The 122,118-nt window shown below is 39.9% G+C and overlaps 3 protein-coding genes and 1 long non-coding RNA gene across 10 annotated transcripts; 2 read left to right on the plus strand and 2 right to left on the minus strand.

Moving 5' to 3' along the window:
• Positions 1–42,126: 42,126 nt before the first annotated feature.
• LOC147151421 (tubulin alpha-1C chain-like) lies at positions 42,127–47,124 on the minus strand. 2 transcript variants are annotated; one of them, XM_086014815.1, is made up of 5 exons: positions 46,972–47,124; positions 45,507–45,759; positions 44,047–44,266; positions 43,836–43,984; positions 42,127–43,308 (listed from the first exon to the last, which is right to left on the minus strand). In XM_086014815.1, the coding sequence occupies exons 2-5, from the start codon at positions 45,507–45,509 to the stop codon at positions 42,331–42,333; spliced, it is 1,350 nt and encodes a 449-aa protein (XP_085870941.1). In that variant the 5' UTR covers positions 45,510–45,759; positions 46,972–47,124; the 3' UTR covers positions 42,127–42,330. The 2 variants fall into 2 exon arrangements, with proteins under 2 accessions (XP_085870941.1, XP_085870944.1); XM_086014818.1 differs by lacking the exon at positions 45,507–45,759.
• Positions 47,045–53,925, plus strand: LOC147151422 (uncharacterized). Its single transcript, XM_086014814.1, has 2 exons — positions 47,045–48,223; positions 48,295–53,925. The coding sequence occupies exons 1-2, from the start codon at positions 47,326–47,328 to the stop codon at positions 53,667–53,669; spliced, it is 6,273 nt and encodes a 2,090-aa protein (XP_085870940.1). The 5' UTR covers positions 47,045–47,325; the 3' UTR covers positions 53,670–53,925.
• A 7,610-nt stretch (positions 53,926–61,535) lies between these two features.
• nanos1 (nanos homolog 1) lies at positions 61,536–62,414 on the minus strand. Its single transcript, XM_086024568.1, has one exon. The coding sequence runs from the start codon at positions 62,357–62,359 to the stop codon at positions 61,685–61,687; it is 675 nt and encodes a 224-aa protein (XP_085880694.1). The 5' UTR covers positions 62,360–62,414; the 3' UTR covers positions 61,536–61,684.
• Positions 62,415–70,693: 8,279 nt separating this feature from the next.
• LOC147151424 (uncharacterized) lies at positions 70,694–100,154 on the plus strand. Of its 6 annotated transcripts, XR_015084763.1 has the most exons (7): positions 70,694–70,899; positions 94,921–95,208; positions 96,425–96,540; positions 96,709–96,834; positions 97,543–97,611; positions 97,977–98,042; positions 98,140–100,154. It is a non-coding gene; the product is annotated as an uncharacterized LOC147151424 (long non-coding RNA). The 6 variants fall into 6 exon arrangements; XR_015084765.1 differs by lacking the exons at positions 94,921–95,208; positions 96,425–96,540; XR_015084768.1 differs by lacking the exons at positions 94,921–95,208; positions 96,425–96,540 and having other exon boundaries at positions 97,977–100,154.
• The last annotated feature ends 21,964 nt before the right edge of the window (positions 100,155–122,118 follow it).

Genomic DNA, 122,118 nt, shown 5'->3' on the forward strand with positions numbered 1-122,118 from the left:
CCGCCTCGCCGCTTCAGGCGGGAAGTGGCTGTTCCGGGACGTCAACTGCAATTTGAAACCTTAATCCCGAGGATCTCCCGAATCCAGGGGGCCTCGGATTACTCGTCGTTTATGATAATCCCGGGAATTTGCACCATGCCGCGGAGACGCACCTCAGCAATGGTTTGAGAACCGCGACTATTTCAGGGTTGAAACTAGTTCAACATTTTGAATTTAGATTGGCTTGAATTGAATTTCTGAAATGTCCTCTGTTAACTTGGGAATTTTCTTGTGGTAATGTGGAATTTCTCTAAAGGCAATAAAATAATGACCATCTAATTGTCATGTTTGAATGGTTTGAATTTTATGGGAAAGGTTGAATTTGTTAACATTTTAATTTTCTCATGTATTTTTTTTTTTCTTCCAGAAGAATGAATTGTCAGAACGCTGAACATATTGAAGTTAGAATGATTTGAATGAATGTAATGTAATTCATGTAAAATTAGGGCATTTGTTTGAATGGGTTTGTGTTTTGTTAAACATTTGGAATTATGGGGAGTAAGTGGGAATTCGGGGATTGTGAAGAATAATTCACAATATGATGAATTAGCTGAATATTTTGACATTGCAGTGGTGTGAATCTGCTGATAAATGTTAAAATTGTGAAAGTTCTCCATTCATTTGGAAATTTTCGCATGGAAAATATGGATTACTTCAAAAAGTAATATTTGAAATGTTGAACATCTTGATGTTAGAACAGTTTGAATCAGTGGAAAAATGTTTAATTTGGGGTGAATTTGAAAATTTTTTCATTTGAATTATGGGATGTGAAAAATAGTTCCAAAGATTTCAAAGTGCGCTGAATATTTTGATGTTGGAATAATTTGGAATTAGTTGAAAAGTGATGCCTTTGAGGTGAATTTATTTCAGGATGTCTCGAGTGATCTTAATATTTTGATGATGGCTAATAATTGAATTTGTTAAAATTGACCATGAATGAATGTGGGATTTCAAACATTCTGTTAAACATTCTGAAGATGGGAAAATTTGAAATTGGTTGAGAAATTGTGCATTTCAGGGGAATTTATTACGTGTCCATTAATTTGGGAATTTTCTCACGGAAAATGTGGACTTCTTAAAAAAGCAGGAATTTTTGGAATGGAAAACATTTTGACGTTTGATGATTTGAATGATTGCGAATCTGTGAATTTCCAAAATTGAATGGTTTGTTTAATGCATGGATTTATGGGAAATGTGGGAATTCTGGGAATATACAAAATAATAGCATGGTGAATTTGCAAAATGTCTCTATTATTTGAATGAGGTTTTTTTTTCTTGTGAAAAAAAATTCATATGAAAAGTGTGAATTTGGGGAAAAATAATAGGACAAATGATTTAGACATCAGACGTCTTGAATCGGTTGAGAAATATATCCCAAAAATCGCCGGGATAACATTTGTAAAGAATGCTATTCACCATTGACACAATGAAATGAATTTAAAATGAAAGGCTCGCTGTTTGTCGGCACGAGATTTATAAGAGAACCCCTCTGTTTTTACGGCTGTATCTGGGCAGTAAAGAGCTGCCTTTCTCACCTTCAGCTGTAAAACTGACCTCGTCTCTCGCCAACACCTTTGAAGTGGAAAAACCAGAGCTGTGTAAAACCCTCGCCAAGCGGCCATATGTGAAACCAATAGCGCTTTTCCAAAAAGTAGCACCGCTTACGGGCCCGCCGTCTTTGGTAAAAGCCAGGCGGCTATCGAGGAGGACGACATGCAGATAAATCTTTTATGCGGCAAAAATAAAAAATAAAAATGCGCGATGGAAATCCAATCTGCTCTTTTTGAAAGTGCAGCATGGAGGAAATTCAAGACATCGCGGCAGCTGTGTGCGCCGGGCGGAGATCCGACTTTTTCCATCCCGCCGTATTTACAACAACGTAACGCTCTTTACCGGGATGCAACATGGTTGTTTTGACTGACATTTTCTTTTCACTATGGGCTCTGCTTCCGTAAGTAAGGCCGCTTGCCTCATCACAACACCCTAGCTTTGCCGTGGTGGTCATGGTAACGAAAGATCTACTAATAGGAAGCGGGCAACGACTAATCTGGGCATGGCCTCTGTTGGAGGGAGGCATTTATTTCTCTCATGTGGCTCACTCAGCCAATTGGGTGAGGGAGGTGTTTACTTTTTAAGTAACTGACTCAGCAGTGACTAAATTGGACAGCACATCTTTTGGAGGGAAGCATTTATTTTATCTGAAGTTGATGATGCATCAGTGAGGAATTCGAGACACTTATCGGTGCCAGGCGACAATTTAAAGGACGTTTATTTCTCTTAGACGGATGACACACCGGGTGGCTAATTTGGACACAGTTGCTATTCGAGGGAAGCATCTATTCATTTTCAATGGATGGCACACCTGGTGACAAACTGGGGCAAGTCATTTATTCGAGGGAGGCTTTTATTTCTTTTAAGTGGATGATGCATGCAGTGCCTAATATGAACATTTATTCGAGGGAGGCTTTTATTTCTTTTAAGTGGATGATGCATGCAGTGCCTAATATGAACAAGGTTTGTATTTGAACGAGTAATTCATTTGTCTTAAGTGGACAGTGGCTAAATGGAGACAGGTGTCTATTTGAGCAAGGTATTTATTTTTTCTTAGGTGAATGACACACCCGGTGACTAATTTGGACATTGTTTCTATTCGACCGCGGTACTTATTTCTCTTAAATAGATGGCACACCCAGCGACTAATTGGGGAAAGGTGTCTATTAGATGGAGGCATTTATTCTTTGTCTGGGAGGGTGGTATTTATTTCAAAAAATGCATTTGTACAAGTAAATACGTCATCCTTTTTCCTGCATTAAATAAATACCCCCTGGTCACTATTTGCTGTAAATACATTACTTATGTATTCCCCCACATTTAACATTCGCATTAATTAAAGCAGATTCCGAAATACTGACTTCCCAGATCTTAATGGTGGCTTTTAGAAGGCAAGATGGAGGTTTCAGGCTTGAGTACAAAGCTGCAGGAGATTGCAGAGTTGGCTTGAAATGGGCCACCACACACACACAGACACACACGCGCGCACACACACCAACACACACCCACGCACACACACACACTTGTCGGGAACTTAAAACCTGACATGACAGTGCAGCCCATTAATATCATGAAGATGAATTGGAGGCCATTTCTAGTACGTTTGGGATCCACTTTCCCGTGGTTCATGGCAGTAGATTGTTACTATACTTGAGCAGACTTTCAGGTGTCTCCACTTAAATTGAGATTTTTCTGACCACTTTTTACTTTTACTCCCGACATTAGAAAACTGAAAACTGTACTTTCCACTCCTTTCACTGTCAAAGTAGGCTTGTTACTTTTTTCAATGATGAGAAAAAAAGGCACAAATTGAAAAGTGTAAACTAAAGTAAAGGTGTTCCTGATCCGTGGCCTTATTTAAGAATTTATTAAAAGAGGTCAACTATTTTGTGTGCAGTGTATAATTGACAGTAAAAATTCATATGCATGTTTTAATTTTGTACTTATGTACACAGAAAAAAAATGGATACTTTGGACTAGAGGTTGAACGTTGATGACTTCAACAAAGTTGACACTAAGATGATGATAGTCAACGTCATTTATTGTTTTCCACTTGTTATCGACGCAACGCAATCACATTCAGACCCTTGCTCATGCAATCACATTTGGACACCCCCCAAGACGGTCGGAAGCCACATGACTCCCAACTCTAGCGGGGCGTCCGCGGTGTCGAAAATTGATTAGCGATTAACTGACTTCAAGCTCTGGTTAAGTCAAGTTAAGTCAGTGTTGACTAATCGACTAACTTGTTCATTAAATAAAAAAAAACAAAAAACGTTCCAGTTAAGTTTATTAGTTTGTCTCCGAATAGATTCATGATTTAGAAGCAGTCTGTACAGTAATAACTATATATGAGCGCACAAAAGTCATCTACCCACTTGAAAGAAGACATTTTGACTCCATAGCTTTATTACGTTTTCTGGAGCAACAGACATCTTTACTTTCTTTGCCATGTTTTACCAGAGTCTTTTTTCACACAAGCATGTCTTCTTCTTTTACTTAAATACAAAGTGTGAGTACTTTTGCCATTCCCAGGTACTTATCCACCTTGTTGATCGTGGTCAACAGGTCTACACTGTTTCAGGTAAACTCGGGGCCAATCAATGGCACATGTGTTGCATATTACACCGGGAATGACTCTCCTCCCACTAACCCTTCGATGACAGACGCGCGCTGATTCCACACATGTTGAAATGTAAGAAGCGATACATGGCTGCTTTGATACGGGATGATTTATTGGGCCTTGACACCGGTCGCAAAGGGAGGGGCGGGTTCTGCGAGTGGTCGCTGTCAATCGGACACATTTGAAATGATGTTATTTTTTGGGTTGGGGGATCTCGGGAGGCCTTTTGGAGTATGCAAAATAACACACAATAAGCGTAAATTATGGATGTTTAAAATGGAGAGTAAATGCTTGTAATAATAAAAAGTATTTAATTTTAGTTGATATAAGTATAAAATGTCACGTAAAAATCATTGATTTTATTTCAAAGATGTACAAAAAAACAACCAAATGATAACAATATATTTTTAGGTATTTTTTATTTGATGTAAGATAATAAATACAATAAAATGTAATGCAAAACTCTATTCTAAAAAATTATAATCAAAGACATATTTTTTTATATATGTATAAAATGCTATGCAAAATTCATGGATTGATTGATGTGGGGATTAGAAAAAAAGCTTAGTTTAAAGTTTAAATGAATATTTAAAATTTAAAATGAATAGATTATTAAATACATGTTAAATAATTTAAAAATATTTTTCCCCCAGTGTATTTATTTAATCATTTATATGTTTATTTTATATCAGCATGAAATGTAAAGTTAAACAGATGTATTTTATATCTGAGATTTAAGTTTTAATAAATTAACGAATAAAAATGAATGAATACATTTAAAAAAAGGATTGATTTTAGTTCTGGGTTTCAAAAAACATTGGGAAAAAAAACATACAAAAATAAACCCCACAAAGTCCAGAATTTTTTATTTGACATAAATATAAAATATGCTGTAAAACCCATGGATTCTATTTACAAAATATTAGCGACATTAAATGAATGATTTAAAAAATAAAGTAACTTTACTTATATTTCTTTATGCTTTAGAGAACACTTCAGGTTTACAAACACAACAGGAGGTTCTTTAATAAATGCATTCTAATTAAGTTAAAATTATACCTGTTGCTGTATCCAAAACTGCTGCGGGGATAGTAAACATAAGCAAATAGTGCTAACCTCCTTGGTGGAGGTAACGATGCTGACTTGGTGTCAGTATCTCACACGGTATAATTATGTCCTCCTACTAATCCTCTCACTCGGATGTAAAGCGCGCGATATGCTGGACGTCTCCGGTTCAAATCCGGCTAACTCAATTAGCCAATGGCCGCTCTTCACTGGGGGGCTTAGTGGGTGTGGTGGTTGATCCTGCCCAGTCCTCATCAATTAATTGACCCTATTGCATTTCTGCTGACCGTCGGAGCACACCCGAAGAAAGAAATCAATCCGTATCTCACCGTTGCTTCCGTCGTTTAACCTTCACAAAGATGGCTGGTATGCAAATGAGATCTTTAGCGATGTCTCTGGGATAAAGTAATTGGGTTTTGGATGCATATATAAATATTACAGCGTAAATTCGTGATCACTTAGAACGGCGGAATAAAGAGGGCAATTTGTAACGGGCACTTTGATGTGACAAGACAGGGAAAAGCAGGAAGGACGTACCGGGAGTGAAGTTTTTGCTATTTTGTACATTTTTTATGCAATTCATCCATCCATTACCCAAACCCCTTATCCTCAATTATTGGACATTTTTAATTGTCACACAAGCGATTTACTAGTGTTTCTTAGAACATTTTTTAAAATTTATTTACAAATAAAAATAATAATAAGACTTTAAAGTATTTCTCCAAAGAAGCATTTTACACGTCATGTACGTGTAAAAAAAAAGTTGATAACTAAAAAACAAGTCAACAATAAAATCTTTAATTTGCGTTTTTAGGGAAAAAAGATGATAACCGTACATTTAAAGTGTAAAAACAAGTGAACCACTGTTACTGTTAAAATAAACAAAACATTGTAATTAACTCATTCACTGCCAGATGTTTTAGTGCATTTAGACTATTCAACTATTCATGCTTTGACAATAAAGCACCAAATTTATCAAAAGAAAAGACTCTCTTCTTTCACCAGATGAAAAAAAGTTTGTTCTACGATTTTAGTTGAACATGGGTTGTTTTCACCCGAGTTGCTGTGTTTTTTTTTAACCAAAAAGCTGAGAAAATGAACTTTTTGCAAAACAACATGTCAAGCAGAACAGTGACTTGGATGCTAAAATGTGTCGCTTTTGTGACAACGCAAACTATAAAATAACAAAAACAAAGCTGAGAAAGGCCTTTGATTTAACGAACTAAGAAACGTGATGTATGTCTTTGACTGAATGCCATTTCTTAAGTCATTTTTTTAACTGTCATAAATAAATAAAAATAAACACAAATTAACAAATTACTGCCATGGACGTCAAATGGAATCCAACCATTAACTGCCACTGACAAATATAATCGCCAATTATGTTTCTCACTGGGTAGGCGTGGAAGAGGGTCTCTCCACTGTAATGGCTAACAGATCCCTGTAAATGGCAGCATTGCATCACTTTAGATTTATGATCAGCACAGCTTTTGAGTAGCAGTTAAAGATTAGGCGTTAAAATTCGGCTTGCCATGTTGATTATGAGGCAGAATGGCCAACATGTTGGAAGTCTGAGGAGTTTAAACAAATTAAGTCTAAGTATGGTATTAACAGAGTTTGTACCGTGGTAGGTAGGAGAAAGTGTGTGCCACTGTTAAAACAATAAAACAGTCTAGGTTAACTTTGATAAGTGATGCCCTAAAAAAACGAAAGAAAAATCAAAACACACAGAGGTCTTGTTTTTATGCACTTTTTACGACTGTTCCGCTGGGGTTTGATTTATTTTCACATGTACTGGGCTACTTACTGTTATACTGATTTGTCCCACTGGTCAAAGGTTGCCTAACCTTGCTTTATACAATGCAAATTCCATTGAGATTTCCACGCTGTCAATATGAGCTCGGGTTCAAAGCTAATCCGGTGCTCAACGCGGTCGTAATAAAAATCGTTATCACGCTACGGTGGCTCTTTGAGGCACAACTCAAGCCTGAGCACAGGTCACACGCAACTGCCGCCCAGACAATGCAAGCCCGTGACGGAAACCTGAGCCAGGACATAAAACGCGGCATGAAGGGCTTGGGAATGTTTAAAGGGAGCTCAGCTCAGATGGAGGTTTCAGTCCCACAGATCCTGTGGGGCACAAGAGAGACTAGTGCTTATAGTTGCTATATTTCGGTAATTAACTCTGGGGAAACACGAAGACTTGGGCTTTTTGTTTTAATCTTGCAAAATAGTAGAAATTGTGCATCGCAAATGCAAGGAGTGCAGTATGCACGGTCTTCTAACGAACAATCGCAAGCCATCTCGTGATCATAAACATACAATTGCGATCGCAAACATACAATTATCATCCGAAATGTAGAATTGTGATCTTGAGGACAAATATAAAACTGCGATCGGGACCACAATTGTATGTTTGAAATATAATCGAGATAAACACACAGTTGTGATCTTGATCGCAAACGAGAACATGTGATCCTGATGCCGTAAATGTTGAATCGTGAACCTGATTATAAATGTACAATTGTGATACTTACAATCCTAAACTTACAATTGTGACCACAAACATACAATTGTGATCCTGATTACAGACATACAATTGTAATGACAAATATACACTTATTTAATTGTGTCCGCAAAAATAAAATTAAAAAAGAAAATCACAAACATACAATTGAGATCATAAATATTCTGTGCAAACACTTTGGAGCAGGGCGCTCAACAATAACCTTGGCTGCCAAGCCACATGCTGCTTCACCCATTCCGAAGGAGAAAGGCTGTAACGACGTGGTTTCCACCTAACAGCGGTGGTGCAGCGTGTTGAGATAATTAGTGTCTCAATAACAACCTCTCTTTGATGACAGCGCCTGAAACCCGAGTGGCAGTGTGACAGTCTCTCCTTGTCACTCTCCCCTGCCCCCGTGACAACTGCGGCCAGGTTATTTTCTCTCGCCTGGCGCCAGCCCCCTTGACCCGGGTGAACGTGGGCTGCCATTTGCACCCTAACCCCTCGTGCCCCGCTGATGCTACATGGCACCCGGCAACCTAATACTGAAAACACTGTGACATGTAAACGTTGGGTTCGATTCCTCATTTTAAACTGGAAAAACTGTAACAACTGTCAGACAGTTAAATTAGCAACAGTCATTAAAATAATATTTCATTAGTTTGACTCGTTTTGCTGTTGGCCCCATGCAAATGTGGGGACTATTTGTGGAGGTGTTTATTGGAGGGAGTTTTTTTCTTTTTTTTTTTTTGAGAAGGGGGTGTTTACAATATTGTATGGATATTGCAATTTGTCAATGTGAAAGTGGCGCTTAAAACAAACTAAAAAAAAGAACTATTATGAAGAAAGGCAAAGATATAGTAAGGACCAATGCTATATTCAAGGCCCGCCAGGTTGGTCCGAGTCAGCCAAACATGGACATGAAAATTATGTTCTCGACGCCGGAAATACAAACGGGAAATTAGTGACGGATAGATGATGCCCACTTCTGATGATTAACATAATTTTTTTCTGGAGACAAAAAAAAAAGAGAGTTGTTGCTTTGAGTGAGGTGTTTACTTCTGATACACCCGAGAAACTATTAAAGTATGGGCCACTCTTGGGGGAATGACACTCTAAGTCAGGAGTCTTCAATCCTGTTCCTCGAGGGCCGGTGTCCTGCCTGTTTTCCATCCCTCCGTGCTACAGATATTCACCAAAGGTCTGCAGAAACTGGATAACGATCCTGATCATTTGAATCAGGTGTGTGTTGCAGCAGGGACAGATGGAAAACAGCTAGGACACCGGCCCTCGGGGAACAGGATTGAAGGCCCCTGCTCTAAGTGATCGCAGTGCCCTGCTGGGACTCGGCTTAAAGTAGGCTTGGTTGCTTGAGCTTCCTCAAAGCTAAAGCAAACAGACAAAACAAGGAGGCTCTACTTCATTCGCAGCTATACAAACAAGATTTAAAAAGACTTTTACTGCTCTGTCAAAGATTTGCTTCCCCACCAAGTGCAAAGGCCTTTGGACTAGTCCTGAAACTTTAGCGTGAAAACGGGCACCCTGGTCTAAATTTGGATGCCAAAGACAGCATACTGCAGACAGGCGTCTTCCTTTTGAACATGATCTCACATCTCTATTGTCAGTTGTGTTTTGGGATCCTGCTTAAAAAAAGTCAAAAGGGGAGCTCCACACTTGCTAAGCTATGCTAGGGGCTAGCATGTGAAGCTATCATAGTAGTCTAGGTGATTACTAGGTGAGCCTTCTTATCAACCAGTAAAGTAGATGGGACTCAAATCAAAGACACAGATGCTTCAAATCAAAGCCACTAAAAGCTAAAGAAAACATTTTCAACAACAAGTGTTGTGGCGAACACAAGAAGCTATCGTATAGCAGTCTACATCTTCTGTTCTCTTTGTCAAACAGCACAAACAGATGGACTAAAAAGGCACAAATTATCGAAATCAATCAATGTCGGCAAAAAGCAAATAATTGTATTTCAGCTATGATAGTGGCGAGCACAAGAAGCTAACATAGCAGTCGACATCCTCAATCAGTGCTACTTTTTGTCTAACAGTAAAAACTGGTCAGCTAAATTGTACGACACTAGTCACAGAACATTAAAATCAAGATATTTGCCCACTAAAAGAAAAAAAATAATAATAATTTATGCGTGTGGCTAGCAACAAAAGATAACACAGCAGTCTACATCTTCACTCGGGGATGGTTTTGTTTAGCAAAAAAAATTATTCAGACTCAAATCACAAAAGGCAATTGCATTAAAAAAAAAATCTAGGCTACTGACTACACGTGATACGCTACCATAGCACTCCGTAGGACAGCGGTCCCAATGTCCTTTGCCCACAAAAGTTGCAGGCTCTCATCTGTTGACCTCTGAGAGGTTTTGTAGGTGACATGACTGCTCTTGAAAGGCAGACACTAACATTTAAAAGGCCCCTGAAGGCCTCGTGACCTCCAAATGCTCCTCATTCCTGCTTTGGGAAACATCTCTGTTGACACCCGGCAATGCAGTGGTGATGACTTCATTCAGCAGCTGAGCTATACACCCCCTAATCCATCTATCCATCTATCTATCTATCTATCTATCTATCTATCTATCTATCTATCTATCTATCTATCTATCTATCTATCTATCTATCTATCTATCTATCTATCCATCTATCCATCTATCTATCCATCCATCCATCCATCCATCCATCCATCCCTAAATTGTACTCTGTTATCAGGAGAAGACAGGGACTATAAATTCCCATGTACAAGTGGACCGGATATGTTTGTACACAGCGCTGAGCCCGCTTGCTCTCCAATTCAAGTGAGTATTTTTTTTTCTCAGGCCTGGAAGGTGTCCAGGGTTTTTGCCCGACCAAAATAGTCATCACCCCCCACCTCCCCCGGAGTCTGAAATGGAGACTATTGTATGAGCTAGTATCGCTGACTTCTGGGAAGCGTGTCTTGTAACCTGTGCTTGTTAGAAAGCCAGGGTAAGGACACCTGACAGCTGAGCCGTGAGCTTCCCAAACCCAACCATTCCGATGTCTGTTTTAACATAGTGATGACTGGGAGGCTGAGGCAAAGCGGATTGTTGGATGGCTTCCATTGGCAGGACACGCTGATTGTTCCAGAACAGGAACCTAACCCGGGTGGGAATCACACACTATATAGTAATATTGTAACTAATAATACAGTGAATCCCTGTTTATCACGAGGTATAGGTCCCAGACCCACTCAGAATACGTGAACATTTGCAATATAGAGAGACCCAAAAACATTTTTAACTAGATTTACTCCTCATAAACACTTGAAAAAAAAAGCTTACTAAAACAAAGTATTTAACTTGAGTAAAACACACTTTCTGAACACAGTGAAACATAGAAAATACTGTGAATGTCGAGGTGTAAGCTGTGGCTGGCAGCAGCTTCCATGTGAGTGTGCTCATTGTTTTTATGTTTTTATGTTCTTCCAGCATTCCATAATGGCTGAAAAATACATGGGCCACTGTGACTCGCATTTCCCACGTGCTAGGGCATTAGAGTAAGAATACTGTAAAAAAAAACAAAAAAAACCCACAATTAAACCCCAGTTTAAGTTTACTGTCAAACTAAACATAAAACAAAAGACAATATGCATTGTGTATATAAAGCAACCGTATAGCTTTGCTTTGGGAAAGTCCATTTTGTTAATTCTTAGTTTTTATCAGCACTACTGGGAGGGCATAGACCACCTACTTCCTAATCAGTTGTACGGTGGGCATGGGAACAGGCAGGCCCGCTATTCGCATATTTGATGCCCAATGAAATGCATTGGGCAAAAAACCAAACATTTTTTTAAACATTAAACTTCAAGGAAAGCTGACGAGCCTCCAAAATATATTTTCAATGAAAATCGCCCCCCCCCCCAAAAAAAAACCAACACAAAATATTGGAAAAAATGTGCTGAACCGCAATTATGCAGGGACCACTGCAATAGAAGAAACCCGTTTATAATCTCTGCCCGCCCCAAAAATAATTTAAAAAAATCTTTAGATCTATCTCCCCATTGATCTACTGATCTATTTATCATAATCAAGTCCGGCAATTTATCTGTATAATTGCATCTACAGCTGTTATATTTTTTGCGAGCCAACAGTAAAGAGCACATACTCAAAAGACAATGTTTTGGTCACACGCAAGTTGTAGTGACTGTGGGAAAGTCAGCGGGGGTCTGTCCCAGCATGAAGGTGCTTAGGGGGTCTTACGTGAAGGTAATGTTGACCAATGTATGCGTTGCCCTATATGACATGTTGGAATGCATCATTTCACACAGTCCCCATGATGTAGCGCTTTCCTCCTGCTGCGCTGGTCGTAGAGGAGACAGCTGGAAGTGAGCGGTGGTGCATTTGTTTTACGCTGGGACATGTCAGAAAAATACAAGCCGAGACAAGAATGCACCGCTTTTTTTCCTTTAAAGGGTTGGCGTCAGTGAAGCTATTTTGCATTTTGGTGCTTTTGATTTGTTTCTTGGGCTTGTTATGGATAATGAAACGTCTGCATGGTGTGTGTTGAGGTGGGGGTACGCTGACTGTCACCTTGTAAAAAGGTGATAGTACAAGGGAGGAGCCTTTTTAAGATTACAACGCAGTTGCTAACCAAAACAGCAGCACCTATGGAAGCAAGTAAACAGTCTCTCATTCAAGTGTTCAGTCTTGCAGGAATGTATGTTGACAAGTTTGATGTTTTGTGTTAGTGGAAATTGAGTAAATTCTGACATGTAGTGACCCCACAATGTTGCATGTCCATGCTCATATTCCACAATTGGATTCAATTCCACCCCATCCGCATTATTTCTTGCCATTTCACTGCATTTTACCAGAATAGTCCTTTTTTGTGCATTTTAAACACCACTATAATAGATTTCAACATGTAGTCACTCCGCAATGTTGTAGTGTGTCCATGTTTATGTTTCGGGTAGCTACAAGACTTGTTTCCATTGTTGTGTTTTAAACTCCACTTTCGCCATAGATTTCGACATGTAGTCACCCCACAATGTTGTGTGCATCGTTGTTCACGACACTTATTTTTCCTCATTTTGTGTAATTTGCATTTCTCCAATATGATCCTTTTCTATGGTGTTTTAAAATCCACTTTCATAGTGGATTCCAACATATGGTCACTCCACACTATTGTCCGCCTCCTTGTTTATATTTTGAGCAGCTACACCACTTACACTGGCCATTAGCAAATTTTACCCAGAAGTGGCTTTATGTGTCCCTTAGTGTACTTTTCTATGCTAATTTAAAAAAAATCTCTTTACTATTTTGTCTACCTAGCACATCATTTTTAGACATTTTTAGACACATCAGACTTGTAAACGCTTGCGCAATATAGATTTTACCCTGTGTTGTAATTTATAGGTATACGAAAAAAATTCCACTTCATGTTATATTATTGTTAATATATTACTATTATGAAAACCTGATGTGCTCGAAAAAAAAGGGCTGATTAGGTATCAGTGCAAAAAAGCATATAGAAAATTTTACTTCATATCAAAAATATTGTTGGCGTTAGTTGTCCCCAAAATTAATATCGTTACAGCTTACAACATTGAACCCATTGTAATATGTTATGTTCTCTCAACGTATACTTCCCAGTTGCGTGTACTCTCTGACACACAGATACGAATACTCACATACATTGAAGCCTGCTTCCGACACCCCGGCGATAATGGCGGCCCGCCAGAAAAGCGGGGAGCATTTTATTTCACGCAGTTGTTGTTGTCTTTTAACACACAGACACACATGCAAGCCACACCATGAGTCCATTTGTTATGTGTCACCTTACAACAGCCTGTCAGCGCCGTGATAAACTCTCCCTTGTCAAGCAGGACAGTTTAACAAAAAAAAAAAAATAATAAAAAAATGTAGTTGAAAAAAGACACAGCTGCTCGCACCTAAAGATTAATGAAATAACAAAAGATTGGTTGAAGTTTTTTGAAGTATATATATATTTATATATATATATATATATATATATATATATATATATATATATATATATATATATATATATATATATATATATATATATATATATATATATACATACACACACACAAATATACATATGCTGTATACACATACAGTATGTATATCATGACATGCTAGTGTATTCATTCATGACAACATTGGAACGGAACATTCCAAGATTCTATCAGATTGGTAAATTAAAATCAATTTGTCACGATTAATCGCTGGCGGTTGGAGTCATAATAACAATAATAATAATGATAATTTTGACATTTGGGAAATGTCCTCATGCGGTGTCCTGAAAAGCCACAGAAACCAGACTGATTTTCACTGATTTGTCAGTTCTGCGTGTTTAACATGCTAGGCGGGCGTGTACCATATTCCCGAAAAGCGTGCCAACCGCTGGCAAACATCAAATACTTGGATTCACATTCGCCTCCTCGCCAAAGACGTCAATTACATTGAAAAGGGAGAGAAAAAAAATCAACAGCATTCCAATCTATGTCGGTTTGAAACGTCCCCGATATTTCCTTTTCAACAATTGTGGAAACATTAGTGGATTATTAACATGTGTGTCCGCTGGAAAGGAGTAGCACAACTCGGCTCTGCATGATGAGCGTTCAAGTAAATCAGTCCATTCATCAAACATACAAATTCAACGGAAAAAAGTTTGAACTTGAGCGCGCGTGCACACGCACGGATGGTCCATCTCTTCTTTGGACCGGAGGACATGACACCCATGACTTTCAAAGAGAATTTCTAATTTGGACTTGTCAGACCACAGCACACTTTCCCCATTTTTTTTGTCAGTCCATCTCAGATTATTTTGGGCTGCATAAAAATTTACGTTCATGATTAAACATTGTTTTTATTAAATGACAGTTTAAAGCATTGATACTTACAATTAAGATAACTAGAGAGTACTTAAACATTTTAACAAAGGAGATACATTTTCAGCTAAATTGCGCTATGCTAATGCTACGTTGGTGGCAGACTGTGCATTTTCATGCTTTCCACATACAGTATCTCACTTGTTCGAATGATTCAACAGGATTTGTTGTGTTGCCTGTTTTTGAGGAAAATCAAAATTGGAACCAAAACTCCATTTACACCAGTATTCATCTGAAAGATGTGCCTTTTCTCTATTTGTTTCTGAATAAAAATGGAGTTAGCCTACTCTAAGCTCTCAGAGGCTCATACAATTAAGTGAAAAGTCCAACACAATTTCTTCTTGAAAATCACTGGGATTTATAACTGAAATGATGGACCACATGTGCTGGCTTGTAGCTGTTTAATTACCAAGCGTGGTCTGGTTAGAATTCACTGGAATGGTTGACAAGCATTAGGCAAGATTGGGGGTTTTACGCAGAAGAAGTTAGCGCGGCTTTGCTTGAAAATGTGTATTACTAATTTACCGTCATGCACGCACACCCTAACACGCACATCACATCAGAAAGCAATCAGTGATTTTTGTTTTGCTCAACAATTTAGTATTTCTTGATAGGCATTCAGCAAAATAAGTCAGTTGAACATTTGCTCAGTAACTGAGTTACACTTGTGATTTATATTAAGTTTGAAGGTTCATTGGGCCATACTGGAAAGAAAACAAAAACTGAAACAAAACATTAAAAAAATAAATAAATAAATAAATGAAAAAAAAAAAAAAATATATATATATATATATATATATATATATATATATATATATATATATATATAAATTACAACTTGTACCTCGTTAACTGTATGACTTTGTTTACTGAAAAATTACATTATTATAGTATTATTACAAAAATAAGGAAAAAAATACAACCATAATTCATAGTACACTTTTCGGTCTCCAATACATACAATATATATGCACACAGTACACATGCACACAGTGTAGTCCTACCTTTAAAAAATGTTGCCTCTCTCATAGTACAATATTCACACCGCCACTTTACGAATGGCACTCCTAATGTTTAAACTTTGACCATGATTGTTGTTGTATTTTGTGGTTTTCCCAAACCGCTTACAACACGGCAGCTGCTTTCCTCTTGCACTTTTACGAGCGTCACAGCTTTCTTGGCTTTTTTTTCGCAGCATGACCACGGGCAGCTGCGATTATCACCGCCACCGTGTTTACATTTCTACCACCATTGCCTCTGTCCATCCTGCTCAGATCTTTGTCACGAAGCCGTAACTATTTGATACTTAACATCACGCTGCGTTTACGAGGCCGCCCTTAAGCCCCCTCGTGGCCCGTCTGGACCCCTTCTGGTCTCACCCTGGGGCCTTTTTGGATGCGAGCACGTATACGCGCTGATGGATGTAATCCACCCTCCCCGAGCTCCGCTTGGTGTAGCGTCTGTGATGCCAAAGACCGCCTTCATGCTTGTTGACTTCACAGGGCTCTCGTGTCCTGATGCACAACCCTTTGAAACCGGGCTCCCGGGGAATTTCATGCTTGCGAGTATTGGGAAGAGGCAGGTATATGCTGGAAATTGGAATTGTATTGCTCTTGTTTTCATCTCACTCAGATTCTGGCTAATCTACTCTTCTTACACAAGATGCTTCAAATGAATGCTCGGCTCACATAATTCAGTGAGTTGCTATACCCAGAAAAGTAATGGTTATGATCTTACAAACATACATACACCATTAAATTGCAACAATATAAACTATAAAGATGACCAAAATTCAAATGAAACGGATTAGACAAATACCAAGGAAGAAAACAAAATACATCATACTGTGTATAGTATAGTAGTCAAATGCAATATGGTAAGTTCAGAGTTTTCATGAATATGCCTCGAAAGCTACAATAGGCACAACACTTCATAAAAAAAAAAAAAAAAAAAAAAAACATTATGCACCACCTACGCTTCTTTTTTGGGCTTTTTTGGCCTAAACAGGCCTAAAAAAAACTAATCTTAGCTAATTGGGAGGATTGAATGTCTAACTAACTCAAAAAACATTCCAATAACTATTCAACCATCCAACCAACCAGTCAACCGACAAACTACACAACCATCCAATCCACTAACTAACCAGCCAACTCGTCGACCAACCAACAACCAACAAGCCAAACATCCAACTAACTATTAAGCCTTCCAACCAACCATCTAACCAACTTGTCAGTACACCTAGCAACCAGCCAACCAATTGACCAACCAACCAACCAGACATTCAAATAACTATTCAGCCACTGAACCAAACATGCAACCAACTGGTCACCTACATCAGCAGCCAGCTAGTCAAAAAAAAAACTCCCAAACTCCCAACAAACCACCATCCATTCTCAATTAATCAGCCACTCAAAATTAACAAAATGTTTATTAATTCTGAGTGGACCCCAGGAAGGACAGTCTGTGCACTGGTAACCCTAACCCCCTAACCCGAATGGGATCCTTAAATAAACAAAATTAAACAAAAAACAACCAACAACTCAACCAATCATCTAGCCAATTAACCAACTTTGCAACTATCCAACCAATCAGCCAGCCAGCCAACCAACCAACCAACCAATTACCAAATGAGCCAACTGAAGCAATTACATTACTAAACCAACCAACCGATCCATTAAAAGCAATCCCTAGATAATCCTGTTGTCTCATTTGCTTGGTGGAGGTAACGCAATGACCTCCGCCCAAAGGCTGTTTGTTATGGATCAGCTATTTGTTACTTCTAATGCAAAAAAACAAGAACAATTCCTTGGGGAAGAGTACACTGCTCTGCGGAAAGAAAGTCTGGCTCTGTGGATGACTTGGAATGCGACCAATCATCCATCGCAATGAGGTCAGTGTGCAGGATCACATTCACAATCAAACACATGCAAATGGCCGGAAATATGCTTTATTTTCTTTTAATATTCAATAAAAGCAAATGCAGAGTGATGCCTTATGTGTTTGTACTTGCCAGAAAGCAATGTCAAAATATTTGTGCTGCCTGCTGAATATGTATTTGTTTCTACGCACACGCATACGCATACATCTTTATTACATCAAACGGGCTGTTCATTGTCATGGCAATGGCCTCTCCACATCCTGGGATAACCTTTAATGATGTCATGTATTTGTCATCGGCCGCGGGAAGATACGGCATTCCGACATGGCTCCTGGAGCAAATCATCGGCGGCCTGACAGGGTGGTACGCATTCACGAAACACCCCCAAAATCAAACATGGCTGCCGCCGTCATCAATTGCGGTCTTGTGAGAGAAAGTTCTAAAAAAAAAAAGTAAATGAGCACTGGTCCAGCTCTGCCAATAGCTGACAATAGTTACAGTAAACAGTACAAACAGTTCAACCTGAGGACACTTTGTTAACACCTGCGCAAAAATAACACTGACTGAAGGCAGACGTAATGGTTGATTGGTATTACATTACAAACGCTAATGACAGTTAAGAAGTCCTTTCTTGCAAAGAGAGGAAAAAAAGCAATAGCAGATAGCAAAAATAAAACCAGTAATGACAGGAAACAACTGTCCCCACCTCCCACTGTCCAATGAGAGACAACAGTCTTAAAAAGGACAACAATAGCAATAATAATTCGTGACATTATTCCACCATTGCAACTTTATATATTTTTTAAATACTTAAAGACAGAAAAGAGATCCATTAGCTACTGAAACCATTTGGTTCAGTGAGGACAAAAATAACACAACACCTTGTTCTGTGAGACAACAGAGACAATAGAGAACAAAAAACAAACGCAAAAGACAACAACGGAAACAGTTTGCTTTGCGAGGGCGCAGACAGAGCAGAGAACCGACAGCAAAGTCAAAGTCACCAGGTCGCAGTGACAAGCAAATCGTGGAGGCAACCGAAAGTTTGACAGAAGACCTCCTTATGACTTTTTAATGGGACTTTATGAAAGAAAAGAAAAGATCGTCGTCAGACAGCTCATCAAAACGACAAGTTGGCGGAAGGCACTCGTCGTCTTCCCGGCAATAACGTGAAAATGACTCGATGGATTGCATAAATGACGGGATATTATTTCACTCTCCGGCCGGAATATCCAATGTGTGTTTGACAAAACTATCGGCATATAAATCAATAAGTGCGGTCTACTGTATGCTTGCCATTTATTATGAATTGTGATAAAGTCTATACGCTTATGATTACAATTCAAAATGTGGTCACATGCTGCATTCACTTCCCCCGGTCAAAGCGGCGTCGTTTGAAGGCGGTAATTGATGAGAAGTTGATTGGAGAGATAAGCAGCTTTGGCCGCGGTTTCCTCTCATGAACTCAGCAGTGAAGAAAGATTTAGTGAGTGGATGCTTGACACGGCGTTCATTTTAGTTTCAAGCAGGGAGGACAACTGTTTCCAATGTTTGCCTTGTGACATGAGCCCCACAAAATATTACAAACACTTCCAGTATGATGTCAAATGCGTGAATCAATCAAATGTTATGCTTTTGTTTGATATGAATATTTTAAAAACAGGTTCCCTTTTTTTCTTACTTGTTGTTTCATTTTGATTTGTTTAAATGTCAACATAAAAAAATATATCTTCATAATATTTAAAATTCAAACTTTTTAAACTTTCACATCATTGTTTGATTTAAACTCTATTCTATTTGTTTATTCATTTATTTTATTTTAATATGTTCACATTTTAATGTGGTTTCGACTTTGTTATTTTTAAAAGCATTTTTCACCCATTATCATTTAGTTTTTAATACTCCTCTACAGTTCCCCCCACTGTCCCGTTTCATTTATTTTCCCCCCATTTTTCCATTGGGTATGTTTCTACTATTTTTTTATTTTTATTATTAATTTCATTTTGTCACACTTTCATTTCTTTATTTTAATTTGGTTATTTGATATACAATTCTGTTCATATATTCTCTTTATATATTTAAAATACCCAGCTGACTAAGGGCGAAAGGCTGACTACACCCTGAAGTGGTCGCCAGCCAGTCACACGGCACACACAGACACCATCACTGAGTGGGAATCGATCCCACGCTCCCCGCACACAACTCAGGCGTGTCTACCACTACACCGGCAGAGACTATTATTGACTATTTCCTAATATTTTGAATATACTTTATTTTGGTATGTACCTTTACATTTTTCCACAAAATCATTTGATTTACCCCCTTTTTTCATTTTTATAAAGTGTTTCCCTTTTTTTAAGGCAACACTGTGTAACCTTAAGTTTTCATTGATTATGGTGCGGCATGTGACAGACAGACGGAACGCCCAGCTTTGCTAAACAATATGATGTTTTATCTTCTTGACAAATGGGGAAAGGGGAGAAGTGACATGTCGTAAAGCAGTCAGCACATTTGTATTTTTTTTTTTTTTTTTTTTTGCGTGGCAGGGTTTGTGGTTTCCTCCTCAAAGTTGCCTAGTGCCAATAAAAGCGATAGACTCAGAGCATGACAACGGTACTATTCAACCAGTTGTAAGTTGATGTTTCATTAGCAGAGTTATGAAAATATTTTATTAAGGTTGAATACTTACGCGGTGTTGCTTTAATTTAAATATTTTTTTCCCAATGATTCCCACCATTCTTTCCACATTTTAATCTAATTTTCTGATCTAATTTAAAATATAATTTTTTAGCACATTTATGATTATTTCATCAAATATATTATTCATAGATGTATATTGTTGAATTTTATTTTCCTATATTATTTTTTATATTTCACTTAGTATATAGTTTGAAAAGTAGTTAAATATTAGTATGGTTTGTCGGATACTCATGATACATTTTGAAAAATCTGGGGGACCTTTTATTGATTATATCAAGCAGACGTGGACTCGACCTGGAACCTCTGGGGACTGATCTGTGGACTCTGCTCCTCTCATTATGGACGTTGGACTTTTCCTGACTTTTATTTTGTGCACTGTACGTATTAAGTTGATTACTTTACGTGAATGTTTTTTGCACTGGCAGTGTTTGTGTTATGTTCGCATAAAAAACTATCCATCCATCCATCCATTATCTGTACCGCTTCTCCTCACAAGGGTCGCGGGGCATAAAAAAACTAAATAAATAAAAAATTAAATACTAGTTTGAAAACCAATTTAAGGGCCACTATAAATTCCACTCCAATTTTTGAAAATATCTTTTTCCCTCCAATGTACAGACTTTAACAAGGCTAATATCTTCTATTTTCTAGTGGACAAATAAAAAAGTGCATAATTAGTCCTAATGATTTCACAAAGGAAATGACATGCTAAAGGAAAAAGAACACATCAACAATGACGACCAGAGAGGAGAAGAGGTGGAGGAGGAGAGGGTGGGGGTGGAGAGCAGTCCATAAGTGGCCCCCGTGAAGGAGCACTGATCCTGGGCCAAACATCCACTTCCTGACAGGGCTGCTCTGGAACAACTGGAGCTCATTAGGACGCTCCCGGGGAAGATGAATTAGCAAAGGGGGCGAGGGGGGAGCATGAGGTGCGTCTATCAGCACTTGCTCTGGATCTTTGCTGGGACACCTTGTTGTTGGTCGCCCGGCGGAGGAGGATGAGGATGACGACCGCGATGGCCGAGTGTGTTTGATGTGCAGACGCCATGTCCACTTCGTCTCTAATTCATCTCATTGAAAGCCACCACAAAAAGACATCTGCGGCTTCCAAAAAACCTTTGGCAGGCCACACCGCTAATCAAGTCCAAATATGCAGGAGTCTGTATTAGGCCCATTGTGATTGAATATTATTCTTTGCTCATGCTACAGCCATTTATTATTTTACTTTTTTTTTTTTTTACCGCCAGCCAGCGCAATTATGCTCTCTTATTTCCGACAAACTCGTTGGCCGCAACACTCTCAAGTTCTTTGGGATACTTATACGAAAATGGATTCATGTAATAAATCATACTTTAATAATAATATAGTAATAGATCATACTTTTCAGAATGCTTTGTCAGTAAAGCTGGTATCTCATTGAGCGGCGAATGTTGGCAAACGCTTACGAACGTAGCAAATTTGGGGTTTGGGTTCAAATTTAAATTTTTTCAAAAAAACATGTTCAAATTTCTTTGCGACAAGAAAAACTATTTGTGACAAGTAAAAAGTGCCTGCAAACATATTTGTCACCTTTCGCAACCTTTTATGAACCCTGATGAAAACCCTGAATTCGCTACGTTCACAAGCATTCACCGCTCAGTGAGATACCATCTTATAGTGACATATTTGATACAAAAGGAGACTAAGTGTAGCAACAAAAAGAAAGCTCTGCAAAACACACTAGCAAAAAATGAGGACACCAATGGTAAATACTGGCATTCTCTGCAAGACACATTTTACCCGAGAGGGCAGTGAGGGCAGCTAAACCAAGGGTAATTATTCAGGTATTTATGTTATGGGAAGTATCTATTACTATTGTTATGGGATATAACTTGTATCTATGAGGAGACTAAGGGTAGTATGAAAACTTACTGCTAACAAAAAAAAAAGAGGAGACATAAATACAGAAATTTTCTTTCCTGAAAAGACAGTTTACCCAAGAGGAGACCAAGGGCAAGAAGAAAACAGAAGGCTAAAATACAACAAATGAGGAGAATGAGGAGAAATACAGCTATTTCCTTCACAATAACAAGAGTAACTGCCACACACACTCGTTCTCTAATTTTGTTGCTTGTTAGCATGTCTCGCAATGCCCACTTTCTTGCTGCCCTTAGTCTCCTCTTGGATAAGAGTATTTTATTTACTGTAAAGACCTGTTATTTACGCCCATTTTTGTTTTTTGATAAATTGTAGTAAAGCGCTTTAGTTTTTTTTTTTTTTTTTGGCTGAGCTTAGTCTCCTCTTGGAGAAACTAAATACCTGAATTTATAGTTGTTTCCTGTTTTTTTTTTTCTGCTAACATGGCGTAACGCACTTCATTTTGTTGCTGCCCTTAGTCTCCTCTTGGGTGACACGTCTCTTAACTGAAGATGTAAATACCAATTAACGTTCATTCCTCTCTACTTTTGTTTGTCTGTCTCTCAGCCCCTGATGACAAGGTAATAATCTGCTCGAGGTTAAGTGGTGGCTTAAAAAAGAAGACGACGACACATTAGTTGCCAGGCCACAATAACAACAGTAACACTGTCACCCGCACTCAACTCTTTTACGGCGCTCCCCCTAGGAGGATTGGTGCGTTGCAATCTGAGCTCCAGTCCAGATTTATGGCTGTTTTCAGCTTGTTACATCAGATTTATCGTCACAATAAAAGAAGCGGCAGACAATCTGGAGGAATCATTAAGGGGTGGTGAGACTGGGGTGCAAAAGGCGGTCGACAGAAAAATTACAACAAAGTTAGGCTCAAGCCTTCTTGAAATAAGTGACACAAAAATAGACAAAGAAAAAGCACTAAAAACAATTCACTGACCCTGTGTGGCATGACAACGTTCTGGTGTTTACTTGGTTGTTGTTTGTTAGCATGTCTTACAACATTGCTTTTTGGTGCTCTTCTTTTCTCTGATAAAATTGGTCTCCGTACAAAGAAATACCCAAGAAGTACCCATGATCTACTTGTTATTTAGAAAGAAAGCTAATTTAAATACGGTCTGTCCATAAATATTGGGACATGACACATTTCTAAGCTGTTTGACTCAAAATATCACCATAATGGATTTGAAATAAAACGATCAAGATGTGCTTTATCTGCAGACTTTCATTTTAAATTTGAGAATTGTTAGCCGAATGAATGGTTGCACCAGCTAGCATTAGCGCTATATGACTATTATTAGTGCTACTGTACACTGCTGCGCCACATTAATAAATGAGAAAAACAGTTGTGCGTTCCTTTGAACTGACAGAACATATACAAAGTGAAATGAAACAGTCAAGTCGGATCATTTAAACATTTTTCAAATGTCATGCCACGCACGTATGTGTGAAAGCCAACTCGCACCGCAGCAAGCTCGGTGACGGTCGAAGCAGCGTGACTGAATGCGAGCAATAATATATTATATTCTATTATATTAAAATTATATTATATCATATCATATTACAGGTCTAACCATAACATTGTGAAATCCATCCATCCATTAATCTCTGCTTATCGGAGGCCGGGTCGTGGGGGCAAGAGCTTTAAGCAGAGAAGCCCAGACTTCTCTATCCCCAGCCACTTCATCCAATTCTTCCGAGGGGAGGCCGAAGGCCAGCCGGGAGACATACGCATAGTCTCTCCGGCGTGCCCTGGGTCTTTCCTGGGGCCTCCGTCCGGTGGGATGTGCCCCGAACATCTCACCAAGGACGCATTCAAGAGGGATCATGTCAGATGCCCAAGACACCTCATCTGGCTCATCTCAATGTGAAAAAGCAGCGGCTCTATTCTGAGCCCCTCCCGAATGACCGAGCTTCTCACCCTACGTATCTCTAAGGGAGAGCCCGGACACTCTGCAGAGGAAACTCATTTCGGGCACTTGTATCCAGAACGTTTTGAAATTATCCGTACACCGCATCATTAGCGTTCTCATGTGTTTTCCTGGACGTGGCAACGAAATCCAAGCCTTCAAACCTCGTCAGTGTTGTGGCGTGCTGCCTCCTCCAGGAATCCAGTGTCCTGGAAGGAGGTTGTTAGTATAGCAGCGCACTAAAGACAAATGACACAAGTGGACGAGACTACGAGCGGTAGACGATCGACTACGGATGTTGTAATCTTAAACGGGACATCTTCATTCCTTCCGAATGATATGAGCGGTCATCTCGCGGAGCGAGCTAGCTTGGCGGCAACGTGTCCTTTTAAGTGGTCACACCCTGAGTGGTCGCTGACCCGAGCGGTCGAACTCATGATCATTTTCCGTGATTCATGATCCGGCACCAAAGGAGCGCAGCTGAAAGAAGAGAAAAAAGGAATGCTGACATGATGGGTTGAGAAATCCACACAGCCGTGTTTAGCATTTGTCTTCTTGTCAAGCTAATGGTAGTTAACAACATGCATCTGCCTATCTAGCAGAGATGGGCACTTTACCCTGTTTTGCCAGTCCGTCCTGTGAATTGGGCACCCTTCCATCATCGTCCCTACGTCCTTATTCATAAAAACAATCATTCTCCGACCCTGTTCGTCCTCATCCTTTTAAAGCGCTTCTGTCCTTACATTCTGTCAGTCCCCCCCACCGCCCAAAGGAAGAAAAAAAAGCGTCCGTGCATGACATTATTTAAATCTCTTTAGCTGGATCATTTACTATTCACATCCACGTAACGGCTGGGAGTATCGTGAAAGGATTCATTTGTGTTGAATTGCATTGTGGAAATATCGGAAATGCCCGGATGTTCGGAATTGTCAATTGCATGTGAAAAATATTCCCTTTTACCTTCTTGTAATGACAACGGTCAGTCTTATTCATTCTCAGAGCTGCGCATTCCCTCCCAGGGATGGAACGGTCCGTTTGTCCGTCCCGGATGAATGCCCATTTTGTGGACGGATGGAAGTGGGGACGGACTAAGCAAGGTCGGAAGTGGGTTTTGTTTTGTTGACTAACTGTTAACATTTAGTACCCTATCCCTTTGAATGCGAATAATGCCCTTGTGTGGAACATCTTCAAACTGTAAACATTTCTACCAGCGTAAACATTTAAACAACCCGGAAGTGGAAGTCTTTGTTTCCGCTTAAAATAACCTTGAGTTATTTTGCAATAATTATTTTATAAAAACTGAAAACGTCTTGCATTAAAACGCAAAGGTTTTGCAATAAAACGCAGTAGTATTGAGTCATTACTCAATCTTAAATATTCTACTCATGTCCTCTGGCTTGCTCCATGCGGCATCAAAATCATTCCCTTCATCACATTATGACGGTCTTGTGTTGCAGCTAAATGCTACCTTGGTCAAACAGTTGTAAACAATTCAATCCACTTATGATACTCCCAGCCGGTAAGTGGATGTGCAGACGAAATTAGCCAGCTAATGAGCTTTAAATAATATTCATGAGTGTGCAGTTTTTTTTGGGGGGGGGGGGGGGGGATCGACGGAATGTAAGGACGGAAGCGGTTTAAAAGGATCGACGGGGTCAGAGGACGATAATTTTTATGAATAAGGACAGAGAGACGAGGACGGAAGGATACCCAGGTCGCGGACGCAGGACGAACTGACAAAAAAAGGTAAAGCCCCTCCCAGCGTCGTCTATTCTCATACCCTTGGTCTATTTAGATACACATTTTTCTATTTATTTACCGATTGTAGCATAATGCCTAGAAACGAGACGCTGAAAAAGGAAGAAAAAAAGGAGCATTAAACATGTCTACCAAGTGTGTATGTGCACGCCACTGTATTTACAATACCTAACAATTACAACAACTTAGATTTTTACTGATCTAAGTGGCAAATAGTCATGCTTGTTTTTTTTTGCTGTTGTTTTGCTTTCACTTGAAGTAAATTGTCATATACCGCTAATTTTTGTTGATACATTTGTGGTTGGCATTTATTTTCAACACCTCATCCCTAATAGACGCCTCCCTACATCTGCAATTGAGTAAATAAATGTCTATCGTGTTGCTTTTACATGAAATATTGCCACTTATACATTTCTTTGTGGGTGCCATGTATTTATGGCCTTAACAGAGAAATTAATAATTACATCTATTTCCTCCAAATGAACACAGGTGTAAAGAAGAAGCTGGTTAGTCACCTTGATGACGCGTTTGCTTCTCAAGGTCATGGTCTTTAGCCTGTTAGTGGGCCTGCTACGCTAAACATGGAAAGACTCATGAGTGGGGTGGCAGTTGGTTGGGGGGGAGCGCCAGACAGCCGCAGACACCCCATGGAGACAGTCCTGCGTCAAGTTGCTCCTTTGAAAAAAAAGAAGGGAAAAAATAAACACCTCGCCTCTAATTTGAGTGACAGGCCATATGGGCCACGGTGCCATCCAGGAACCCCTGCTGGTGACCCCCCAAAATGACAACCCAACCCCACTCCAACTTGCAGTCATGCTGTCTCATGTTGAGCATCACTACACTATGTATACATGTTCAGTGACTTAATGCCCAGTGGGCACATGCTAACATGTTCAGTAGCACTATAAACATGTGACTGGAACTACACACTGATAAGATACTCCGTGTCATTTCTAACATTGTAATGTAATACTCCTACTAGTATTATTATTACTACTAATATTACTACTATAACTCATAATAATAGTAAGCAGAAGAATGTCTGACAGGAATGATGATAAGCCACCATTAGTGAATAATAATAATAATAATAATAATAAAAAGATTAAAGATCAAAAATACAAACAGCATCATTGTTGGCTCTCATCTCCTCTCTGATGGCTTTCTTGAGTTCCGTGTGTTTGGTGCCCACTCAAAATCAGTCTTGAGACTGACCATGACCATGTGGAGGTCCTCAAAACCTTCAAGAATGAGCTCCAGACAATCTACCCGTCGCTCATGAGCAAGTTCTGGTTCCAGCAAGACGGAGCAAGTTCTCACACCTCAAACCTGTCCCGAGATTGGCTGAAAGAGAACTTCGGAGGCCGAGTGATCAGTCTCAAGACTGATTTTGAGTGGGCACCCCATAGCCCGGACCTAAGCCCCCCCGATTTTTTTCTTTGGGGCTATCTTAAGGACAGAGTCTACGCAGGGAAACCCAGAACCATCACGGAACTCAAGAAAGCCATCAGGGAGGAGATGAGAGCCATTACCAATTCAGTCTGTAAGAACGTCATGGACAACTTCGTGCTGCACCTCAAGAAATGCACGGAGATAAATGGAGGCCATCTAGAACATATGGTGTAGGAAGGAGAAAAAAAGGCCAAAGACCCTAATGTTTTGATGTGATGTTTTGAATATAATAAACTAGTTATAACCAAAGTTTCATTTCATTCGGACAAAACACTAAGAAACGGGGCCCTAATTAGAGTTGGGGCCCGTTTTTTTTGGGTCACCCTGTATATATATATATATATATATTTTATTATTTTTATTTATTTTATTTTTTTTTTTACAGCATTTTACTACTATTTTATTGGATTACTTCATTTTTTTTATTACCGGTACATTTTTTTGTGTGTATGTGTCTCCATGCGTTTCATCATATCAAGTTAAATCCTCGTTTGTGTTTGCACACATTCTTGGCAATAAACACCAAACATGAATGTCCGCAGATGCATTTTTCTACTTCCAGCGCATCAAAAATTGCTCATAATTTCCAATCTGTGTGTAATTTCGCTCCACCGCTACAATTCATTAGCAAAGAAAACAGAAACGGCTGTCTTTTTGTGCGCCATATACAAAGTGGATACAGATGTGGCAGCGTGGGCGCTAATAGGAACTTGCATATTAGTGTGAACGTGCCATTATATTGAAATTACCACACAAAAGAAAAAAAAAACATCCATGTTTGTAGTCCAACACAGCCTCTGAGAGGGTGGCCCACATCCATCTCAGTTAATGATCAATTTCCTTTGCCGCAATAAATACTTCCAACTTTAAAAAAAAAAAAAAAAAAAAAAGAAAAGAAAAAAAAGTACAATTTCAACATTTTAAAACACAAGAGGACACACACTCATCTAATTGGAGAGCAAGAGAATCCCCTTTGGAGTCCATATGCTCTTTTTGGGGTTAGATTTCATTGTTTTGTTTTATGATTAATAGGAATTCACCAGGCCATCTGTTGCTGCTCTTGAGTCACCGGCAGGTCAAACAACACTTCCACTTAACATCACTTACAGAGCATTTCTTCCTGTACTCATAACAAATAAATACATTGTAAGACCATGTAACATCTTATCTAAATTCTAATTTATTTAAACATTAAAAAACGCAATTGTTGCCTTTCAGAATACAATCATTGATTTCGCAACGCTCAATGACAAGAACAAAAATTGGTATTTGACGGTCGTTGTTTTTCTTGGCAACTTTGGACAGACAGCTACGCTGCCTCACAAAGCAGAGTAAGTAAAATTTGGACAATTACAGTATTCCCAGTCACAAACCTCTGGAAATTTAAACCACTGTCACGCACGACGTCGTTATTCAGTTTTTATGAAAATATGTACGAAGGGTCCGTTGAAGACTCAATATCATTTTTAATGATTATAAAAAAAAATTATGTTCAATTCTGTCAAGGCCAAATTGTTGTCACTGTATACTAAACATGTATATTTCTGTATGTTAGATTAAGACTCAAAATCGTGTCCGATATTTTCAAAATATGCATCTTCGCTTCATTGAAGAAACAAAATCATAAAAAAAATTGTAAAAAGGGAATTTCAATCACTAATACAAAAACTAACTAATATGTACAACGCTACCTGCATGGACGACTGGAAATTGTGCTAAATGTTTACAAAACATCAACGTTAGGTTAAGTTAGGTTAACTTACGAGTCAAAATTGACTTTGTAATTGTCTCCAATTTAATGTACATATATAAAACATATAAGGTACATATAAAGACGAATCGATATATATCTGCGATACAATTGTGGGATGCTACAATTTAAAGCGGAATGATTCGATTCTATTCGATGCACTCACAGCTTTTAAATCAAAACCCATTTGCTGATTCAAATCCATTTTTGTTACACCCCTAATGGTTGAATTGTGTTTGCTTTTATAAGGACAAATTGTGAGAGGAGATAGCGTTGATCCCGTTGCGGAGGCCAGCTGCATTATTTTGGCGGCCGTCATCAGGAATACTTAACGGCGGCATGACAAAGTTCGTAAACGGAGTCAAGGTGTCAAACAGGTGCGGCGAAAGAGGAGAGCGGGACGAATAAAATCCGAGCGCGGGGAGGAGGCGCCGAGAGACAGAGATCTGACAAAGACGTCCGAACGGCACGAACGTCGACCTCTAGCTCCTCGCCTGTCGTAAATCGCCAGTCGTTAAGGACGGCTGGACACCTCCTGGCGAACGCTTCAAACGGGGGCGCGGCGGCTCTGCGTGTTAGCTTAGGGGCGTTGGGGAGGCGTTACGATCCCGTCGTTGCTTTGCGCCTCCACATCTGGCTGGCAGCGCCTCGGCCTCCAAATTGAGACTTTGTGTCTTCTTGTGACATCTTTATGAAGGCTCGCTGTTACTCACTTCTATAAACCTGGCCTCCACCTAACTGCGCCCCATTCCACACCCCCGCAACAACCTTTGACGGTGAGACATTAATGCAAAACATTTGCGTCGTCTTCCTTAAAGGAGCTGTGAAAATGGGAATTGAACCTGTGCACCTTGTCGACATTAAACCACTAGATGAATCTATCGACCCTGCGCTGATTTATGAGCTGGCCTGGAAGTGCCTGTAAGCCCCCCTTAAAGTTATTCCCTACTTCAGGGATTCCCAGACTGTGGTACGCACCCCTCCAGGGGGTGCGTGACATTGAAAGTGTAACGGCAATCAGTTGGGATATAACATTTTGTGTGAGTGAGATGCCTTTATTGCCTAAGGAAAGCCTTTGGAGCAATGGGTGCGCCAACCCTCATGTGGCTTAAACGATTTGAGAAAGACTGACAAACTGTGGTGTTCGTACCCTTAGGGGAATTTTGTTACTTGCTTATAAAATATTACATTGCTTCACACCTTCCTATCTTGCTGACTTAGTGGTAGCTTATGTTCCATCCCGAGCCTTACACTCAAAACATGGCTGTTTATTGAGCCGAGAAGACATCGGCAGGGTCTATAGCGTTCTCTATTGGGGCCCCAGTACTCTGGAGTGCCCTACACCTGAAAATTAGAGCAGCTACCTTTTAGCAACTGATTTCTTTGCTCTCACATTTGGATAAACCGCAGAGAGTATGCAAATAGTCTCTCACCCTGTCTTGCCAACTGATGTTTGGATTTTGGCCTGTTTTACTGCCACTTCTCCTGCCTCCTCCACCATTCTACCTAATTCCCCTGAAAAGTTGCTGTGGGGGATTCTCAGCCAAACCCTAAACTTGGAAAAAATACAGTAGGGTCTAGAGCAGAGTCTTCAATCCTGTTCCTCGAGGGCCGGTGTCCTGCCTGTTTTCCATATCTCCTTGCTACAGATATTCACCAAAGGTCTGCAGAAGCTGGATAACGATCCGGATCATTTGAATCAGGTGTATGTTACAGCAGGAACAGATGGAAAACAGGCAGGACATCGGCCCTCGAGGAACAGGATTGAAGACCCCTGGTCTAGAGCATTCTCTGTTCAGGCTCCAGTACTCTGGAATGCCCTACACCCAGAAATTACCCAGTGTCTACCTCTGTTAAATCTCGATTTAAGACTTATTTCTATACTCACATTTGGTTAAACCACACATATTTTTCATCTAGTCTCTACCCCTGTCTGGATTTTTGGCCTGTTTTACTGCCACTTCTCCTCTCCTCAGCGGCGTTGCTGTGGAGGATTCTGCATCCACCTGCAGGGACCTGTTCTAAGGAAAATAACTTTCAACTCGACTTCACTTTTTAGTCCTTGCGCAAGCAGATGGGATGTGACAATTCGTGATATTTAATGGGGTTCATGTGTGAAAAAAAATGCTTTGGATCAGGATTACCAAACTGTGATATGCATATCCTCCTGGGATTTTAATAATTCCTCATTTTCACTAATTTGTTTTTAGGGGACTTTCTTTAAAGGGCGTGTGCAGGAGAGAAGGGATGCACTAACTCTGTTGAGGCGTACTGCAAAAGGGTGTATGTGGCTTAAAAGGTATGGGAAAGATAGATTTGAAGCTCACTGTACTCTGGGGCCTACTCATTTTTACTCATTTTTATTTTTTGGCTTTTTTTTTTAAAGGGTATGTGCAGTGAAGAGCGTATGCACCAACTACTTTGTATTGGATGTTGAAGGGAGAGCACCACCTCCATTGTAAAGCGTTAGATTAAAAGTGTAACGTGGTCTGATGTAGTCATCTGACATTTACATGACAGAACAGACTAAAGACCCAGCAATAACGTTTGCTCAGCTAAAGTGGTGTGGAGTGTAAACAGAATAGGTGACATGATGCCGCAATATGTCGCCAGAATGACGGACAGCTTCACTGTCACTTGACGTCCTCCAACGGACTCCCCCCTCTGCATACCCCCCCCAAATGAGTCCTTGGGGCATGGCGCCATGGCCGTCATGCATGCCCAGTGTAGCGTTTCCCAAAATGAAGGCTGGGTGCAACAGGGGCTCTTTGCCTTTGACAGCGGGAATAAATCATCACAATTACAAGCTACTAGAGAACATGCCCCATTCCCAAATTCAAGGTGTCTCTGTATTTACTTAACTGCAGATGGGTGAGGCGGCTATTGTTTGCATTTCATTGAATAATGATGTTAGTGATGTAGAATAATCCAGGCTATTTGCAGGGGATAGTGACCAAGATTGGTATTTCCTTTTGATAGCATTGGCCTATAAGCATGATTGCCAAAGTCAGTGTTAACTTACAACTCAGAATACTATTAAATAAACACAAATGGGCTCACTAAAAATGGAACTTTTTCTTGTTTTCTTCTAATGTTCAACTCTGTCTTAGGCAGGTGTGCCATTACGCTAACAACCATATTTCAAAGTCACCTTACAACATTACACTTAAAAAAATATCTTAGATTATTTGATCTTAAAACAAAAATGCACCAGAATTGTGCTGTCAATGCACATGAGGTGATGACTCTCTGCAACCTCCGCTAACTCAGGCTAAATTAAGCTCCTGCCTGATTTACACAGATTTGAGCTCAGTCAAGGTGTATCAATCCAATATCCAATATACCTCTGCTTTGTGATCATAATTTGTGATATATTTACGGAGTTAAATTATTCATGCAATGTTATTGAGGTACTGAGTTCTGATGCGAATCTATAAGAAAATCTATTGGCAAAACGTGGGTTTAATTGCCTGTGGCTGCCACTAGGTGGGAGCAAACTACTTTTTTCTATTAGACAAGGCTATGCCCTGACTAAATGAAGCATTTGCCCCCAGTTCAACATTGTTGCTTCGCAGCAAGATTACAACAGATGGCGCCGAAGCTGTATTTATATTTGACATGGCTTTGGCCTGAGCACAAAAATTGTGAATAAATATACACATTATTTGTTTTGTTTTTTGCTTTTTTAGTAAATAATGACAAAAGGTTGTAAATGGCAAACCGTGACCAGGCAGGGTTCACTCCATTACTCTAGATGGCGCTACGTTACCTTTCAGCTTTCTGACCATGTTTCTGTTTTGGTCATAAAAGCGATGTTATTGAGGGATGCCTTTTGTTACTGCCTTTCCTCATCCTCCACCGCCACCATCTGACTTCCTTCAGTCCTCCCCACCAATTTCTTTTTTTTTTTCAGCATGTGGGTTGGGCGTAAGGGAGCGCAGGACAGGGGGAAATTGGCGTAATGAATTTAGGGCGCCCATGCTCGCTGAGGCGAGGCTCCCTCGGCTGCTCGTAGCCATTAATCTTCCGCACTCTGTCAAGAGCAAAATGTGCCCACAATGGGCAAAGGGGGAGCTCCAATTGACTACCAATTACGCGCCTGTGAATAAAGGATGTGGAGAGAGAGGAGCGAGCGGGAGTGCAATATGCTTCAGAGCTGACGTTTAGTTTAACCCTGTGACTGTGTGTGCGTGTATGTGTTTGTGTGTGCTGGAGTGTGAAGGAGCTGTGCTTATCTGGGTGTTCACGCCACCATGAGGTGTTAAGAAACAGCAGGAGGCTGTTTAATTTTTTTTTTTTTTTTTTTTTAGGGGGAGGCAAACTTTCACTACCGGGATGGTATGTTTACATGAAAGGGATGTAGTAAAAACAGGAGTGTATTTTGTTGGTGCGAAAGGTTTTTATGTTGGCCAAAATATTTATATTGTCAACATATAAACATATAAATATGTACATTCAACACGACCACATTGCTTTGTCCTCTGAAAGTCCACTAGCTTAATGCTAACACATAATGGGAAACACTATAGATATGCTAACAAAACCAGCATTGATGTTACGATAGTTATATACCGTTTAGCAATGAATATTTTAAGACAAATGAGGTAGCAAGACATGTAGATAGACAATAAAGCGATACTGACTGTCATGATTTTGTTTTGTTTTCTCAGTATTTCTGCGTTTGTCTTGTCAATGATTATTGTGTCCACCTGTGAGCATTTCACCCCTAGTGTTAGCCAATCAGCTCCCTCCTACCTTGCGTATCTCATCCAGGTGTTTCTCATTGTCTCGTCAGTCTGCCTGTATTTAAGTTCCTACTTTTTGTTCAGTCCTGGTGGGATCATTGTCACTGTCATGTTTTTTTTTTTTTTGTTTCTCCTGGTGTTGTGATTTGTTCTTTAGTGTTTCTTTGCTACTTTGAGTTTTGGATTTTTCAAGACTTGTTTATGCTGTTTTTTTGTTGATAAATATTTTCTTCAGTATGCCCTGCTTCTCCTGCCTCCCTGCATTTGGGTCCTCTACCATGCAACCATGACAACTCACAGGGATATTTTCTTCATCCTCTGAGAAAAACCCTAATATTAGTAGCAATAAACCGATTATCGCTCAGGCTGATTATCCACGACTATATTTGCAGATATGGCGCTTTTTTTTAATCCAACGGCAATTTAATGTTTCAGTTAACTTTATTAGAGCTGCTGGGAATTCCCTGCACTTTTTCTTTCAGTTAAAACAAAGTATTTAAGGAGCTATTTATTTGTTATTTTATGTTTTCATTGAACTTCATAAGGCATACCACTGAGGGTGGGGCCTCCCTCTTTTGTTTGAATTTTAAAACAAAGATGTTTATTGTCTAAGATAAACCAAAAAAATCCTTTAAAATGTTGCCAATCTGAAAATGTGTTTACTAGTAAACATTATGCTTAAAGGCATTTCACTGTTGGACATTTTGAACAGCAATATTTTCCCTTTTACTGCAAATGAATATTGCCTCCAAATATCGGTTATTTACCTCCGTGTCTAATGATTGGTATCGGCCCTAGAAAAACATTGAGGTCTGTATCTAAATATTATCTTACTGATGTTCGCTGTGACCATCATGTGCTGGCCGTGTATTAATTTCCTGAAAGGGATCCATTTGCACAAATGTTTTTACAGTGCACAAGTGTGGCTCAGCACCTTTGGCAAGATGCATGTTATCGGCGTACGTTAACACTGTACAGGCTCCATTGTTAGCATGATTGCTCCCCCCCATCCCCTTAATCCGGCCCCCCTTCTGGTTGCGATTATTCCAGAGCCATGTTTATTGTATTACCGCTACGAACATGACAAGAACTAATATGTTCCTTAATTGTGTCTGATTCCATTCAAGTTCCATTGGGCTATCACAGCCGCAGTCCAGTTGGGTTCCTAATTAGGCTGTGACACCAAGATGAGAGGGACGGAAAATCAATCATAGCAAAACTAAGAGATGAAGACGAAGAGGATGTTGGGCCAAGTGGCTGTGAAGTATGCGCACTGGAGGATTCCAAGAACAACTTTCATGGCTACAATAACACCTTTCAAAGCCGAGTGATTTTTTTGGAGCTATTTAAGACTTTCATGTGTACGGAAAAATGTCAGGAATGAAGATTGAGTTGTGCACTTAAATTCACGTACACAAGATAAAGTTTGCAGAGAACGACGCGTCCCTGGATGCCGCTTCACTTCCAAGTTGTTATCGCTTGAATTTACTCTTTCTATGAAAAAGTACTGTTTATGGACCACACTGAAAATAAAAAATAAAAAGTTAAACTGGCAGATTACAGTTGTTTATTTTGAGAAAAAAACAAAAGCAACATTTTCAAGATTTTTTTTTTTTTAAGTAAATCAGCAGATAAAATCAGCATCATAAACATCAGTCCGATTTTTTGAGGAAAATATCTTTTCAGGAAAAGAAAAGTATATTTTAAGAAAAAAGATCACTCTAAAAACATTAAGGTCAAACAACCCAATTTGATTAAAAAAGGGACAAAGCCCCGACCAACTTTGTTTTTGTTTTTTTGATGCAAAGCTCAATGTTTTTGTTTGCCAACCCAATTTTATGATAGTTGGTTCAAATTGACCCAATGAGTGGCTCAGTTGCCTTTTGATCAAACTTGGGTTATTTTTGACCCGACTGTTTTAAGAGCAATATTGTTCCATTTCAAGGGATCAAATAATATAGTTTTGAAGAGGGAAAAAAGGCAATATTTTGGAGAGGGGGAGTTGGTTGCTATGGCGCTTAGGGTTGCAGAAGGTAGTTGTTTAACTGGCGTCACTCGTCAGGATTATGATGCTCCCTTGGAGGAATTTACCACAAAATTAGCAACCATTGCTTTGCTTTTGGTAAACTTGTAGTGCCTTGTTAAAGCTCTTGTTAACAGAAGCAACACCAAAAGTGTGCTAAGTGTGTTTGAGTGTTTGTATGAAGGCACATGGCCATTCTTTTGTGTTGTCAGTGTCGGCATGTGTGTCTTGGGGTAGGAGGTGGGCGGGGGCAGATGGACGACGTTGTTGTTGCCGGGCGGGATGAAAAGAGGCGTGAAGGAGGCCAACTGCTGGAGGTCGGCAAAGGGTTGCGCTCACCGCTTGAAAGAAGGCGACAACGATGACGACGGAGGAGGAGAATGGGTTGACACGCGTGCACACACAAACCTTATTAACAAAATAAACGCAACGGTTGACATTTGTGTGTATGAAAAGAAAAACGCTACAAGATTAAAATCATGTATTAATGATAAAAAGTTGATTATTTTTAACGAAAAGTGAATGTAGATTAAAAATATTTTTTTTCATTCAAAGACTTATATTACTACTATATTTTCGGGAAAAATGTTAACATTTTGGACAATCGCGTTAAGTCATAAAAATATATTTTTTAAAAAAACGAATTCTATTTGTGATTTGTTTTATTATTTTCTATTGAAAATAGCCCTATTATTAAAGACAGCAAGTTGTTTATTTTAAAGAAGTCACACATTTAAAGTAAAAAGTCATTTTAAAGAAAAATGTACAATTTTGAGAATATTACTGTATATTTCGGAAAAAGTTACATTATCATGTTTATTATTACTATTGTGGAGGAAAACAGCTACTGTATATATTTTATTAGATATTCTGAAGACTTTTTACTTTAAAGTTTTGTATTTTGGAGAAACTCATATTTTTAAGACTTTTAAAAAATATATACATTTCTATTTTTTTTATATTTTGAGAAAATTAAGTTGTACAGTTTATAATTCCTTTTGTAAAGAAAACCAAATTTTAAAATATATTATTATATATTTTAAAATATATTTTTAAATAACTGAAAAAATATATTTTCAAGAAAAAAGTCATATTTCAGAAAAGTCACATTTTGGGGGGAAATACTTGGAAGTTGAAAGTTGTACATTTTCAATGAAAAAAGGCATGATTTTGTGGACAAAGTCTTCTATTTTTGAGAATTAAAAAAAATATTTTCGAGAAACAAATCAGAATTGAAGGTAGGAAAAACTGTGTTTTGTTAAGCTGTACATTGAGAAAGGTAATTTTTCTCATGTTTTTGAGAAAGTGTTATAAAACATTTTTAATCTTTGAATATTTTATATTTAGTAAAATGATGAGATTTTATTTTCAAATAAGGATTTTTATAGTACAGTACAGTACATAATACAGTAGTATCTCTACTTACAAACGTCTCTTCATATTCAAGTTACGAAACGCCTCAACAGGAAAATATTGCCTCTTGTTACGAAAGAAATTTCAGGATACGAAAGGTAAAAGTATGGGCTGCTACTACTCGCAGCTCCAGAGTTTCCTGAATGCAACATACTCATAGCTGCTCTGCCACTGGCTATTACCTAGCATCTTCCATACAAACAAAGCAAGAGATAATAGAAAAGTATGAAAAAGGGATGCGTTTGGTTGATCTCGCCAAAGAATATTACCGTAATTTATCGACAGTCGCCACGTTATTAAATCAGTTCTTTACAAAACGCCAAGCGAAAAACACTTCTGAGAGAGAACATGAACCATAGAGGGCAAAAAGCGATGAGGACAGAAATTAAAAGGTAAATGACCATCATGTTTATTCTTTACTCTATTGTTTGTTTTTTATATTATGCACAACTCTCTTTTATTATGCAATAATCTAATTGTAACATGTATTTTATTTGTTAAATGTTTTGATGCATTTTTATGCTTTATAAAACATTTATGTCTGAATTTTGGGGGGCTTGAAACGGATTAGGGCATTTACATGGAAAACGCGTCTCTACTTACAAAATTTTCTACTTAAGAAATTTCTTCCAGAACCAATTAATTTCGTAAGTAGGGGTACCACTGTACATTAGAAGCACCACCGTAATTTTGTTTCTGTAAATGTTTAGTTTCCTTGCAACCATAGCTTTGTAAAAAGTGACATTTGACCTCTGTTGCCAACACGGGCGACAATATGGTGGCTGGGTGGGGTGGGGGTTGTCTATTTTATGTTATGTGTTGGAGGACATCAATCTTTCACTAATTCCTTCATGTGTGAAAGGGTCTTGGTGGTGTCAGCCAATGCGGGAAGACGGTTCCCGCCGGTGCTATTCAGCGAGGGGCGGGGCAGGGCGGGATTGGGGGGGATCCGCGGACCCTGTGGCCGACACCCCCGGAAAGCCTCGGCCAGATGGCGGCGGCATTATCTGCACAAAGGATGTCTAATTAGGCCCACAATAGAGAGAGAGAGGCCCGTCTGAGACGACATGCACGTAACACACACTCACTCACGCCCGCCCACCCGGCATCCACCACTAATAGAAGGAAGCCATGACTTTATTAGCCAGATTATTGGGGGGGAATCCCATTACATTAAACTGTTTTATTGAATTCATTTAACTGCCCTGAATTTTGGAATTTTCTAATCAAATCATATAGTTAAACCCCTTTCCATTACAGCTTCCGGGTTTGTGGTCATGCTATTTCAAACATTTTTTGGGGTGCAGTCCATAACTGTATTTTGTTCTGCCTTGTATTTTTGGTGCAATTCCTCCATTGAACACTAGATGACAGCACACTATTTAGTTTGACACTGTGTAAATCTGATTAAAGACTGAAAACAGGAAGTACAGGATTTCAGCTCACCCAAGTTTTTTAGTGCACTGTTTGCATGAATATATATATACACACAAATATATATATACATATGCATATACATTAGAAGCATATATATATATATATATATATATATATATATATATACACACACACACATATATACATACATATATGGAAAGGAGAGGCCGCCTGAGATGACACACACACTCCTCCTTGTGACCACCCTGAGCAGTAATATGGGGGCTATGACTTTATTAGCCCTCATTAACACAAATTAGAGCACTTGAGCTCCTCCACCCTCAGCCCCCACCTCTCAGCAGCAGTGATGACAAATTGAATTAAGTGTTTGGAAACAAGTCAATCCCCCACCCCAGGCCAGGCGGCGGCCATATTGCGCTGACATTCATTGCAGTTGGGAGGGGACCCCAGGGGGGCGTAAAAAAGAAGAAGAAAAAGTGCTATTATGGGGAAGTAGGTGGAATATCTTAAGAGGCGGTGAATTCCTTTGGCGGATGCTCCCGACCGGGGCGGGTCCCGACTTAAGTTGGCTGTGTTAAGTGAGCCATTAAACGCCCCACCAGATGCTTCCATTCAAACACTGGCTGACACTCGCTTTTTTATTCTTTCAATTTTTAAACAGCTAAACAAATAATAGAATATTCATATCTGAATTTGAAATAATGTAGTTAATTTACAAAGACATTGTTTATCTAGTTTTTATAATCCAGATAGTTCAAAAAATTATTTTAAAAATTCAATTTTATAGAAAAATTATATAAGGTCTTCAAAAAGTAATATAGCAATTGTTTCAATATGTCAACTATTTTCTAAACAATATTTGCATATTTTGACTTTATAGCCTTTACTTGTTATATTTCAAAAGAATATTTGTAAAATAAATTTTAAAAAATAAATATTCTGGGTAATTAAATAAAGCCGATTTTTTTAAAATATGGAAGCAATTTTCCTTTTCACACTAGTTTAATTTGACATTTTTAGATTTAAAAAAAATATATCTTTTAATATTCCAGATATATATATTTTTTTTTAAACATGTCAGCTATTTTGTAAAGTGCATTTTTATTTTATGTTAATGCTGAAATATAGCCTATAAAAATCATTTTGTGTCTTTAAAATAGAACATAAGTATTGGTTTGGGTCCTGAATACATTAAAAAAATGCTAATTCAATATAAACCCGGTAGGGCCCTGAGATCTGCAGCCTTAGATCAATAAGTGGAGCCCAGAGTTCAAAGTAAACATGGTAAAGCTGCATTTAGCTGTTATGCTGGACACAAATGGAATACGCTTTCGACAGAAGTGAAGTCAGGCCCAGTGTAAATGCTTTTAAATACAGGTTAAAAACGTTGCCTCCCCCCCGACCCCCCCCCCCCCCCCCCCCATAGCCTACCTTTGATTCAGGTCTTCTAAACAGTTAAAAATCATTTTTTTTCCCTTTTAAAAATCCATACTTATTTGTTTACTTTTAATTTTTTTTTATTTGTCTGTTAATGTGTTTAAATGTTCTCAGTGTATATTCTTTCAGTTGTAAGCTATTTTTGTTCTCTTGCTTTGCTTCTGAATGTTATTAATTGTTGTGTTTGTAAATGCTTGTAGGTGTGGAGTCTTTACTTGTACGAAGCACATTGAGTTACTTTGTGTAGGTAATGTGCTATATAAATAAAACCGCCTTGCCTTGCTGAGATTTCAATTTAAAAAAATATTAATTGACTTGAAACGTCTGCACACGTCTTTGTTAGCATGTCAGTGTTATACTAAAGTGGTGAAACACTGAAACCAAGTGGCAATTTGGAGAATTACACAAACTTTCTACACAAAACGAGCTTTCAGAATTTTATTTACATTTTATGAAGCTGGTTAAATATAAAAAAGTGGACAAAATAAAGGCTGCACATTATATAAATGTATATACATATCTAAACTAAATCCATTTACATTCATCATTATTTCTGTTTCTGAAATTCTTCTATTTAGGGGTTAGGGGTTTTGTTCAGTGAATTTCTACATTTCTTACATTTAATGTATTTATTATTTTATCATTACTTTACTTACATTACTGCAGACTCAATTTGCAGGAATGGAAATCCAATTATTACAAATAACTTTTTTAAACAGACCAAATAGTAAAAATAATCATGCTCGCATTTCAAATGTGTAATTAAAATATTTAAATGCTTCATCTAATTAAGTATTCAAACATGAACATTTATTGAAGCCTTCCATTTTCAAATATAGATAAGGTCAAAGTATTTATATTTTTAGAAACTGCAACTACTTTTTTTAAAGTGGTGGAAAATAACACAAAAATCACCACACTAAAATGTATTTGGATAATACAACATAAATATTTTTATAACATATTTTTGGCATTAAATTATAAAAATAGCACACCTTAATTTTATAAATTATTTTATATATTGTAAAACTCGATAGCTCCCGTAGGGGGTGCTGTTGGAATAAAATTAAGATAACTCACAAGCAGTCGTTGTTAGGCTCGTCCTCTGTGTGTCGCTGTTGCCCCACAATTCCTTTGCTGCTCGCTGCTCCTGTTTGCCACCTGGTTGCGGGACAACAAAAAGTAAACACTTTTCAACAGGAAGCTGCATTTTTGTCATTTCCAGCATCACAAACCACAAGCACATGGTTCTTACTGCCCACATGGACTTTTACTATCATCCCCAAACGAAGGGAGAAAAACATCTAGGAGTATGAATAGTGTATACGTTGTTGGGCACGGTTAAGAACACCAGGACATATTTTAATTAACCCCAATAGCACATTTATCAGTATTTTCAAGGCTTTTTGCTTTTTATGAGCAAGAAAGGTAGATTTTGAATATCATTGCTCCACAGCTTGGTTAGAAAAAAAATGTAATCAAGCTGGAAAGCATAGTTCAGATCAATACTTCACTACTATAAAAATCAGTCCATTTTAATCTATCATTAACTTTCCCAATGAATCAATTAGGGAGATTTGGCGCTACACCCATCTGTCCTTTTCGTCCTGATCCAATTTTGCAGTTTAACGGAAACTAAATCAAGTTTCCTGATGTGTCCAGTCAAGGTAATATTCAAAATACACATTTCACATTGTATAAAAAAGGTACACAACCCAGAAAAAAATCACAATGTTGTAAAAAAAAATTCCCAAAACATTTATGCACAAACAAAAAAGTGGTGCCACATTAGCTAAATGTCAAAATTCCAGATTAGACAATATTTAGTATATAATATTTTACCAATATTTGATTGGTAAAAATGTAAAACTAATTTTTAACAATTTCATATCATTTGAATTCAACATTGATTTTGCATTTTTTAATTGAAATATTCCAGCTGGTTCATATATGTTAAAATGAAACTCCAGCATGTTTAGAAATTAACCTTTAGAATTTTTAACTATACCACCTAAATACGAATTTCATTTGACAATTTTTAACAATTGTAAAATCAAACCAAGTAAACTGAGTTCTTAGTACATGAACAACACCATTTTTAATCAGTCTTCCAAACCGGGCAGCATTATTTGGATCAATATATACAAACATTTCAATTCATATATTAATCGATCCTGAATCGTCACAATGAATCAATGAGGGTACTTGTCCCTTCAGTCCTGATCCACTTTGCCGTTTCACAGCGACCAACCCAAGCTTCTTGAACATCTCGTGAGGTTTTGACATTTAAAAATATTCGGCTTCCCCGGGGGCGTCGTCCACCGAGTCGGCACCGACCTCCTCGTAGTCCTTCTCCAGGGCGGCCATGTCCTCACGGGCCTCGGTGAACTCGCCCTCCTCCATGCCTTCGCCGACGTACCAGTGCACAAAAGCGCGCTTGGCGTACATCAGGTCGAACTTGTGGTCCAAGCGGGCCCAAGCCTCGGCGATGGCGGTGGTGTTGCTGAGCATGCACACAGCCCGCTGCACCTTGGCCAGGTCACCTCCAGGCACGGTGGTGGGCGGCTGGTAGTTGATGCCCACCTTGAAGCCGGTGGGGCACCAGTCCACGAAATGGACTGTGCGCTTGTTTTTAATCGAGTTGATGGCGGCATTGACATCCTTGGGAACCACGTCGCCGCGGTACAGCAGGCAGCAGGCCATGTACTTTCCGTGGCGCGGGTCGCACTTTACCATCTGGTTGGCCGGCTCGAAGCACGAGTTGGTGATCTCCGACACGGTCAGCTGTTCGTGGTAGGCCTTCTCGGCTGAAACCACCGGCGCATAGGTGGCTAGCGGGAAGTGGATGCGTGGGTATGGCACCAAGTTGGTTTGGAACTCCGTCAGGTCCACGTTCAAAGCGCCATCGAAGCGCAGGGAGGCGGTGATGGACGACACAATCTGGCTGATCAGCCGGTTCAGGTTGGTGTATGTGGGACGCTCAATGTCCAGGTTCCGGTGGCAAATGTCGTAGATGGCCTCGTTGTCCACCATGAAGGCGCAGTCTGAGTGCTCTAGAGTGGTATGCGTGGTCAGGATAGAGTTATAGGGCTCCACAACAGCAGTGGACACCCGAGGGGCTGGGTAGATGGAGAACTCCAACTTGGATTTCTTGCCGTAGTCCACAGACAGACGCTCCATAAGCAGCGAAGTGAAACCCGAGCCGGTGCCACCGCCGAAGCTGTGGAACACCAGGAAACCCTGCAGGCCGGAACACATGTCGGCCTGGCGGTACACAAAATAGAGTGTTCTCACGACGCCAAAATTCAGACATTCGGACGATACGAAACTGAAACGATACCACAGCAAAAAACTAATTCATCAGTAAAACTACGTAGTAGCCACTAAAGATATGTGGTATCCCCTCATTTTGGATGGCAAGGCATCAAGGTACTTTTGTGTTCCCGGTATACCGTACAACCCTACAAGAGAAAGCGCTTCAAAGTAAGAGTGTTTCACCTCTCATCTGAGCAGTCTTCAGTTCATTCAACAACCGGCCGGTATTTGTTTTTATTTATTGTTTTTCAAGACTTGTGATTTGGCAAAAAGAAAAGAGGTCAAGAATAAAGTTTTCAACACGCAGGGATGAATGGGCATGAGGTTATTATAGCTTTGAGTAGTTGTGTTTAGTCTAAAAACAGCAGTAAGTCGGACATATTGCAAGGCCAGAGATACAAATAGAACACAAATAATGGTGAGTTTCCCCAGGCAGCTAAGTAGGCGACATTGGAACCTTTCAGAAAGCTGCTCACCAGTTTGCGTATCCTGTCGGCTACCAGGTCAATGATCTCTCTGCCGATGGTGTAGTGTCCGCGGGCGTAATTGTTGGCCGCATCCTCCTTACCTGTGATCAGCTGATTCGGGTGGAAGAGCTTACGGTAGGTTCCAGTGCGCACTTCATCTACAGATAAGCTCATTGTGAGTCATTAGAACTTTCACTCGACGGATCAGCGGTGGAATTACCGATGACGGTGGGCTCCAGGTCCACAAAGACCGCCCTGGGGACGTGCTTTCCCGACCCGGTTTCACTGAAGAAGGTGTTGGAAGAACCGTCGCCTCCATAGGCCGTTTCGCCGGGCATCTGACCATCCGGGAGGATGCCGTGCTCCAGGCAGTACAGCTCCCAGCAGGCATTGCCAATCTGGACGCCAGCCTGGCCCACGTGTATCGAGATACACTCGCGCTATGGAAGAAAAACAAGTCTTGATACAAGTCCCGGAAAGCGTAAGGGAACTGTGAATATCCTCGGACGGGATTATTTTAGTCTGTGCTCATGGCAACATCCTTCAAACACAGCCGCAATCTTTTTGTTTTTTGACAAAACCAGAAGGTTTACCCTCGCAAGAGTCCTTCGACAACTAAAAATGATGATCAGGTTAATTCCCTCGGAGGAAATGGCGGAAATCCACTAAAATGGAGTCCTGTTCTTTTCAGACATGGGTTCTTGAGGATTTTTTTGTGTTACCCTGTGAAACTGTTGTCAGGTAGCAAATTTTATTTTTCCCTTTCCAGCGGGCACTAGTAATTTAATTCTTTTGACACTAAAAGCACATACATTTGAGTAAGGGAATGCCTCTTAATAAGTTGATTTTGTTGCCAGAATAACATAATAGAAAATTAAGCTACAAAGTGATTTCTATAGGGTCCTTCTAAAAAATATTAATGATGCTGTGATTAGAACCCTATATTTACTATTTTACTGTTTAAATTTGACTTGTATCACAATGATGATTGTCATTATTAATGTTTTTATGGCATAATTTCCACTGTTGAAATGGTTACTGTTGTACTTGTTTGCACCATTTTTTTTTTGCAAAAAAGAAGTCTATTTATGTTGTACTTTCCTTTAGACAAACTATTGCAGTTGTACTTCCCTAAACAGATGAAAAAATATTGTTCTTTCCTATAAATCAAACCGTTGAACTTTCTCAAAGCCAAGAAAAACGCCCTTTCTTTTTTCTTTCCTAAAAAGAAGAGAACCTGATGGTGTTATACTTTCGAAAAGAGAAGACAGACTATCATAAAGAAGAGACACAATATTAATGTACTTTCCTAAAACAAAGACAAATTATTGATGCTATTCTTTCACAATAACCTGTCAAGCCCTTAGAGTACACAACATGAACATGCACAATTATGATAACATACAACGGTACTTTAGGGAATTGGGGGGAAGTAGGAGTGTAATTTTTGAATAGTGTCCACTGACTGACCACTGTCCTGGAAAGGGTTCAGATCAACTACCATCAACTATTATGACTTTTGGCGTACAGTTACAGCGCTACTCATAGCTATTGAGTCAGACTCATTCCAAATTGTTTAGAGAAATAAAATAAAAATACCAACCGAAGCAAATGCTTAGGATATAACGCAGATGCTTGAAAATGCCAAACATCCACAAAAATAGCCTTCATCACACTCACCATGTCTCCTGAAGCAGAAGTATGTGAGGGTTGGAATGAAAAGGCAGATGTGACAGTCTAAACTGTCACAGATGTTTATAATCTTGCTTTAAGTGGCAAGATGTTCTTTTTCTTTTAGAAAGCTAAGCTAGGTGCTAATTCCAATTGGTTGAGAAGCGCTTGCGAGTCCTTTTCTTAGCAGGCCAATCAAAGAGGTCTTTTTGTCAGGAGCATGCTCACTGGCGTCCTCTGACTGTATACCTCCACTTTTTAGCTGCAATTTAATTCATACATTCAGTACAGTGTCACGTCATAAGAGCATGGGAATAAAACATTCTACTACTAACAACTTATTGATTGTATCACTTGACTCTACTAGCTCCACCAAGCATTTTCATGTTTATTTAGTTGTTTATCTGTTGATATTAGGATAGACTAGTTTTCTTAAAATGGTCATCAATAAATAATCCGTATTGGATATGACAAAAATGGTGGCATGTTAGATAGCAATAAAGATTGTTGCACATTATTTCCTTGGTGGAGGACAGCACTTTACTTATCACTGCCCACTGCAAAGCCTGTATCTCCAAATGTTGAAAATAAACAACTACAAAATTGTGTTATTCCTGCCTAATTGCTACCTCTTTTGGAGTATTCTTCAGGTTTTAAAAGTAAACAACAAGAAAATGAACGCTTGCTATGTTTGTTGATTTGTGCTTAGCGTTGGTGATCTGTTTTTTGTCAACGCTTGTTTTGTCCCCTGCAAAGGCTGCATATCCAAATATTGTAGGATTGTTTTTTATGCAACATAAGCATTTAACGCTTGTCGTGTTTACGACTACATATGCAAATTATGAAATAAAACATCAACATTAATGGAAAAAAAGCTCAGTGGATAGCTGGACGTTGCCCTGTGTCCTCCAAATGTTGGATTTTCTGTTTTTATGCAACATATAACCAACACATTTTATTACTTTATCTTGAAATACTGACAGTTTTTGTGCTTCAGGCAAAAACAACAAAAGCAGAAATTATGTTTTGCCTCCAAACTTCATAGGTTTATTACTGTTAAACAAATAAAACAAAATATTTCCTCACTGTACCTCCAAATGTTGAAGGTTTAAATTTTTTAAAACTCATTCAATCCCAAAGACATATTTATGTATTTTCACAGTACAGCCATTCAATCCCAGGAGGTTATTTATATATTTTTTTAAACGTTAGGGTAAAAGAGGGGTCTGAAAATGCCTGGTACTGAACGAGTTAAATAAAAGTAAACAACAGACATTGTCTTTCACCTATATCTCAAAAGATTAGGGTTCATTATGTAAAAATAGATTGTTTTACTGAGAAATTTGGAGTTACATGCTTTTCATTGGCTAGTGAACAGTGCTCGTGTCCTAGAAAGTTGTTGAAGAAGTTAATACTTGTATTGGAAATCATGAGGAGTAATGACATTTTTTTACTTAACGGGGTGAGAACCTACCAATGAACGTGGACTCCTGCTTTCACCGGCAGGTAAGCTTCTGCTAAATTAACTTCACAAATCATTCTAAAAGTCAAGAAGGATTCGTAAAAATGGATGCTCCACCCGGGAAATTGTCTTTAAACCAGAGCGGGTGTAATTCGCCATTGGGGTCGGACGTCACAGCGCTTGTGACGTTTCGTCAAACGCCTACGTTTTCTGACGTCACTCCTTCCTCGCGTGTTGTGCCGTTTTGATCCAAAGTTACTCCTGTGTGACGCCACTCCGCCAGATATCAGCGCTTAATAGCTTTAATTACCGACTTCTCGGACTGCAAAACGCCATTAGACGGACAAAGTAGTGAGTAAAGGTTTGATGACGAAGCCGGAAGTTAGCCGTGTTAAGTTCAGGGACACTATGGAAAACGGAGCTTCCCCTCCAATGAAGACCGGCACTTTCAAAAGCAACAAAAATACGCTTTTGAGAAAATTCTCTGGGCCACGGATGACCAAGCAGTTCCTGAAGGATCACTGCAAGCAAAACAGGCTCTACTGCACGCCACATTTAAATGACACACTCTACCTACACTTTAAGGGATTCTCCACCATCGAAAACTTGGAGGAGTACACTGGGCTCAAGTGTCTGTGGCTGGAGAGCAATGGGCTGCAGCGCATTGAAAACCTTGATGCGCAGATCAACCTGCGCTGCCTGTTCCTGCAGCAGAACCTGATCCACAAGCTGGAGAACCTAGCGCCCATGCAGAAATTGTGCTCCCTGAATGTCTCCAACAACTACATCAACACCATTGAGAACATCTCCTGCCTCCCTCAGCTCAGCACCCTGCAGATATCCCACAACAAGCTGGAGGTGGTTCATGACATCCAGCATCTGAGCGAATGCGTGGCCCTCACAGTTCTGGACCTGTCGCACAACCTGCTCCATGAGCCGGCGATTATCCCCATCTTGGAGGCCATGCCGGAACTGCGGGTCCTCAACTTGATGGGCAACAAGGTGGTGAGCAACATTCCTAACTATAGGAAGACTCTAATCGTCCGCCTTAGGCATCTTACCTTCCTGGATGACCGGCCGGTCTTCCCCAGGGACAGGGCCTGTGCCGAGGCATGGTCCCTGGGCGGTCTCGAATTGGAACGCAAGGAGAGGGAACAATGGGACAACCAGGACCGGAAGAAAATCCAAGAGAGCTTGGATGCTTTGGCTTTGATTAAAAAGAAAGCACAGCGTAGACTGCGCCTTAAAGAGGAAGCGGAGAGAGGTGAGCAAGTTTTATGTCTAATGCAAAATTCTTATCGATCTAGAGAATACCATCTACTTGTCTTTTCCCAGGTGACTCTGAGGCTTCCATCACTTCTGAATCCTCTTGTGAGGAATCGACTGCTGAGAACATCCAAAGCTTTGTGCAGGACACATTGAATGCCCACGATGAGTTTCTCCAAAGTCAAACAATGCGGTGCAATGAAAACCAGGAAGGTGATAAGGATTCAGACTTGGAGCAGGTTGATGAAGGCCTGGAGGCCAAGACTGAAGAAAAGATGTCTGAGCAGGATGATGAACAGGCCCAAGAATTAGATGGAGAGAAGGATCTGCTTCTTGGCGAAGAAGCAGGAAGAGAACCTATAACTATTGTAAACCATGACGACCAGGAGAATCAGCTTCCTTCAGTGAGGGTAGATGCTTCTGAAAAAACACATGTTCCCGGTCCACTGGGGGCTAGACTGATGGATACTGAGCTGCTGCAAATTGATGATCTTCCTGTTCTTGAGAATGTGGAAACACCTGCTGAGAACTTCCAGAGTTTTGTGCAGGACACAATGGAGGCCAGTGAGGAGTTTGTACAAGGTCAAACAATACTGCAAGCTGATGAAAACCAGGAAAAAGGTGAAGACTCCAAATCAAAGCAGCTTGAGGAAGGGTTAGAGGCTTATATTAAACACAAGAGTTCAGAGAAACATGAAGACCATGCTCAGCGAGGTGATGATGAGGGTCAAGTTTGTGTCTATGAAGAGTATACAACAAATTTGAACCTTGAGCAACAGCTTTCTTCTGTGAAGTTAGATTCCACCGAAGAGCCGCAAGGTCCCAGTGTTCAAGAGGATGCTGTGTTGCTGCATGTTGATGATATTCTTGACGATTTGAAAACAGATGCTGAGAAGATTCTTAGCATTTTGCACAACACTTTGGAGGTCCATGGAGAGTACCTTCAAAGTCAACCAATACCGCAAGATGATGAAAACCAGGAAGAAGGTGAAGAATCCCAATCACAGCAGCTTGATGGAGCACTGGAGGACAAAGAGATGTCTAAGAAAGAGGAACATGATGAGCACACTTGGCAGATGGGTAGAGTTGAGGATCAGGTTCCTGACAATGAAGCAGGAACAATACCTATAACAAATAGAAACCCAGAATGCCAAGATATCCAGCTTCCTTTGATGGTATACTCCCCTGAAGAGTTACAAGGTCTGCGTTCACTGTGGACAGTGCTGCAGGATGCAGAGTTTCAACATATTGATGCTGTTGTTGAGGACATCAAATCACGTGCTGAGAACATCCATAAACCGATGCAGGACAGATTGGAGGCCAACAAGGAGTTTCACCAAATTCAAACAATACTGGAACCTGATGAAGACCAGGAAATAGATGAATCGTCTAAATCAGTGCAACTTTGTGGCGTGGAGACCAGAACTGAAGGGGAGGTGTCTGAAGAACAGAGAAAAGCCCAGGATGGAGAGGAGGATTGGTTTCGTGCAAATGAAGCAGGAAGAGAATCTCTTACATTTGTAAATCCTGAGCCGCAGGAGAACCACCTTCCTTTGATTACATATTCTCTTGAAGAGCCACAAAATTCCAGTCCACAAGGGACTGGCCTGCAGGATGCAGAGTTGCACACTGATGATAGTTCTTGTCTTGAAGATGTGGACCCAACTGCTAAGAACATCCGTAGACTTGTGCAGGACACACTGGAGGCTAATGAGGATATTCATCAAAGTGAAACAATACAGATATCTGTTGAAAATCAGAAGGGATGCAAAGACTCCAAATCAGAGTATCTTGATGAAGGGCTTGAGGCATCTGAAGAAGATGAACAGACTCAACAAGGTGACAGTGAGGCGGTTCGGATTCTTGGCATTGAAGCAGGAAGTGAAGTTACAACAACTGAGCACCAGGAGAATCAACTTCCTGAGACGGGGGCAGATTCTTTCCACGGACTGCAGGATGCAGTACTGCTGCACATTGATCTTCTTGAGGATATCAAGCCACCTACTGAGAGCTTTATGCAGGAGACATTAGAGGACCAGAAGGAGTTACTCCAACGTCAAAAAACACAGCCATCTGATGAAAACCAGGACAAAGGCAAAGACTCCAAATCAGAGCAGCTTTATAAAGAGTTAGAAACTTACATTAAATGCAAGAGGTCGGCGAAAAATACAGATCATGCTCAGCGAGTTGATGATGATGATCAAGTTTTTGTCTATGAAGAAGGAAGAGAATGTATCACAATTTTCCACAGAAGTCCACAGAAGTCCACAGAAGATCCACAAGGTCCCAGTGTTTTGGAGGATACAATGTTGCAGCATGTTGATGATATTCTTTGTGATTTAAAACCAGATGTTGGGAAGATTCATAGCCTTTTGCACAACACTTTGGAGGCTCATAGGGAGTACCTACAAAGTCAACCAATAGTGCAAGCTGATGAAAACCAGGAAGAAGGTGGAGAATTCAAATCACAGCAGCTTGATGTAGGACTGGAGGCCAAAGAGGAGATGTCTGAGAAAGAGGAACATGATGAGCATGCTTGGCAGATTGGTAGAGTTGAGGAACAGGTTCCTGACAATGCAGCAGGAGCAGTCCCTACAACAATTAGAAACCCCGAACGCCAAGATATCCAGCTTCTGTTGGTGGTAGAATCTCCTGAAGAGTTACAAGGTCAGAGTTCACGGGCAGTGCTACAGGATGCAGAGTTGCAACATATTGATGCTGTTGTTGAGGACATCAAATCTCCTACTGAGAATATCCATAGACCTGTGCAGGGCACATTGGAGGCCAACAAGGAGTTTCACCAAATTCAAATAATAGTGGAACCTGATGAAGTCCAGGAAATAGATGAAGCTTCCAAATCAGTGCAGTTTTGTGGTTTGGAGACCAAAATTGTAGGGGAGATGTCTGAAGAACAGAAAAAAACTCGGCAGGTGGATGGAGTGGAGGATTGGTTTCTTGCAAATGAAGCAGGAAGAGAATCTCTAACATTTGTAAACCCTCAGCCACAGGAGAACCATCTATCTTTGATTGTGTATTCTCTTGAAGAGTTACAAGGTTCCAGTCAACAAGGGACTGGCCTGCGGGATGCAGAGTTGCACAGTGATGATAGTTCTTATCTTGAAGAAGTGGAACCAACTGCTAAGAATATCCATAGACTTGTGAAAGAAACACTGGAAGCTATTGAGGATATTCACCAAAGTGAAACAACACAGGTATCTGTTGAAAATCAGGAGGGATGCAAAGATCCCATAACAGAGCAGCTTGATGAAGGACTTGAGGTATCTGAAGATGATGTACAGGCTCAAAAAGGTAATGGTGAGGAGATTCAGGTTCTTGCCACTGAAGCAGGAAGTGAACTTAAAATAACTGTAAACCCTAAGGCCCAGGAGAATCAACTTCCTAAGGTGAGGGCAGATTCTTTCCAAGGACTGCAGGATGCAGTACTGCTGCACATTGATCTTAATAAACTTGAGGGTTTCAAACCACATACTGAGAGCTCTGTGCATGACACACTAGAGGACCAGAAGGAGTTACTCCAAAGTGGAAAAACACAGCCATCTGATGAAAACCAGGACAAAGGCGAAGACTCCAAATCACAGCAGCTTTATAAAGGATTGGGGGCCAGATCTGAAGAGGATTTGTCTCAAGAAGAGAGAGAACAAGCTCAGCAGGTTGATGGAGATAGTGTTCTTGGTGATGAAGTATTAATAGAACCTGCAATATTTATAAAAAATGAGCATCAGGAGTCACCACTTCCTTCAATGGTGGTAGAATACCCTGAAGGGCCACAAGATCCCTGTCCCGAGGGGACTGGACGACCAGATGTAGTGCTGTTGCACACTGATGATCATCCTGATCTTGACGATGTGGACGCAACTGCTGAGAACATCCAGAGCCTTGTGCAGGACACACTGGAGGCACATTATGAGTTTCTCCGAAGCGAAATAATACAGAAATCCAATGAAAATGTGAAAAAAGCTGTAGAGTCCAAGTCCAAGCAGCTTGATGAAGGATTAGAGATCAGAACTGTGGAGTTCATGTCTGAAGAACAGGAGGAACCAGCTCAAGAGGCTGATGGAGTGAGCAATCGTGTTCTTGATTATGCAGCCACAGTAGAATCTACAACAATTGTTAACCCTGAACTTTGGGAGAACCAACTTCCTTCCATGAAAGTCAAATCCTCTGAAGAGCCATTCAAGACCCAAGTGGAGGGTGCCGTCTCACTGCACATAGATGATCATCATAATCTTAAGAATGAGGAACTACTTCATGAGAACATCGAGTTTCTTCAGAGTCAAACAACACAGCAATCTGATGAAAAATGGAGTGAAGGATTGGAGGCCAAGACTGAAGATCAAATGTCCAAGGAAGATGAAAAACAGGTCCAGCAGGTGGATAGAGAGCGGAATGTTGTTCTTGCTGATGAAGTCGAAAGACAAATTGATCAATCAGAGCACCAGAATAACCATCTTTGTACAGTGTGGATAGAATCTTCTGAGGGCTGGAGGAATGCAGAGCTGCTGTACATTGATGATATTCTTCTTGAGGATATGCAACCATCAGTTGAAGCCATTCAAAGTTTTGTGAAGGACACATTAGTGGAGGCCCAAGAGGAGTTACTCCAAAGTCAAACAACATCACTATCTGTTAAATACCAAGAAAACAACGAAGACTTTGAAGCAGAGCAACTAGTTGAAGGTATGGAGGACAGAACCAAAGAGATGTTTGAAGAACAGGGAGAACAAGCTCAGAAGGCTAATGGAGAAGTGGATCAGGTTCTTTCCGATGAAGTGGGAAGGCAACCTGTAACTATTATAAACTCTCTGCACTGGGAAAACCAGCTTCTTTCAATAACCGCAGATTTTCTTGATGAACCACAAGATTCCGATACTCTCCGGGCTGAACTGGAGGATACTGCGTCGATTTGTATTGATGATATTCTTCTTGAAGATGTGGAACCACATGCAGAGAACATCCACAGCCTTCTGCAGTACACACTGGAGGTCCGTGAGGAGTATCTCCCAAGTCAAACAATACCATGCATAGAAGAGACCAAATCAGAGAACATTAATGAAGAACCTGAGGTTGAGATTAAACATACGATTTCTGGGGGTGAGGAAAAAAAGGCCCAACATGTGGATAGAGCTGAAAGCCGAGAGAAAGAACTTCCTTTGGTGATGTTGGATTCAGAGGAACCACATAGCCAAGGTCTACAGGGGACTGGACTGGACGATGCAGAGTTACTCCACCTTGACTACCGTCCTGATCTGGATGCTTTGGAAATGTCCTCCCCTCGGCAGTTGTTCAAAGCAAAAACAGAAGTCCTATCAGGAGCTTGTGAAGATGTATCAGTCTGGAGCGACATCCTCCCTCGTGGTCCAGATAATAAATCATTGTATTTAATGAGTGGCTGCTCCAAGTCACCAGAACCACCTCATGATTAATTTCTGCTGTACCCAGACAATGATGTGGAGCCTCAGGCTTTGGAACTAGAGGAAAATTCCGACATCATCCAATTGTCTTCTCCAGCCCGCTGTTTGATTGTGGAGCTGGAATAACAAGATCAGACTTCCTGACAACACTTTGGATGTTTTTTTTGTTTTTATTTTTGTACGTATGCACTTTAATTTGATCAAAGAGAAGTTGATATGCGACAGTACAGAATAAACCAAAGTAAACACAGCAGAGGCAGTAACAAAATGACACACCTTTTTTTCGTTTTTCACAATGAAAACTGACTAAATGAAATGAGTAATTGTGAATAAAAACATGCTGATTGCTTTAATGAAAATTGAATTTACTGTCGTTTGTCAAAATGTACACATGTATTGGCACATGTGGTCATTTCACCACTATGGGAAATGAAAAGAATTGAGCTAAGAGACATATCCCGATCGAAATAGGTTAATGAATAGATTTAAGATGGATGTCATGCAAAACTTTTGTCCATGTCGAGTACAGTAATTTAAGGTGAAGTTTTTCAATCTACACTAATGGGACATACCTTTTTTTAATGAAAATTGTAGGGACTAAAATACTGGGCCGGATCTCTTAAATAAAAAAAAATATGAATCTATAGAATACGGACAAAAATAGTGGTACATGTCTCTTGATATGCCAATGTATTTGGATGGTCTGCTTATCAGTTAGTCTCTGTAGACATAACTACTGAAGCTATCACTGCAGACAATGGTATTAAGACATACAGTACCTCCTAAATTGTATATAGGGACAAAAGTTGGTACACAGTCTCAACCAATTCATATCTATAGATAAATGTACTTGGAAAAAAACTCCACATATAAGAGCAAAGGCTTTGGGACATCAATAAAATCAATTAATATACATTACTGCACATCCCAATACTTCTCTGTCAATGTCGTGCTGTACAGTATTGTAGTCCTGTTCATTTTCAAAAGGACATTAATGTTGGTCTACATCCGTACGTAGGTATTACATAATACACAGGTGGAACTGCACCCTCGCTTGAAAGTGACCCCTATTGAATGAAAACATTAAAAATACTAAATTAACAATGCATATATTATAAACATTCCTCCCAATAGCTTAAATGAGGCGTTGTAAAAAAACTGAGCAGTTCTCAATGACTCCTAGGGCCCGCTCCACCTTACCCGCTCACTCCCTCATAGGTTTAAAAGACGCTATCCCTTTTCACCTCTCTCTTGTGCCCGCTCTATGGAATGACTTTCATGCTTGGCTGGGGTCCAATTATATCTCTGGGAGTTGTTGCTAGGCGACAGGCAGGGACGTCCTTATTGCCTGTGTGATGGGACCCATACACCATCACAACCGATCTGTTACTTATTATTATCAGCGTCATCATGACTCATGTGGGTCAGAGAGCTAAACAGGTCCTTACAAATGTAGACATGAAATAACAAGGTGCTGGAGTCACTTTATTAAGTATATTAACATTTAAAAGTTTGGTGACACTTTGAAAATCACTATTGTACTGTACACATAGAAAATCACTGCTATTTTCAAAGAAGATAAATTAGTCAGGAATGCAGTCCAGACATTAACGCGGATAAAATGGATCTTTCATTAACTCATCTGCAAAGAGAGGAGGCCTTTATCTTTAGAATAACAATTTTTGGCAAGGCAAGGCAGCTTTACATAGTGCATTTCCAGAGCTGGATATTTTACTAAAACTTGCATAACACCAATACAAAATAATGTATACATGTGGAATGCATTTATTATTTTTGTCTATTTTGAGCAGTAGCCACCATTTCATTCTACTGTGTAGTATCTCTGACTTTGAATGTGTGTGGCTTTAAAAGGCAGGGCCTCTTGAGCGACGCAGTAGTCAGTGAATGAGAGAGTTGGCTGGTTGTTCAGTCGCTAGCCAGTTTGCATGTTAAGTGACATCAATTGTGGCTGTGGAGTTAATGTATGAATGTGCTTTATGTGTTAATTTTTGGAGAGATTACAAATTGTTCGAACTAGTGGTGGTAGGCTATGTTAAATTAGCTAACAATGTTTACTTGGGCCGTGGCTTTGGTCAGATTCTCGGGAGTGGGGATCAGTGAAGTAAGGCTATGAATCTTGCTGTTAATAAAAATTTTTGCTAAAACTTTGAAAAAAATATTCTCAAAAGTCTGAGCTGTATGCTTCTTTTCCATTTGAGTACCCAAGGTAGAAAAGCGCTATATAAGTGACAGCTCATGTACCCGGTACCAGAAGGCATCATTGAGTCCAGGCACTCTTTCGGGTTATCTATTATCATCGTTTATTCTTGGACGCTCCACCAAAAATAAACAAGCACAGCAGGGAACTTGTTTTTCTTCCCTCCTCCTCCTTGGAAATAAGGACTCTGATTTCCTGCAAATACCAATATGTGGTCAACCTATAGAGATAGACTTAGACTTAGACTTGACTTTATTGATCCTTTGTTATGATTCCCTCTGGGAAATTTGCATTTCCAGCAGCAATAAGAACAAATAGGCCAAAAAAAAAAAAAATAGTGAGAAAAAATAGCCATGTAGACAGGAAGAGCAGAAAGCAGAAAGAAAGTAAAGAAACACTTTAAAAATTTAAAGGAAAATAAAAAAATAAAAAAAATAAAAAATAAATCAATAAATAGATTTATTACACATTGAATAAGTTAAGTGCCCTTTATGTATAGTGTAGTGCAAGCTACGCTCTCCTCCCCGCCAGTGAGGAGTTGTATAGTACGCTAGCACAGTGGATAAAAGAGCTGTTTAATCTGTTGGTACTACACTTGGGGAGCAGCAGTCTCTTACTAAATAGGCTCCTCTGGTTATTAATGACAGTGTGCAGAGGGTGGCTGATATTGTCCATAATATCCAGCAGTTCATCCAGAATCCTCTTCTCTGCCCCCGTCATCAGAGAGTTATTGAAAAAATAAATACAATTTATTTCAAATCACATTGCACTTCACTAAAAGTTACCTTTGTTACTATATATCTTTATTATACTTATTATTTTTATTCTTCAAATACTCTGGTGTGCTGCTGCAACATTTTCCATCTGGAAATGATTAAAGGATTATCTACTATATGTTCTGCGATGCCTACTTGTGCTGCACACTATTGTTTGGTACAGTAGTGTAATGTATGAAGTGCTGCCTGTGCAACTGAAAATGCTTTTATTGTCTTTATGGACACTTGAGGATTTTTTTCCAACTCTGGGCTTGGCTCCACTATACGTATAGTCGTCCCTTACAACCGGCTAATTTGTACCACAGACAGCTAAGTGGGCTAACTCCATTCTAAAGTTAAGAACAGAATGAATAGAGAAAAGGCATGCTCACTTTTGTGTAAAATGTCTTTTTTCCGATCCCAGTTTGTTTATTTTCATTCAGGCAACAAAGATGATACCATCCGAGATTCCGATAGACAGCACTTCAATTGTAAAACTTGAGCAGGGCAAGAAATAATGTGTAAACTGTATTGTTATTCCGTCATTTTGTATTTTGACAAAAGCATGTGAAGCACATGTCTCCATTAAGCGCCTCCACTCCCTTCATCAGACTTTATTGTGCACTCAAGTCAGCCAGCTAAGGCATATTATACGTTCATGTAAGATACACATCACATAAGTGGCTGGGCTAACTAAATTATACGGGGCCCGGCATGCATTGCGCTATGGAGGCGGGGGCCTGCGGGGAATAACACAGCTAGCCTGCAACGCTACAGTTCTGTGGGCTCGCCGAAGCCAATCCCAGTCGCACTTAGTTGTCATCCATATTTAATGGCAGGACTGAGGCTGGAGGAAATGTGCATCGCTATGGGCTACATGCAACAAAAGTTGGAACGTTATGACAACAAATTCTTATAGTGGCCTCCTGCTATTTGCGGGACCAGGCTGGCCCACAAATAGTGAAAACCAGCGTATAATTGACACACGTTATAAATACATTGAAAAACAAAAAACATATTTTAAACCCCCCAATATGTGCCTCCACGGCATGGCATTCTGATTGATAATGTGTTTTCTGGAATATGAGTTTTTTTTGGCATTTTGACCATTTTGGCACTTCTGTCGACTGACAATGACATCACAGTTGCTCAGGGCTCAGGTAACAACCAATCACGGCTCATCTATTTTATGAAGCTGAGCCGTGATTGGTCGTTACCTGAGCCCTGAGCAACTGTGATGTCATTTATGACGAGTGGGGATACATAGAACAGCCTTTTGCACGAAAAAAAGGGTTGTCCTCCCAAAAAGACTATTATTATTATTGCGGGGACGGGGAGGGAGATGAAAATAGCTGAATCCTCCATGGGTGCCACAAAGTGAGTGTGCAGGGGTTCAACTTCATTTTTGTTGGTGCGAATTTTCTTTTAACGTTATAAGAATAATGTTGTTTTTTTTTAAGAAATAAACTGAATTTTCCAAGAACAAAGATGGCTCAGTGATCGACTGGTTAGCACGTCCGCCTCACAGTTCAGAAGTCGTGGGTTCGATCCCGGCTCCGGCCTCCCTGTGTGGAGTTTGCATGTTCTCCCCGTGCCTGTGTGGGTTTTCTCTGGGTACTCCAGTTTCCTCCCACATTCCCAAAAAATGCATGGTAAGTTGATTGGACACTCTACATACCCCCTAGGTGTGATTGTGAGTGCGGATGTTTGTCTCTGTGTGCCCTGCAATTGGCTGGCAACCAATTCAGGGTGTCCCCCGCCTACTGCCCGAAGACAGCTGGGATAGGCTCCAGCATGCCTGCGACTCTTGTGAGGATAAGCGGTATAGATAATGGATGGATGGAAGAACAAAGATGGATTAAAAGTGTTAAGATTATGACAATAAAGTTGTATTTTTGTATGTCCTTGTTTTAAAATTTATTTTTTTGCGTTTTGGAAAAGTTTCCACAACATCGCAAAAATTATTGAAAACGCAGTAATTTGTATTTAGGATTTTTTTTTTCAATGCGTAAAAATGAAATTAAAAATTGAATTAGCATTTTTTTTCTAAAACTAATGTATTGTAATTGGTATAAACTACTATTCTTATTTTAAAAAAGTTCTTTTTTTTTGCTATTTTTTTCAAAGTAAACTTTCAACAACTTTGCCAAAAAGTCAGGACTGAAAACATTATAATTTGCATGCCAGGCCAGTAGTTGGTAGTATTTGGTTTGTTTGACAGTACAGTAGCCAAGAACAGTCTCCACTAGTTTGCTGTCTAAAGAAGTCAACATGGCATTTGGGACTTTGGGTCTGTCACTCAACTTCGTCGAAGAATTACCATGCATGAATTGACTGGCCATTTATTTGTCCAGTTAATTATGAAAATGTGTCATCTTTCCGTTGTCTCTTGGCTACGAATTATAGACATACATTTGAGTAAAAACTCAGCGTAGACCAAGTAAAAAGGACAAATATTTCATCAGTTTATTATTTCTCTATTGAGTTCATATGTTTGTTATTCTGCACAGCAGCATACAGCCCAAAATAAATGTGGTCAAATATAAATAACAACAGTGTTTTCATCATCATGACTTCTTCATTTAATCCAGACATCAACAATAACAACAACAACACGGTATATTTGCCTAAAAAGTACGGGCATGTTCATTAGTATTTACACAACAACTCTCTCTGTAACGCTCTCTCTCGTTGTGTTAAATGCAACAGAAATACAATTATGTTATACAAAGATCCAAAATACTATCAAAACCCCTTATTATAAATGGCACTCTATCAATAAACTGCCCTAGACTTGTTTTTTCTTTAAAGTACAAAAATTGGGTTGAGGTAGCGCCCTCTTGTGGTCACGCTTTGTTAAAACACTGACATCGCACACACGCACACATGCCAGCCTTAACCGTTGATTCCTTTGGTAAACTGTCAAGACAAGCGCAGTCCTGCATACATTCACAAACATTTTGCATGATTATTGTTGATTATTTGGGAACTCCTCAGTAAAACGGGCGTGTGGTTGACATTCATTTGCTTGTCTCCGAGTGGGAAGAAGAAGAAGCGCGAAATCCAGTGTGTCGATGCCCTTATTTGGCAATGTAAACAAAAATGAAGGCGTTTGGCTTGGAAAAACTTGTGGGGGAAAAAACATTCCTCGGGGAAAAGAACAGCAGCTCCCTTAAACAGAGGACACATTGTATTGTGTCCCATTCCGACCCGCCTCCTTGCAGACTCACTGTCAACTTTTGTGGGATCAAACGATTCCTGACTGGACACATTCTTTTTTTCAACCCTCCTGTTACCTTTGTTTTCTCAAGAACAACAATAATGTGCGTGGGTCAATTTGACACGGATGTGGTTTTTGAATAAGCCAAAAGTGTCACAAATGAAAAGAAAATACTACCATAAACATAAATAATCATTTATGTTATTGTGAACCATTTCAGTTCAAATTTGTGAAAAGCTTTGATTTCATCAAGAAGTTTCATCTCATTCTGACCCATGGTGTGTTTAATGATCTAAAGTATCAGAAACAAACAAACAAAAAAATCACTCTAAACCTCATTTATAGATTATTAACTCCATGATTATCAATTTAATTGCAAATACAAACCAACCATTTTTGTCAAGAGATTTCATATGGGTCAATTTGACCCTAAACATGTTTTATTATCCTAACCTGTCCAAAACTGAATTTTAAATAAATCCCAATAAACGTAATCATTAACTCTATGACTAAACATTTGATTGCAAATATGTGGACAAAACTGTTTTAAGTGAAGTTTTATAAGGGTCATTTTGACCCAGGGTTTGTTTCAAGATCCAAAAGTTCAGAAACTAAACAAAATCCCAATAAACACATGTCATTAGGGGGAATGATAAGCAACTGTTTATGTGTAGTTATTAACTCATCCCCCAACCATTTCATAGCAAATATTTAAAATTAAACATTTATCAAGTTTCATATGGGTCAAGTTGACCCGCAAGTTCCGCAAAATAACAGGAGGGTTTTTAATGGCCAACAAAACTTTGGTTTTCTAAACAACAACAAAAGAGGTCAGCTTTGCTGCCAGATATAAAAAATACTCATTATAGAAACATGACATTCAAATTCCCACTAACCAAAATACTCTTTTTTTTTTGTCCATCTCTCTGTATGATAACTGTACATTGGTGTGTTTATATACACACACACATTAGCTTGCTAATGGCTACACACTACTAGAGAGAAAAAATAAATCCAATGTACAAGGCGTCTATGAGTGGATAAAGGAACTATAAAAATAGATCTGGATACATTGGGGTGTCCAAAGTGCGGCACTGGGGCTATTGTGCCGCCGAACATTTTTTTATGGGCCTGTTGCAAGAAAAAAAAAAAAAGAATAGAAAAGTGAAAAAATTACATTTTTATAATAATAAAAACTAGCATTACAAAGGTTTATGGCCACACCAAAAAGTAAAAAATCCCAAAATATAAAAAAATGAAAACAAGTCTTCAGAATTAAAATTAACATGGTGACCCTAGATAGTATACAAAACAATTAAACAAAATAATAAAAAAACAGTATTAAATTGTTTAAGGATACAAATTAACATGCTTAATGAGGTTTAGGACCACACAATTAAAAAAAAAAAAAAAAAGACAAGAAAAAAGAAAACGTAATTACAAAAATAAAAGAAATAAAAAAATATTACATTTTTCAAGAATTAAAATTAACATTGCAAATTAGATTTAAAATTTGTGAAAAGTGAAAAAAATATTAAAAATGACAAACGAGATTAAGGACCACAATAAAACGTTTTTTAAAGTAATATTTGCTTTGTGACTTATAACACAAAACAAAGTATATTGGAAAATATATATTTAGCTGCTTAAAATATTTCCACCTACTGGATTGGTCTAAATATGAGATTTTTGTGTGTATTTTGTTGGACACCCCTGCATGAATAGTCAACGTGTATGGGATAAAAGTCTAAACAAAAACAGTCATCTGCAAATTGTTCAGTGCAATTCTTCATCATACTTGAAAGTCGCATCTTTTCCTATTATTTCTCTCTTTTTAGAATATTTTCATCCTCTTACCCCCCACAGCCCGGCCTCCTTTGAGTGGCCTCTGCGGGGGCTGCTCCTTAGACAGCGGGCAGTACTTGATAGTGTGCGCGTTGTCCCCGTTGGCGCTGCACAGCGGGCAGGTGTACGCTCGCAAGATGGGGCACACTACCCGGCCGTCGGGCGTCTTGAGGACGTGCGAGCCGTACACCTCCTCGGGGGCGCCGTTGTTCCGGCAGAACACGCAGATTTTGGGCTCCAGCTTGGCGCGCACGGGCGCCGGCTTGCTGCGGGTCCTCATGCGCTCGAAGCCGGGGAAGCAGCCGTGCGCCTCCCGCTCCGGCAGCTGACTCTGGAAGGGGCTGAGGATGGAGAAGCGCTCCTTGAGCTCCACGACGCAGCCCGGCGACGGGGGCGTGCCGGGCGGGCATCCGAAGCAGCAGCAGCAGCCGCCGCCACCGCCCTCCAGTGTACCGCCTTCGCAGGCGCAGGCGCACTCGGGCGCGTCGTCCAACCCAAGCGTTGCCTTCAGGGACTCGGTGATGGAGTTGGGGCTCATGTGGGGCATGCTCAGCTTAGGGTTCTTGGTGACCAGCGTGGTCAGGCCAAGGTAGTCGTTCCAGAAATTAAACGTGTAATCGTAGGGCCCCCTGGCACTCAAGTAGTTGTGATTGAGAAAATCCATTCTGGCCAGGAAACGAGAAGAATAAAATCCTCCCGGACGGTGTGGTATCTCCAGTGTGGTGGTCTCATCTGAGCTCCCAACGCTCGCTCTGGGCCTTATAAGGAAGGGGCGAGGTGGGTGGGGCTTGCTCGGAACCACGTTGTGGATCGCGACTGCTTCTTTTCATCTCTGCACGCTCACAAACGTCAGCTATATTTTTATGAGGAATAGTGGAACTAAATTAAAGCAAAGTAGTGGTGGGGACAAAGTATCCATGCAAAGTACCCGGCTGGTTTGCGTTCATGAACAACTCTCCGATTATAAAACTGAATATACACAATATTGTGGAATGGCCACATGTGATAAAATAATATGAAAGTGGAGTTGGTATGTCAAAAGTTGTGTACATATTCTCATTAGGAAACACGAGAACGTGTCCCAAAACATTTGGCCATCCGTCTGTTTGTGTATTGTAATGTAAAGTGTCTGTGTAGATTATTATTAATATTATTATCATTATTATTGTTATGCATGCACACCACCAGTCGAACACCTATTCCCCCCCCCCCCCCCCCCCTCCAGCCCGGACAAGGTCATGCTGGGCAACTTTCAACAGGGGGCAGCAGAGGGCAATCCCCAGTGAATGTAAACAAAGAGAGCGCAACACTTGTTTATGCCGTCAAAAAGGAAACCAAGCCTCCTTGGCAGAGGCTTTTGCACTCTCTTTTGACTCTCTGATAGTGTCATTCAGAAATCAGTATTATCTTTGCAAAGGAATATTTTGGGTCACAAAAAGATAATTGGCATGTGTGCTGGTTTACCGGATGAAGTTGTATCTTGTTGGCATTGTTTACAGGCCTTACATTTTTCATCACTATGGATCTTTGTTGCGGTACAATGGAGCAGTAATGTCAGGTGGAATCAGGCCTTTCTCTTCCTGCTGAGGAATGCTGGAAGCCCCCCTTAAAACAAAGATAAAGTCGAGTGACTGGTGTTCTAATTAAAACTCCCAGGAAGGAATTCACTGACTTCTCATATGTGCCTGCCAGTGATCTAATAAGACACGCAAGCACGGTTCATTGGACTTTCTCCCTGTGAAGTATTGACTCCTCATTGGATTCTCACTCTTGCTCAGATGCGCCCAAATTTTATGATGAAACATTAATACTGCATGTATTGCTTTTTCTTTAGTGTGTGTGTGTGTGTGTGTGTGTGTGTGTGTGTGTCTGCATGCGTGTGTAAGCATGCAAGTCGATTCTCGCCTTGGCTCTATCTGAAATATTCATGGCCCGCATTATTCCTGTAATTGTTGGGACTAAGAGGGATTAATAATACTCATAAAATAATTCCGTGGGCTGTCGTCCCCTGGAGCCCCCATGACTATATTGGAACGAGGAAGCAGCATTTGTGGTGGAATGATGCATAATTTCATGGAATGCTATACAGTATAATAATATCCCATGGTTCACTATTCATCAATTCACCTTTTTGCATTTTTTTCTGAATAACACATCCCAAGCTATTCTCACCTATTTCAGGGTTTTGTGATTTCTGGAACTCCTTATAATGCCACAATATGTAGCCAAAACTAGGGCCCACTGATATTTTTAGAAGCAGATGTCACTTCCGATATTTGGCAGGATAAAATTCCAATAACTGATTAATGAAATTATTATTTCCAAAAATATATAATGAATAAAATAGTTTCATTGTTGGTCCCTTAATGTTTCCAACAGTAAATATATGAACTACAGGCAGAACATTTGACTATTAAGCTGTCAAGCACCATTTAGATAAAAATAGAGCTACGCAAAACTAAATAATTATGTACAATTCAGTGAGAATAAACGTTTTATTGCAGAAATGGATATATTTGCGATTTGGTATTTGTGAATTCCATTTTCGCAATTTTTATTCTTTTTGGGTCCTATCATTGGTTATTCATGGGAAAAAAAACTCGCTAATGTGCAATTTTCTTTCAAATAAAACAGTTTAATACATTTTTTTTGCGACAAAATAATGTCTACAGTGTATATTGTCGCTGTCCTGTGAAAAACACTATGTCCATTTTTTTTTTTTTTTTTCATTTTTACATTAATGGAGTTTCTGCGTTACAGACATCGCATTAATGTAAACATTTTTAAAAAATCAAAAATTGGACATACTGTATGTTTTTTTCACAGCGACAATATGATTTTTAATGTATGGTAGTGTCTCTTTGATTGAGACAACAAATGGTTATTGTCGGCCATAACCACCCCATAAAAACACCATACTTGTTCTCAGTTAAACCAAACTTTCGTAGCGAAAGTCAGAATCACAAATATAACGGCAGCTGATTTGTAATTGACAGTTATAGCAGCAGAGGATTTATATGACAGTGTTTGCTTGCAGGACTGCTTTGGCTCACAATAGTTTCACTAAACTAGGAATGTTTAGTTCTAGTCCATCAAAACCAGGGGAACCTGCAGCAACAGCTCAGCAAAACATCACTAAGCATCGGAATCAATCTAACATCTGTCACAATGAAACCCACAATGACAGTTTAGCTTTGTTAACTTTACAATTTAGCTTGCAAACTAGCCAAAAGTAACTTAGTAGTTGCTTGAAACTTAAAGGTTGACTTAAGACTTGCATATGTGACTTTTTCCCACCCACGCTGGTCAATGCTAACCAAATCAGCAGCACCTACTAAAGCACACCAACAGCCTTTCAAATGAATGTTAACAACGTCCCTGCGCAGTATAAATCTCCTGTTATGTGGGGCGATGACAATTCTTACACCGATTCACCTTCAAGTCGACTCTGTCATGTGGTTGCTCCACAATCTTGTGTGTGTCCACGTTTATGTTCCGGGCAGCTATTTGTTCTGCCCAGTCTGTCTATTTTCTCTCTCCATAATAGTCAGTTTGTGCAAATAAAGGCCTCCCCCACTATTGGCTTATTGACTCTGACACATCCCTGCAAGTCTGTTTAAGATAATAATAATCGAAGCCTCAGCACCACACAGACTCCCCGAAAAAAAACCATGTCGATGCATTTTTCATGTAGCCTATTCTCTCCATCTACATGTTTACAGAGAGCAGTATTGATCACTCAGACAATACATAATGGGGTTTCAGGAATTGCTTGAAAAATCTATTGGGCTATATTGATCGCTGTAATGAAGATGAATGCTGATTCAGGACCCCTTGTGCATTGTCCGCCGCCCGCTAGCATTTGTCTTGCCATTAAGTTCACACATAATTCTAATAAATCTGATGTGCATTTGCAGGCATTCCGAACTCTATTTTAGCTAATTAAAGCGTGTATATGGAAAAAGGAACCGCCTCGTACATCGTGGCACTTCTAGCAAACCGCATTGACTCTGTATTGAAGACGAGTAAAGACTCTCAAAATGGTAAAAAAAAAATTAAAAGCTAATTGGATTACTTATTTGAAATAAAACAAGTATCGTCATGTTTTTAACACATATCTCCATTGGCTGACAAAACCACCTTCACTTTGTTTTGAAGAAGCGCAAAGATGATCAAAGACTGAAAAAAATGGTGGAAAGAGGAACGCCAATGGCCGTTACTTTGTTTTAATAAACCAAGTGTCGAGAACCTCATGTTGCGGGTGTTATGTTTTTAAAAGTGTATCTCCGTTGGCGGACAGAACCTATTCACTTTGTTTTGCAGACAGAGAAAGACCAACAAGACGGTGCAAGAATAATAGGCAATTTTTGCTACTTTGTTTAAATCAACCAAGTGTTGACAAGCTTGTATTACGAAGGTCAAGATTTTAATAAGCACCTCCACTGGCTGTTAGAGTTGTCCCACAAACACTTTGGATTCTTTCTTGTCAGATCGCTTTCAGTTTATGCATCAGTAACCAATACACTGTGCGCGTAAAACTCAGCTATGGCGTCCCACAGGGGTCTGCACTTGGAACAGCACTATTTGCTATTTACATGCTTCCCTTAGGTAGTAATATTTGAAAAAAATATATATTCTGTTAACTTTCCACTGTTATGCAGACACATAACTACTCCGTCAGTGAACCCTGATTAAACTAATCAGTTCACCAACCTTCCAGGCATGCCATAAAAAAGTCAAGTGTTGGGTGAACAGTTATTTCCTATTACTTTCCTGAGTGTATTCAAATAAAACTGAAGCCATCGTCTTTGGCTCCCAACCCAAATGAATCATTGTACTGTTCTTATGATGGAATTCATGTTTGAAGGTCCATCAATAAAAAAGGTGGTCCATCAATAAAATACTATCACTGGTAATATCAAAATATATGGTGACAGAATCGATATATTGTATATTGCAGGAAAACCCATCTATGACAGATCAAGATATCCCCGTGACTAAAGAAATTGTAGAATAGGATAAGACACTTTTGTCCAAATTTAGCATTTCAACATTTTTTGCACTGTTGTTGTACGTTAAATGTTTTCAAACGTTTAAGTAGATTTACGCAATTCGTACGATAACTCTTTTTCATAGTTTATTTTTTTTGTTTTTACGCAGCATTGACAGTACAAAATACTTTACTTGAAAATCAAATAGCCATAATGTCGGTGTCTGTCACTTCTGTATAGAGCTTGAAAACGCTACAATATTTTGTCCTTTTTTGCAAAAAGTCAGTTCAATGACAAGAGTATATGCTTTCTTTTGTTCCCTTCCATTTTGGGTCTCCGAGCTTATAGCATGTGCTTTCACTGGCGACCATTAGAGCTCTGTTTGTCATTATGCAAATGAGTAAAGACGCAGGAAATTAAATCAGATTTGATTAAGCGCCGTAGGGATGTGATCTCGCTGGTCTGAGCACCCCTGAATCGGGCCTCCTCTCTGACTTTATAAGGCTTTAAAAGCTTGAAAGGTGTGCAGGCTTGACATTAACAGTGCCTGTACATTTTCGATTATACACTGGTGTCCCCAGAGGAACTGCACTTAATGGGAATTATTTCCATATCAGTGCAAAACACTGCAGTTCCAATTCATGCATTCTGATAGCGCCATCCAGCAAATATCTAATTGCTGCATTTTCTTTTGTTCCCGGGCCCGACAGGCAGGACAAAAACAGGCTCTTCATAATTGCGCGTAAACTCCAAGGAGGCTATTGTTGTGCGTGTGCCACGCTAGATAACTGGCGATTACGCTCAATGTTATTCTAGAAGCGTGACGGCACTGAAACGATTAAAGTGTGTCAGTCAACCAGGGAGCTCAATGCGGTTTTAATATCGCAAACAAAGAGCATCCACAGAACACGTTGCCTTTTTATATACATGAGGAGTGTATGGCAAAAAAAAAAAGAAAGAAAGTATGATTTGGTGCATACCTTCATTGGTTTTAAGTTAATGATTCGGTTTACATGCCAGAACAGTAAGGGAGTGGCTCCCCAGGGTCCATGAACCATAGCTTAATTTATGATAAATTATTGATATATTGTGATGTACCAATCGATCAATCACAAACTTCTTCTATTCTTCTTATCTTCATGTAAGTGTGCACTCCATGCATGCTTTGCATAGACTTTCCCTAAGAGGCCAGGGCGTGAACAGCAGAACATCCGGTATTTATTGTTATTTATTGATTTTATTGCTATTCTTTTACGTATAATTTTCTTACTTTGTTCCTAATTTATTTCAGTATCAATCAAAATATTTGTGATGATTATTTTTTCCTTAATCCCCCAGCCCTATTAGCTGGAAAATATAACAATACTAACAGGCACATATTCTTTATCATCTGCAAAAAAACAACAAATATAACTGCAGTTTATTGAGTTAACAACAGTAGTTGTGAAAGTCTTCTTTGTTGTGTAATTCTTTACATTGTACCTAATTAGATTATTACTGTAAGTTTTATGAACAAGAGTGCTATTATGAAATTACAAAAAATTTATTGTTTTTTTGGAGGAGGCTGGAATGGATTAATGGTATTTCCACACATTTCTTACTGCAGTAAGAGATACATTTTTTTAGGGCTTGAAAACAACAACAACAACAAAGATGTACGTATACTCTTCCCTTGCCTTCACTTTTCACAGGCTTTCTAAATAATTTCAAATTGTACATATTTACTTCAAATTTTATATCGCAGAATTTTCTCTATATCGAGGGATTTTGCAGCTATGACCACAACTGACGCCCAGGGCACAGAGTGGCTAACCTGAGCTAACAAAAGTCAACTTCACCCTCATTCGCCAACTCCCATGTCACTCAAAACGCCAGACCCCACCTTTTAAAACCACACACATTCAAAATCACAGATACGACAGTGTTGCAAATAAGGATGGCGACCCCAAGTGGACAAATATAATACCTGCACGGTCTTCACATGCATCTTTTTACTGGTTTTGGGAAAAAACAGTAAATACAGTAAATATGTGGTCGCTGCGGATTTTCGTCCATAAATGAGGGACGACAGTAATGGAAGCACGCCTCCTCAAAAAATGTTTATAACTCGGATGAAAAAGATGTTATCGGGCAGAGTGCAAATAGAACGTGATATTAATTGACTAGCTGCCATCTGCAGGCAGCAGGAATAGAAAGTCATATTTAAAACCTTGATTAAAATCTAATCCCCTCCACGCGCAGTCGGAGATGAAAGTCATTGCTGTGTAATGGAGACTATTAATATTTAGATATAGAAAGGAAACCAGATCCCTGATTCACAATCAGCTGCGGGATGGTAAATGATATTTAAGGCGGCTATGCAAATAAATTGGACTCGTCTCCAAATTACGTTTGTCATCTTCTCGGATTCCTCCCTCGCTGTAAATTGAAACCGTTATTATGACTTAAAGGTGTCCTTTGTAGCAAAGCCAGCAGACTGAACACATCTGCGTAGTTTATATAACTTCGGCTTTTAGATCGAATCTTCTAAAAGGTTTACAACACTATGACAAAGTTTTGAATCAGTCACTAAAAGGGATTGCTCTTTAAAAGCTAACTTTTTCTGTGCATTTGAACTGCTGTGCACGATAGTGACTGATGTGCATCTGAAGACATCTGTTTTGAAGCGAAACCATTTTGATTAGCAGTTGACTGTCATGACTGATAAACACTGACATCAATGTCTGTGTACAGAAAAAAATGTTCTTCAGTAGTTGCTCACTGTTTGTGCAATGCCTTTAACAGTAGTATTGGAATATGCCAACCTGAGTTAAAAAAGAAAATTGCATTTCATGGTGCTTTTATAGTTCTATTTTATTGATAACAACCACACATAATATTTCATTTACAACAACAACAAAGCCACACCAAAGTTCAAACCACGGAACACTGCGTGTGAAGGTGGTGGGAGCCAAAATGGCTGCCACGCAGGCTGTGTAAATGCAGGTGTGTAGTTGAGTGGACATACAAGAAGTCTTTGTACATAGCTTTGATGTTGAAAGATGTCCACATTCCAAACAAGTTCAGGGGAAAGAGAGGGTTTTTTCTCAAAACACTCCCCACAAATTAACCGGTTCAATCCTTCTGGTTAGCATTCTAGTAGACACTCAACTCCATTTTGGTTCCACATTGATCTATTTACCCACTTCATTTTTTTGTTTTCATTTTTTAAAGACGGTCTCTCACAATGCTTTTTTCATTGCTGTCACAAGGTTATTGCTGGAATATACAAAACTTTAGGGCATGAGTAAATAACGTTATAAACTCTACCGCCACTGAAGCTATTCTTTGGTGGATCTAAATTGGTCATCTTTAATATTGAGTGCGTTTTGAAATTTAATCTGATTTCCTAACTCTATTCTGAGAGTGCAAGAGTTCCAATACATTCCAAAAACGTTCTGAGTTTCCAAATAGTCTGGAGTGCATTTTAAAACACACCCATAGTTTAATTAATTGAAGGGTTTTTAAATGTGTAAAGGTTAGAGCCAAAAAGGCAGCCCTTCCTTGTTAATCCTGGCTGCTAGCCATTTCTCAATATCAAGACCGCAGAGCACCGTCTTCCTAAGAACGTATTTCTGTAGAATGATAAACGGGAGGGGGTGACTTGAAAATGTGAGCCCTCTCCTTAGCCATTTTGATAGCAGCATGAAATGCAACTTGGAATATTTTTCCTAGCCAAGTCTTCACAAGTAACCATCTGTAGCATCCTTGGTTTAAAATAGCCGACAAGAACAATTTATGGGTATTCCATGCGTTCTTGGTTTATGTGTACTTTCAATTGGAAAAGGACTTGGGCCGTGACTGATGTCAATCCACGAGGTAACACGAGATCTTGTCCATAAGAATGGACAAGAAAGCAAATCGAGAAACTACTATTGTTTGTCTCTTTGTCATCATAGGACAGACTCCCTTTTGGCTCCGCCTTTATCTCTTTCCCCACGTCCTCTTCCTGGGTTTCACTTCCTGGCTAGCCTGTTTTGAAGCCTGTTTTATCCTTTTCTTTTTCTTTTTTTTTAAATGAAAGCCTAAATGATGGAAATATAATTATATCATAAAATTATCATGCGCAATTGGGGTATACACTGCTGTAAGTTATGTGTTAATTCCGATCAAACTCAACAATCACTAAATAGGCAGGTCAACAACACCTGGAATCAAAATGCAGGATTTTAAGGTAAGAAAGCTACTTTTTTTTTTAAAACCCTAACTGAGATTGTTTGATGCAAAATCATTTCCCTTTGGAGCGATTTTTGTCATTTGACTTTATGAAAGACATTTTCATTGATTGTTTATAGCCGAATACTTGCGTCTTTCTCTAAGGTAGCTAGGCAGTTAGCATCACCATGGTAACTGCAGGCTGTGTTGTTTACCTGCACCTGGCTGACATTTAATTTCAATACATTCTGTATGTTTGGGTTCATCGCTAAGGTTTGTGCTCCGAGGGCACTTCATGTCTTTCATGTTTGGGTTGGTAGAAGTACAAAAATATATCAAACTGTTTCCCTCCACCCATATCGGACGTTCAATCACATCCTCAGATTGAACACAAACCGGGCTCTTAGAGGTGTTTTGCTTGCCTGCTCTTTGATTCTGAAGAAGCTAAGTGGCCCGCGGCGAGCTTGGACCTCATCTTGCGCACATGCGATGAGCTGGAACGCCGGCGGCTGGGCAGGCGGCTCTTTATCAGCCAACATCAGAGGCCAAGCTGGCCAAAGCTCTCGTTGCTGAATGGGAACAAATCCCTGTGGGCAGTACCCCAAATCTTGTGGAAAGCCTTCTTCCCAGGAGAGTGGAGGCTGTTATTGCGGCATGTTTATTGCCTTAGAATGATGGTCAACTGGCTCAGATGCTTTCAAGTACAAAAAGTCTGTGTGTGTCCTTTGTTCCCAGTTTATCCTCTCGCGTTTGCACTGTATACATTAAAACAGTGTTTTTCGACCTTTATTGAACCTAGGCACATCATTTACATGGGAAAAGTCTCAGAGCACATCACCAAACGAAAAATTTCACAAAAAATATATACATTGGTACCTCAACATAAGAGGTGAGAACAAACATTGAAGTTCCGAGCGGCAGACTGCACGTGGCAGCGAAGTTCACAACAAGCAGCAGTTTGGCAGATATGAATAATCCCTCAAAAGGAGGTTTGAAGATTACTGTCAAACTAAACACACACAAACAAAGAGTTAAGCATTGTGTATTTGTGCAAACCTCATAACCTTGTCCTATGAAAGTCTGCTAGCTTAATGCTAACATACAATGCAAAATACCAAAACCAAGTTAACAAAATTAGCATCAATGTTGCGGTTTTATGACCTTTCAAGCAACGAATATATGCTATACAGTACTCGTAGACTGACAATATAGCAATGCTCACGGTCATATATTCTTTATCCTCTGCAAAAAATACAAATATTACTGCATCTCTCAGTGTGGTTGTGACCGTCTTCACACTTTGAGAGATTGTTTACGTTAGGGCCTGACCCATTTTGATTTTTTTTTTTTAGGCCAATTCTGATATTTGGCAGAAAAAATTCAGATAACCGATTTATTCAAAATCCCAAGCCCCGGCCTCCCTTTGTGGAGTTTGCATGTTCTCGCCGTGCCTGCGTGGGTTTTCTCCGGGTACTCCGGTTTCCTCCCACATTCCAAAAAACATGCTTGGTAGGTTAATTGGACACCCTAAATTGCCTCTAGGTGTGATTGTGAGTGTGAATGTTTGTTTGTCTTTGTGTGCCCTGCGACTGGCTGGCAACCAGTTCAGGGTGTCCCCCGCCTACTGCCCGAAGACAGCTGGGATAGGCTCCAGCACTCCCCGCGACCCTTGTGAGGATAAGCGGTATAGATAATGGATGGATGGATTTATTCAAAATATATACAGTAATGAATAAAAAAACATCAGTTTTAGTACCTTAATGCTTACGACAATAAAGATATGAATTACAGGTCAAACATTTGACTGTTTTAGAATATGTTGCCCTTTATTTGTTTAACTTTACAACAGATAGAAATTAAACGTATAATTTGCCAAAGATTGGACAATGCAACTGGCATCTAATTGAAACATGGCAACTATTTGAATTCGGCCACATATTCCAGTTGAGAAGAGGAACACCAGAATCTTGATGCCTCTCCGTTGGACCCACCTGCCCAAAAATGCCTCAGCATGCAAAGATCCCTGTCATTGTTGTGTTATGTTGTTGTTCGTCACTCAGCAAGCAAGTTTCACTTTGGATCAGCTAACAAAAGCGGCGCGGCGATGACAGACCTGTTGAGCCCATTTCGGTCACTGCATTCGTAAATGCTTTTAAATGGTGAGCGCATTAACCGACACTCACAGGATTTTAAACCAGAGGAATGCCTCTGAGCTTTAGCAGTCGTGTCATAAAGCTGAAGGATGTGAGCACCTCCTGTGGTTCAGGATGTCAAGGCTGATGGCTGTTTGATGTCAGCCAGTTTCGTGTAGGTTGTCATGATTTTGTCATGGCGAAGTAATTAGACCTCATTTCAAAGATTGCTCATACAATGACATGAATGAGTTGAGTGCATTTGAAGCCTGTTGCTAACCTAAACAGCAGCACCTACAGAAGCGAACAGTCTGAAAAGACTCTCTCTCTCTCTTTCTCTCTCTCTCTCTCTCTCTCTCTCTCTCTCTCTCTCTCTCTCTCTATATATATATATATATATATATATATATATATATATACTGTATATGCACGCTGTCTCAATTCAAAGACGATGTTACTGTAACTGTTTATCCCTGTTGGGTTTTTTTAACCAAAACAGAAGCACATAAACAGTCATCCAGACAAATTATAGTGTGGAGTCGTACCATACGTTTTAAATGAGATGCCTCCACAGTGAAGACAACACTTTTAATGGTGATTAGCGTTCAAGTCCACATCACTTGGTAATGTTGTGTGCGCCTATGCCTTTGATAGCTTGCTGTTTTGTAATTGGCAACACAACACTTTGCACGAAGCGTTTGTTGTCCTTTCACACTGCTAATCAGAGTGATTGCATTGTCAGGACTCCACTCTTCATCATCCGCTGTTTTCTAAATGCAGCACCACCAGGGGGCTGACTTTGTTTATTGATTGGTTGATTGGTTTGTTTGTATTTACTCCCCCCATGTATCCGAGTTGGGGAAATCACGTGCACAGCAGCAGGGGAGAACCCTCTGGAAGAAAAATACAATACCTCTCAATCAATGGAGTTTCATTTTCTGAAATAGTTCTTCACATTCCTACACTTTTTCTTGTGAATAATTGATTATCCCGGGAAACACCAGCCTCGAATGTTAATGAGTATTCCATACAGCGAGGTTTGTTGTCTTTGCGTGATGAAACAAGTAAGCAATCAAACACTGTACATTCAATAACTCATAGGTCAAACAGAAGTTGGGGTTCCTTCAGAATAACAGGCTACACACAAGCTTCGCTCTCCCCAGCCGGTTCATCCAACTTTTCCCTAGGGATCGTCATCCTTGGGTCCATCCCGGGTCCTCCTTCCATTGGGACGTGCCCTAATCACCTCACAGGGGAGGCGTCCAGGAGCCATCCCAATCCAATGCCTGAGCCACCTCATTTGGCTCTAATAACAAAATGACAATATTGACTCCCAAATATCTTTTAATTCCCTCTCCAATCATCTGTCAAGCATAGTTTTGACTTCATTTGACTTTCATTACACTATCAAACAAAAGTTGGGGTTACTTGGGACTTCAGAATAACAGGCTACACACAAGCTTCCCTCTCCCCAGCCACTTCATCCAACTTTTCCAGAGGGATCTAATCCCTGGGTCGACCCCGGGTCCTCTTACCATTGGGACGTACCCCAAACACCTCACAAGGGAGGCCTCCAGGAGCCATCCCAATCCAATGCCTGAGCCACCTCATTTGGCTCTGGTAACAAAATGACAATGTGGCCTCCCAAATATATCTTTTAATTCCCTCTCCAGTCATCTGTCAAGTATAGTTTTGACTTCATTCATAGTTTCATTACACTGTGGTCAGCATTATGCATTTGTTAAACTTTCTTGCCCATATCTTTTCATCCATGGCTGCTATCAATCGCCCCTTCTGAGGACTGACTCTTGTTTGGAGAGCTTTTCAAAGTCTAAATGTACGCCTGAATGCTTGATCCCGGCTAATCTCTTGATGGACATCCCCCCCGCTCCCCACTATACCCCAGCATACTCCATTCTCATCCCTTATGTCTTTGCTCTCCTATGGAGTCAATGTATACTTGCACATGCACAGATTCTTCACAGTCAGGTCAGGTTTGTTTGGCCGACACAGCGGACTAATCCCATAGATTAGTGCCTTCAGCGAGCACCTCTCGACCAGGAGGCCGTGGCCATTAAAACGGTTAAAAACGGAATGCCTGAGTCCTCAACAAAAGGCTTTCCCTCCTCCCTGTCCTAAGGTAAAAGGTGACCCACAAAGAGTTCGGCCCCATGCGGCAAAACCCCTTTTTCTGGACATTACATATTAAACTTCCAGAGAGACTAATTGGAGCTTGTGCAGGGAGTATTTTTCTGCCTGAGCACAATAGGCAGGGTGTCAGCAGATCATTAAAAAGTCTTACATTTGAATTTATGACAACCCCACATTATCAATTAACATTAGCATGTTAGCAGAGATCAGAATGAGTGGATCCACCAACATCCATTCCATGTGTGCTGTAGAATTTAGCAAATCCTCTCTGATAAAAATCCTCCGTCTCCCTTCTTCTGCCATGATCATGGTGATCAAGACGTCACATTAGATTAAACCTCTTTTCTCAAATGGAGACACAATTGGAACCAGAGAGCTAGCTAGCATCAATCCCCCCCACTCTTGAGTGGTCTTGACAGAAGCAATTTCCTACTTCTAATCGAAAGATTGCTTCATAGCAGCCACTAAACTTCATACTCCAGATGTGTCCCGGCATTGCCATGGGACAATGTACGATAGCTCCACACAGTGGACTTTCCACTGTCCTCTTTAATCTTTTTCAAATCTGACATACCTGCATGAATACATTTGTGATTTTCAAATAATAAATAAAAATAATAATATTTTTTAAATGCATTGGTTCAAATACTGTATGACTTTGATTTCAATGTCATAATACCTTGAGATATGTATTTGTTCATTTTAAATCAAAGCAATTGTTTGTAAAATCATCCCATTAAAATGAATGGAAAAGCCATGTATGCATTTTAACCACCCCCCCCCCAAAAAAAAGAAATAAAACGTTTTGTCATGTGTTTTTTTTAAAGGCAAAACAATGTTTTACTACCATTGCACTTTATTTAAAAAAATACAGTAAGGACACAGTTAAATAGAACAGAATTAAACAGTTTTGCCATGTTTTGCTTCAATTCAATGGGCATTCACAAGTGACTCAGTAAGATGCAACAATATTAGTTGTTTTTCACAAAGGAAAAATAATATATGCCACTGACTATTGTTATATTTTCTATCTAGATGTATTGGTCTAAAGTTTGCATTCGAATTCCGTTACTTAAAGGGTTAGAACTACCGGTTGCTCTTCTTTAGCCTGTCAATGGGGTTTTCCATTGTTTGATAGAATTACACCAAACTGACATTATTAAGGCAAGTAGTTTTCAAAGCCAATATTGTCCAAATGATGGCTCGTATCTAAAAAAAACTGACAAGTCAAGGCACTGTATTTTGACTTTGTCTTGAAGATGTTAAACTTTATTCTCATAATATTACAGTTTACATCCCAACAAAATACATCGTTGGTCCTTTATAAGATTTCATCTTGAAAATATACAACTTTATGCTCATGTTTCTTTTCTGTAAAAGATATGTTGTATATATTGTTTTTAGGATTTATTTTTATTTAAAGTAGGATAACTTTTAAAAGCCTGTGGTTTTTAGAGGTACACATGGTAGTCACGTTTATTTGCCTTTGGATTATAAGAAGATCCTTGGAAAAAATTCTGCTCTGCAAGGGATTCTTTGACCAAAAGGTTTGAGAACCTCTGCACTATAGCTTTGAAAGCCTCACAGAATGAAACATTTGACATCTTTGCATTTGGGTTAAAGTGTTGCAGGTTGGTCGGTCCATCTGTTATTTGTGTTCAGTATGAAAATGGGGCTGAAGCCAAACTCTTAACCGCCATTCACCCCACCACTCTCATTCTTTGCACCCTGATGAGGAGTAACTAAATATAGGGGCTCATACATATGCATGGGGAGGGCTACTAAACAATCCGAGGCCCATTTGGAGAATTTGCATGAGCACATTACCGGATTAATCACCAGTGACGGTGAACGCAGAAGAAAAAGCATGCGGGAGTGGAAAAGAACTCCGACCCACATGGGCCAGGTGCCCCATTGGCCTCTTTGCTCGAAGATGAAAGTGACCCACTTTCCCCCGAGCATGAACCCGATACATAAATCCATAAAATTAATATTGTTGGAACGTGAGGGAAGGCCATAAGAAGGGCATCGCCATAAAGAGATGTCATTTATCATTTTTAATTTTTCCATTCATGAGATATGAAATATAGTTAAATCAGAAAAAAGAAGAAAATTATCAAATGTAAGTGTTGAAAATTGTATTTACTGTTGTTGTTTTACAGTATGTGTAAAAATAAAATAAGAACCAATCAGAAAAAATAAGCAATTTGAATGAATACTGTTTTTTTAATACTTGTATTTTTCTTTCCCAGAATTAAATGCCATTAAATCAGAAAAAAAATGAAATTTAAAATCATATATTTTCTGTTGTTCCCCCAAAAGGTTTAATTCATTAGAAAAAAATAATGAATGCATAAACATATTCAACTTTGAATTAAATAAAGATTTGTACTAGATTTGAAAACGATTACTTTAATAAGTATTTTCATTTTTCAGGAATTAAAACAATAACATCTGAAAAAAATGAAAATAAAAATATGTAAGAATATATAATTATAATTATTTTTATTATATTATATTTGAATTATTTTGTTCTGCTAATTATTTTTAAGAAATAAAAATAACATAAAATATATTTTCCCATTTTTACATTCCATTAGATTGTATACAATAAAAATATAAATATTTTTGACCCAAAGAGATCATGAAATAAAAACATTTTTCAACTTCTATTTTTTTCTACACTACAATTATGCTATGGAACACTATTATTATTATTATTATTATTATTATTATTATTATTATTATTATTATTATTATTATTATTATTATTATTCAAGTATGGGCTTCACATTTGCTTGTTCATATGTTCTTGGTGACTCTTAAATGTTATGATTTCTCCCTCACACAAGAGGGGGAAATATTCAGTCAGTCAATAGTTTTTTTCCTTTAATCATATTTTAATGAATGCAAAGGCCTACATTACAATCAAACAAGGCTGCAGGCAAGTGGAAGTCCTTACTTAATGTACCTTAACTAGATGGAGTGTGTGAGCTGCACCGTAGAGAAGTCATTCATCACTGCCTATTTAGAGTGCAGATGGCCTCACGCTCCAGCAAGCGCCTTACCTGTTGCCGTCCCCCTGGCGAGGGAGGGAACATACCATGCTAAAATTAGGAGTAGCATAACGGCCGCCAGCACAGGTATCCATCATACGCTGACACAAGGAAGTAAGGTGGAAAAAATGAATTTAGCAGAGAGAACAAGTCAGCGATAAGCACCTATTCTCTTACAAAAACATTTTTAGAATATTGTTTTTCAGATTTTTGTTTTTCCAAATTATCGAGATAGTTCTCTGTTACTGGTTATGTGGTCTTTACTTGTCAAATGTCAAAACCAATAAAGATGAAGCCGTTTCAGACATCTGTGGACTTGGAATGCTGTAGAGGTAGTGCACAATTGTCGAAATTAATCAAGATGGAGATGACGTCTGTGGATGCTAACGCTAAAACGCTAATGCTAAAAACAATGCGAACAACGAAAAACTGTCTTTTAGGTGTTATTGACGAGCATTATAAACTTGTCAATTGTCAAAACAAATCAAGACGATATTACCAACATGTGTGGACTGATTTATTGTCAATCAACAAATCAAGATGAAGTTGACATTTTAGCTGTCTGTGGATGGTAATGTCAAAACAATGCTAATGACAATCAATGGTCTTGTAGGTGTCAGTCGCGAATGCTTCAAACTTGTCAATTGTCATAAAAAGATATATGTTTCTCACATATGTTGGAATGTAGGACTAAGTGGTGGGTGATTGTGTCACAATTAATTAAGAGAAAGACGACATTGCAGCCGTCTGTGGATGCTAATGCTAAAAATAATGCTAACAGAAAAAGAATCTTGTAGGTTCAGCTGTGGATGATTCAAACTCGTCAACTTTCAAACCAAATCAAGATGTTTTCACATCTGTGTGCATATTATTTGTGCACATTCTTTTAAGACTTTTAAGTCTTCAATTCCTCATGCCTTCTATAATGCACAATCAGTTTCAAAACAAAACAAAACAAAACAAAACAAAACAAAACAAAACAAAACAAAACAAAACAAAACAAAACAAAACAAAACAAAACAAAACAAAACAAAACAAAACAAAACAAAACAAAACAATAAAGCACCAAACTATGTTCTTCAAAGCACTTTGTTGTGAGTTATCTTACTTGTCCGGAGTGGGCGGTTTGGACATTGTAGGAAATCCAGGTGTGTCTCTTTGACACGACTAATCCTGGCTTTTTTTTTTATTATTACTTCTGCAGCCCTCCACAAAGGCCACTTGAAATTCTTCAGCCCCAAAACTCCTCTGAAGCCTCTTTTGGCAGGCAGAAGGAGGATCCAGCTTTACCATTTAGCCTGATTTCCTGGAGGATGAATGAGCAGCTTTGGGCCATTGAGCATACTGTCACCTTTTTACCGCTCCGTTTGATGTTAGCATCACGGCTACAAACAGGCTGGATGAGAGAGAGAGGGTCCTTAATGTCAAGACCTTGCCTAATGAGGCTCAGGACCAACTACAGTCCCCCAGCCCCTCCTTTGCAACATGTAATCCCCGCTTTAGCACACAGATTTTATGTATGAACATGAAACAGTTCAAAATCCATTAAAACATTTTTTTTTTAAAAAAACACTGAAGGCAAACACCTTCACCTGAGTGGGTGGAAGGTGTTGTATGTTGCTATCACAAGGATTTTCTGACACCAATGCTCGATTTATGGCGGATTCTTTGGAACCCGGCCATTACCTTTTGGTAATTGATGGCCTGTGTGTATGTGTGTAGCCACTCTCACCATCAACCCCCCAACCATCCCATCCCTTCTTGTCAGTGCTGCGGGCCTCTGTTATGGGGGCCCTGCGCTCAGTCACCATGGTAACGGCAGCAAAGCAAACAAAGGGGTGGAAGTGAGCTGGGAAGTGTGTGTGTGTGAGGGGGGGGGGCAATTGGGTGAGGGGGGCTACCTTGCACAACGGAGGGCTCTAGAAGGACGCGCACAAAGCCGAGCTGCAGCTAAGTATATGGAGCTCGTTGTTTTTGTTCCTCGACGACAAAGCCTTCAGATATTAAATGTGTCCCGTCTTTGTCGCGTTGGAAATTCATTGACATATGGAGATGGCAAAGTCGGAGGTCTGATGCAAAGTGTCCATCAAAACGTAGTGTTGTCGCTTAATAAGCAACACAACAATAACCAACATCCCTCATTCAACCAAGGCCAAATATAGTGTTACGACACAGCCTCTTTTTCCATAGTCTGTTCAAGACGGGATTTACCCTCCCTTTTTTGATGTTGCTATTCTGGGAGAGGTAGTAACAGAACAGGGACATGAGCTGCAACGACACCTGTGTCAATGTTGAAAGGCGGGATGGGGTGTAAGGTTCAAAAGGTAGTAACTGAACTAGGACAGAGCCAGGATGAGAGCTGTGTAAAAGTGGAAGCTAGAATGGCCTGATGGAGGTGTGAAGTTTTAAAGGTAACTGACTAAATTGGGACGATTACAGTGTAAATGTTGAATACTGAGATCGCACGACATGGGTGTAAAATTTCAGGAAGTAACTGAACAGGGACAAACACCGGTTTAAATGGTGAACTGTGGGATGGTGCGACAGGGGTGTGAAGTTTGAGCGGTAGTAACCGAACCAGTCCAGATTTGAACCCAGGACCTCTTTACTGGAAGGCAAGCTTGCTTCCGCTATTCATTTTGTCCATTATCATTGTATACTAGCATGATGTTGCTCCCTGACTTTGGCACTCCTGTTATGCTTGAATAGTTTCTATCATGCCTTTTCCAACCGTTGCACTTTTCAAGCCTCTGCTTGACTACAATGACTTTGAGAATGCATTGTCAGGTGGGCAAAATACATTATTTGTAAGATTATTTTTTGTGCTTTGATAATCATTGTCTGCCTAGACACTTTGAACTCGTAACTACTACCTGCCATTGCTACATGTCATGTTATTTATCGAACTTCAGGGGGAAAACCCACTTCGAGGTCAATGTAATCACCAGGCTTGTCCGGCCAAATGCATTCTCTATGTAAGGAAAGGTGATCGCCCTGTGCAAACGTCACTCCCGTCCACCCTGTCCTCTGCTCTCCATCATCTCCATTATCTGGAATGTGGTCAAGATGCGCTATCGTCGTGAGCCGCTGAGTGATTTGCAGGCACGCCATCTTGCCCGCTAACCTTTACGCGGGCTTCCGTCGTCTGTCTGGTTCCAAAGGCTGCCATTTATTTCAACGGAGCCTTTTTTTGGAAAGCATGTGTGTGTATGTGTGTTTGTGATGCCTTTGTCCAAAGCTTTCTTGTTTTTGCTCGTCGTGTCACGGTGTAGGTGACTGGAATACTGATGGATTCAGGGTTTCCCAACCCACAGCACAAATGTGATAAATTCAATTACAAAAACGACATCCATTGATTTACATTTTAATTAAACACTACTACGGGGCCGTGCCATTGCTAACCTCATATATGATTTGAGGAAACAAACAGCTTGTAGTCTGGAGGCTGTTTATGAAAGATTGCAATATCTGGACAAAGCTGTTGTACTGACATTTTCTTTCAATTCTTCTTGATGACTCATATTAGAGCTATCATCGTTGCCATTTTAGCACCTTTTTGGCCGCTTTTTTGACAAGTTCTCAAAAAAGTTGCTAGAGACAAATCTGTCTTCTTTTTGCTGTGTTATTGGAGGATTTTATTTTCACTGGTGGCAGCAGCACTTCACCCCCAAGAGAATGGATTACACTTCATTTGTTAGCAGATTGAGATAACATTCAAGTGTGCGCCGCATGAGAGGCTAACACTGTAAGCTCAAGCGATATGCCAACTGCAGCTCTGCTTACCGTTTGCCTTTGACATGACAGGGCTTCCAGTGATCGGACTCCAGCTTGACAATGATGGATCTTCACCCAGCCCAACTGCCAAGACACGGGCGAAGAAACCTTGTGGCAATTATGCCATATTTCACAAATTGTGCCTCCCAGTTTATAAAATTCAGAAGGGCTCACTCAAAGGCTCATTTTCAGAAATAGAAGATTTACTTGGTTGTTTAAGTTCACGTACATTTCAATGCAAATATGCAAATATTTCTAACAAATTTGGCCTTTGAAAAGTACATTTTTCATGTACTGTGTGCTCTTGAATTTGTATTGGTGCAAAACAAGCTGTCAGTGAAAAAAAAATCTTTTGAAAAAAAATATACTGTAAGTATTTTACCAATCCAACTATAGTTGAATTTCAAAGTGATTATTTTACATTCTTCTGTGCTTTTGTAATATAAAAAAGATGCTATTGCCACATTCCTATGACCCTGCTCCAGTCTAAGTTGTCTATATAACCGAGAGATGAATGGCATGCATTAGCAGTATTGAATGGCTGTGTCGTAGCTGTTGAGTGAATAGAATCAAACAGACATCAGATAAACACTACTATCCGTATTCTGCAAATTGTGAAATGAAAAGCCGTGTGAGCATTTATTTGACATCCTATTAGTATGCGTTATTGTCCATGTAGATACTAGTTTGGTTTTTGTCCTCATTAGTAAGGCATTTTTGTACTCTGTAGAACGACCAGGGCGCACTAGCAGAACAATTACTGTTAGTCAGACACTACTTGACTTCTGCATCACTTGTGCTACTAGTACTAATTTTATAATGTCTCCGTTTTCAAATAGTGCACAGTTTTTTGGGGGCTCAGTAGTAAGATGTACTGTAGTTGTTCAACTAGTGTGCCCTAGTCGTTTTACTGGTGCATAGAAATGTTATATAGTATTGGAAGGCAGTTTGGAAAACATCACTAAGACTAATTGTATTAAATTCCTTTTTTTTCTTTATTATATATTTTCTTTTATATATATATATATATATATATATATTTTTTTTTTAAATTTATATTTATATATTTTTTTCATTAAAAAATAAAACACTAAGAGAGTCATTTTACTACAGCTTCCTAGTTGTTCTACTAAATGTTTAAAACACCTTCCATAGCCGGGGTATTTTAATTACGTAACTGCAGATGGCAAGGTGGCGTCTATTAGGAGAGGAGGCCTTTGATTTATATAAAAGTATTTTTAGCAACCGGTTTCACAAGGGTTCAGCAGTTCTTTTTCTTTTTATGTCCATTTGTCTTTGAACTGAGATAATTACACAAAATATTTCCTGATGGGCAAAAGAGAAGCAATTATTTGAGGGAGGCCTGTATTTGTTGTAGGTGAATGACACACTTGGCAACTAATTGGATTACGGTGTAGTCTATTAAGGGAAAGGCCACTATTTAAGGAAATAGGTTCACAGACGAATTACACAAGCTAGCGCACTGAATCCAAAGAGAAGTGAAAAAGTTGTCATGATTCCAAATGTAACTTCGGATTACTGGCCGCATTTATTCTTCCCCTGCTTTCAGTTCTCTCACATCCACAGGCGTTATCTAAATGCTAATGCCACTGCCTGTCAACACAACATAAACAAAGGTGCTGCTTTGTTTGTTTTTGTCATGTACAATGTTGAGCAGAGAAGAAATGCAGCGCCATCATAGTCTCAAGGGTTAGCACACGAACCGTATTACTACAGAAATAATTGCCCTTCATTGAAATGAACAAATTGTTATCCATCTCCTTTTAATGCCTTCCTTCCCTCATTCCTTTTATACCATCCTAGTTGCATTCCTTGCTTCCATTCGTCATCCCATGCTTCCTTCTTTCCTTCAACCATTTCAACATTCTGTTCATCCTTTGTCCATCCTACCTTTCACCCTGTCTTACATCCACCCTTATTTTTCCTCCTTTCATAAATCCGTCCTTCAATCTATTGTTCCTTCATACCTTCTGCTGTTCCTTCTTTCCATCAATCCATCCATCCACCCATCCTTCCTTCCAGCCTTCTTCCCTTCCATTTTTACCGCCCATCCTTTCTCTGTCCTCCATTTTTCTTTTTTCTTCACTACCTTTCTTCTTTCCTTCCATACCTTTTGTGTATCTTGCGTTTATCTTTCATTTCTACATTCTATCCTCCCGTCATTCCTTCATTCTTTCCTTCAAACACCCCTATTTCCTTCCTTCCTACATAACTTTCATTGTGTCCTTTTTTCTGTCCTTCCTTCCTTCCTTTTTCGTTTCTTCCATCTCTACTTCCTTCCTACCGTCCTCCCTTCTTTCTTTACTTGCTTCATTCTTCTTTCCATCTGTCCTTCCTCCCATCTTTCTTCCCATCCTCCCTTTCATACCATGCATATATATCCCTTCTGTCTTCCTTGCTTAAAGAAATGAACTTAAAGAGTGTATTGTGTGACCCGCCTTACATTACTTGTTTTTTCATCACTTTTCTCTTACATTACTTTGTGGCCATATACTGTATATATCTTGGTCATACATTGATTTGTTTTCCCCTTTTTGCCTTCTCCTTTCCCTTTGCAACCAAGCAGGCAATGGCACCCCTGTAAATCCTCCCCCTTATCCTGTTCAAACCGACGGGCAAGATAAACACTTTGCCTTCCCTGGGAGGACAGGCAAGCTCGGAAATCACCTGGCTACATATAAATGCCCCCGAGGAATTTGAGCTGCCTCTGAAGTCGGCGAGGCGAGCGAGTGAAAGCTCTCCTCTGTAGACTCCCACCCAAGACCGGCTTGTATAACACTTCCCTAATGGAATCTGACCTTCACCGCATTCCACATGGAGTATTAGCAACAACACAAGCAGACCCTCTGACTAAGATACTGTCTACCTCATATAAAGGACAAGGGAAATGTACTGTACATAACAATCCAGAGGCTTGAAGTAATTGGCGATCTATTAAGTAATCATGACCATACAACTGCCCTTAACAAATGTACGTGACCAAACCCAGAAAACAGGTGAGTCATGACGTTCACAATGCGAGCCCAAGGGCAGTTGTGACGACAGCAGAGGGTGGCATCGGCCAAAATGGCAGCCCCCCCCACCCCCGCGCGGCCCCATCCTGAGACTGTGGAAAATGGATTGATTAATCTGCTTGATTCTTATTCCACAACCACTATTATTAATAAGAATACCGTCTTTCAACAACTTTTTTCAACAACGTTTAGATCCCTTTAATGCCATTCTCAGTTGAACCATTTCCCGTCAAACTAAACATAAAACAAAGAGAATTAAATGTTATGTATTCAAAACAACCATGTAGCTTTGCCTCCACTTAGTTTAATGCTAATAAATACTGTAATGCCAAATGCCATAGACGGGCTTATGAATAGCATCTATGTAGTGGTGTTACAACTCTTTAACCAACGGATATTTAAACACTAAAGGTGCATAAACACATGAGGACAGACAGTATAACAATACCCACTGGCAAAAACAACTGAATATCAATTCATCTCACTGAGCCACTCACTGTAATTGTGAAACTCTTCTTTGATTGTAGTAGAGCAATAGTTTTCTATTCATTTTAATGGGAAAGATGATTTAAAATACGAAGGGACCACTGTATTTATGAACGCAGGGTATGCTGGCGTCCATGTCGTCATTCGACTGCTTTGAACAGAAGAAATAACCATCTTATTTTATATGATTGTCCACATACTCAGTTGAATCCATCAAAAATTGACCAAAAATGAAATAAAAGTTACCAAAATGAAAAAAACAAAACAACAACAACTAAAAACAGGCTTTTGATAAAGCTGTTCAGTCACCCACAAAGTTGGTTAAATTCCACAAAGAAATAAACCAACCCAGATCAATTCAGGCTCTGGATAAAGCTACGAGTTCGTCCACATTGTGAGTTGAATCCCTCAAAAATCAAAAACTACTACAGATAAAATTCCGGCTATTCAGTAATTTAAACATTCTTCTGCATAGCACCCCATTGCAAAAATGGACAGATGAAATGCAGTCTCTGGATGAAACCATGCAGTTATCTGCACGGAAAATTTTAATCCCTCAAAAATGTAAAATAATTCTGGATCAAGATACGGAGAAAATGAATTGAATTGTTGTTTTCCCGCCTAAAATTTAAGATAGAAACTAGAAACATAAATAAAAACAATTCATCCAATAAATACATGTCATACATCAATGACATTTTTGTTACGACATCCTTCTTCACTCTGCTCCGTTAGCAGAATATTTCCGCATGCACCAGTCATGTTTTTGCCATATTTCCAATATTAGCGAAGAAGCACAATAAGCAGAATGTGATGACAGAAGAGTGTTACAATGCTTCTTCTGATGCACACGCTGAGCCTGCAAATTGACCCAGCGGAGAATCTGAGCACTGTGGGCTTGTTTGAATGTTTAAGTCATGAGACAGATCTTCAATTCACCTTCACTACATTCTTCTTCCTCCTCCTCTCTTCGCTCTCATGTCTCCTCCTCTTCCTCCTCCCGACGCTGCATTTCAGCACGAAAGGAATCAAAGGCCTTCAGAAATAATTTAGTTTCATTACAAGGCAGGAGTTATACAATCCCTCAGCTGCTCGAAGAGAAATGATTCCATTCTGTAAAGCCGCTTTAATGAGCTGAGAGGTTTTTCATGGATTCAGTGGCACTTTTCCTTCACCTATTAAAATACAAAAAAAAAAAAAGGCATTGAGTGTCATTCACTGTCCAAGTGGGGAAAGTCATAACAAGTAAGGATTTTCTAACTTAAAGCAACAGCTCCAGCAGCGCAATGAAGTCGTAAGCAGGTTCAGGGTTTCTGTGTTGGAAATCTTATTTCAAGCCTTCTTGTGTGGAATTTGCACATTTGTTCACACTCAGTCTCCAGTTAGTGGTTGTTGATTAAATATGGTAAAGTACAGAATACCAGTCAAACATGTACTGTACATGTGCATTCCGTAGAGTGAAGTATTGTAAGTATTTGATCCTCTTCCAACTTCTGACAAATTGTCATGCGTATAAAGGAATACAGTGATGCCTTGAGATAAGCATCTTTCCTCATTGAAATGAGGCAAAATGCCATTAATCCCTTTCAGCCTCACCAAAAAAAAAACAACAACCAAATAATTTATGTAATGTTATTTAGGTGAGAAAAATATTTTAACTGTCACGATTGCTTAGTAAGGTGCAGTAATATCCTTTGCAGAGAATACATCAAATACGCTTGCTCTTGTCTGTCGACATGTGTTGCTTCATCTTTTGTGTTCAAATATAGTTTCTTAAGGGTTACAACACCATGACACCGAGTTCTATGTGTTAGCCCACCTATGCCATTTGGCATTGTTTGTTCATATTAAAATAAATGGGCATGGTTGTTTTGAATACACATGTAATTCACTTTGTTTCATGTTTAGTTTGACACAGTGACTTAGTAAACCACAAATGTGTTATATCGCTCTGTGATATATTTTTTTTAATATAAATTATGTGTGTCATCACAGTAAACGTTGGGAAAGTTGACAAGTTGAGATCAGAAGTATTGGGCATTGGTCGATTGGGCAGATGAGCACCAGCAAATGTGTGGGTGCAATCAGGCAGTTGCAGGGCATCAAACCGCATGGTTTCACTGAACTGTATTATCAAAAAAAGGTGGATACATGCCATATCTTCTGATGCAGCAATTTCAGTGGGATCTCAGTGTAAAAAAAAAAAGTCTAATGTTAAACCATTTCGTACCCCACTAAAAGTTAATCCCTATCTGTTTCCAGGAGCTTTAATGTAACACAGAGACAAATCATGCACGACGAGAGTGATAATCGCTGTTTTGATACGATCCCTTCAAAAGACTTGACATTAACGACTGTCTGTAATCTGAAGCCCGTTGACGATATGACACAAAAACGGATATATGCTGGTAGTAATGTCAGGGATGTGTAGCGTATTAGTCCTTCGCACAGTACATCACCTCCTCCCTGAATGCACCTCTTTCCAGAGCAGAGGTATCTGAGCTTGCCTAATGGAGCAGACAGAGGCAGACGTGAATGAAACACAGCCGGGCGGAAGGACATCACAAGTGCCGCAAGGTGTTCACACGCTCTGTGCACAAGAATGTGACGACAAATAATAATGAAGAAGAAGAAGAAGAAGAAGAAGAAGAAGAAATGGAGGAGGAAGAGAGGCTTTCTTTCTCCTTCTGATGTGAGGTGGGAGGAAAAACTGCTGTGGGATTACCAAAAGGGGAAAACAATGACAAGGACAAAGCCGTCAGATGGCTAATGTTCTGCAACCACTTCAAACAAGTTCAAGTTTAGACATTTGTTAAAGTCTGTCATCAAGTGGAACTAAAGAGATCATACAAATCAAACCTTAGGTGAATGTATCACTGCAGATTTGCCGCGATAATAATAGCATACCTTTGAGTTTATGACCTGCCACGCTATCGTATGATGTGATATGGCTAATGTACCGTAATGGTATGATATCATATCATATTATAGAACACGGTGTGATATGGTGCTGTCATATGATACAATAAGTACATTCATTCATTCATTCATTCATTATCCATACCGCTTCTCCTCACAAGGGTTGCGGGCGTGCTGCAGCCTATCCCAGCTGTCTTTGGGCAGTAGGCGGGGGACACCCTGAATTGGTTGCCAGCCAATCGCAGGGCACACAGAGACAGACATTCGCACTCACAATCACACCTAGGGGCAATTTAGACAGTCCAATCAACTTACCATGCATGTTTTTGGAATGTGGGAGGAAACCGGAATACCCGGAGAAAACCCACGCAGGCATGGGGAGAACATGCAAACTCCAACAATAAGTACAATACTATATAATTACTATACAATATTATGATATCATACGTCACGGTACAATATGATACGGTGTGATCCAGAGCTGGGCATTCCGCCTATGGGACGGACCGGTCCGTCTATCCCTCTATGACGGGCGCCCATTTTGTAGGGCAGGGCACCACGTTCAAACGAGCAGTTTATATGTCATCAGATCTGGGCACTTGACCCTTTTTTTGCCGGTCCGTCCTCCAAAAAAAACCCGTCCATGCGTGACATTATTTCAAGATTAGTAGCTGGCTAATTTTCTATGAACATCCGCTTACCGGCTTACAGCTTTTTAGCTACCAGCGAACACCATGGGGATGTATTGATGAAGATGATGATGATGATGCGACATCACCAGAATTTTTATACTTGCGTAATAACACAATATTATTGGGTTTTGTTGCTCATTTTCACTTTTTTTGGCGTTATTTTGCAATAAAAAAGAAATAAGGCTATTATTATAGCCGGGGGAATGGATGGATGTCTTCCACTTCCGGGTCATAGCTTTCAGTGTTTTTTTTTTCCCTCGTCAGTGAAATGGGATTCCTCTAGAGAGCAAACTATGCCTGTGAGAACAATACTGCAGGGAGGGAATGAAAATAAGCCCCCAAGTGCTGTGCAGGCTTATCAAGGCAGTCTTGCTTTTTAAAAGTACCCAACACAACACGTCAGCCTGGATTCGACCTGGTTGGGGACGATTAGAGGGACGGACGAAAACCTACTTCCGTCCTTGATTAGTCCGTCCTTTTTAAAAGAGTTCGGACGGAATGCCCAGCTCTGTATACCATGTTCCAGATAAAGGGAATTCAACCCAAACATTTTTTTTCAAGCATATGTTCTATGCAAGCCCACTAGTTAAAACAAGGCATTCCGATAAATATTGCCTTTGTACAATAATATTCAATCCACCTGTTTTTAGCCAGGCTAAAATAACGACCAATCACGGATCAGCTTCAGAAAACAGGTCAGCCGTGATTGGTCATTATCTCAGGCCTGAGCAGCTGTGATGTCATCTTCAGTCGACAGAAGTGACAAAATGGCCACCCCCTGAGATGGCTAAAAAGGGGCGGATTTTGCGGCTTAACGTATATTCCACAAATGCAATATTAATCAGAATTCCGTGTTTCAACTAGTGGGCCTGCTGGGAACATATTCTTGAAAAAAAATATGTTTGGATCGATTTCCGCTTTAACAAGAAAGTAATGAAAAGCAAAGAATAATTGCTCAAGGCTAACAAATAAATTAAATAGTTAAGCAATACTTGACATACTTGTTTTATTTTACTGTTTTATTGCATTTAAAAATAGATATTGATATCCAAAGGTCAGCATGTTTCTCTCTCTCATTTCTTCTCCTTCTTGCTCCACAGTGCTGATTTAGTGCTTAGCCACACAGCAGCGGCCAGTGCACAGATATTTAATTAGAGCTCATTAAAAGGCCGCCGTGAAAGAAATGTGGCCGCCTGCCACTGCCCGGACTCCATTTGGCTGAACCCCTCCGACAGGTCTTCATTTCTCCCCCTTAATCCGGCGCGTCCGCAAGACCACTGACAGCTCCTCTTGTCTGGACCTTATTCAGGTTCAAGAATGAAACCTGGGATGGAAGGAGGAGGGAGTGAGAGAGAGAGAAGGGTCCCTACATGAGAAATGTAGGAGCGCCACAGTAATGCCGCTGCTATTCCTGCCTGCCATTGTTTGCTTTTGTAACGTGTCCACTGGATGAGGGTGACATGGTCATGGTCACTGGTCCTCATCCCCTATCAAGAGGAGAAAGGAGTGGTGTTTTTATACAGTCAAAACAATAGTAGGGCACTAATAATACCAGGAAAACAACAGCCCTATTCGGTCCTACTGACATCATTAGTGAAGAACAGGCGATCCCTGGCCACGTAATCCCAATCTTTAGAAAATATTTATATGAACATTTCTGATGGCCATAAACATGTTATGGTCTGTGTTTTGAGTTTTGTTTTTTGAGTTTAGTTTCATGCTTTTCCTTGTGTCTTTGTCTCTCGTTAAGTTATTGAGTGCACCTGTGCTTGTCATCCCAGTCCCCTTGTGTTAACCAACCAGCTTCCTCCTACCCTCTGTGTCTTGCCCAGGTGTTCCTCGTATCGTTAACTTGTCTTTATTTAGTTGCCATCTTTCTTTCAGCCCTCTTTGGTTCGTCTGTTCTGGCCTGTCTTGTCAAAGCTCTCTCTTGTCACTGTTCAAAGTCAAGGTCAGTCCAGTCCAGTCTAGTCCTTGTGTTCGTTTAGTTGTTTTGTTCATTGTTGTTTATTTGGGTCTTCATCATTTTTGTTAGTTTAGTATTATCCCAGCACCTTGTTTGCCTTTTGTTTTAGATTAAATACTTTAGATTGCACACGATTTTTGCCTCCTGAAAAGCTGGGTATCACTAATACTGTACAATGTACAGTGTGCGTGATACTGTATGATATGATTCTATACTGTATGATATGATGTGATACAGGACAGTATAGTGGTGCACCGATCCGTCGGCCACCGATCGTGATCGGCCGATTTCCGTGGAAAATTATGCGATCGTCATATGTCGATCGTCTTTGCTCACACACAGACAAGAAATTGCTAATCAAAACAGCAGCACCCACAGAAGCATGCAAACGGTGTCACTACTTTCACAATTTCTACATACTTTTAGTGTTATTCTTCTTCTGTAACACTTCACGCTATGAGCAAGATGTCCACTGTTCATTTTTTTGCCCTCTCTTCTTACTATTTCACAGACCACACTGAACCACCCAAAAGCTCACTTTGTGCTCAACTAGCCGTGACTGCGCTAACAGAGCGTCCATCCGAGCGTGACCCATTGTAGCCTGATGCATCCGGATGAGTTTTTCTTTGCCGTGGATGTGTGCTGAGATCAAATGCTTTGAGTGGCCGGGAGAAGTCTGATTCGTCCTTGAAACTGGATCACACCAATTCATCCATCAGACTAGTCTAGTGTTTACATTTATGAAGCTAAGGCAAAAATCTCACTGGACACAAGCAAATAAACAAAAACAATACATGTAATGATAGAATGATGATCTTGTTACAATTTACTTACAAAGTTATTTACGCAGTGTGAAATCTGGGCCTGCTTAGTTGAACACAAAGCTATTATTTGGTTGTATGAATGGGTATGGAAGCTGAGTTAATTGTACTCTCTTCTCTTGCCACCTACTGGTCGAGCATTGTATTGCTCTGCCTTTCACTATACGTCACCGCCAAAAATAGATGAATAAAGACACGTAATTTCTGGAAGATAAATGCAGTACATACACTTTCTGGCCAATCCTTCTGCACAATAGTTGAGATTCACTGGGATATTCAACACAAAATTTGGTGAACAAATCTATAAACATTTAATTGTACTTAGTGTTAGAGTCACGCATGGATGCTATCACAAAACATTGATTCTGCGATAGTTGATCAAATATGGTATGGTGTCATATTGTTAGCATAGTAGCTTAATTTCCTAAGACATAGCACTAAACTTGCTAAAAATTGTGGCCTTTTTTTCTAAGTCTGTGTGGTATGATACAGCATGATAATATATCCCACCCCATTTTATTAAACCTTAGCAAAGATAGCACACTTTAATGTTGTGTATAATCATAACTGATTTGGATTTACAGTATGTATTGAGCACAGCGGCAGTGTCAATAATGCACACTAAGCTAACCATGTGATATACTACGTTCCAACACGATATAGTTTGATAGATTATGGTGCAATATGTCATCATGTGATTATATGATACAATTTGATACAATACGTACAGGATGATATGAAGTATTGCAATGATATGATTTGATGATATGATATGTTGAAGCGATGCAATACAATTTTTTACGAGACAATGTGAAACTACACATGACATAAAACGACAAGATACTATTTGATACAGTATGATAGGGTCAATATTAATATTAAAACAGGGGAGGATAGTTTTGTATTACGGCATTCCGTAATTGATTGGATTTATCACAGTGCGACGCAAGATTTTTTAGCAGTAGTAAGTAAAATAATTAATAAAAAAAAAAAAAAACAGCTCATGAAAAATGTAGTCAGGCTCCAATAATTAAATGGATTTTTCTTTTTTTTATTTGTATCACCGCTTGATTAGAGACTGTTAACATGATGAACACAGCACGTTACACTTTTTATTAGCGCTGATGGATTTGTTAATCACCAACCTGCCATGCTTTATTCATCTTTGGCTGACGTCCACAAAATTAAATGTTTTTTTCTTTTCTTTTTTGCATTCATTGATATCGGTCTTACGAAATTCACATATGTGACATAAATGATATTACAACTGCTGTTTTAGTCAGCTAAAGTTAGCTGTGTTCAAATGGCCCAGTGGTTATTGAAGTAGGGGTTTTATTATAGTAATATTTAAATAAATAATAAATAAATGCTGCCCCTCAAATTGATGCCCTCTTTACCACGCTGCTTACATCCTTATTAAGTACTAATATTTACTGAAGAGGAGGTTTGGGAACCATTATATTTTCAGTAATACTAGAATAAATAAAAGCCACACTCTAAATAGGTACCATCTTTGCAACCACGTTTCGAGGTAGATGTCACTATTATTGGTACCACTAATACTTGGGTTTGAGAAACAAAATCATTCTTGTATATATATATATATCATACATAAATAAGTACAGTACTACTATGCCCTCTTTACCAGCATGTTTTGCTGTACAGGTCATTACTAAGTACTACTTGATGCCATGATGCCATGAGATATTCTAATGTAAAATATGCGGCTTGTCCTAATAAAGGTTGGAAAACACTGATCTAGCTGTAACCAAGAGACGGTACCAAAAATGTACCATTGATTATACGAGGCCGCAAGTACAACAGCGATGCGGGGCGTGGCCTCTAGTGTCAACTTCGTAAGGCGCCCCTTTCTTGCTTCACGCCGGCCAAAACTCCTTCTCCTTTAGTTCTCTGGATTTATTCTTGGCTGCGTCACTGACTTGCCTTTGCATGTTTCACACGCCGCTCTCCCCATTTGGACCTGCCAGGTCCCCTGGCTCGTCCCATTCGAGAGTTTAAACACACAACTCGGCAAGGCTCGTCTGTATTGACACAAGCCAGTTTTGTACGTTTACCCTCGGTAGCTCAGCCTCTGTTTCATTGTTTACGCCTTCCTTGCCACTATTTGTTGCGGTATATGTCATTACTAAATACTACTTAATACATCACCTCAAATAGATGCCCTGTTTAATGCCATGTTTTGCAGTAGAAGCCATTTCTAAGTATAAATAATTTCTGAAGTGGAGGTTTGGGAATCATAATTTGCATTAGTACTTCAATTTATAAATGCCACACCTCAAATAGACACCTTCTTTAATGCTGGGTTTATAGCACCAGCAGCTGTCATCAGCACCAATTACCACTGTAATGCAGGTTTGAGTAACATTTCATTTTATTTTGTTTTTTTGTAATACCGGTACTTGAAAAATATAAACCCCATACCTCAAATAGATGTCCTCTTTTACCACCATGTGTTGTGGTACAGGTCATTGCTAAGTACCGCTAACTACCAAAACATAGGTTTAGGAATCATAAATTGTAGTAGTAGTACTTGAATGAATAAACGACACACATTAGAGAGATGCCCTCTTTACCTGTGTTTTGCAGTAGTCATCATTTTACCCCAGAGCACTGGCGGCGCTAGTGAAATATATTTGGAACCCCGGGCCCCAAGTGACACGCCAGATAATTGACCTTTGAGTATTTTCTGATTTTTTTTTTTTTTTTTTTTCAAGGAAATTCTTTTCCACATTTACCCCCGTCCTCCTTAAAGAATATACAAAGAATTTTCATCAGCGTTTTCTAAAGAATGTTTGGAAAAAAAAAAATTGTTGTGCGGACCCCTGAGCTATCCTTGACACCCCCCCCCCCACATGCCACACCCCACCAAGGAAAAAATCCAAGCTCCGCCAGTGCCCCGGAGGACAACTTCAACATTTAAATTGACATCCAAACTCCCTGCTGAATTGTCTGTCCTCCTCCTTCTCTGAATGACTTTCATTCCCCAGTGGTGGTCGTCGTCTCGGTGTTGCCTCGCCTTGTGCTCCGTGAGCACAAACGAAGGCCCTGGCAGTGCATGAATAGGCTCAGTGAGATTCCCAACTCGTTCTGCGATGAAAAGGCTGCGTTCGGAGACACTGGAGCTGCTCCCGGGCCCGCTCCACAAAGGACTGCTTTCAAAAAAAAAAAAAGAAATGAAAGGAGATGAGGCAAGGCTTCTTTCTCTTTTTCTTTCACTTCGTCCTCCATGCGGGCGAGTAGTAGCGACGTTGGAGAGCAAAGCATTGATGAGAGATGTGAGTGCTGGAGAGAGATGTGAAGATCAGCATATTGCTTCACAGGAAAGTAAAGGTGAAGGTTAAATAACTAGATGGATACAATACGGCAATATGTACACTCAAGGCTTTTTCTTCGAGGAATGCACAGCACTTTCTTTAGACCTTTCATCAAAAAAGCTGAAAATGAATTGTGATTCTGGCTGAAACTGAAGAAAATGTTGTTCCAAGCTACTACTTTTATTTGATGAAGGCCCTGGAATTTGACTCACAATTTCAGACATTTCCGCATCAAAACAGAACTTATACTGTACAGTCATCTGTCTGTTGACAAATCAAAAGTGGAAATGGATAGAGTATGAATGAGTCTGGGATGGACTGTACCATTTATGTCATAGTGCAGGGGTTTCCAACCCCGGTCCTCGAGGGCACCTATTCAGCTTGTTTTAGATGTCTCCCTACCCAAAAGAAAAAAAAAACAGATTCAAATGATCAGGATTATCAGGCTTCTCAGAGGTTGCTGATGAGCTGATCATTTGAATCAGTCGTGATAAGTGTTGAAGGAGGGAGACATCTAAAACAAGCCGGATAGGACTCTCAACGACCGGGGTTGGACACCCCTGTTGTAGCGGTCGTAAAGTTATAAAAACGAAAAACGAACGTTGCAAATGGACGAATAATGCCAATTTGAGTCGAGTCTGGACTGTACCATTCATGTTGTTGGGCTTCATCATGTTGAAAATTTGTAAAGTAATTGTTACAAATGGATGTAAAGTACCATTCCGAGTCTGGCAAGGCTGTATAATTTATGTTGTAGTGATTGTTAATATTACACATGAAAAATAAATGGCCCAAATTGATGGATGATGCCATTTTGAAGCTGGCTGGAAAGTACCATTTATGTTGTAGTGATTTTAATGTTAAAAAAAATGAAAATCAAATGTCACACATTGATGGATGATGCCATTTTGACTCCAGGATGGACTGTACCATTCACGCAGTAGTTAGTCAAACACCGAAAAATGACAAATAACATTTCCAATTAGCAAGTCTTTTGATTTAGGGGATGGACTTAACATTCATACCAAAATTATTCGAACGATGAAAAAGTTAAAAAAAAAAAAAAAATGGTGTTGCAAGCGGACACACTGCTGTTTTGACTGTGAGGTGGACTGCACCATCAAGAAAATAAACTCCCCCACCTTCACCATTATCCCTGATCTGCGGCAAAATGCAGGCAGGCAAAGAGAAGGTGTTTAATGGAGGCGGCGAGTACAAAGCCAAAAGCGCAAGAAAGGAGCGAGACGGGATGAGGGCCAGAGACCCTGCTGCAAAAATGGCACAAAAGAACAGGTGTGTGGTGGAGTCAGGTTTCAGGCGGGATAACAGAAACATTGACAAAGGGGGTGCCTGTTTTCGTATGCCATGTTGTTTTGCTGGAAAAGATGTGCTCTGGATTACAGCTACAGGCTAAATCTTTTGTCACACAATTAAACAGCTAATTTGTGTCCTTTTCTGCAGCCGAAATGGAGCAAAGACATCGCTTCTAGTGCAATATTCTCAATTATGAGAGAATTTGATACCTCGGTGGGTCGAGCATCCATTTGGGGTGAGACAGTGACAATTTGAAGTGTCACATGTTGACAGGTGAGCGGCTCGGCCTTCACTGCTCTTTTATTGACGCTCCCTTGTCAAATATTATTGTCGATGTTGGAGCTGAGAAGGACCTCATACATAGGATTTCTTCAAGCCTCGAAATGTGTATTTAAAACAGTTCACTCCCATCATATTTTCAAATAAAATTGTTGATTGCTTGATGTTTTATATTGCTCCAGTCAGGAGGCACACAACACACGCACATGTACGTACAAATGTGTGTATGGGTGCGTCCCGGTCGGATGCCCATTTTGTGGACGGACGGACGGACAGAGGACGAGAAGTCTTTTAAAAAGGATGGATTAAGCAAGGACGGCTTCCTTTGTCGGTTTTCCTCTGTCCCTCTATTCGTCCCTAACCCTGTCAAGTACCGACTGAATGTGTAGTTATAAAATAATTATTTTATTGCGAAATAATGCAATAAAAACTGAAAACGGCCTGCAAAGTTTTGCAATAAAAAGCAATAGTATTGCATTATTACTCAATCTTAAATATTCTTGTGATGTCCCCTGACTTGCTCCGGTCTGCATCATCATCATCACCTTCATCACATCACGACGGTCTTGTGTTGAATCAAGTTAGCTAAATGCTATCTTGTTTAAACAGCTGTAAACAATTCAATCCGCTCACGATACTCCCAGTAAGTGGATGTGCATAGGAAATTAGCCAGCTAATGATCTTTTTATTTTTATGAATAAGGACGGAGGGACGAGGACGAGGACGGAAGGGTACCCAGGTCGCGGACGGAGGACGGACCGACAAAAAAGGGTAAACTGTCCATCCCTGCTAACAAACAATTTAAAACACCATAGACCAGTGTTGACGCTGTAAGCAACAGATATTTGGACACAAATGGTGCATCAAAACATGTAGACAGACAATATAACATGGAAAATAATTAAACATGTACCTCAAGGCATCACCTCGTTAAATAACTGTTGTTTGTGGGTCCGGTCTTGAGTGAGACTTGTGGACCCGGATGGGGCGAAGCTACCTAAGCCAGATCCAAGCAAGCGGTAATGTTAGGCATCCACTTTCTACCCTGCATTCCAACTTCGCCTACCATGTGTCCTGGCCTAGATTTGACATAAAATATACCAGCTCCAGGCTCCCCATCTTCTACTATATTTCAGGCGGATTCTCACGGGGGGAGGAACGTGACGTGTCCCTCCGAGTGGTGCAGAAGAACCGTGGGTCAGGTAGGGCAAATTAGCATCTGCCATGAACGCGTCAGGCTCGGGGCATCAGCCGTTGGAGGAGGACGCATTAACGCAATGTGAAAAAGTCCGTTTTCAGCCATAGGTGAGACCACGTTTTGTGCTTTTGCTTTCCCCGAAGTTGACGTCTGGGAGCAGGGAGCAACTGTCATCCACGCCTGACGGCTTTTGAGTCAGCTAATAATTGCTCTTGCTCTCTCTCACTCTCTCTCTCTCTCGCTCTCAGATGGTTTCACACCACAAATATGGCCTCAGGTAGACAGCTTCTCTTATCAGTATCAAAGTACCTCTGCTTTCAAGGGAATGTTACACGTCATTTGGCTTTTAAATAGGGACAGATTCTATTTATACGTGACCTACCAACCTACCTACTATTTATCTTCCATATTGTACTGTATCACAAGCTTCTATTGTACGGAATTGTATCTAGTATCATATTGCATACAGGGTATCTCGGTACCTTTATACCTAGTAGCTACCAACCAAGGATGTATCTTCCATATTGTCATGTTTTGTCATATCCATGTATTTTTTGGTATCATATCCATTTATATTATATCCATGGTATCCTAGTATCTACCTAGCTATCAAGCTGCCTACCTAGCTACCTATACCGTACCTAGTTACCTGCCTAGCTACCTACCTAGAAAGGATCTATCTACCATATGGCCATATTGTATCATACCTACCTATTGTATGGTATCATATCCATCTACGTTGTATCCAAAGTATCTAACAAAATACTATACAAAGGTAGTTAGCTAGCTAGTTAGCTACCTACCTATTATCTGTTTACCAAATATTTGATCATATCTTTCTATCATGTGGTGTTGAATCCATCAATCATATTGTATTCATGCTATCCTGCTATTTATCACTCAGACTACAGACCTACCATCTACCATGTTGGTGGATCATATGACAACTAACTAGTGAATGGTATTGTATCCATCTACTCATATCCATATATCGTATCCATAGTATCCTGGTATCTTTCAACAAATCCACCTATTGATCTGCCATTAGCAACGTGATAGGATTTCCAAAAAATGAAAATCTGTCAAAATGTAAAGTCTGGTTGGAAAGGCCACTTCTACTTGAGTACAAAGCAGCAAGAATTTAAAAAATCAAATGTGTGTGTGTGTTTCGGAGAAATTGATTTTTTTGTGTGGTGTGGTTTTTTTGTGGAATGTTTTTGTGTCTTGTCGCCCTGACAAAATGTGGTCAAAAAATACTTTCATATTACAGTAAAAAAGTATAGTTTCATTATTTCTCCTCCTCGACTCTTAATTTTCTACTCAGTGAACCCCCTTCTCCGATAAAGAGAAGATTTCAGATTTCAAAGATTTCAGTTAAAAATATTAATATTAAAAAAGAATTTTTTTCCGGCAGGCCAAAATAACGACGTGTCAACGAATCAAAATTAGCGTCATGTTTCTAACGCAGACACTGGCCCTAAAAACTCGAGCTAACTTGCACAGAAGGAAGATTAGTGATCAGAGAAAAGCATTGTGGGTTGTAAAATAGGTCATGTACGTGAGCAGAACAATTTTTTTTTTTTGTAAATGTATATGTGATGGTTGATTTTAGAGGCATTTGAAGTGCTCAATCAATGTTTTTTTTTAGAAAATTCCACAAAGATGGCGGCCACTTGTTACATTCCTACTCCCATGTATCCCCCATATTGTTGTATCATATCATACACATCTACGCATGGTATCATAGCCACCTGTTGCATCTTAGTCATGATAACAATCTGTGTCTACCAAACGACCTTGCCAAACAACCTACCAACTAACTGACCAACCTACATACCATCTACAATAGCTAACAGATTTTTGTATCCTGTCATACCCATCTATTGTACAGTATCATATGTATCCATAACTAATTACTACAGACGCATAGTTGGATGGATAGTTGTCTGCCAGCACTCAATGGCATTGGATTTCCATTACATGCTCCTTTTTTTGTGCTTTTTTTGTAGTGGCACCCAGCAAAAATAAATAATCACGGACACCCCCAGTGGTAGTGCAGTTTGTCTCTGAGATTTTTCAGCATTACAGAGGAATAAAAACATGTTCAAGCAGTGCAGCTTGTTTGGTGTTTAGTGTGTTTTTGTCCCCATCTGCAGCTGCTTTAAACCTCATTTAGTCGGCTTCCTCTGGCTCTAAAACAACAATGTCATGCCCCTCCTGCCAGTTACTCCCGTCGCTCGCCAACTTTTTCACCAAGGCGGCCAATATTCAGCGAAGCGGTCAAGCAGCCAGCGTTGTCGTCATAAGTTCAGCGGGTTTGAAACGGTACAACAACAGCCCCCTCCCGAGCTCTCCTTGCTCCCTTCTTTGCAGCGCCGCCACTGAAACCTGTTTGTCTGATTGCTCCTGAAAGACACCACTGACCTGAGAAAGAAAAAAAAAAAAATATATATATATAATAATCCTCCTCTCCTTGTCTTGACTCCTCGATGGGAAAGTGGCCCCCTGCCTTCACACAACCAATCAGAGTCTTGAGGGAAGATCAAAGGTGTCTGCGGACACTAATGCAAGTCTGTGCAGATTAACACCGGATGAAACCACTGTGGAATGCTCGGAAACTCCCACTTTCAGCTTCAAATCTACTGACCAGGAAACAAAAACTAGAAAGCCGAGGGTTCAGATGCATTGATTTTTTTGTTTGTTTGGGTGTCTCGTATCTATGATATCATTTCCATAGTTTCCTGCTTTCTGTCTCCCTACCTGCTTACCTACTAGGGGTTGAACAACTTTAAATTTGTTTAAATTGGCAATAAGATGATAAAAATTAGTATTGAGGTCGACCAGTTGCTGATGACGTCATTGATACATTTTCAGTTCAGTACCCTAACATAAATTTCCAGCCAGAGGAAAAAAAATCCTCTCACTGTGCGCTTGCCTCTGGACTGCCAAGTCGCACAACTTGGCCAAATGGGAAGACCTGTCCCTATTCTGCACCCACCACAGGAGCCAGTTCTGCACGGTGGGAATATGCGTGTTTTGCAAACGATCACGGATCTCCTCGTGTGCGGTGGAATGATTCCCTGCTCTCCTTCCACTTTAAAAAGGTTTAAAAAGAAGGAAAAACTACACGACAACACTTGAAAATCGTTGGCGTAAACAACGGGTCATGTCAAGACTTCAAAATCCAAAGCAAGCCAGATTTTGCTGCGAACGGCTCTGCATCCTCTTGATGACAAAAATGCGTGATTAGCGACAAAGTCAATGTCACACTGAGTCGAGAAGTCGACTAGTTGACCTGTCAGTACAACCCCTATTACCTTGTACTATATTTACATCCTATCATACCCATCAATGATATGGTATCAAATCCGTGATATACTTTTCTATCAATCTACCTACCTAACATGGATAAATAATATACTATATTATCATAAGCATCTATTTTATCGTTTTGTATCTAAATACGATATAATACTGTATATAGAGTATCCTGCTTTGTAACTATCCACCTACATGCATATTGTTGTATCATGCTATACCCATCGGTTGTATGCTATTGTATCCATAGAATGTTGTGATGTAGCACCTGCTGGGAAGCTACACTTGGCTAAATTAATCTCACCCTGTTATACGTTCCTTAGACATTTTGAGCTCAGCAAAAAGACCCCCTAGCTCCCCGCCTGTATCCAACCCCCCCACTTCTCCATCCTGACCGGTGCAGTTTTCCAAACGGCCCGGGGAGAGCGAGCCGGGTGCACTCATCCGTTCAGTGAGCACGGAATGGCGGGACCCGAGCGGCGCGGCGTGGCGCAGCGCAGCGCCGGCAGTTTGCTTACGAGTTGTGACAAGCTGGGATGCACCAGTTATGAAAGTCCATTCAGCTGTGTGTCTTGCAAAAATAAACAGAGTGCCAGGCTACAAGGGGAAAGTGCTGACAGGGAGCTTTCTTGATCCAGGTTGGAATAGGGCAGGGGAGGGGAGGGCCTTGTAGAATGTCGGGTCTGGTGCTGGCTGAAAAGAGGTCGAGGGAGGTGTGTTTACAGCTTGCGCGATATGACGACTTGTTCGAACGCTACAAAATGTTAACTTTAGGGGAATACAGTCTATAAACTTCTAAGGTGTTTGCACTTAGGTGCCTATGCCCTTTAGGCATCAGAAAGTCGGGCCTGATGCTGGCTAAAATGAGCTGTGTTGGCAGTTTGCATGGTATGACAACTGTTCAAATGCTAAACATTTGGTGGTATATAGGTTGATTGAATTCATGCCCTTTTGGAAAGCATAATGCCGGGCATAAGGCTAGCTGAAATGCGGTCAAGTGAGGTTTGATAATATGACGCAAGTAATGGCGATACAACTTTACGGGCATAGTCTTCGCCCAAAATTTGGTCAAACTCCAAAAGGTTTGGGGAGTTAGGTTTGGTTTAATGTTATTGTCCCTTGAGACACCAGCAGTTGATGTTTTTTCCGGTTACTCCCCACCTCTTAGTTGCAATTGTGTAGTAAACAGCCAATCAGAATTAGCCCTACCGTCTGACTCCTGATTGGTTAAAAATTATGGCGCAATTATCACGGTTGTATTGCATGCGTATTGTACGCGTAAAGAGAAGACGCAAGCGCAAAAACAATCTTGTGCGTGCGTGCATTTTTGAACGCACAAAACATGCTTTTGTACGCGGTATTTCACATTCCATACACGCGAAACGCATTTTTGTATCCGGTATTTGACATTATGCTGACGTAGTTATGGCATCAATCTAACGCTATCAGCGCAATATCGAACTCCCAAAAATGTTTGAATGAATTTTAGGGCTGTGTCAAATTTTGGTCGAACCCCCGTGTCCATCTTAAGCAGCTACATTTTGGGCCTCATACTGGTTGAAAATTGGTCTAATGAGTACAGCTTGCTTGATGTGACAACCTTTGGAACGTCAACATTTGTTTTAACCTATGGGGCATATACAGTCATACAAAAAAAATAATTAATATATATATTAACATTTTTGGAATATGGCTTACATACAGTATGTCGGGCCTCAATTACTGGTGCCCTCTTCTGGTCACTGCCAATTCATGAAAACCATATTACATCTTTCTTCAATTAGCGACTACTCAACAGAGAATTGCTGAATATTAGCCAGTCAGCTGTATTGTTTTATCATACCCGTCGCTGCCACATAGTGTAAGCATTAGAGAGGCTTTGTGTGTGGTGTCAGCGCATGCGGACAAAGAGAGAGCTGAAGTGCACTCCTGCCATGCGGAGGCTAATGAGGAGAGCAGCTCACTGACACGCTAAATGTCAAAGGTGAAGCGCAAAATATCTCCCATTAAGCCCCCTCTACGAACCCCCCCCCCCACCACTTGAACCTCCCCCCGCACTAAAACGCTAATGATGAGAACTCTCACATGGAACAAAGCAGGACTAGTGAAGCTGAAGAAGATAAAGGAGAAAGCTAACCAGCTACCATCACTAGTAGTAAATAACTACTACTAATAAAAAACTACAACTACTTAAGTAAATTCTACTAACTAACAACTACCATCCCTTCTGCTAAATACAGTACTCCTGCTACTAATTTAATAACTAAGATATACTTACTGCTACTAGTAACTAACAAGCCCCACTAATCCTATTTTTTACAAATACCACTAATGCTAAAACCTGCTTGAATTCCTAAGTTGCAAGTTGCAACGCTAAATGCTACTTTAAACTCTAATTTGAAACCCAGACCTTTTGCTCTAAAGTCTAAATTTGGCTTAGAAACCATAACTTGCATCCTTAACCCCAATTTAAAACCCTGATTTGAATCTCGAGCTTTTTCTTGAAATCGTGAGTCTGACTTAAAAATCTGTGGAAAAGTGGAAGTCAACGCAAACATTTGTTTTTCAAGAATATGTTCTATGCAAGCCCACTAGTTGAAACAGGGCATTCTGTTAAATATTGCATTTGTGGAATAAGTGTTAATCCACAAATTTTTGGCCATCTCTGGTGGCGGCCATTTTGTCTTCTGTCGACTGAAAATGACATCACAACGACCAAGCACGGTTCAGATTCAGAAAACAAGTCAGCAGTGATTGTTTTTTGTGAGTAGTTGTGATGTCATTTTCAGTCAACAGACGACAAAATGGCCGCCACCAGAGATGGCTAAAAACGAGTGCATTTTGCTGCTTAATTTATACTCCACAAATGCAAAATGAATCAGAATGCCGTGTTTCGACTAGTGGGCCTGATGGGAACATATTCTTGAAAAAATATGCTTGGGTTGACTTCTGCTTTAAAAGTTATTTGAAACTTTACCAAGCAAGACAAATCTTTGCTTGAAACTCTAACCCTTGGTCTGAAACTTGAAACTCTGACCCTAGCTTGAACCCCTAACTCCCCAAACCGATCTGAAACTGTTATTTGAAACCCAAACCTTTACTTTACACCCTAAATTGAAGCTTTAACTCAGACTTTAAACTTAATTTGAAACCCTAAACTTCGCCGAAACCCTAACTTGAAACTCTAACCCTGGCTTTGACTCTGACCCCAAACCATCATTTGAAAACGTAACCTTGGCTTGACTTTTAAACCCCGACTCTGGCTTGAAACCTTACTTTGTAAACCTGTCACATTGAACATGGTAAGCAGTCTAAAATGGATACATACATATATATTTTGTTAATGGTCCATCCTGTGTTCAATGTGTACATGTGGAAGTGTTTTTCCTGAACCACATCCACATGCCAGCGTTATAATTAGCGATGGCAGAAGAAAGGACTGGAGTGGATTGGACTGAACTGGCACCTTCCATCTCATATGAAGCCAATTACAGAACATCAGATGGAATTCTTCATCCTACTTTGTTCCCCATGTTTGGCCGTCAGACATGCGTCTGTGCAGCTCCAGTGGAGGAACGGCAGTAGCATACAGAAGCATTGGGAAATGCTAAACGCCGCCCCTCGCATCACCTCAAAATTCATTCAATAATAATAAATGTGTCGGAAAGATCCTGAAATGCCATTCTCCTTATTTTAATGGAGAACACAATAACATGTATACCTACTACTATCGCTACGACAACAATCACTATTAATGCTAATACTACCTCCACTTGCGACAACTTACAAATTCTAATACTTACTATTACTAATAGTTACTGCTCCAACTTACCACTACTTTCTACTTACTTATTACTACTACTCCCTATGCTTTACTGCTTCATACTAACTAGTACTACTATTAATACTACTATTACTGCTAGTGTCTACAAGTACTGCTTACTACTACTACTACTACTACAATACTTCTTTCTAGTACTACTACTTGTATTATTTTGTCCTTTCTACAATCATTTACCACGATATACTACTACTTACCACTTCATAGTACAACTAATTACTTACTGCACTACTTACTACTATAACTGACTCTTGTAACTCCTACTTACTACTTATCCCGCTTCCTTATTACTATTTCCACTATTACTACTTACTACTGTACTACCACTAATACTAATACTGACTACTTTAATAGTACATACTGCTAATTCTTATACTACTAACTAGGTAAGGTGAATAGTAAGTAGCAGAGGTAGATTTTAGTAAATAGTAGATCGATTATCAAATTAATGAATAATCATTTTGATCATCGATTATGGTAATCGTTTAGATACCCTTTCAATTCAGATTTACCAAATCCTCAGGATTTCATCTCAACAGTAAATATTGTCCATTTTGTGTAGTCCTCCATCAAAGCAGACTGATTATCTTTGTGTTTAATTCAAATAAAACGTTTGGTTTTACTTTTGAAAACAATGATCAACATTTTTGCCCATTTTCTGATATGTTATAGAACAAACCAGTAACTAAATAATATGCAATTTATGTTTGTGCATTTCTGCACTATTTTTTAATAAAGGGTTGGAATGTATTATGTCATGAAAACATGTTTTTAAATCTGATTCATGGATTAATTGACTAAATCGACAGAGTAATTGATTATTAAAATAATCGTTAGTTGCAACTCTAGTCAGTATAGAGTTAGTAGTCGTAGTAGTAGTAGTAGTAGTAGTAGTAGTGGTGGTAGATGTATGTAAGAAAATGTATATAAATATAATCTAAAAAGAAAGAAACAGAAAACAAAGGGGCCGTTACATGTTGCTATGTGAAGTCTAATATATTGACAGTGCTATAATGACAATTAATACTCCCAATATGTAATGTGTTTGAAATATCTGTTGATATGCATAACAGACTGCACATAGAAATTCGAGAGATATTCAAATAATAAAATGTAAATATGCTTATAATAGTTCTTTATTCAGCAGTAAAATTTGAGCTAAGGGAGCAAACCTTTCATGGCAAATGCATCTGCATCTAAAAAAAAAACAGTCCAATTTGCACTCTGCAAGGCCCAAAGGTTAATATCAACCAAGGAAATGTTTTGTGTAGCCTACTGCCAAATGTGACCTCAGGGTGATTCGGTGGTATCAATTTCCTGAATGCGACCTCTCCTCCATGCTGTCACGACGACTCGAGGCGGCACAAAGGCGGAGGAGCGCACTTCCTCGCCTCATTAATATTCGCCCGCATCTGCTCGCGGGGAAAATCCCTCTTACAAATCCAGGAATGTATCTCCCGTGGCTTTTCAGGGCTTTGACATTTCACCGGCCTGGATGTCCCCCCGGCTTAGTGGCGTGAAAAGTGCATCCCGTTGCACATTATTCCCCCTTATTTGCTGAGTGAAGTGTCTATGGCTGATATATAATTCATGTTAGCTCCCCAGATGCGGCGTGGTCAGATTTATTGGGATAGCATTTCAACGGCGGCACATAAATATGTATCATGGAGGTCTCGCCATCTCACATTTGATTTGTATTGTGTTTTTGTGTGTCACTCACAAGCAGCACTCACACAAGGAGGCATGCAGATCACAACTGAACTGAACCCAACTGGTTAAAATATGCAATTGAACATGTCACTTCTATGATCAGTTGATTTGAAGCAGCATAAAGGTTTTACAAAATTGTACGGTGGCAAGGTCACGGTTTCAAGTTAGAGTTTCCGGCCCAAGTTTGGATTTTCAATTAAGGTTTCAAGGCTGAGTTAGGGTTTACTTACATGTTTTATTTTATCGAAAATTTGTGCAGCAAAGGAAATAAAATGTTTAAAAGAAATATTTGTTTTATTCAGATGGAGATCGTGATGTGCCGGTGCATCATGACAGATATGGAGGTCAGGTGCAGCAAGTAGGTAGCTGGCTGTCTGAATTGCCAAACAGAATGAGGGGAATGCAATACAGTGCGGATATAAAGTGAATGAGGGGTTAGGGGATAGGGTGGCTAGGGTTAGGGCTCCAAATGAGAGTTTTAAGATAGGGTTACAATTCTTTTGGTTTCAAATGAGGATTTCTGGGTTAGAGTTACACGTAAAGATTTCAAATCACTGTTAGGATTTTTAAGATTTTTAAGGGTTTTAAATCCTTGTCAAGGTTTTCAGTTTTATTTTTAAACAACAGCTTATGGTTTCAAATAAGGGTCAGGGTTTCAACCAGGGTTAGTGTATGAATTTGACTATCGTCTTGAGATTTTTTTCTTTTTCTTAGTTTTTTTTTAACATAAATTCCGCACCTTAGAAAAACACTGGATGCTGTATTCCTTATTCTCCCCATTGACAGTTGTTTAATGTCTGTTTTTAATATTTCACGTTCCTTCTTAAGCAACATGACTTGGGGCAAAATCTTAATCCCGACTGAATTTCTCTCCCAAGTAAAATGTAATTATATAACAGTAACTCAAGGCTGGAAAACACGCCGTGGCCCCCTCGCATTAGCCGCAGGTCTCAGGAAGCCATTAACCCTCCACATATAGCGCAGGATGTGACGGGAGTGCGAAGGGATAAAAAGCTGATGGCGGTCGAGAGATCTCACAGCTCTTCTTCTCCCTAAAAGTGGGGTCGCCCCGTCAACCTCCATCATGAAATGGCATTCCAATCATACTGCTCGCCCACCAGCCACCAACTGGTCATTATGCAGCCGTTAGACCTTGGATAAAAAAAAGCGTTGGAAATTGTCCATCTCCATCTGTCTGTTTTCTAATTTTTATCCTGGTCATCACTGGGGAATGACCGTAGTCACCACGAGGTCAACGTGCTGTGCTAAATCTGTTTTGGTTGGTAATTCATGCCGAACGCCAGGGGTCCGTTTCACAAAGCAGGTTCAGCAACAACTGATTTGAATCAGTTTACTCAGTGTCTTCACCTGGAGTTAAGTGCGTGTACCACAATTATGAAAAGACAGCATCAATGGAGCCCTGATTCCAGGAGTCGCCATGGCAACGGGGAAGGAGACGTGGGAGAACATGGCGGTCGTTACGTCGGGTCAATGCGTAAGTTTTAATGTAGTCCCTTGGGATCACAATAATATAACAGGGGAAAACTGCGTGAATGGAAGCCTATTAATTTATTTCATTTAGGTGCAATCTCGCGGGAGAGAAGCGCACTTGGCAACAGCTGAAGATGCAACATAAAAGCATTGTTCAAACAGTTAAGACCTTGACATAATCTCTACCGCTCAAAAAGAGAATTATCTGGAAATGCTAAAACATCACTGCACGGTCTGATCTCCCGACGAATATTAAATTCTCTGCTTGGTAATGCACATTCATCCACGAGATCATGTTTGTCTCCACTTCAATTAAAAAATGGTGTGTTGAATTTACTCACTTTTATTTCTGCAAGTGTTTGCACAAAATAAAATCATTTATTTAGTAGATATATAGGCTACTTAAAAATGTATCTTAAAAGGACGGTGGGGCCGGGATGGCCAACAAGTTCATTTTATGTAAAAGGAAAATGAAAAGAGTTGTCATTGTCTATTTTATCAAGACATTTGGGAGAAATTAGGAAATAAGTGACTCCATGAATAACGCCACTTGTTAATGAGGAGAATGGCCGCGCCCCCTACCGTTCTATCCCTGTTCGGTCGGAGTCACTGGAAGAACCGATAACAAACTCTCCATTGAAAATCATTGTACTTTCATTGCTTATAACGTCCAAAAACGGTGATCAATTGGCACCAAACTTTATGTGGACATCCTTATGAAAGACCACTTCAACATATCAAAAGGATTAACCTCTCTGTGGATGATTTATATGAGAATGAGGAAATGTGGAAGTGAGCAGAGCTACATAGATTTATGCTGGGACGAGTGCACATTGCTTCTTTTCTAAAATAAAATAAAAAACACTGCTCCTTTGCTGATCACAGTTAGGACGGGCGAGGCATTTAACACCAGTCAGGATATTTACAGAGTGGACTTGCACATTTATTTGGATGAAGAATGCCCCCAGTTTTTCGACCGACAACACGCCGTCCAATGGTACATAACAGCCGAAATGGTGCGTTCCAATGCGGCCACAATCGGTTGTAGCGTCGTATGCGCACGTTCAAGACACCCGGTGTCCGATGTTCGCTTCACTCTTGCGGCTGCAAGCGGTGTCGGACAACGCACGCGACTGCTTGGGAGGCAACCCCGCGACATGAAGAGAGACGCAGGCTCATGAACACCTCAGCACGCTGCGCGGACAGTAAGGAGCTAATGTTGTCGTGCTAACGCCTTTTGTTTTAACGGCCTGAAGCTAGTTGTTGTTCGCGCAACCACATGAATAAATAAAATGGAGTAAATTCAACAGAATTTTTTTTCAGTGATACTGTGCCTAACGGACTTCTCATATACTGACTCCAATTTTTTTTAAATGACAGACGGCAGAACTAGGCTACGCCAAAACTCGCCTGTGAACTTAAGGAATGAGGAAATGCAATGAAGTGTGTGGCTCTGAAAGAGGGCGGAGGCAGAGAGAAACTTGAGGTTGATTGAGATAAATCTGGTCTCGACCAGGTTAGGTTCATAGAGTCTCTCTGAATCCGGCTCGACTTACCCCTCTTCGTCTGGTTTGAGTTACCTCCCTTTTTGGAATGGAAAACTCAGAGTTTCCCTCATTTCGGGGTTAGCAGACTCAGCTCAGCTTGAAAATGTCACATGACCAAACCCAGAAAACAGGTGAGCCATGATTGGTTATTACCTGAGCGCTTCGACACTGTGACGTCATTTTCAGTTGAAAGCAAGTGGCAAAATGGCCACCCTCTGCAAAGGATAAAAACAGGTGGATGTTGCTGCTTAATTTATATTCATTAATCATTCATTAAGCAGAATACCGTGTTTCGACTCTCCTGATCTCCTTGCGGTTAGTTTATGAAAGCATCATGAGCGGCAAACGTATGATTTACCAAACCATTGTGATTATTACACGAATAATTACTCCCACAAGGCACCAGTGTATACATTTTTGCAACCTTTTTGTTTGGTGGTGTGCTGTGACATTTTTCGAATGTAAAATCTGTGCCTTGGCTCAAAGACGTTGGGAAAAACTGCTTTAATGGAGTCAGTGGTTTAAATGCAAAGCACTTGGACAAATGTAATGGGAATTGCTGATTAAAAATATAGATGGGAAAAATAGAAGGGAAAAGTGCATATACATACGATATACTGCATGTCATATGCAGAGTGTTGCTGTGGCGTCATCACCCTTTAAGAACCCCTGTGGCTTTTTCAAGCCCGCAACCACTATATAACCTGCCGTTTTCTTGTAAAGTGAAAAAAAAATTATTCGCAATAGCCGTTAAAATGCCTTTAAAACCTCAGCCGTGCCCTATTATTTTATTTCCCGGGCAGGCGCGTTGCTCCACTTTGGCGAACCCCTGCAGGGCTGCAGTACCCAACAACAACACAGCCCATCAATCACCGGGCACGCGTGTCAGCGTTGGCCTCATAAAAGGGAGGTGTGAATTACGCGGGGAGGGGGGGGGGGGGCGTTTATGGCGAGCGGCGTGGTTTGTGCTGCCGAGATACGCCGCACAAATGCAACTGAGTTGTTTGACTCCATTCGAGTTTGCGCTACCTTCTTCTAAGAAGCAATGGGACGAAGCTTTTGATCAATTAATCAATCGGTGATTGAATAATCGCAATCAATGTCATGGCCTGGTGTCCCCAAAACATTTGTCATCATACTGTTATCGTAAACCAAAGGCAGAATCCTAAAATTAGGTTTAGGGTTTGAAATTTTCAAACGTAGGGTTTTAATCCTTGGCTAGGGTTTGAAGTCAGGGTTTCAAGCCTGGTTTAGGGTTTCAAGTAAACGTTTGGCTTTAAAATTAAGGATTTTGGTCAGGTTTAGAGTTTCCAATAAGGGTTTCAAGCCCAAGGAAAAAATAGGGTTCAAAATAGGGTTCCAAGTTCGAGTGCCAATGGGGTTTCAAATTGGGGTTTGAAGCCTGGGTTGGAGTTTGAAGTCAGGGTTTCAAGCATATGAGTAAGGGTTTCAAGTAGGGCTCGATGAAGCGATTTTGAACCGTAACCAAATTTGCTGGATAAAACGATGTTAAAAACGTTCAAATCGGCACGTTCGATTTAGTTATTTTTGGTGTATCTAAGTGTTACCCATTTGTACTTTTTGTATTGTGTTCTGTTTGTACATTCTCTTCGTATTTGTACTTTCTGTTACTCTTCTCTTCGTATTAAGATCTCTGTTTTCCGGTGGTTACTTCCGTGTTTGTCATGCGGTCACGTGAGTAGCGCGTTCAATCCAATTGCTTAAAATGCGGAAGCGATTGTCCGCCGGCCGAGGAGAAAGTGACACGTGTGGGGATTGTTTGCTGCTGGAGCCGACTATCTGAGCCGACTGCCGAGTGAGTGAGAAAGTGAAGTGGAGCGTATGCTCAACTGACGGAATTGGCCAGGTCGATGGTGAGCTAGGAGCCCAGGATTGATACTTGGAAATTGCCTGGAATAGAACTGACCCATTCTGAATCATCCCTGCTCTGGTCGGGCTGGTAGGAGGCTGCATTTTAGCCAGCCGATCCCCTTCATTGAACTTAAATTGACATTGGCATTTTGAGATCAAGGAAAGAAAAATTAAGTTTAAATAAAAGACATTCAAAATACTTCATTTTTCTTTTTTTTTTATTTTACAAAGAAATCATAATCGTAATTGTAAAGTCGGGTTTGAGAGAAAATAATCGGGATTTTCTTATTAGGCAAAATCGAACAGCCCTACTTTCAAGCAAAGGTTTGGCTTTCAAATTAAGGATTTTGGTCAGGGTTAGAGTTTCCAATTAGGGTTTCAAGGCAGGTGTAAAATTAAAAAATAGGGTTTCAATTTCGGGTACCAATGGGGTTTCAAATTGGGGTTTGAATCCTGGGTTACAGTTTGAAGTCAGGGTTTCAAACACGAGTTAGGGTTTCAAGCAAAACCTTGTGTTCCATATGACGATTTCAAGAAAGCGTTAGGGATTTGAAACCCCTATCAGAGTTTGAAGTCAGAGTTTCAAATCAGGTTTCTGGTTTTAAGCAAAGGTTCGGGTTTCACATAAAGGTTTCAAACCATGGGCGGGTTTTCAAAACAGGTTTTCAAATTCAAGAGTCAAGTTTAGGTGTTAAGCCTGGGTTAGAGTTTGAAGTCTGGATTTCAAGCCCATGTTAAGGTCTCAAGCAAAAGTTTGGGTTTCAAAATAGAGTTTCAAAACTGGGTTTGGGTTTGAAGTAAAGGTTTAGCATTCAAATTAGGGATTCAACTCAAGGTCAGAGTTTTCATCTAGGTTTTCAAAACAGGGTTTCAAGTTAGGGTATCAAGTTAGAGTTAAGGTTTCAAGTCTTAGTATTTTAAGGCAGGGCATGGGTTTCAAATAAGGCTGTTTCAAACTGGGGTTCAAGTCAAGTTTAGGGTTTCTGGCCAGAGTTAGGGTTTCAAATCAAGGTTTAAAAATAGGGTTAGGACTTCAAATAAAGTTTCAAGACAGGTTTGGTGTTTCAAATATGGATTTTAGGTCAAGTTAGAGGTTTCAAAGTGTGTTATTAAATTATGATTTCAAGCCTGCGTTAGGGTTTCAAGTTACGGTGCCAAGTTAAGGATGAAAGGTTATAGGTTAGCGCTTCAAACAGCTGTTTGGGTTTCAAATTAGGATTCCAAATGAGGGTTTTTAGCTGCAATCTCAACCCCAAATTCCCTAACCCAAACTTGAACATTAACACCTAACCTTGGTTTAGTGGGCCGTTTAAATGTGACATCTCGCGCCCATATTATGTTAGCTATGTAAAGATGTTGTCAAATCAAATCAAATCAAATTTTATTTATATAGCACTTTTCATAGATGAAAATGCAGCTCGAAGTGCTTGTGGACAGGGAGTGATATAAACAGCCTACATGGTGACTTTTATGAGCCCATCTTCGCTTTTATGTGAAGTATTTATGACACAAAGCAATTTCCCCAATGACATATTTATGATTGCACACATTGATATATGTAAAGAATATTAATATACTGTACAATGTTAAAGACTTGAAATGTATCGTAAAACTGTACTTTAATTAACTTGAAACACAGTCAAAGAATCAGAAATTAGAATTTAATAATTCTGTAATGTGTATTTTATAGAGCTGATGTTAAAGCATGGGTTAGGTTTTCAAAGTAGACTTGTTTCACTTTCCAAATAAGTGTGTCAAGGTTCTATTTTTTAATTTGGAGTTCAAAACGTGGTATTAAGCCTAAAGTATGTGGTTTCAAATTGTTTTGGGAGTTATAGTTTCAGTCCAGGATTATGGTTTCAAAATAGGTTTTAAAGACATGGTTAGCTTTTCAAGTTTGGGTCTCAAACTCGTGTTCGGGATCCAAACAAAGGTTGGGGTTTCAAATTGGGGCTTCTTGCCAAGGTTAGGGTTTCAAGTTACAGTTTGAAATGACACTAGGGTTTTGGTTTTCAGCCTGCGTTAGGGTTTCCAGTTATGGTTTGGAAACTAGATTATGGTTTGAAATCTGGGTTTCAATTCAGGGATTGAAACTTGGGTTAGGATTTTTTAATTTAAGGTTTTCTGACCAGGTTACGGTTGAAACCCAAACTCTAATTTCAAACATTGATTCGAAACTCAAACACTGGCTTGAAAACTTAACCTTAGTTTCAAAGTATAATTTGAAACCATAACCCTGTTTTAAAACTCTACTGCAGTTTCCAACATTACATTAAAACCCTAACCTTGGTTTGAGACCTTAATTTGAAACACTAAACATGTCTTAAACCTTAATTTGGAATCCCAATCCTCTTTCTCTTAGATGAACCACCAAACATTGCTTAAAATCCTTATCGAAACATTACAAACAAGGGTTTCTTGACAGTTAAAGGATTTAAAATTAGGGCTTCAACACAGGATTAGGGTTTCAAAGTACAGCTGTTGTAAAAAGCCATTTGGCTAAGTGATCAACATAAATTAGATTAAAACCAATTTCGTGAAAATGCGCTGCATTTAAAGTCAGGAACGTCTTTGTATTAAGAGCTTTACTTGGCCATTGAATACGCTTTCTATGTCATTCTGGATGAGGCAATAGTGTTGTTGTCTGCCTTGAACATGACTGTCAGTCTTCATCATGGACAGAAAGGTCACACGCAGAGCAAGAAAAACACACTCACGTATTCATATTTAGGAGTATGGAGAGTATGTGATGTAGAAATGTGACAAAACAGTGCCGTCAGTCATCATCAGTGGGTGGTGCGCCATCAGAGCGGCGCCAGCTGGTCGTGGCTACTGTAATCTGTGGTCCGTGGGCTCCCAATGGGGTGCGATGACCTGCTGGGGCGCTTCTATAGGACGGGCTGGTTCTGAAAGTCGGAGGCCTGTGAATGGCTCCTATAGTAGAAATAACTTGAAGGGGTAACAAAAAGCATGGAGCCGTTGCTTGGGAGGGGGTGCGCCATAAAGGAATGTATCCAAAGTATGAAAATTAGATGTGTATGAATGTACCATATCCCAAATTGCCCACACGTGTGTTTTCTCCCTGAACGCGCCTGCCTGCTTTTGTCCCGATGGCACTGTGTTTTGACAGAGTGCTCCACAAACAGTCTTGATGATATCATAAAACATGGAGATACAGCTGAGCCCCCAGAAAGGGGGGCGTTCACGTGGCGAATGCGATATGGAGCGCCATCTTCCAAACTACCTTGTCGACATCCATCAGTCACGAGCTGGGCTTTTTCTCCCAGTTATTAGCGCAAAAGGCGGCTTGATGGAGAAGCCTGTCGGCCACCTCTGACAGCTCAGGTAAGCCCTAACCCCCCCCGACCTTCTCCAACCCCCCCGCCCCCCCCAACAGTCATCCTCTTCATCTACCTCCTCCTCTACTCGCCACTCCGAACTCATCAACCTCTGCTATCAGTCTCATTTCAAGTCAGCAGGCCCAGTGATGGATTGTCTCTCAACAGAGTACATGACGCTCCGCTGCCGTACAGTGTGCGACAACGTTAATGTGATCTGCAGGATTTTTCATGCTCTGCTGCTGCAGTGTTCGCCAACCATTGTTAAGCATGGGCATATATTTGACTTAATGAACTGAACGAAAAGAGTGCTTTAAAAAAAAAAAGGAAAAAATGGTAAGAGACTAAAATTACACATACTTATGTCCTTTGTAAAAACAAACTAAAACTAACAATCTCCTACATTTTTGTCTTTGTCAATTGATAAAGAAATGTTGTGAGGGAACTTTTACCAGTTTGTTTATCTTTAAAGAGGAAGTCAACGCAAACATATTTTTTTCAAGAATATGTTCTATGCAAGCCCACTAATTGAAACGGGTCATTCTGATAAATATTGCGTTTGTGGAATAAGTGTCAATCCACTCGTTTTTAGCCATCTCTGGGGTCGGCCATTTTGTCTTCTGTCCACTGAAAATGACATCACAACTGCTCACAGTGCTCAATCACGGCTCAGATTCAGAAAACAGGTCAGCCGTGATTGGTCATTTTGAGCAGTTGTGATGTCATTTTCAGTCGAAATGGCCGCCCCCAGAGATGGCTAAAAACGAGTGCATTTTGCTGCTTAACTTATACTCCACAAATGCAAAATTAATCAGAATGCCGTGTTTCAACTAGTGGGCCTGCTGGGAAGATATTCTTGAAAAAAAATATGTTTGTGTTGACTTCCACTTTAATGCTCGCTATGACTAGCAGGAAACCACCAGAAGACTGTATATTCTCAGTTGAACTATTTAATGGATGCCAGAAAGATCAACACACGGCCGTGGAGCCGTATTCTGCCAGATGCGGAAGAAGGTCTGTCTTCTCAAAACTATCCCTTTTCTAATAGGGGCATATTCTCCCGTGCGCTTTAGTCAGAAAAGGCGCGTTGCTGCGCACTTTTAAGGACGTGCAGATTCTCCCGTTGATTTAAGCGTCTCACTGACACACCGTCGTGAAATGTACGCACTTTGGGTCCGAGCGACCTTGACACCAGGGCGTGACGCTGACAAAACTTTGAGCGCATTTTTCCATATACTCACACATCCGTCATTCGTCAATCGTTATTTTTTTTCAAGCAGAACTGATTTATAATCCTCATTTTGTCAGTCAGTCAGTCCGTCAGTCGGTCCATCAGTCGGTCCGTCAGTTGGTCCGTCGGTCTCAATGTTGCTCTCAACTCTCTTCAACATAGCTTCTTGACACCAAAATGCCACAACATGGTGCCAAAGGAGTCTTTTTATTGCTTGGCCTAAACACAAACACGATTTGGTGAGATTTTCAGCTAACAACAAAAATCTGTCTTTCCGACACTTTTTAACCCCTTCCAACAATGCGACAGGGATTTTAGCACAATTTAGCTCCTTTGCATCCATTCCATGTAACAATTGCAATTTTCAGTCGAGTTCCTCAAGGCAATAATTGCGATCCCATTATTTTCTATAAATGTTGATTCCCCCTCATCTTCCACATGTCCCAAAACTTCTGTTCATGTAGCATCCCCAATAGCATGTTGCCATAAACTGACATTGCGTCTGCCAACTTGAGTGCTCGTCACACGGCGAGGCGGGAGGCCGACCACTGTTTCCACGGCGACCACCTTCTTCTCCTTTCAAGCGCGTTTAAGCAGGCGGCGAACACGAGACGACTTGCATAAATTGTTTCCTAATCTGGTTATTCCTCATTTCCATGAATATTGGATTACAAGTATTCTGCCAAGACAGGAGCGGAAGCGTGTGGGGGAATTTTCCAAAATCTGACATTTTTCTCAGCGTGGAGTGCAGGCAAACGGCGGTGGTCCATTATCATCCACTGTTGATTTACTGTGTGCACTTTCGTGAGAGTCGCTTATAACGGCGACACATTAATTGTACGGACTAACTCTTTTATGACATTTTCCTTTTCAGTCAGCACTTTTCATGCAATACAATAATTATTCTTTGCCTCCTTGAAATGACATTTGCGTGTCACTAATGGAACATTTTTAAACAGCTCACAAGCAGCAGCGGCCCTTAAATAAAATAAAAGAAAGAAAATGTCGGTTTTACTGAGCCACATTATGCCTCTACTTAATGAATATTTACTGAATGCCTTTGTCGCCCTGCGGCATTCACGCCCACAGCAGTAAGAGCACTGATATTATTATATTGCACGTTCTCTGGCACAAAACCCCTTACAGTCAAGGTTAAGACGGCATTGTTGCAGTGGTTAATATTGAATGATTCGAGGCATATACCGTAGTTCATATTGTTTGTTTAGCAGAATAAGCAGAAGAAAATGAACTCCATGGAGCTTCTTATTGCATATTCAGTGTTGAATTTCTTTACAAAGGAGGAACAGCGCTGCAAATGAATGCATTGTAATATTTATTAGGGGTACATAATAGATAGGCAAACCACTTGTTATAATCTCATACCATACAACACAAGACATTTGGTAAAGCTCACACCTTGGTGAGTGGAGTTACTGACGTTTTGTGTTTAATGTTAAGTCATCAAACCTGGCCACCATGTTGAGTCGACACAATGACAAAAATATCTTTCACAATTTACACCTGAACATGGTCAAAATGGGTCTAAAATGGCCAACTCAAACCAAAAATGACAGACTGCTTGTGTACTTTCAGGCATTTTTGTAGGTCCTAGCATTATAGACATGCCTACTAAATTTCAGATTGTTAAATGGAACGGATTCTGGGGCTTGATTTTCAAAACACCACTTTATGCGGTCCTTAAAGTTTAGTTTAGTTTGTCTTTTTCTAGACAAAATGTTCCTTATAACGGCCTCTTCAAATTCATTCATATTCAATGATAAAACATTAACATCACGTGTCTAGTATATACGTGGTTCAAATATGGTGACAGTCGGACAGACTCAGTAAAACAAGTTTGCCTTCAAAAGGAAAAGGCCCAAAGTAACCCCAAAATGGCTTCTATAAACCAAAATGGCAGGCTTCCTGTGTGTTTTTGGAAACAGGTCCTTGAGACTTTTTTGTAGGTCTAACCATGATAGACGTGCCCACCAAATTTCATGTTGAGTATTGAAATTGGTTCTTGGGGCAGATATTTTTTTTTTACTATTATAATTCTGAGAGGTGCTACAGAGCAAAATTTTGACACATTTTCACCAAGATAAACACAGTTGCAAAATGTGGTGACTTCAAGTGTATTGAAAACCCTTTAAAAGCCAATTCATGGCAATGATTGAATTAATTTGGATTATGAAACAATTCAAGAGGGTTACTAAGAAAAGTGAATTGCAAACTGTCGCGTAACAAGCTAATCTGAACTCCACCACAATTGTGGACTCATTTGCCACTGGTTGCTCCTTTTATAGTGTCAAATAAATCACACAGTGGGAGGCTGGGGATGAGCTATGGATTGATTCCTTAGAATTACAAAAAGTACTTTGACTCCGCCAATGGCACGTATTTTTCTTCGAGGCCTTTCCGAGCTGGAACACAAGATGGCTGATTCAATACTCCTCCTGCATGTGCCGCCCGGCTGGATTTCAAACGGAAGAGACAAGTAAATATCCCCCTGTTCAGAGCACGAGATCATGTCAAACATGAAAAGACGAACGTGGGAGGCACTTGAAAAGCACACCTTGTGAACACTCCCCAAAAATGTGGGGTCTCAAAACAAGCCATCACAAAGCCTGTTTTTAACTCCAAGAAGACAAGACAATGTCCAAAATGTGTCTTAAATGGCTGCTTCAAATTAAAAATGTCAGACTTCCTGTGCATTTTCAGGTATAGTTTCATAAGACTTTTTTTTGTGGGTCTTCTCATTCTGACATTTCATGTTGCTATGCGAAACCAGTTTTGCTGCCATACAATATAATCAGTCAGTCAATCTATGAAGTTTTAGCATAATTGTGGACCGCTAATCCTATAAAACTTTTTTGTTGGACTGTCGTCGGAAGTTAATAGCTGTCCAGTGGTTCGGAATGCAGCATGTCCAAGATAAGGCGTGGAGAAGGTGGGTCGATTTGGACCCCCTTGTCCAAATATGGTCACATCCTGTGCAGTCCAGATGGCTCAAATCAATGTGCAGCAGTCCCAGCCTCATTTATCATGCTTAGAGGGATTCTCCAGCCGGAAAGGATGCATTCGTTGTTCGTGGAGGTCATGTATATGCTACGACAAAACCATAATTCTCACCAGGCTGTATATTTTTGCTGTGTTTGTGTCCCATGGATTAAAATGCTACAATGCTAATCCTCATCATGACATCATCTTGCTTATGCTGAGCCAACAGTGTTTGTCTGAGTTCATGAAGGCCATCCTGGCTTTGCTTGAGAAGTAAAAGGATAGATTGTGTAAATCCTTGGTGGTCTTCCAAGTGGTTTTCATTTCATAAACCAATAATGTTGAGCAAATTTGTTCCAAGTTCAAATTGTCATCATTGTGAAACTTCTGTTGACTGTAATGGGAAATGTTTTGAGTATCACTTCAAGTTTCAAGCTGTAAAAGTCGAGACATGTATTCACTTCAATGTACAGTATTCACTTTCTTGACACCGATTGCAAGAGTACTTTCCTATAGACAGGGATTTGGTGGCACCTTGTGGCATGTTAGGGCAAGTGGTTGGTTTGGTTCCACACAAAACTAAAACATGACTAAGTGAATTTGTGAATCGTTAACCACCAATATGCAGGGTTTACTGTAAAAACTCAACAAACGTAAAGGTAAGGCAACAGATGCAACTAAAAGGGTCCTTCGACTTGCTTTGCCTTTCTCCGTTGACTTGCTGTAAAATCCCAATGGGTGTCTCGCTGATTTATGGTTATTTCTTTAGCCACAGAGTGGAAAAGGTCCGGGATTAACAAGGTCGGCGATAAGAGAAAAACACCGACCTGTGTCTCTGTGTTTGATAGCTCCTGCAATGAGGGGGGATCGTAGGGGTGTAGACCTGCAGCTTGTGGGGCTCAGGGGATTTCATTACACAAAGACAAATGGACGATGCAGGCAGGCACAGCAGAATTTTGGGGAAAGCGGAGAATGGCAATTAGGCTTATCAGGGGTAGCATGTCTCAAATGGTGGAACAGCATGCAGTGAGATGGCCTACTAAGACCTCATGTCAATTGGAAACTAGCTAGCTGCTGCTAGCAATGATGTTGTCGTGATGACGTGACTGAAACATACTGACCTATTTAATGTTCTAAACCGTTGATTCTCAAACAGTGTGCCGTGAGTGATCATCAGGTATGCCGCAGGACATTATCCAATGTCAATTTTTTTTTTCCCCCCCAAAAAAACATTCTAATTCAAAACAGTTTTGTTAATTTATTCGAGCCAACCACACGGAAATAAGCGGAGGGGGCGACCACGGCAGCTCGAGTGGGGCGAGCTACCGTGCTATTGCGACGCAGCTTCGGCGGCAGGACCCCGGGGCTTTTTTAATCGGTCATACTTCGTTCGTAGCTCTTCCGTGCGGCTAACTAGGAATCGAAACTCAGCACCAACATTCTAAAATCTGAAACGGTTCCACTCGATTCCCGGTTCTCGATGCCCAACCCTACCCCTCAATGTCTGTTTTTAAAACTCGTTTGAAGACACATTTCTATTCTTTGGCTTTTGATCCGTCATGACACTGACACATTTCTGCTGTTTTCCGGTGTCTACTGTACAATAATATATGTTTTAATTTATTGCTTTTGCTGTCTTTGTTGTTGTATTATTGCTATTCTGTCCCTGGAAAGTGCTTTGTTACAGCTGTAGCTGTTATGAAATGTGCTATATAAATAAACTTGTATTGTATTATATTATATTGTATTGTATTGTACTGTATTAGCAACAAGTGCCCGGCTGGTAGTTCAACAGCTTCCTTTTTTTTTCTTTTTTTTTTTTTACTTACGTACTTTATTTTTTTAATTACTTTTTAATGCTTTCTCCACAGGAAATGTGCCTTAAATTGTACTTTGAGGTGTTTTTCATTTTGAAAAAAAACCAAGCTAAATAAAATAAAATGTCTTCATTTATTTTCATAAAACACCTTTGCTCATAAAATAAAATAATTGTAAGAAAACATTCAAGCTCAAAATTCTGGCAGGATACCTTGTTATTTTATACACTGTACCACATATAAAAGAAGGTATCCTGCGTTATTGCGTATATTGCGTTAAATTGTGTTATAGAAGACATTAGGATTGGGCAGCACGGTGGGTGACTGGTTAGCACGTCCGCCTCACAGCTCAGAGGACGTGGGTTCGATCCCGGCTCCGGCCTCCCTGTGTGGAGCTTGCATGTTCTCCCCGTGCCTGCGTAGGTTTTCTCCGGGTACTCCGGTTTCCTCCCACATTCCAAAAACGTGCATGGTAAGTTGATTGGAGACTCTAAATTTCCCCTAGGTGTGATTGTGAGTGCGGATGTTTGTCTCTGTGTGCCCTGCAATTGGCTGGCAACCAATTCGGGGTGTCCCCCGCCATAGGCTCCAGCACGCCCCGCGACCCTTGTGAGGATAAGCGGTATCGATAATGGATGGATAGACATTAGGAGTTGATTTTTTCATTTAATGGGCAAAGCGTTTTAAAATAAATGAAGACAAAGTTCTATTTATCTTTCCTTTTTTTTTTTTTTTACTAATCTGAAAAACGATCTGACCTGTAACTCAAAATCAGTCCTTCGATCCGAACCGAGTCTTGTGCTGATGCGAAAATCAGGATCTGCCGGTGTTTGCACCTCGCTGTCTATGAAAATGGAGCCTTATATAATGTTCCAACGATTCCAAAGTACCATACTTACATCATATTTAAAAACAACA

The sequence above is a fragment of the Filicampus tigris genome, chromosome 2 (assembly GCF_054856515.1).
Source record: "Filicampus tigris isolate MCC_2025a chromosome 2, RoL_Ftig_1.0, whole genome shotgun sequence".
In the NCBI taxonomy this organism is placed as follows: domain Eukaryota; kingdom Metazoa; phylum Chordata; class Actinopteri; order Syngnathiformes; family Syngnathidae; genus Filicampus; species Filicampus tigris.

What these genes read in the sequence shown, in the direction of transcription:
- nanos1 (XM_086024568.1), bottom strand. Translation starts at nt 62,359, where the DNA reads ATGGATTTTCTCAATCACAACTACTTGAGTGCCAGGGGGCCCTACGAT.
- LOC147151422 (XM_086014814.1), top strand. Translation starts at nt 47,326, where the DNA reads ATGACGAAGCCGGAAGTTAGCCGTGTTAAGTTCAGGGACACTATGGAA. An exon ending in TAAAGAGGAAGCGGAGAGAG is followed by an intron (nt 48,224 to 48,294) that starts GTGAGCAAGTTT and finishes GTCTTTTCCCAG; the next exon opens with GTGACTCTGAGGCTTCCATC.
- LOC147151421 (XM_086014815.1), bottom strand. An exon ending in CCTGGAGCCCACCGTCATCG is followed by an intron (nt 43,985 to 44,046) that starts GTAATTCCACCG and finishes GCTTATCTGTAG; the next exon opens with ATGAAGTGCGCACTGGAACC. An exon ending in CCGACAGGATACGCAAACTG is followed by an intron (nt 43,309 to 43,835) that starts GTGAGCAGCTTT and finishes GTGTACCGCCAG; the next exon opens with GCCGACATGTGTTCCGGCCT.